The sequence below is a fragment of the Lissotriton vulgaris genome, chromosome 12 (assembly GCF_964263255.1).
Source record: "Lissotriton vulgaris chromosome 12, aLisVul1.2, whole genome shotgun sequence".
Lineage (NCBI taxonomy): Eukaryota > Metazoa > Chordata > Amphibia > Caudata > Salamandridae > Lissotriton > Lissotriton vulgaris.
This window is the reverse complement of record NC_141700.1, coordinates 749,647,602-749,791,780: the sequence shown is the minus strand read 5'-3', so window position 1 is coordinate 749,791,780 and position 144,179 is coordinate 749,647,602. Positions and strand designations below refer to the sequence as shown.

The 144,179-nt window shown below is 43.6% G+C and overlaps 1 protein-coding gene across 1 annotated transcript; it reads left to right on the top strand.

Annotated features, from left to right (window-relative positions):
• Positions 1 to 51,780: 51,780 nt before the first annotated feature.
• Positions 51,781 to 139,246, top strand: LOC147678576 (vomeronasal type-2 receptor 26-like). The gene is made up of 5 exons (XM_086945704.1): positions 51,781 to 51,875; positions 61,232 to 61,523; positions 129,368 to 129,592; positions 138,101 to 138,224; positions 138,318 to 139,246. Coding segments are annotated over exons 1-5 (1,572 nt in total). The 5' UTR covers positions 51,781 to 51,873.
• Positions 139,247 to 144,179: the final 4,933 nt, after the last annotated feature.

Below are 144,179 nucleotides of genomic sequence, written 5' to 3'. Positions count from 1 at the left end.
ACAAATTGAGCAGCATTCAATCTCATGAGTTCTCACATACCAAACTCGACCCTGCACTCCCCACACATCAGGAACTACCATGGTCACACATATTCCCCATGCATTCCTATGGCAGGGCAGGTCACTCTCACCACACACACAGAGAGTGCATGCACTTTACACTAGACCACAGTGAAAAAGTGCGCAGAGATCTTAAATCACCAACACCAGGTTACAGAAACAGGCTAGGAAAAAGCAAAAAGTTTCGGGGTGAACCTGCCAAAAAGGGCTGGGTCCAACAGCTTCTTTCCTGCTCATGTGAATAATTTCCTGTGTCTATGGGTACTTAAAGAGCTGTGCAGGACTTGGTTCTGCAGTGCATCATAGTTGGAGTTTCTTGACGTGCATCAAGAGTACCCTTCATGGGTGGTCCATGGGTGTTCCCATGTACCCATCTATGTTTTTTAAGTGCAAAGAAGGAGAAAAGTTTTACTTTATGCACTATATTATATGTTTGCTTGTGTGCTGCATTGTTTAAAAGTAAGTCTAAGCAGACCCTTCCAGTCCAAAACCTATTCTATACTCCTAGAGGCACCTTTTCACTAAGGATAGTGTGTTGATATGGATAGCTATTTCTCCTGCCTTTACCACCCCATCGTTAGCATGCTATTTTCCATTGATTGTACTGTACATTTACCACCCTTGAAAGGCGACTGTATGATAATTTTAACTCTAAAGTCCTTTTCTAAGATGAGCCATTTTTCCTCATTTACGATAATTTCTTCAGCTTCAGAAATGGTAAAGATAATTGTCTCAGATATTTTCCATCTAAGTGGTTTACCAAATGTTATGATTTTAGAATGAAGTTGCATGTATATTTCCCAATTGTGGAAAGCGCTGGACTCAACTCTTCACAAATGGCAAAGAAATTTATTTCAGCTATTTTCCAGCAGCATGAAATACAAAAGAGTTTGGTTTTAGACAGAAACACCCTGTATATTTTCAAGTTCTGGCAAGTATTAGGCTTAACTCTCAGAGTTAAATTTTTATTCTTCTTCATTCAAATGCATTACCAGAGAGAACAGTCCAAACCTTAGAACAGCACTTCCCTAGATATAGCAATGCTACACAAGGTAATTGGAGTGACACTCGGCCCTTAGCAGAATTTTTGTATAATAATGCCACCCCAGTTACCAAATGTTCTCCTTTTTTGGCTCAGGGTTTTCATTCACAGAGTCTTCCTGCCAGTCCTCAGATTACTCCTTTGTCTCATGCTGCTCCTGAATTAATTGATCATTTAGAGAAGCATTTGCAATATTTGCCAATATTTACACCAATCATAGACATCCGCAAAAGGAAAATGTAATGTTCATCATAAGCAATGCTCCGTATTCAAAAGAAAGCCGGGCTTTCTTCTCAGTTTCTCGGTTTCCATAAATCCATTATTCATCAACCAAGTTCAGACCAACATTTCCCAGATCATTCATTAACTGCAAAGAGATTAATTCAATATCCTTTAGTCTAAAAAGTACCATCTTCTTGAAAAGCTAATTCGAACTTTCATGTATCTCAACTAAAACCATTTCTTTTGGATCTTTTTCATTGTATTCCTCCTCCTCCACTTCAAATCCTTTTAAAAGAAACCTCAGAGTTTGAAGAAAGTGATATTTATGATTACAGCTTGTGTAGAGAGCAACTTAAATAATTAGTTAATTGGAGAGGCTGACCTGTCAGCAAAAGACCCTCAGTTCCAACCTCCATAACATGCCCCAGTTATGATTCAACATTTCTATCTATGCTAGCCCATTGGACAAACCTAAATCTCTAAGGAAGATTTGTACTGTCACTCAGACAGTGATGCAGTGCCGGCCAAAGCTGCACAGGATAACTTTTAGTTGTTCAGGACCATTAGGAATAAAGATCAGATGTACTGAGAACAAAATAGTGGTCTCAATTGGCGGCCAGTGTGTTAATTCGAGAAGCAACCTATGTGTTTTAATACATTGGATAAAAAATTATTGATTCCTATGGGCCAGAATTTGACGTACCACATGAATGTTAATGAGAAAGTTCATAAATTGGCGTCCCACTAGGAAGGGCAGCCATCCCAGGGATGGTGGCCTGCAGGGATCAGCACACCACCATGCCTGTGATTTTTTTTTTTAAAAGTCTTTATTTTAAATGCAAACCATTTTTCTTAAAGCAAAATGGGATGCATTTACAAACAAAAAAAAGAAAAAGTGTACCACTATCCAATGGTGCAGTCAACAGTCACAAGGGGAAAGGGTCCCTTGGTGAACCCTTCCCTTTGCGAATGCTTTACCACCTGCGTTGAGGAGATGATAATAGATTAATGTTTTGCGGCTAGAATTTGAATGCAAAACAGTAATATATACCACAAGGATTTGGAATTTGTAAGGGACCCCCTAAAGATACCACATACTGAATTTGTATTGGGTCGCAAATCCAAAATGCAATTCGGTAACTTGATACAGAATTGAAGTTTGAGGTTCGCAATAAGAAAATATATTTTTGTGACCACAAACAGCCCGATTCCGTGAATTGGGGCATTTGTGGTCTTAAAATGGCTTAATTCATCTGGGCCAAACTCTTTCAAATATTAATTGTTAATGCTGAAGAGCTAGTGCTAGCTTCTTTTAAGTCTTGTGGTATATTACAAGCCGGTACTTCAGCAATGTTAGAAGGATGACTATGTTCTTTTGCATTCTTAACAGTCACTAGTGGCAGTTGCTCAAACAATTCAGCAGGCTGAGTAGCATTTCTTTCACTTCCAGTTGTGTTTCCCCTGGTAGTGCTCTCTTTACTGTAGGCACAACCCACATGGCTTAGTACGGGTGTCCTTTTCTGTGAAGTTATTACGTAGCTCCCCTGGAGATTTATGTATGGACAATGAAATAAGTAGGAGAAATGTACATGAAATATATTTAATTGTAAAAATATATAAGATTAAATAATCATGATAAATATTTTTGGGGATATCTTATATTTCATACTTAATATTAGCTCATGGAGAAATTCACAGCTCCTTTTTCTGTAAGTTGTTTTTTCATGTTTCACAAAATCAGTTTTCCATTTGAAATATACAAAAAAAATAAGTATTTATTAATTTTGATATAAATAATTTTTATTTTGGAAATAAATAATGTTTTAGGTAAAGATCGTTTAGTTACAGAGAGTCATTCAATTTTCTTCACTCAGCTTGTTTCCCCATGTACGTTGATGGTGTAAGTGCTGGAGGGGCTTTCACTTTGCCAAAGTGACGGTCTCCTTTGAGATGTGCTAGCTGTGCAGCTATTTGTGTATTTCTCTTGTACTTTATTTATACCCTTTTTAAAACAGTTACTTTTTTCTAATTAGGTGTTATTTTTTGGGTATACAGATTTATGGTAGTTAAAATGTTCTTGTTGATATTTTATGCTATTATAATTTTGTCATCAATATTGTTGGTTTGTAATGTTTTGAATCATAATATTTTTGTATCCAATCTTTTTATTATGTACATACAATACTTTTATACTCTATATTGTGTCATGCATCTTTTCGAATTACCCAGAGTCTGTTGATTGCCAAAACTGACCAACCCAAATAGCATGTATTCACATAATGCAAACTAGAGAAAGATGCAGTTGAAGATGAGAGACTATGTTTTTCAATAACCTCATTATTTTCTACAATACCCACCATATCCCATTTACCATCCACACCACACTGTTGATTTGTGATATGCAAATATGTATTATATTAAATACCTAACTATATTTAATATCATATCTACAGGCTCTCTAAACCCACCATCCACAAATCTATCATGTATATCTCTTTAAAGGGCCAGTCAACCTTATATAGAGTATGTTTTGCCCACCACCGCTCACACCTAATATAGTAACCATCCCTCTGTCTTAGTATTTAGTAGTATCTTACCCCTTACAGTAAGTGTCCCAAGTGTAAGCACAACTGTGTGCCTCTGAGTGGATGTCTTGTATAATGTAGAAGTAAAAACTGCATCCTTTGGGAAGTGAACTGTGTCTTTGTTGCTAAGTAGTTCATATATTTTGCTATTTGATGGTGTCACAAATTGTGCTAAAGTTCATATGTGTCCATTGATCTAGTACAAGTGGGGCAGTGCACGTTTACCACCACTCTTCCATTGCTAAGCTTAAACTATACTTTGGATTAGCACCTCCTAGACATTTAGGGTGAAATATATACTCCATACCCACACAATCTCCAGTAATTCCATTGAGCACCAACATGAGGGGTCTTGTGTTAAGAAAACACCATGCTTCTCATAATGATCTAATATCATGTGTGCACTATATGCAGGACATCCAGTAAACATTAGATTGAAATAGGTTTGATAACTTCTGACCTATTTATGGTTTATTTAGAGAGGAAGAAAAGAACTCTAGGCTAAACGGTGGAATGAGCAACGTCCCTCTTCTTTCTTGATTTAAGAAGATGACATGAGTCATTACATGTATGCTTATTTGCTTTCCTGTGTATAATTATATTCCAAATGTACATTTATAGTTTGTGATCTTACGTCTGGCATCCGATCGGTGCGGGCTCCTCTCTGAAACTGATGTCGGGATATGCCTCATAATGGAGTGAAAATAGGCCACCAATCAGGATATCCCCGTCTCTTGGGTACCCATTTGCCTCTGGTCTAGGAAGGTGGCATCCATCTGATGTCTTCTGCTCAAAAGAAGTTGGCACCAGGCAGCTGATCAACAGGCAGGTCACTGCTGTCTGGCAGAGCTGAGGGTGGTTCAACATTCTTAGAATCATGTTTGTGTCAGGTTTATATACTTCACACTTTTTACTGTTGCTCTGTAGTATTTATATTTCACTAAATCTCTGCTCTTCTAAACTCATCATTGCCAGTTGCTGTTGACACTTTTCTGTAATAAGCAAATTGACGTAGTTAGCAGTTAATTCTAACATTCTCTACATCCAGCAATTGCTGTTCATGATATCTTAGAATATCATTACAGAATCCTCATCATGATGAAAAATCGAACACTAACAATTGGTGAAAAGGCCATTCAGTGGCATAGATATTATCCACCAATGATGCATTGAAAATCCCTCAGTTGTGCAATGACAGCATAATATTTTCTTTCAGACATCTCCCTGTTTGAAATCTAGCAGCCCGAGGGCCTGATTTGTACTGTATTTGAGGCCTTCATGAATAATAAACTTGATCTGAGTTAAAAAGGCTGGACTAGATGTATTAGGCACAGAAGAAACCTCTAGGCTGGTAAACATGGTGCTACTTTCAGGGCTTTCAGACCACCCAATCCTAAAAGGAGGTACAAACTATAATAATAATAATAAACAATCTTTATTCAGCAGAAACACTGCCATAAAAGGAATCATACATTAAAACAATATTAAATTCATTAAAAACATATATCATCAAACAGTAATCATACCAATATCATCATCATTCTACTAGGAAACTGGACAAACCTTAGCTTAAAATGACTCTTAGAGATACGCAAAAACAGCACTATTCATTACATAAGTTCCACATGACATAAATACAATCCCAAAATCTTTCCTGTACATTTTAATTCTACTATCCTCCAGCCTGGTTCAACACTGTCCGTCCCGAGCTCAATCATGTCTGGATTTTCTAGATCTTATCATTGCTCTTAGTAAATGAATAACCACACTCAGTGTACGAACATCTTGCATGAGTTGCAAATGTAAAAGAGCAACGCGGGTTTGCCTGAACCCCATATCTTTCACATAAGGTTTAAGAAACTGATGTCTGGGCTGCGTAAAATATTTGCGTAAAAAGATAAAATGTGAAATATCCTGTGGAGACCTATTGCCGCAGCCACATGGCCCTCTATCCTCTTTATGGACTACAAAATCAAGAGGGGAGGCAAGTAAATGGTGGAACATATTCAGTCTAACACCGGTGATTAAAAAACACTCATGGCGACTAGTTAACACCTTCCGAGCGTTGAACGTTCAGCGCCCAGTGCTGAACGTTCGAATAATGAATGCTGACCCGTCGGCCCACGGTCGTGTGCAGAACTGGCAAGGTAGTGCTTGTGACGACCGTTGGCCGACAGCAGCACTTAAAGGGTTAATATGGAAATATAAGGCTCCGTACGCGGCGCTGATTTACCTAAAGCGTGGGCTCTTACCATAGGCTTCATAAGCTCCTTTCCTTCACGCTCAGTACTAATTGTTTTCAAAAATAGTTCTTTAATGATCGTTTTATCCTCCCTCTTCATGGTCTTATAATTCATAAATATATCTGGTCTTCCAAGGGCACTGAATGATTCTTTAATGTATCTTAACCAGGGAATTTGTGATCCAAGGAGAGGCAATCCACAATTACTGCTTGGTTAAAAGAAGCCTCTTCATTGGACCAAACATTCACCCAGCAGAGCAAAGGCCTGACTGCAATTATGTTATGTTATGTTATGTTAAAAGGGACTTTTATAGCGCAACGGCTACTCCAAAGGAGTGTCCCGGCGCTTTGTGCTCCAGACCTTGAGAAGAACTGGAAAACATAACAGTAAATAAAAAGAGATACCTAGAAAAGAAGAAGCACACTAACCAGAAAACAACCAAGTTTTTAACCCTTTCCTAAAGGCAAGCAGATTCGATGTGGTCCGCAAGGACAGCGGTAGGGAGTTCCATAGCTGGGGGGCAAGGAGTCTAAAGGACCGGCCGCCCAGTCGGGCCCTTTTTATCCGTGGCACCACTGCCAGAGCCAATGATTCCGATCTTAGGGATCGTGTAGGCCGATAAAAATCCAGTCTTTTCTGAAGATATTTTGCACCGTTGGCATGCAGGGCTTTATGGGCTAAAGTCATGGCCTTAAACATTATCCTCTTCCGTACAGGAAGCCAATGGAGGGATCGAAGAAGGTTTGAGGCACTAGTGCGGCGATGCAGGCCAAAAATCGCTCGAGCTGCAGCGTTCTGGGTCACCTGCATGCGCTGTAGGAGATATTCTGGCAGACCCAGATATAGAACATTTGCATAATCCAATCTGGATCCTATAAGTGCCTGGACAGTTATCCTCCGATGTTCCTCGGATAGAAGAGGAAAGAATTTACGAAGCATCCTGAGGATCCTGAAGCACGTTCCCGTAAGAGTGGAGACCTGGGATTTGAGCGAGAGCTCGTTGTCAATTTTAACTCCCAGGTTCTTGGCCCATTTAGATGACTGAGCTGGGGGGAACATGTCAGCGGGCCACCAGCCATGCCAGACTGGTTCCGATGGGCATCCGAAGAATAGTATCTCGGATTTATCCGAGTTGCACTTAAGGCTGTTAAGTTGGAACCAATTAAAAACAGCCCCAAGGCACTCGCGGATACTTGCTCCATCGAAATCTTCGCTCTTGCGGCAGGTGAACAGAAGCTGGGTGTCGTCAGCATAAGAGACGATCCGGGCCCCATAGGACTCTACCAATGTCGCCAGAGGGGTCATGAGGATGTTAAATAGAGTGGGGCTCAGTACGGAGCCCTGAGGGACTCCGACTCCCAATGGCGGCATTTCGGCAGATCCAGGTGGGACCCAGACCGTCTGTCGGCGGTTGGCTAAGAAGGAACGAAACCAGTTGAGCACCGTCCCCCCTAGACCGATGTCATGAAGCCTAGTGAGGAGATCCTCATGGGGGACGGTGTCAAACGTCGCCGACAGGTCTAGCATAACTAACATCACCCTGCCTCCGGTGTCCAGCACCTCCTTCACAATCTCAGAGACTTCCAAGAGCGCCGTCTCGGTGCTTAGGTTAGAGCGAAAGCCCGATTGGGACTCATGGAGTAGGTCGTTTGACTCCAGGAAGTTAGATATCACGCTGTGAACGTGTTTCTCTAAGATTTTGGTAAGTGCTGGAAGGAGCGAGATTGGCCTGTAATTGGATGGCACTTCTGGGTCCAGATTGGGCTTCTTAATAAGAGGTAACACCATGGCCTGTTTCCAAGATGGAGGCAGAAATCCCTGACTCAGGGAGAGGTTAAGAATGGGATTGGCTATAGGGTTGACAACATCTGCCATTCTCGCTAAGAATTTTGCCGGGCAAGGATCTAGCGGTGAGCCCGATTTAAGGTTCCTCATCAAAGCTAAGGATGTGGAAACCGCAGGGGGCGGGAAGTGTAACAGGACTGGGCCTGAGGTCGACGGAAGAGCTGTCTCGATCGGCAGAGTCAGCGGGTCATCCATTGATCTCGGAGGAAAAGAGTCCTGTATTTGCCTAATTTTGGTGGTAAAAAAATTGGCAATGGTGTTGGCCCAGGTCTCAACGGGGCGTCCTGAGCGGAGATTGAGCGCGGGGTGGTAAATTCTCGAGCAATTGAGAAAATCTCCTTGCAGGAGTTTGCCGCATCCTCAATTCTTTTGGCAAAATAGCATTTCTTGCCCTGAAGAATTAAATCATGATAAGTCTGTAATATATTTGACCCCTAAGTCCTCATGTGCAGTATATGCAGGTGTTTCCTGTGACACTTTTAAAATCCGTTTTAAAATCTATTTTGAGTGATTTGTAATTTATCAGCTACCTTAGACCCCCAAATCTCACTCCCATTCGAACTAGCAGAAGACAATGTTTACTTTAACGTCCATACATACATGCCTTGGTGCCCTGCTGCCTTGGGTCCTGGGCAGCAGATGAAGGTATTGGAATATTTCATAAATTACTATTCAAGTCTGCCTGTAAAGCATAGTCTTTTTCCTATTATTCTGTAATATTGTGCTGTAAAATTAATAGTTTGTCCCCATTTAAACAAATTAAATTCTTGGGATTCGAACCCACACCTCTAGCTCTCCTGAACAGGGTCAGTCACTCACTCACTTAGTACAATATTGTGCAGATAAATATCATTCCCAGGCTGCTGCTGGCTACTTGTATGCATGTTTGGTACAGAGAGCCACTAACGAGCCATCTTCATCCCAGGCGGTATAACATATCACAGCCTGTTGTCCCTGCACATTTATAAAACAACCTTCAATTGCCTGGCATTTAAAGTTGTTTGAGGTGCCCACTGTGTTCTGCTTTTACTTCAAATAAAAAAATCCATGGTAGGAAATGCAAAATCAGTCACTGAATGCATTGCATGCAACCATTAATCTGGCTGCCCAGCTCTATACACTGTGCATGTAGTGACTCAGGGCATTTTACAAGACAGTAGATTTCCTCTAATTCCATGAGGATTTATTTATGATTCACTTTTGTTTCTTAAGTGATTTAGGAATACAGACAATAGAAATTAGTAGATGGACTTCTCCGCTGACGTATACTGTAACTGGGAAGAACTTCACACAGAGCCTGTTGTGATAAAGATGAATTGTCCCCAATTTTATACTTATAAATGTGACATATTAGCCTAGAGAAAGCTCCTTGGGATAAGTGCCTGAACAAAACATGAGTTGGCTATTTGTCTTAAAGCATGATACGCCAAAATGATTAAAAAAAATAACTGCTCATAAAAAATTGGATCAAGAACCACTCAGGAAGTGTGCTTTATTCCTATTCCATTGAAGTCTGAGCATTAACTTAGGTGGGAGGTTAAAGCCAGAGGAAACAATAATAGCACCTGTCCAACAAAAACATAACCAAGTCCAACACTAAGTGGACATAATTCAAAAAGATTCTGTTGGCACAGTGAAGCTTAGTCCTCTTTTTTAGGATGCGTGGAAAAGGTGGGCTTGGAGTTCTCAATATGGAGAGACTTTCACTGGATGATCACAACGAATGGGTCAGCACAGAGATCAGGACAGAGATATGTAAAATCTGGGCAGCCACAACAAACACTGGCAAACAATGCAGGCAGTAGTTTCAGTGCATTACTCACCGTTCTCCAGTCTGTCCAGGAGGGGTTGCAGAAGACATTTCCTAGGCACCCTGCCATAGGACCAAGGTCCACTGCAGATGTCCTATGCCATGGTGGCTGCAAACTTCAGTAACTGGTTTCTCCTGGAATGTCTTCTGTCTGAAGTGCTACTGGCTTTATTTATGTATTTATTTAAACTATCTGTATAGCCTCTCTCTACACCTAACGTGCTCACCTTCCATTCAGCAGGACCTCAGTCTCAGTCAACTCAATCGGAGAAGCCCACGCTTAGCCCTTTTGCCTTCTGACCTGCAATAAGCGATCTCCCTTCTAATTTGCTTTTTTATATGAGTAGATAACTTCCCAAAAATAGGGAGTAATAAGCAGCTGTGTTAATTGCTTTAAAAAACAGCATGGAAGATTTCAAACCAATTTATTTTCAAATTGCTTCCTTAAGGACCACATAATAAACACTAAGCACACTAATGGCACAGACAGAGATTAGGGAGGTGCGGCCAGATCTACTAACAATCTTATGTAATTGCTTACCAGAGGCAGAAGCAGTCCCAGAGACTGGTAAAGAGGGACTGTATTGTTTGAACATGAAAGAGGCTACATTCTTTAGCACTGGAAATTAGATGAAAGTACTAATTGGCAGTCCCATTACAACAGATCTGATTTTTTTCTTGCCTCACTTTTATACCTTTTGAAGTATTTTTAAACATAAATAAAAAGCCCAACAATTTCTCAGGCATGAGGTGGACTTGTGCTTGGTGATTACTATGTACAAAGCATTTTACAGACCTGAAAATTGGTCAATTTTAGCCAGCTTACCCATATTTCATTTGGTATCGTGTTTCTACTCATAGTCAAATCGCCAGACTTGGGCACTGAAATATGTGATCTAATCTGGAAACCACCTCCTACCCAGGTTCACTTATTCATTTGTTGTTTTAAAGAAGCATTTGTAAAATCTGCTCTGTTGCCCAGATATACACTGACCACTATTGGGGATAGTGGAAGAGTACCAATGAATCAAGTGAATCCTATGGCATTGTACGGGTCTTCAGAGCAATAGAAAGCCTGTGCCAAAATAGCAATGTCTTCCTCCTGGCACCCTCATGATGGATAATGCTTGTGTTGAGCTCAGATTGTTTAACATTCTCAGAGATAGAAATCAAATGGAAACAGTTGCTAAAAGCGAAAATATTAATCAGAATGGCTATCTACTGCCACCTGGCCGGTATTGTATAGGCTTGGTTAGTATTTTTAGCTCAAACCAGTAAAATAATGGGAAAGTCAGTTACAATCTGTATTTTTTCTCTCTTTGTATATACATTTAAAAACAGTAAGCATTCAAAGAAATTGATTAAAACGTAACTGCGATCTACCCAAATTATTTCATAACGATTCATCAACTAAACAGAGGGATACATGCCTTGCTAAAGACCATTTTTAAAGATTTTATACACATTCTTGTCACCTATGAGGTTTTGGCACGTTAAAAAATAGTTACACATAAACAAAGCCCTGGCATTTTATTTGAGGAAGATGGTAACCCTAGAGCCAAAGCAGAGGTGACCCTGCAACCACTAGCAAGGTGAAGAAAACCATAAAAATAATACAAGTTAAAAAATGAACATCCACTTTTCCAGAAGATGTACTGAAAACAAGGTAGCATAAAAATGTTTTGGACATGAAAGAAAAACATGTAAGCAAAAAAATAGCATAACAGCTATGGTCCACCTTACTAACTAGAAAAGTCCCAAAAGAACAGGTTTTATACTGTCGGTAATGCTGTTCTAGGTAGAGACTCTAACTAACATCAAATTCCTCACGTTTTGAATATTCCCCAGGCATCAGATTGGATCTGGAAACCTTTCAGCAGTGATACCCATGTATTTGCCTGATGTGTCCTTGGACCCTAAAGTACCTATAGTTCATGCCCCAGGCATGCACAGTGTTGTCATAAATGATTTACTTCAGAAGTTGCAAATGCAAAATGAACATGTAATGGGCAGATTGTTGAACAATGTCAAACATTCACCCCAGTACAGAAATCTGGGCCTAAATCCATCGTTTTTTTGCTCCCAATGCCATTCCAGTTTAAACCCAGCCATATGCAAATCAGTCTTGACTCAGTTCCCCATGGGAGCGGTCCAGCCTGAGCTTCCAGGCCAGGTTCCCCCTGGACTGGAAACAAGCATCCTGGGACCGGTTCCGAGGTACCAGCTCTCATCAGCCAGGCTAGCTTGACTCAAGTGGCATGGAGAGCACAGGACCCTTGTCTGGGCAGTCATGTTGTCAATGATGTCATAGAACATCTGGTGCATGATCCTAAGGTCTCTGTGCACTTTAGTACTGCTAACCAGTGCTAATGTGCTTGTGTCCTCTCTGCTAAACATAGCAAAAGTGGTTTACACCTGATTGTCATATTTAATTTACTTATCACTCCAAAAAACTATGCACAGAATTTGGACATTGATTTATTGATCTACACTAGATCAAATTTTACTCTGTTACTTGTCACCCTGATAAAATGCTGCACGTTTTTCTACCTAGCCCCTTCACAGCGATGACTCGCATATGCCAGCTAATAAGAAATTCTACAAAACCAGATGCTAAAAAATGAAATGGGTGGTTATTGCTGAACGAAGAGATCTATCCTGCGATACCCTCCTTCCGATGGCCTCACCCTTCTCAATTAACCCCTGATGCCCCGCCCTCCTCACTACCATGACTGTTGCCTCATACCTTGACTTGCACCTGCCCCACCCAACCTTTAATGCCTAACCTGTACTATTGCTCCTCACGTTTGAGCTGTTGTGCCCCCTTTGATTGCTTCCTAGGGATCTCCTGATGTAATGGACACATATTTTGGATCCTCTGAATTTTTAGAATTCTGAATCTCTCAATTACTCAAACCCCCCTTGGTGCTACCTCTGAGAATTACTGAAGTACAAGAAAAGCATACACATTGCTTTGAGCCCCTCAATAATATCAATGATAATAAAGAGGAAGGGTCTATCCTTAACTTGTGACGAACACCTTAGCTTGGCCTACATTATCCCACATGCTTGACATCTGTGATCTACATTGATTGGTCTGAACACTTGGGCCTTGCTTACTGGAATTACCCAACCACATTTGACACTTGGAACCGCAGTTCTCCCCATATCGCTCTAAGGAATTTTACTCGAATCACTTACTTCCCCGCCCTATTCAAATCAACAAAGCCCCCCTCACCCACATCCCCATTTCGCTGGATGCACCTATCACTAGACACGGTCCTAATTCTTGGTCCATCCTCTATCCCCCCAACCTCTCCAAAAATGCGAAGAAAAACTTCAAACACAAACAACTAATTCTTCACCAAGAAACGCTATTTGTTGAAAACTATCGCAGTCTCACCTCTATTGTAAAAACTAACTACATTTTCTACTCCAAGAGCCCCTCTAAATGGAAAAGCACCTTCCTCCACCACCTCCCTATCACGAAGTATTGCAAAATTCCATATGACTTGAAACTATCTACCTCACATTCCCCTACCTTTCCTGGTGAAATAGACATCTCCATTTTTAAATTTGGAAACATCCTCATACAAGCCTTGGAAAAATATCTCACCATCTTTGAACACCACTTCAGGGACTTATCCTACCTACTCTCGATTCCATCCTCTGACCCGCCATCCTCGCAAACCTAATCTGATTCTTAACCTCCTCTTTCACCTTCTCTTTCACCCACACCTACAGACTTTGAAAACACAATGGAAATCTCTGAAACACAGACTCCCTATCTCTCCCCCACCTTCACTACTGCCCCCCTACGATCCTCCTACTTCCTTTACTTACACCCGTGCTCTCTCTCCTCCGCTGGAGACTCCAACATATCACAGCTGTTCCCCCTTCCATCTTCCTCCCAAGCGCATTTTGTCCTGACACCTCCTCTACCAGCCTCTCCACCCCCCTACAAACATAGAAAAAACCATTGAAGTCTCCCAAGCACTGATTACCAATCTTTCCCCTACCTTAACAACTGTCCTTCACAATGATTCACCAACTGCCCACACAACCACCCTCTCTCTCCCCCTCCTGAGGCTCCAACACCTCTCTGCAGTTCCCCACTTCCATCTTCTACCTCCTCGTCCCCTCAATCCGACCACCCTCCGATTTTACCACCTGCTTCAAATCCTTCCTCCCTAATTGGCCTTTCCCTCCTTAACCAGGAGTACTACTCTTTTAGGGATTTTAACCTCCTCACTGGCCTACTTGACATCAATAACCTAAAACAACTATGCCACTCCCCCACTCACTCCAAAGGAGCCACTCTAGGCACTATCATTACCAACAATGAGTTGGCCTCCATCTCCTCCATAGTTCCCATTGATTGGTCTGACCACCACCTCATTCGTTTCAGGATCTTTAATGCTGTTCTTCCTCCTCCACCCAAAACCACCAATCTAATGAAACTGACCAGGAATTTTGACCTTATTCCCCCAGGCGAACTTGAGGCCAAAGTCAAAGTGCAACTTCAACTCTCCCCTCTCTCTCAAAATGCCAATGACCTCACCGAACACTTAAACAAATCCATCGTTGAGGTCCTTGGCCAAATTGCCCCGACCAAACTAAAACAACAGAAAAGCTCCTCCAAATCCCGGTTCAATCCAGATCTCAACAATGAGCATCGCACAATCAGATCTACTGAACGCGTTTGGAGACAAAATCCCTCCTCCTTTAACCTTTCTCTCCTCAGATCTGCTAGATCCAACTATAAAAAACACATCCTCAATGCTAAGACATCATTCTTCCGCTCACAACTCGATCAGGCCAAAAACAGATCTAGGGAACTATTCACCATTGTGAAAAACCAAACCTCCTCTGCTCCCCCCAAGGTGTTCGCCTCCACTGAGAGAAGTGAGGAAATTGCCAACTACTTCATTGAAAAAATCTCCAAAATAGATCAATCTTTCACCCTAACTCCCCTCCTTAACCCACTACCCTCATTAGACATTCCCTCTAATTCTCCTTCACCCTCTACTCTCCCACTTGACTCCTTATTTCTCCCTCTTATCGTCCCGATTCTTGAACCCGACCCCATCATCCTGTCACTGAACTTGATTTCCTTAACATCATTTCCAGACTGAAACCATCTTCCCACACTAATGATCCTCTCCCTCTTCCATCCAACCTTGTCCAAGATCTCAAAAATATCATTATCCCCTACTGGACCTCCATCATCAACTCCTCCTTTGCCTCTTGTTCTGTCCCTGCCTCCCTCCTATTGGGACAAATCACTCCTCAAAAACCCAGCTGGTGATCCCAATGACCTAAATAACCTTCGTCCTATCTCTAACCTTCCTATTCTCTCAAAAGCCCTTGAAAAATGCGCCCAGTTACAACTGGATAAACACATCGATTCATTCAATCTTTTAGACTCGTTCCAATCTGGCTTCAGAAAGGACTGTAGTACAGAAACAGCAATGCTTAACAACTTTGTTGCTGCTGCCACGCCACCCGCGATGCGGGTTCCACAACTTTGTTGCTGCTGCCACGCCACCCACGACGCGGGTTCCACAACTTTGTTGCTGCTGCCAGGGACTCCAGGTCCCACAACCCACCGCCAGCCAGGGAGGAGCCAGTCTTGCGCTCAAAAGCGCGCCACGCCACTGGCAACCTGGGACGCGCACATCGAACTGGTGATCCAGCTGTGATTGACACCACCCACAGGTACTGTTGTAGCTATTTTTGTGGTGACTGTTCTATTTGGACTCTAACCCCTCGCAGAAAACTGTAAAGACTGGATCTATTTTACCACCTTACCGCATAGCTAACATGTGTCACATTGTAGCAATGTGTGCTAGAGTGTTGTATATCGAACCCTGCCTGTTCAAGCTTGACAATATTAATAATAGGTAAAAGAAAGTTGCTGGGTGTGGGTGAGGATGGGAGGAGACAGGAAGCACTAGCTGAAATCGGAGCAGGGGGGTAAAAGCAAAAGGGCAAGGAACACAGTGTAAGGGTATCCTAGAGCTAGAGCCAACGAGGCAAGCTTCTAGTGACTTACTTATTAACAATTTGGCACACGCAGATAAAACGCTCATTACTATCATTCTGGCTATGTTCCAGAGAACAAATGCAAGAAAGGCAGATAAAAGTCCAAAGGAGGGAGAATTGCCCAATGAGGATATAGCCAATATAGAACAAATTGCTTTAGTGTTGCAGTGCACAAATAGGTACCTCCCACTACAAGATATTGATAATAATGAATCAGGAGGCGATGGGGGGGGGGGCAAGTACATCAGTTATCCCCGAACATTCCACACCAGGGTGGGTCAAAACCATGTATGGGCCACCAAGATTTAACCTTACAGGTTAGTGCAATGAGGAAAGAAATGGGTGTAATGAGAGGCCAGATTGAGGAACTAATTATGCTTGTGAAAACTTTGACCTCGGGTCAATTGCAACCAAGAGCCGCAAGGGAAGGTATAAGTATACATTCAAATTAAACACAGGCTTCTGGTGCCACATTTAGCTCAGGTAGGTCCAGGGATGGGGCTAAACTGTCATCCTTAACACACCTGCGAGCAGCCCTAAGTCCTATCCGGACTAACTCTACTAATAATAACATCGGAAATTATTTACCAACAAACTCTGTCAGGGCTCAGATACATAAGAATGACACTAGGGCATTACATCTTACCAAGCCAAGGCCTAGGGAGGAAAGTATGCATTTGGCATGCAGTTCTATGGAAACGCAAAGTTCATCAAAAATTGTCACGGTGACTGTTCAAAAACTTGCAGTGACAAATTGGCCAGAGAGTGAGGATTCCCTAATAAATAAATCAGTCCACTGGATAAGGCATGTGAGAGGGAGCCAGTCGGTGATTAGGCAAGACATAGTTAGAGCCCGTAGGCCAGTAGCAACAGCAAATTCCCTGGATAGCATTGAGCTTACGATGGCTAGGGCACATATAGCGGAAAATCTTTTTGCCCTAGAATCTCGCACTAGTGCACCAGGACTATCAAATATACAGTTTAGGCACCCACCGAGGGCAGGTGATAATGTTCGCCAACTTGGGCTCGATCCTCCCAGGCCTAGGGGGAATCAACATTAGAAAATATTGATTGACTCGCGGGTAATCTGGATAAGGGGCAGCAGGGCAAACTGGCTATGGAGGTGGCCCCCAAAACTATTTCATTTGGGTCTAATTCCCAATTAGTAGAGCTGGAACAAGTCGTAGGAGTGGAACCCATGATAAACAACCAAAAAGTAAGGATTATACAAGATAGTACCCTAAGTCTAAGCATACCAGTTGTAAACACCAAATCAACGGACAAAGGGGCATCAGTAATGAATACCTTTATGTCATGGAACATTGCAGGATTAGGTTCTAAGGTGTGATCCCCAGAGTGACATGCTTTTATTGAGAGGTTTGACGTCTTTCAGTTCCAAGAGACTTGGTCAGACGTCCCCATTTTTTGTGCTGGCTATATGAATTTTTATATTCCAGCTATTAAAGGATTACGAGGGAGACCATCAGGGGTCTGACAATGTGGGTGAGGCAAAATAGCGGGCTGAATATTCAAACTATACCAACCCACAATCATGACATTAAGGCAGTCAGACTGTCTAGGGACTCCAAGGGGATTGCAGAAATATACAATTTGTATGTGTGTGGCTCAAGAGGGAAAAGGTTGGATGTTTTAGCAGCACTTGACGATCTTTTGGAGAGTAATCAGCCATGCCTACCTTTGATTATTGTGGGAGATTTTAACACAACCTTTGAGCCACTCTTGAATGAGGAGGGCAACCCATCAGATGAGGAAGATCTACAGTGGGGTGTCCCAAAGTTGGAGCTAGAGCCAATAAAAAGATGGACTGATGTGGCAATCCATATCAATTCAATATGTATGGAAATTGGTCTACGGGCACTTAATGGCCGTACAAAGTCTGATAAATTGGGGGCTGTTACATTTAATAATGACTACAGCACTAGCAGGATAGATTATGTTCAGGTCAGCCTAGCATTATGGCATACAGTAAGGGATATGATAATACATGATAGATTGGAAAGCGATCATAATCCTCTATGTGTGGATATGGACCTGTTTAGTTATAAGTCTTGCAGCGGAATAGAAGACAGTTATATGTCTAAGGATGTGGTACAATCAAATGATCAAAGATGACTAAAATGGACCAAATTAAAAGAACTACCCCTAGTGCTGTCTAGCATTGACAATGAGCTGAACAGGGCGATTATCAATCTAAAAGCTAGTGTATCCAATTAGCCTGATTGCAAATGACCAATTACTATACATAATGAATTTTTGGGGCACTTGCGTATGCACTTTGTATCAAGGAGTAAACCTAAAAAGTATTTATACCTAAACTACATGAATGGTATAGTGCAGATTGTAAAAGGTTGCATGCAGAGTTGGGAGATGCCATAAAATTAGAGGATCTAGCACAGTTACGATTAGCAAGGGCAACCTATCGGGGAGCAATACTTAAAGCGAAAAAGGAATGGGACAGCAAAAGGTGGGATGAATGAAGGAGGCCTGTGTTGATAGGAATTCAAAGCAATTTTGGAATATCTGTAAATGGAACAGAGGAGGGCAGACTGCCGAGCCCCATAACCATGTCTCACAATTAGAGTGGGTAAACCACTTTAAACCACAAAATGCGGCAAGTGAGCATGATAGTGAAGACAGTATTGCTAAGCAGTTTTTTATTGAGGAAGCGTTTAGTAGGGCGGATGTTGAGGTGGCCTTAAAATCTATCATGGCAGAAAAAGGCCCGGGTTTGGATGGAATACTGGGGGATGTATTTCTTGCCAACAAGGCAAGATGGAGATTATATATTTTTCTATTGTCAAATGCCATAGCTCAGGGCTCGCCGATTCCAGATTCCTCGAAAGTCACAGAGATCATCCCTGTTTTTAAAAAAGGAGAGAAAGCGTGCCAAGGGAACTATAGGCCCAGCCTTATTGACTCGCTCCAAAAGGTAATGGGCAGGTTGGTTTTAAATAAAGTGCAGGATTAGATCGATGAAAACGGTATCTTATCCCCCCTCCAAGCAGGATTTTGTGCTTTTACTAGCACTATAGATCAAGTATTCAGGTTCACTCTTTTATATGCCGTTTTTGTTGACCTTCGGGCAGCATTTGATCTCATGCCACGTGGGAAACTCTGGTTGACACTAAAAGATATGGGGCCACCACTTGAATTGCTGTCGCTTATCATCAGACTGCACGAAAGCAATAAGGCCAGTAATCGTTAGGGCAAAAAGGGATAAGTAACAGAATTTTTTCCAGTGGATAAAGGAGTACGCCATGTTCCGACCTGACCCTATTCTCATTATATATAAATGGGATAGTGAACTGCATGAAATTAACTTACACTGATGCACCGACACTGGCAGGCGAAAAGGTCCCCATACTGATGTTTGCGGACAACACGTTGATCCTCTCTAAAACGCCGAGTGGGCTTCAGAGGACCCTCTCAATCTTTGGAGAGTTTTGTGCTCGACGGGGATTGGAGGTCAACGTGTCCAATACAAAACTGATGACTTTTAACCCACATAGGGCATTTAAAGGGGGCATTAGATTAAATAACATCCTGCTTGATCAGGTCAAGGAGTTCACATACCTTGGGGTTAATATTCAGGAGGGGCTAAGATGGGCACATCAAGTTGATCTAGCATCATTGAAACATAGGCAACTGGCAGGGGTATTGTTAACAGAATATAACACCTCTTTTACTAAGAAAATCAGCCCCACCATGGAGATATATAACATGAAGGTAATCAGTTCTGCCTTATATGGTGCTGAACTTTGGGGCGACAAGAACCTAGCCAAATTAACCATCTCAGAAAATAAGTTCCTTAGAAATATAGCGAGATTGCCCCAGAGCACCCCGATGCGCCCATTGCTGATTGACCTTGGGCAAAAGCCAATCGCAGAAACTGCAAAATTTCGCCCTTTGTTGTACTGGCGGAGCCTATGGTCTACCCCAGAGCTAGCAGAGTACGCAGCTGGTTTCCTAGATGTAATCGGGGTGTATAGTTCACGTAAAATAAGATGGCTAAGACAGCTTAGAGCCACATTATTATGCAAGGGTATGAGCTCGCTGTTGGAAGATCCAGTGAATGCTAACTTCCCCCCAAAGCAGATCCTGAAAGCTAAATACTGGGAAATGGCCCACACGGATCTGGTGAGTAATTGTGAGTCAGCCTCCCTTACTGTCCGTTTCTTATGCAGCAAATCTGTACCTGAGTTAGAACGTTATTGGGACATTATCACAAAGCCCTTCGAGCGGAAATTATATTTCCAGTTCAGGGTTGGCACACTGCCTATAAAAGCCTTTACTAGCAAATGGTCCACATCTTGTGATGAGTGTGCTTGGTGTGCCAGTTTGGAAATTAATCTTTATCCCATGTACTATTTGAATATAACGATTACAGAGCTCCCTGGCGCATCTGGCTGTCCCCAATATGCAAACTTCTATGGACAAGAAGGGCACAGGAGGCAGAAAGAATCCTAAGAAGCTGATCGTTGTTGCCATGGCAAAATTCTTGGGGTGGGTATGGACAATTAGAGCACGGTACCTCAAGGAGAGAATAGCCCACTAAATACATCTGTCTTGCTGTATCACATGTTTGAGTAGCCATTGGCCTCCCACTTAACTGGATAGCTTGTCTTAAAGCAACTATGACATTTTTATTTATTTTTTCAAATTGTATATAGTATTTTTTTGAGAGTTTTATAATTCCATCCTAGAAAGTGTACATTGATTTTGGAATGAATTTTATCTGGAAATCATGTGTATTTGTTGTATATGTATATTTCGTGCATCGATGACCTAATAAGTTGAATAAAGCTTTTTTGGATTGGATTGGCTTAACATAATTGATGACATCCAAAACGCCCTTGACAAAGGAGATTCCTCTCTTCTCATTTTCCTTGATCTCTCCACTGCGTTTGATACTGTAAATCACTCAACACTGCTTAACGCACTTAAAGATCGTTTTGGTCTCAACGGTTCAGTCCTTAAATGGTTCACCTCCTTTTTCCAACACAGAACTCAGCAAATTAAAATGCTTGACTGCCTCTCTAAACCTCTGCCCATCTCACTAGGTGTCCCTCAGGGCTCTATCCTCTCCCCCTCTTTATTTAATCTCTTCATGGGACCCCTCACCCTTAAACAAGCGGGAATCAATTACCACCTATACGCTGATGACACCCAACTTTACTACAAAAATTCAATCCCTCTCTGATGTCCTTCACCTCAATGATACCTTGAGTAAAATTCAATTCTGGTTCCACTTCAACCACCTCAAACTCAACCCAAAAAAGACTGAAATCATTCTTTTCTCCCCTAAGAACAACTCGCTCCCCATTCTATCCTGGATCTCGGACCTTACTGCACTCAACTGCTCTCTCACCATATCCAACTCTGTTATATCACTCGGTTTTAACAATCATCTGAAGCTTTCTCTTATTCCCCACATAAAAAATGGAGCCAAAAGCGCTCTCTACACACTCCATCACTTAAAGAAAATAAAACCCTTCATTCAGCTGACGACTTTAAATTAGTCGTCCAAACACTGGTTCTGTCTAAAATCGACTATGGGAACGCCATCCTCATTGGAACTCCAAAAGCACACCTCGCCCCTATCAAATCTGTTCTTAACCTAGCAGCTAGGCTCATTAGCGACCTTAAATGGTTTGATCATATCTCTCCCACCCGTAAAGCCCTTAAGCGGCTGCCCATTGAAAGATGAACCTCATACAAGACAGCATGCATTACGCACAAAGCCCTGCATCAAAGCTCCCCGCAGTACCTCACTGATAAACTTCACATAGCAGGGAGCTCTAGATCACTGAGAAGCTCCATGACCCTTGCTCTTGTACCTCCTCTATTAAACAAGAAAAGCATACAATCCCGCTCCTTTTCCGGGAACTCACCGAACATCTGGAACTCGCTCCTCAAAGATCTTCGTTGCAACCCCTCCTACGCCAGCTTCAAGAAAGAATTCAAAGTTCCCCCCTGGGCGCTCATCCCACCCTTGCCTCCTATTGCTCTTCTCTCCCTCTCTCACCTTCCTTCTCCTCGATAACTACTCCCGCATGTCCTTCCTTTAGGACCCGCCCCGTTTCACCTGATTTAATTGGAATCTCACCCCCGCCTCAACCTAGTCTACCACCTTGCACTCACCCTTCCCCCGTCCTCTCCATTCTTTCCCTCCGTTGCCAAGGACTAGCTGGAAATCCCTCTCAGTAGAAAATTCGGCCGTGGTGCTCTGATGCACCACGGCCGAATTTCCTACTGCAAGTGTCTCTGCTTCAGTAATTAAATCAAAGTGTTTTCCACCCTCAAAGAAAATAGGAAGACCCGTGTTGGCTTCAATCTCTTACACATGCTCACTCAATCTAACGAGTAACCTTTATGCTGGTTGTACAAATCGTCACTTTAATTCAAGGACAACTAGTGCTACCCTGTGTCCAAGATAGAATGTCATATATCCTGCATAAAGCTAATTGTCCTGAGGATGGTCTTATGGACTGAAGCCACATAGACCGAAACGTCGACAGTATCGTCAACTCCACGAAAAAGTTTTCTTTCTCAAGCAATATTTATTGAGTTTGTGATAATATTTGCTTTGTTATTTGTAGGAGCTGATGTTTGGTTATGAATTGTATGCCCAAATGTATTTGTTCATCTCTGTCATAACTGTACCTGCTGATATTTACTGTGTCTAAATTGTACCCTTCTCAATTTTTAAATAATATGTCTAAATCAGATAAATTCATTTTCTACAACTAGGATTTTCCGTGTGCCGTGTGTTCCTTTCTCTTTTTCTCCTTTTTTTTCTGTACCGTTTAAATTACATTGCTTTTGGTTGTTTAGTAGGACACCTTTGAGTCTGATTTTTTCTAACTGACTCTAAATTACTGTGAATTCGCTAAAACTGTGTTGGATTGCAAGTGAAATCCCTTGTAGACACTTTTACTTTGATTGGATTTATTGCCCAAGCCTACAAGGGTACATTGGGTTTGCCATTTTTTGAAACATTAATGGCTGAGTATTACACTGTGGGAGCAGCCCCAGCTAGTCTTCTTGTAAGGATTGAGCCACGCATATTTTTGGAAGACAGTAAACTCAGGCTTGATTGGAGCTTTATCGCCAAAAAGTGCACTAGAGATTGGCTGATATTGATTATTAGTACTGCAAGGAGGCTGAGTGAAGAACTCTTAAAAGAGATTCTTGACCTTGAAGAGAGCATAGGACAGGATACAACCTTGGTGGATACTAAAGAGCACCTTCAAACGATTCAGGAAGATCTGACTGACTACAAAAAATATATGGTCAATCAAAAAATCAAAGGGCTCACCCGTAATTTAGAAAGGTACTCACATGAGTGGGCGTTCCCGTATGTAAAAGAAGAATACTATCAAGCAGGCCCTGAACAACAAATTCTAGATACACGTCAAAGAGGGAGAGGGGCCAGACAGTACACTAGGCGCACCCCAAACAACTGGACTTTCAATAATACTTCCAGTGAGGAAGTCGAAGAAATCCCACAAGGCAGCAGGGTGAGATTCAATCAACAGGATCGCAATAACAAAGTCTTAGGAGCATTGTTAAGGTCTTTTTTAGGACGTGGCCAGAGGACCAACACCAGGAGGGGGGTGGCCTACCAGGAAGGGGCAGAGGGAGAGGCAATCAACCCCCGCAATGGCAATCATTTTCCCCCAGAGTGACCCGCAGCCGGGGACGGATGCAGACTTAAGAGAGAGCATTGTGGTCAATCTTTCTGACCATGTGTTGACACAAAATTCAGAAAAAGTTTTAAACAAGGGCCTGGGGTTTGTCCCGACCCCGAATCATGATTCCTTTAAATGTAGGATAGAATTTCATGAGACGGTGCGAAAAATTTAATCAAAGAAATTTTTTGCTAATAAAGAACAAGATAACAGCAGGTTCTTTGGTACTAACCTCAAGAGACCATAAGTGTTCTGTTCACCTACTTCGGCTGTTGGCCCAGAGGTGTTGGTTTTTGAAGAAAGAGTACTGCAAGATATTGAAAAATTTGAGAGTACACAGGATCCTTTGAAATATAAGAACATGACGAAGGATGACTGGGATGCCATCAAAGGCCTTCAGGACAATCACTTTCTGACCATTAAGTCAGCTGACAAGGGCGGGCAGTGGTTGTCCTGAACACAAAAGATTACGACTCAGGGGTTCTGCGCCTTTTGAGAGTGCGGACTAATTATAAACCCCTGAGCCATGAGCCAGCAGAAGAACTTCTCAAGATCATACGGGAGATGGTGAGTAGGGCAAAAGAGAACAGGTGGATCTCGGCTAAGGAGGCGGAGTTCCTGGTGAATGACACCCCAGGACTCCTGCCTTCTATGTATTGCCCAAGATACACAAACCCACTCGCCCCCCGCCAGGCTGCCCGATAGTTTCGGGCATCCAGTTGGTGTTGGAACCCCTCTCGCAGTACGCTGATTTCTTCCTCTGGGAATCAGTTGTCAACCAGAAGTCATTTATAAAAGACACCACAGAGGTCCTCAATATCTTGGAGAGTACGTGTTTTGATTCTAAGAATTAATTTCTTGTGACAATTGACATTGAATCTTTATACACGTGTATTCCCCAGGACGCGGTGCTGGTGGCAGCAGCTCGTGCCCTGTCGAACAAGAATGGTTTTATGACACCCCACAATCCTTTGTGATGTAGTGTGTCGAACTAGCTTTAACCAGGAACTATTTCAGCTATAAAGATCAGCTGTATCTACAGACCTCGGGGATTTCAATGGGGGCCACAATGTCCCCCAGTCTGGCCTGTATCTATGTCGGCCAATTCGAGGAGCATGTCGTCTACACCTTCACCAACCCCTTCCAGAGGAATTTGTGTCTCTGGAAGAGGTATATTGACGACGTGCTCTGCATTTGGTCAGGAACAGAGGAAATGCTGTTAGAGTTCCTCCAGTGGCTTGACACTCAGGACCCTAGTTTGAAATGTACTTGGTCCTATAGCCATGACACTGCTGTGTATCTGGATCTGGTCATTGAATGCAAAGGCGATGCCATTAGCACCTGTGTTCACCAAAAACTTACAGACAGGAACTCTTTGCTATTATATGACTCGTACCATCCCAGAGCACTTAGGAACAATCTCCCGGTGGGACAGTTTCTCCGGTACAGAAGGAACTGTTCCACGACGGAATCCTTTCTGGAACAATCTCAGGATTTGACGACTAAGTTAAGACACTGTAACTATCCACCTAAAGTCGTGAAACATGCAATGAAGAGAGCCCTCAGTACCCCTCGCAGTGTTCTTTTGGAAAAGAATGTGAAGGAGAAGGAAGACTGCGTTCCGGTGGTCATGACTTTTGACCCCATTGCGACCAAAATCAGGGAATCGATACGCAGACACTGGTCCCTTTTATCCAACAAGGACTTTAACATGTCTCCCCTGAGGTTTGCCTTTAAGAGATCTAGTAATCTCAAGGACAGGCTTTTTCATACGTGCGAACCTACTGGGGGAAATAAGAGCACCACTACTGTTCCCAATGGGCACTATCCATGTGGGTCCTGCTCAGTGTGCCCTCTAACAAAAAAGTGCGATAGTGTGATCATGGCCTCAGGAAAGGAGTGGTTTCTCAACCATTTTAGCAATTACAACACCACCAATGTGGTGTATCGACTACTGTGTGAATGTGGCCTGCAATACATTGGGTTAACATAAAGATCAGGGTACAAGAACACCTAAGTACCATAAGGGCAGGCAAGCTTATGATGAAATTGGTCCAGCACTGTTTTAAGGAAAAACATAATTTCACATGTTCGGTACTTGAAAAAGTGAAGGGTACTCCTTATAACATCAAGAACGTGCTGTTGTCAAAGGAAGCTTGTTGGATTGGAGAAAAGAGTGATCAACAGGGCCTTAACGAGATTATTGAGTTGAATAGGGTCAAGTAACATAGATGATTCTTCCCCTACAGAATGTCCCAATGCTCTTTGGTATCCACCGGGTCTACGTTTTTGTGACACAGTACTGGGTACTAGGGCAAATGATGTTGTCCGACCAAAGTCAGAATTTAAGTACTATGGTGGTAACTGTGCTTGCCTTTTTTGGGGGTTTCTCATTGGAACACTCAATCTCGTTTTAACCCCACACCTTCCTATGTATAGATTCATTTAGATGCATGATGAGAATTTTTTTTTTTTTCTTAAAACAGCCTGTCCATTTGAGATAGCAGCAATTAGGAGTTTTTAATACAATGGATAATTGGTACAAAAGTGCCGGTTGTTTAAACATCTTGTACTCTGGTATTAACTTTATTGTACCAGGTATGGCCGGGCACTCGTCCATTTCCCATTTCCGAACCAGTGACCAGCGTGGAGAAGCGTCACACGCCGCCTGATTCTCATAGGCAGGGCGGGTAAACACGGAGGCAACAGGAGAAGACATGAAGCTCTGTGAAGCTCTGCACGGTGAGGAGTGGGGGAGCCGGGCTTTAGTAGTAAAAGATTCCGGTTATATTGGTACGCCGTAAATAAATCTGGTAGTGCTGGTATGCCATTATTAGTCGCCACAAGATACTTGATTTAAACGCAGTGGGCAGGATGACATTGCGAATAGAGCCTGGCATTGTGGCGGTATGTTGGTGGGTACCTTCATACGCACAATGTGATTCGAAGCCTGGAGACTAAAAAGAAATAAACATTACGATTACACCATCACGAGTGCGTTAAAAAAGAATATGAGTGTTCACTCGTTAAACTAACTCCACATTTTTGCGAGACAGAGAAAGTCATTTAATGTTATGTTGAGCAGGGGATACAGTTGTCAGGCAACATCTGGTTATGATACTGTTGGGTCTAAAGTATGACTCATGATATTCCTTTTATTCAGGTTTTTTTAGATTGATGAGACAATCGCAGGGGCCAATCAACTTAAATAACGGCTCATATGAGGAGCTAAGAGATTCACCTCTTCAGCTGGTACGAAGGAAGTGTGCTGGCAGAGGGTAATTATTACAAATATGATGGTTTGACGAGGAATATTCGGAAAGGGGTGTCTAGGGTGTCTTTAAATAGTGTACTCTTTCAATCTGACAGTCACAGAGAACAAGGTGTCCAACATTGGTGCGGTGACAAAGTGTTGAGCCCTGACGAATCTGCCAAAAGCTCTAGAGGCAGAGAAACATGTTGGCAATAGGTAATGGTCTGCAGAGTTAGCTACCAGCCTTTTCAATTCAACGGATCACACCGAATAATACAGAATAAAGTTGTGCGAAAGGTGTGCCTGTTGATTTTAATCACTGCTTGTCACGAAAGGAGTGACGCTTATTGCTCCATTGCACTTTATACACTTTTTGCTTTTGTTTTGGACACTTTTTACTTTTGAACAAAATGACCACCTATGATGAGAAAAGGAGCCTAACCTGGTGAGTACCTGCCAGTTGCCCCGAGGGTGGTGCGCCCGTGAGGGGTCATTTTGTTCTCTACACATTTTTTCATGGTTGTATGTGTTTTTTGATGTACTGTGCAAATTATTGATCCAGACATCTGTTTGCGCTCTGTTTGACTGTCTTTTTGAAGCTCACAAGGAATTTCCCTAATTTTTATGTTAAGAAATTTGGAAGAGATGCGGTAATACACCCAAAGAATAAACTACTAAGCCTGGTGGTGTAGCAGTAGAAATTGACAGTTGGTCTCTATGCTACTGAAATACGTTTAACGTCTAAGGGACAGTTTTTTTTATATTGATGGTTATAAAAATTGTAAATTGATACTTGTATAGCGCACTACTCACCCGCAAGGGTCTCAAGGCGCTTGTACGAATACCGCTGTGGAACCCATCCTGGCTTTCCCAGTGAGGCGTCCACTCCTGGGCACCCACCAAAGGGGGAGGCCAGGCATCCTTAGTGTTGTGGGGGCCGTTGTGGAGATTTAGCAAGCTATTGCCCAGAGTTGCAGAGTGGGACTCCAAGATTGGAATAGGCACTGAGGCGAGAATTATCAGGTCCGTGGAATTTTGAGCCCAAGACCCGCCGAGGCGGGGAATTGAACCCTGGTCCCGGGCTAGACCTCTGCATCAGGGTCTGCCACTGTAACCATTGAGCCACACTTCTCCAGTTGGTGATGGTTTATGAGTGGAGGGTAACCCTGGTTCTCTGTTTCCCTCTTGGCTCCTTGTTGGAATAGATGTAAAAACAGTGCAGTCAGTATTGGTCCGCAAATAGACTGGGAGAGTACACAGCCTTCTGTTGTGTGCCTGCGGGTATCCTTTGTAATGTAATTGCAGTAGGCTCTGCTTCCTGGACATGGTGTGTGGGACAATGAAATGCCTCTTGATTTTGTTTTGTTATAGTAGTCGGGGCTTGTGTGTCTGTAGCATGCACAGAACACGGGTAACACTTCTAGCACCCATTGCACTGTTCAGGGATAAACAGCGCTGGTTTTGACATTTTTTAAGCCAGCTCAGAGCCGTTAAGTCATTGTAGACCATTTCAGGAGCACATCGTGTTATCAATATTTTACAGTTGCCTTTTTAGCTTTTTAGTCAAATTAATGATCCTGGCTTTTATGTATACTCAGTGACATAAAGAATCTGTAATTCCTTTAAGCAAACTGGTTTCATATAAGATGTATTATGACGAATATTTGCTACCTATTTGCAATGCAACAGGTCTCACATTTTTCAGAGTTAAGCTATTGGTATTGTAAATGACAAAGCCTTTTATTTATTTGTTTGAAAAAACAACACATAAATAAAAGGCATTGTAATTTAAAATTCCAATAGCTCAAAATCTCGCAATTACCAGACCTATTGCATTGCAAATGCTTGTTACAATTGTGAATAGAACTATTGCGTATAGGTATTGATGTGCCCATGTCCACTTATGTAAGTGGGTAGTACCTTTTTCCCACTGCGTAAGCGGATTCTTGAACATCGAAGAGTGATCAGGAATTTGGATTTCTTGTACCCTGAAGCAAGGCATTTTTATGATCACCACAAAAATGATGTCTCTCTATTGAGATGTTTTGCAGTAGATAGGGTGGCAGCTAGCTTAAGAGGTGGAGATGGAGTAAAACAGTTAAGACGCCTGTAATCAAGATACGTTCTAGATTTGCAAACCAAAACTCCAACAGGACTCAATAGTGATGAAGAGATGGAGGTGCATGTGGGATAAATGGTCAGGGGTTAGCCTGATAATTTGCATAAGATCAGAAGAGGAGGTGTAATTTTTTCCCCTTCCCATTCAAGGAAAATAAAGAGAAATAGGAGAAAATAGTATCAATAACATCGTCTGGGGGGGAATTATAAAGAGGGATACATTTAGAGAAAAAGGAAATGAGATTTCCTGGTTGCATATTAACTCGTATGCAGAAATACTTTGTGAGACATGGGCACTGGTCAAGATGTTTGCCTGGAGTACTGGCTATATTATGGCATTAAGAGCAAGATAAAGAAATATAGTGATTGCACCAGACAAGCCATAAGAATCTTTTCACCACAATGTACAATTTGAGACAAAGCCATGAATGAGTTTATGGAGCTGAGGGAATTTTATATTATAATATACAAGATGAATTGGATAGTTAATATTATTTATTTACATATTTATAAGGTGAACCTCTTATGCTCAATGTAGATACATTTGTATTCATGTTTTAATTGACTCTGCTTATATTATATTTATATGTCATTGTTGTTTTTAATATTTATAAATACATTTTTTTACCTATTGTGAAAATAATGGTTTCTTCAAGTGTAGGAACCTAAAAACCAATAGTATGTTTTTCATGGTTTTGAATTAATGTTCACTTATTTCGTGAGGTGGTGGGGCTCACATACTTTGGGAAAGGCTTAGAAAAGAAACTTAAATGCTTCAGTGAGCTGGAACTGGCTGCAATATGAAAATAGAAAATTCACACACTTACTTGTGTGACCGCTATTCTTTGGTTCGCCGAAGTTTGAAAGAATATATGTATGTTTTATTATATATGTGCATGTATACATGTATTACTATATATATGTACGTTAATATATGTACATATATATATTATGCAGATATATTATTAATGTCTACATACACACACATATATATATATATATATATATATATATATATATATATATATATATATATATATATATATATATATATATATATATATAAAACACACACACAAAACCAGAGAAATTGAACAGCTAATAATAACTTATGCCCCTGAAGTGCACTGCTTATGACCTCACATATTACATCACTCATGACATGGCCAGTGACATCACTGATGACATGATCTAGCAAAGTAAACATCAATATACATCTTAAAATACCATTACAATTTTTTTAAAGAAGAAAAGGAGGCAGGTGATAGACGTACAGCACTGGGCTCCCTGTAACCTTATCAACTACTACACACAGTTATTACAGAGGGGGGAGTTCTCAGAGAATAGTCCTGTCTCTTTTAAATCACTGCTCTAATCACTAAGCATCAAAGTAAAACAATGTAACTATATAGGGTTTTGTATCACAAAGCACAACCACACCATTGTCAACATGGAAAGAGATTTTAGTGAAGAAGTCAGTTTTATACATACCACTACAACACACATCCAGTACAGATGTCTTACAGGACAGGGCACTGTATCACAAACCACCAGCAAATCATTCTTGATCCTACAGAAAGGTATGAGCGGAGAGGTCAGTCTGTTGTAAATATCTTCTACACTGAGTCATCACCCTAGACTCGAGAAAGACCTTAGTGAACAGACACATTTATTGCAATCTACTACAAGAGTTATTCAGCACAAAGGAGAGAGGTCTGAGGAAACCGGGCAGTAAGTCATAAAACAGAACTATACTGAGCCATCACTATGAAGTGACATCTCAATGAACAGCTTAGAGCATGGGTACTCACAAACCTTTACTCAGGGGCTAAAAATACAGTCTGGTTTGTGGCCACTGGCCGCACTGATGGGCATGCTCGTTGGGGTGAGGTCAGTGTGGAAGGGCTACTAGTGTAAAATAAATGTACCCCTTTTTCAAAACATTACCAGATAATGCTGTATTTTGAAAGCAGATATAACTACAAAACTACAAGGAAGACCTTTTGTTGATACATTTTTATTATCAAACAATAACAATCTTAAGAGGCATTGCATGGTAATCCTCTTTACCAGATATTCAGCACAGGCCAATGCAGCACAGGTTTAACTGAGTCTAAAAAAGAGGTATGTTAAAGACAGATATACTAGAAAGTTATTTTACACTTCATGTCTCCTATTATTGTCATGTAATCTGCTACTGTGTCTGAAACAACAAGCCTTAAGAGATGATTCAGATGTAAGTCTGTAAGAATATTTCTGAGATTATGCTTCAAAAGTCCCATCGTGGAAAATGAACTGACCCAAACATACACATTTCTTTCTGGGCCACTGTAAAAGGAAGAGCAACTTTGTCAGAAGGCACAATGTTCCAGTATTCTTCTGGTGCCTGCCCCCAAAAATATGCTTTGAGAGCTGATTGTGCTGCATGTCAATCAGCTTTACTTGTGCCCCTTTCATGGCATTACGTTTAACAACATCAACACGCAGAACACACCTCCTCTCTCAACTTAACTCCCCCTCCTCACAACAGGAGCACTACCAATCCCATTCCCCCCCCCACTCTCAGCCCCCACTACCCTTGCGGCACCACCACCACCACTAACATACACCCATCCTCCACCCTGCTCTCTCCGCCCTACCCCACTGCCCTCTCCCTCACCACCAACCCCCTCTCTACATCATCCACACCCCTCCCGCCCAAAATCTCCCTCCTCCCTAACTCCTTCCCGTACACTGACACTGACACTATGGAGCCCTGCACGAATACCAGCCTACTCCCCCACATGCTCGACGATTCATTGGGCAGTCATGCACCTCTGATCTCCGCTCCCACCTCCATCGCATACACCATGTTAGACAGGATTATGGCCGCACTCATCCAGGTCAAGGAAGACGTGCACAACATCAAAGAACTTCTCTCCACACAACACATACAACTCTCACCCACCTCCACCTCTCCCCCAAACATGCCCCCCACCCTTCTGGTTGACTCTCTCACTCAACACTCCCCACACCAGACTTCAACAACTGTCCGCAAGCACTACAGCCGCACTCGCCGCCCCTGCAACCCCTCACCCACCTCCACCTCTCCTCCAAACAGGCCCCCCTCCCACCCGGTGGACTCTTCCACCCAAAACTCCCCACACTGGACTTCAATCCCTGTCCGGAATCACAACAACCGTCCTCGTCGCCCCTGCAACCCACTGTCAGACCTCGACACACGCACTCTCCTCTGATCCTACGACACAGCCCCCCACACATCCACCGCACACCTTACCATACCAACCATACACGCAAATCCCCTTAGACCCCCTACTCTTAACAGCAGAATCTCCATCCCTAATAACCTTAGAAAAGTTCCTCTATCTCTAGAACCTTCTACCACCCTCAACACACCCCGCCTCAAATGCACTCTCCTCAACTGCAGATCGGCCTCGAAACATTCCGCCGCCATCGCTGATCTCATCCTCTCTTTGGACCTTGACCTAATCTTTTTGACTGAAACCTGGCTAACTGAATCGTCGTCACCTATAATGGATATTTTGGTTCCTCCAAACTACCACATCATTAGACTTGACAGGTCCGGCAAATTAGGCGGTGGAATTGCATGCATTTACAGGAACAACCTCTCCGTTCGGAGAGTCAACCCCGCCTCCCTACCATCCCCTACATCCTGCGAATACATCTGCTTCGACATTCTCAATGAGGGCAAATCAATATGCTCTCTGCACGGCATTTACCACCCACCTAGGGACAACCCTACCTTTTCCCAACAAATCATGGATATGATCTCAACCAATTCTGGACGGCAGCTCACCCAAATATACCTTGGTGACTTCAACCTACACTGGAACGACCGCAATGACGCGGTGGTAAATAGTCTTAAAAACTTCCTCAATGCCCACGACCTCACCCAAATATGCAACAGCCCGACCCACGAGAAAGGTGCAATCCTCGACCTTATCATTTCCAAAGAGGACCATACCCAACTCGAGTCCATCCTACCCTGTGACTGGTCAGACCATCATATTGTCACCTTCTTCATCAATAAAAAAGTTAAAACTAACCCGGCTCAACCCTCCAAGCCCAAAGTCTGGAAAAGAGACCTGAAAAAACTCAACCCAAGCTCTCTGCCTCCTAACAGCTGCAAACTCCTACTCCCACCTAACGGCACGACGGACGTTCAATCCTTAACTGACCACTATCTCAATACTATGACCTCAATAATTAATGAGGCAGCACCGATGCAGCTAAAAAGAGTCTCCACCAAAATCTCCAATCCATGGTACGACGGGAGTCTCAATGAGGATAGACGAGACGTGCAAATGGCAGAGCGCACCTGGAGATCAGCTCCCTCTGCACTGCACTTAAAAACGCTGAAGAAAAAAAGAAACGCCTATTTCAGGAAAATTAAACGCTCAAAATCGAGTTCCTCAGCCTTCAGCTCGACCAAGCAAAAAACCGTCCGAGGAAACTGTTTGAGCTAATCAGAACACAAACCAAGGAGCAACCCCAACCACCTAGCACGGTGCGCGAAGCACCCTCCTGTGAAGACTTCTCCACCTTCTTTATCCAAAAAACTGATAACATAAAGAGCGATCTCCTCATTGATGCAAGCCTCTACCCCAGACCCCACTGCGCAACATCAACTGAACCAAAAAACAATGCTTCATGGTCATCCTTTGACACCTACTCCGAAGAAGAAATCAGCAAACTACTCAGCACCTTGAAACCATCCAATCACCTCTCAGACCCCCTTCCAGCTGCCGCGGTAAAAGGCTTTACCCCTTTGATTCTCCCACTCTGGACTAAAATCATCAACAGCTCACTACAACAAGGAATCATACCGGACTCCCTCAAAGTTGGACAGGTCACACCCTTACTTAAAAAACCTACAGCCGACCCATCTGATCTGAACAACTACCGCCCCATTACCAATATTCCCACTCTTGCTAAACTGCTGGAAAAATGCTCACAGCTACATTTGACTAAACACATTGATCAGTTTGAGCTACTCAACCCTCATCAATCAGGCTTCCGAGCTGGGCACAGCACAGAAACAGCTATGACTCACATAATTGACGACGCACTTCAAATCCTAGACCAAAACGACACATGCCTCCTCATCCTGCTTGATCTCTCTTCAGCATTCGACACCGTTAAACATGAGAAGCTACTCGAACTTCTAAACACAATGGTTCACATCCTTCCTACACAACAGATTGCAGAAATTCAAGAGCAACAACATGATGTCCTCGCCAATACCTGTATCGCTAGGCGTCCCCCAAGGATCCTCTCTATCCCCGACTCTGTTCAACCTAGTTATGGAACCTCTCACCACGTTACTACAATCATCCAATGTTCTCTTTCACATGTACGCCGACGACACCCAACTCTATCTCAAACTACAATCCCCCAAAGACATTCTGCTCCTGAACTCAACGATCAGAAGCACCCAATCCTGGCTTGCCGATAATCACCTCAAACTCAATGCTCTGAAAACAGAGTTCCTTTTGATCGCACCTCCAGCAAAGATCTCTACCACCCAAACTTGGCTTAAACACCTAACCGCACTCAATGTCCAACCCACCATCGTGGACTCAGCTAAATCTCTAGGCATAACACTTGACACTAATCTCAACATGCAGCAACATATCAGCAAAGCAACTAAGGGAGCAAACTTCCAGATCAATAATACCTTGAGGAAACTTAAGCCCTTCCTCCCAGCTAAAGACTTCCAAACTGCAGTACAAGCACTAGTCATCCCGCGAATAGAATATGGCAGCATCACACTCTGCGGTCTCCCCCTTACCACTACGGCACCCCTAAGAGCTTCCCTAAACGCTGCAGCAAGACTCATCACGGGGTCAAAAAAGCACTCTCATATCTCCCCTGACCTGAAATCCCTAAACTGGCTGCCTTTTGAAGACAGAATACACCTGAAAATTGCTTGCATGACACACAAGGCGGTTCACTTTAACTCCCCCGGCTACCTCACTCAGAAGCTTACAATCTCTGGCGGCTCTAGAAACACCAGAGGCACAAACAATCTTCTGCTGAAGCCTAGGAGATTCCGGAAGGAAAAAACTTATAAACGCTCCTTCTCAGGAATGGCACCCAGAATCTGGAACTCACTCCCTCCTGAAATCAGGCTCATCTCCTCCACTATTCGTTTTAAGAAAGAAGTAAAAGCTATCCTCATGGCTAAATACACCTGAACTACCACTTTGGACTCTGAAAGAATCTGCACAGATCCCCTATACCTGTTCGACCTCTATGCTTATTTGTATTATTTGGTTTTATTGTCTTTGCTTATTTGTATTATTTGTTTTATTGCCTTACACCTATTTGTACTGTTAGCTCTACCGACTTACCTGTTTTGGCTATGATCATGTGCCCTCTGTTTGTAAAGCGCTCTGATATCTGCAAAGATCTTGTTCGCGCTATATAAAACTCTCAAAATAAAATAAAAATAAATAAAATAAGATATCGTGCACTCACCATCCACAGGGTTTTCTACCAGCCTGAACAGAGGAGGGAGAGCTCTGAATTGAGGAAATCTTCTTTTGATCTAAAGACATGCACCAAGGTTTAGCACTGACACAATTTCCTGTGAATTTGGAAGCTTCTAAGTCACAGCCAACAGTTTGAGAAGTGGGTGAAGTCAGCGTCATACAGTTGTTCTTTGAATAGTTTAAGCTTACTTTCAAATGAGTATATGAGCTGTTTACCTTGCAGCATCAAATTTAGAGCATTGAAGTGTGTGAATAGATCTGAAAGAAAATGGAGCATTATAAGCCATTTCACATCCTTTCGTTCTGAGAATGATTGACCTTAGATGTTTACAAAGTGTTCAATTTCAGGAAGCAAAGTGATGAACCGCTCCATAACTTTCCCTTTGCATAGCCATCAGTGTGACTCAAAAGGTCAGTATATTCAGCTTCTTATTCCTGCAGCATTTCTTTAAAAAATGCTATGGTTGGGGGCTTTGGCAAAAATGAAATTAGCAATTTTCACTGCAAGTTCTCTGTGCTTTAACTTTGTGCATAAAATGTCTTGATGAATATTCCAGTGGTAGCCTGTCACAGTCTCTCTGGTGAGCGTCTTTTTAAGAAGGGATACAAAACCTGGCATGGGCTAACTTGGCTGGAGCCCATCTGTTGTGATGCTGACAAGAGTGTTCAATGGTATGTGGTGTGTTTCAAAGTAATTGCTCATGTTGTCCTGTATATCTTCTCCTCTTGTGTGCTCTTTCAGTGGTAGAAAAAGCAAAGGAGCTTTTCTTTGGGATGAAACAATTGCTCCAAATACCTCAACCAAACTAATAACTGGGCCATATCGCCTATATCTGTGGAATCATTCAAGGTAATGCAGAAGAACGGTGACTCTCTGACTGCTTTGATCACCTGCTCCTGGACATTTTCACCCATTGCCTCTATTCTGCATTCACACGTGGAATCGGATAGCTCTAATGTGCTGATTTACTTTAAAATGCTGATTTTATTAATTTAGTTTTCAAATAACACTTTGGCTACTGAAACGAAACATTTCTTCACCAGCTCTGCCACAGTGACTGTTTTCTTATGTTTGGCAAGCAGGTAGCATATTTTGAATGATGCTTCTGTAACAGCCTCAGATTCCTTCATCCGGCAAAGGAAGAGCTTCTGCTGTGAAAGAAGCGATTGCTTTAAAGATGCCTCTTTTGCAGAGCGCAGTTTTCAAAGGGTAGTTCTCGGGATACCATAACTGTCAAGTTTAGTAGTGCTCTTAAGAACATTTATTCTTTCTTTGCAAATCAAACATGTGGCTTTCTCTTTTGGGCATCCAACGTACAAGTACTCTGCGTCCCAAGCTGCCTGGAATGCACTGTGTTCACTCTGTCCGGGTCTGGGTTGTTTGCAAGGTTTGGCAACTGGACTGTAGGCCATTATGAAGTTCTCCAGCAAGGACAGACACCTTTGCTCACAACAAAAGGGCCAACAATGCATCTCACTACAGACCTCTGTGTTATTTGTTTAAACATACAACGTGAAGCATGCACATTGTGATGAAATCCTTAATTTTAACAGACATATTGGCCTTGGTACTTTCCCAGAGAAGCATGTTATAAAAAGGAATTTTTTAAAGTTATGATTGCAACTTGTCCAATATCATAGTTTGATGGCTATGATGGCAAAAAGGTACCCCACTTGACCACATCTTTGTAAGGCAAAACAGTGTGAATGATGCCAATGAATGGCAAGTAATTAGTGGACTAAATGCCCCTTTTTTAAGATATTGTTTTCAGTGCACTAGGTCATCAAGCAATAGAAATGTGCATTGCAAGAAAATAATACCAGAGAACAAAAATATACAGGACTGCAGCATAATCTTGGGGTGAAAAATAAGAATTCAAGGCCAGCTATTTTGCTTTTTTATTTTGTTAAATGTAACACACTCAAGCACATACAGATACCTCTTGCCCTAGCAATATTTCAGCAGATGTATTCCTCAGCCACCCACTTCCACAAAGAAGCACACTTATTTGATGTACCTAACCATTTCTCTGTATTCACTCTGCAGAGACAGTCTAAGGATTGGGTGATTATAGATTCTGAACCCATGTATGACCCGCTGATGCGTTGATGTGAAATTGGCATGTAGAGCTGTATTATGGTGGTTTGTCATACTGCTGTGTTTTGGAGGTATGGCATACAAGCCTGTATAAGAAGGACGTAGACTGTGGTTTTATTATGCTTCCTGCAGAGAGCTGAATGTTTAATTTAAGAATGCTCTCTGATTATGTACACCATCTTTTTGAAGTCTTGAGTCACATTGGCTGTGTTGTGCTCTACAACAGAACACACGTTTCATTGAGTAAAATTATTGTGATTATTTCAGCAGCAGTAACTGAAAATTGAGGCAACTAGTAGGAGTCTCCATAAACCAAAAATGTTTTCCTCCAAATGTGTTTAGAACCTATACCTAAACCAGCCACTTAGAAAATATTTTTGTTACTCTTTGAGCTAATGTGGATTTGTTTTTACTATAAAACCTCACCAGAGCAGTTAGTTACGCTGTGTAGTTTTTTAAACATCCAGCGATTCTCTGCTTGTCTAAATTGATGCCTAATAACAGGCTGTTTCAGGCTAGCTCAGAATGCATTTCTCTCAATGTGGTACAAAAGGGGGTGGTGATGGACGGAGCATCTGAATCAATCAAACACTCACACCCAGTCAAAAGATCTGGGTTTAGTCCATCACCGTTCTTTAGCCCACTCTGCCACCCCAGTTCAGACATGGCTATATGCAAATCAGTCTGACCCTGTGCCTCATGGGAACATTCCAGCCCGAACTGCCAAGTCATGTCTTCCCTGGACCGGAAACAAGCTTCCGAGGACCGGTTTTTGGCATTCCAGCCGTCTTCAGCTCGGCTTGCTTGAATCCAGTGGCAAAGTGAGCAAGGGACTCACGTCTGAGCATACCCTGCCACACTTATGGCGGCCAAAAGCGGTACAAAAGGGGGTGGTGATGGACAGAGCATCTGAATCAATCAAACACTCACACCCAGTCAAAAGATCTCAATGTGTGCACATTTTTCTTGAAATAAATATTCTTCAGTTCAGACAGCAGGCATGCCGTGTGGCCTCGTCATTCATCCAAATGTGAGGGTGTAGTTCATAATTCCAAGCTGCAAAGAGGAAATTGCCAACAGGCTCAAAACCAGTTACTTGAAGCCTGTCTCCTGCTGGACACACTTGACCTAATTTCTAATTTCTAATGTAAAACATTTATAAAGCGCAGCGTGCACCGAACGGTTTCTTGGCGCTAGGGAAGGGTATTGGCTACAGAGGCAAAGGTGAGGACCAGTGGTAGAGCCGGGAAGGGAGGATTACACAGGGAATGCCTGTTTAAAAAGGAACGTTTTTAGTTCCTTGCGGAAGGATACATAATGGGTGGCCGCGCGTAGATGGTCTGGGAGGGAGTTCCAGAACGTGGGGGCCAGGGTGGAAAAATTGGACCCATCCCACTTTTTGCGCCTGAAGCGTGGAATTTGAATTTGATATTAAAGACTTCCTAAATGGCTACTTAGGTCTTATGGATTCTGAAAAATGTTTGGAATGCAATATATTTATGTACTTTTAATAAATACTGTCAATATTTTAATTTTTACCGAGATCTGTGTGTTTCTGACCTTAGTTTGCCATCTTTGCCTTGTTTTGCTAATCAGTCAGTTCTCTGCTCTTAGGTCCTCATTAGTTGCTCATAGCATATCTAACACATGGTGATTAGCAATAAATCGTTTCTCTTACATTACAAGTTCATGGGATGTGATTTTTCTTTAGCTAATATTAGGGGTGTGCATAGCTACCAAGTTTCCAGATTGCCCATTTGACATTGTCATGTTTTCAGAGTGTTTATGCATGACCTTTCGTGCATATTATGTGTGACACTTTGAGTGGCACTTTACCAGAGCACATGGGAAGAACAGATAGACATGGACAGACAGCACCAGGACAGAGAAAGAAGAGATGGTACTGCTTAAAATTAGCAAGGATAGAGAACAGAGCCCATAAAGGCAAAAGAAGACACTGGACAAGAGCAGGATGGGGCCAGAGAGCAAAAGTAGTATTCAAGATGAGGGCATGCAGCACTAAGGAAGATGAGTCAAATATAGACTGCAGGGGACAGAACTGATGGAGGTAGAGTGCATGGAGCAGGCATGTCTCACTTCTTCTTGAGCTGAAGATGGCCTGTGTCATTACTGCACTTCTTCACTGTGTCTCATCTGTCACCAAAACAAAATAATGATCATATACAAGAATAATAACCAATACTATAATATGTCCAATGTGCTTACAGCTACAAAAATGCCCCTCATCTTAAGGTAAGAACTTGTTCATTAGGAATTTTTTTGCTTCCAGTTTAAAAGCAGCTTTGGAAGAGATCCTCCGAATTTCCAGTGGAAGAGAGTTCCAAATTTTAGGAGCGGCGCCAGAGAAGGCTCGTACACATGTTCTCTTTTTGCGGAAGATCTGTGGTTTCAAGCGGAGGGAATTAGCACTCCTTGATGGTCTACCCTTCCGGATAGTTCTAGTTTTTGTGTAAGGTAGATGGGGGTTTTGAAGTAGAGGGCTTTGTGTGATAGGCAGGCAATCTTCAGTTGAATGGGGTAGCCAGTTTAGTGATTTTAAAACTGGGGAGGTGTGTGCATTTCGCTTGGTGCCCATGATCAATCTGGCCGCAGCATTCAGTGAAGCCTTTAGTGGGGACAAAGTGTATTTGGGGAGGCCACACAGTGTAGCGCTGCAATAGTCAAGTCTCTGCAAAACAAGCACTGGGACCACTTGCTTGAAATCTGCTTGAGGTAGGAAAGGTTTGAGATTCCTGAGTGTTCTCAGAAGGTGGTTAGCTCCCTTGCCCAAGTTGCTAATGTGAGTCTTCATATTCAGATGCTTGTCCGGGGTAATTCCTAGAGATTTAGCTGAGTCAATAATGCGAGGGGAGCAGTTGAAGGCTGTGAGTTGGTTCATCCATGCATCGATTTTAGGAGTATGTTTCAGGGGAGAAAAGAGGAGGAATTCTGTTTTGGAGGTGTTTAGCAGGAGGTGGTTTGCAGTTAACCAGTTTTGGGTAGTCCGTAGGGTGGAGTTGAGTGATGTGATGTCATCCAGGGAGGAGATTTTCAGTTAGAGTTGGGTGTCGTCTGCATACATATGGAAGTTAATGTCCAAGGATTTTAGAACATTAGCTAATGGTTCCAGGAACAAATTGAAGAGAATGGGAGATAAGGAGGAACCATGGGGAACCCCCATGCTGACTGGGGATGGCTGGGAGAGTGTGTGGTTCGCTTTAACTCTTTGGGTTCTGTGCTGCAGGAAGGATGAGAACCAGTGCAATACCTGACCAGAAAGTCCCATCCTATGCCCCAGAATGAATAGGAGGTTGTCATGATTGACAATGTCAAATGTGGAGAAAAGATCAAGTAGGATAAGGAGGCAGAATTGATTTAAATCAAGCATTATTAGGACGTCATCCATCATGTGGATGAGAGCTGATTCAGTGCTATTCCCACTACGAAAGCCAGATTGATATTGGTCCATGAGATGGACATTATCGATGTGCACACATAATTGTGACTTGACGCATTTTTCAAGGAGTTTGGCTAGAGTGGGGATGCTGGAGATAGGTCGGAAGTTGTTAAGGTCTGTACTGTCGGCTGTGTTTTTTTAATATAGGTGTTACCTGAGTCTCTTTTGGGCATTCTGGGATTGTGCCTTGTGCCAGAGTCGCATTGACGATCTTTGTCCAGAAGGGGGAGATTTCATCCTTAATTACTTTGAAGATGGTAGGTGGTAATGGGTCACTGAAGTGATTAGATGGGTTGATACTCCGAAATAACTTTTTGATATCAATTTCATTAAGGGGGGTAAAGGTGTCCCAAGAAGCATTGTTCTTGATACCCCAGGTACCGGGTGCTGTCTTGTCTAGTACGGCCAGTGGGGATGCAGGATCATTGGTTAGCAGTAGAGCCCTCCTTCCTTCCAGATCGATGTTATTAAGTCTCGTTTTCTCAGTAAAAAAGGCAGCCAGGTCATTACATGAAGGAGGTCTGACTTCCGAGGCTGATCGTTTAGGGGCTACCACCGATTGTTGTTTAACCAATTCAAACAGTTTCTTGGGTCGATTAGCCGCTTGGTTTAGTTGGGATCTGAAATACTCCGCCTTAGCTGACTTGATTTTTTTGTTATACACACTTCTTGCTGATCTAAGAAGTTTTAGATGATCCGCAGATGGAGTGGTTCTCCAGGAGTGTTCTATGGCCCTTAAATTGCAACGTTCCGAGTTTAGGTTGACATTGATCCAAGGTTTAGAAATTTTTGCAGGTGCATTTTTTTGTTGTAGCGTTGCCAAAGAGTCTATGATGTTGGAAATAGAAGAGTTGTAGAGGTCTGTGAGAGCATGGACTTCAAGTATATCCAATTGGGGAGAGAGGGCCCGATTACAGCGGGTTGCTAGGTCAGCTGTATTGATATCTCTGAGGTCCCTTTTCCAAATCTTTGGTTTGGTTTTATGTGCCTTACTCTGATGAACCTCAGAATTGATATGGAAGGAAATGATGTGATGGTCTGACCAATCACATGGTATGATGGAATCCAATGAGATGGTATGAACTTTGGAGATGATGAGGTCTAAAGTTTTCCCTTTAATGCGAGTAGGCTGGTCACAATGTTGAATTAATTTGTGGTCATGCAAGAAGGAATTGAGGCATGAGACTGCTTGGTCATTAGTGTTGGACCAGTGAAGGTTAAAGTCCCCAAGTTAGATGTGGGACTGGACTGAGTCTACATTGCCAGAGATGATTTCCATTAATTGTTTAATGAAGGGGAGATTGTCGCCTGGGGGTGGGGGGTGATAGAACGTGTGTCGTTTGCGGAGCAGATGGATGCACTGTGGATTGGTACTGGCTGTGCAACCTTACTTAAAGCCACTGACCTCCCAAGTTGGGGGTTACAAGACACACACTATGGCAAACTATATAGAAATCATGAAGGATGCTCTGTATGTATGCCATCTATACAACTAAGAATATTATGAAAATGTGCAATTGTGCATAGAGCAAAGAGAACAGGGCAAGCAACTTACATCCAACAGGTGCACATTGCACCTGAATCATTGGATGGGTAATGGAATTATGGGTGGAGAACAAAATTGCTTCTGGGTATTGCTCTTACACTAAGATACTATCCTTACTCTAAACATGATATGCAATAGAAATTATATTCAGATTGAATGCAAGGATTGCAATATTTCTGTCAGACTAAAGAATCTTCAGCTGTTTCAGCTGACACGTGTTTCGCTTAGGCTGTCACAAACTTTTCTAGACTCCTCAAACTCAATGTACATTTATTCTCAAGGACATCAAAGTGACTGCAACTATGTCAAAGAGCAAGTACTTTAATTATAAATGTGGTAGTAACATAGTTGTATCCGTCACAATATAATATCTTTGTGTAGGATAAAAAATAATGTAAGTGGCACTTAGATTACATTGGTTGTCTTGTGCATTCAACTCGTCTGTGCAGTATGCCACAACTATAAAAAGTTAGGGATACATGAAGGCCTCTTGTGCACTACCGATGCATTGGAATTTTCACTGTGATTGGACATGGCTTGGACTTGTACTCTGGCAGCTGAATTACTTTGTTGCACTGCTTTATAATATGCTTCCAGTTTTCAATTTCAACAAATGAAGAAGTTGCTTCATCACAAGCCCTACACCTCCTTTGCTTGGCATCTGTCTACATTAATCGAATAAATAATAAATCACATTTCTAACAGACTTCAATCTTATTCTCAGTTACACACATGCACACATACGCAACAATAGACACACACAGGTGCAAATAGAAACAACTGCATACATTTTAATTTTGCAAGTACTTTAAAATGACCACTGTCTTAAATATGTATATGACACACTTTGGACAGAATTAGTGAACCACCCAGTGAGCTCTTTCCACACACTGAGAGTGTCTAGTCCATCACCACTTATTTGAGGGTCTTGCCTTTGGGTAGCCCGGATTACATACCTTATCAGGCATGCCTTCTATTGCTACTATTGAATGTTACTAGTCATGTTTTATAAGACAGCAAATGGTTGGTGGTCTCACATATGTCACTTAAACTCCAGCATCTGTCTGCGTTCCATTTGCTGTTCTTGATTGTGATAAAGTATATTTAATAATCATGGTCACACACATCCACACACACACATATTTTCAAGAAAGCAGGCAGCTCTGAGAATTACCTCCACTATGTGATTCCCATTAATCACCTAGGGCCATATGTATCATAAAAACAATTTGCATTTCCTAAATAGCGAATTTTAAGGAATCGCTATTTAGGAAATGCAAAATGGTATGTATGAACAAAATCGCATTTTTGTAGCGATTCCTTACCATTCCTAATTTGCGATTAGCAAATTGCTAATCGCAAATTACCCATTCATTTCTATGGTCCAGGAGGCCCATAGGAATGAAGGGGCACTAATCGCAAATTACCCATTCATTTCTATGGGCCAGGAGGCCCATAGGAATGAAGGGGCAATTTGCGATTAGCAATTTGCTAATCGCAAATTAGGAATTTTTGCAAAGGTGCAGGGGTGTCTCAAGAACACCCTGCTGCACCCCTGAAAAAGACATTTGGGGGCATATGGCGCACATACATGCCCTAAGGGCATGTATGGGCGTCATATGGCACCTTTGGTTTTTTGGAAAAAAGCATTATTAAAAGAATTCGCAACTTACCACCAACTAGAAGTTGGTGGTAATTTGCGATTCCTTAATGGTATTATTTCCATATTTTTTGTTTGATACATTGCATTTAAGGAATCGCAAAATTTGCGATTCCTTAAGTGCAATCGCAAAATAAGGAATAGCAAATTTTGCGATTCCTTATTTTGATGCAAAATTTTTGATACATACCATTTAGGAAATTAGCATCCGCAAAGGCCGAAATTCGCAGAATTTCGGCCTTTGCAAATGCTAATTAGCTTCATACATATGGCCCTCAGTCTGGCATTAGTACAGTACCTGGTGGTGTGCCCTGGATGGTTTGTTGTTGCAGGGCAATGGGTATGCTAAGTCCACTACAGCTTGTACAAGGCTTATCTTGTGCAGTGTTCACCTATGCAATGGCTGCACACTGGCTCTGCCACTCCCTGCCACAGAATAAGCTAAGACTCAAAGAACTTTTATATACCACATGGCCATGCATTGCTCATACTTTATCATAGTTTAATAAATACAAACTCTAAGCCGGCCATCTTGTTGCAGCGATTCCTGGCGGTCCACCAGCACCACAAACACTGCTCACCATTTTTGGAATTTCTTTTAAAAATGTGAACACACCCACTGCAGGCAGCTCTAGCCTAGCCTCCTTTAATACTATTTTGTACACATTTTAACCTGATCCAGATCACTCCCTGCCTCCCCATTGCAATCGTCCACTTGCCTGTCCGTTTTACTTCTTTGAGTGCTCCATCTACAATAGCTTAGTAAGTGGTTTAAAATGAAGCAAAGAAGCCCTTTGCTTGTAGTTAGACAACTGAGACTTGAGGTCCAGTCTTTAATGATCGCATGCCCTGTACCTGTGGAAATTCAAGAGTGCTCTGCTGTGTCATCTGCTTCCCAGTGGTCGCCATGCTAGGTGGCCATTGTTGTGCTAAAATGTATGATGCTAAGAAGAACATTGTGTTTCCCAAGGATGGTTCTCACTGTGCAGAGAGGCATATCTAGGAATGCATGCACAGTATGCCTCCTACTATCTTGGAATGCATGTACAGTACCCTCCTACTATCTTGGAATACATGCATAGTATGCCTCCAAATATCTGGGAATGCATGTACAGTATGCAACATACTATCTGGGAATGCATGCACAGTATGCCTCCTACTATCTGGGAATGCATGCACAGTAAGTCTCCTAAGATATGGGAATGCCTGCACAGAATGCCTCCAACTATCTGGGAATGCATGACCAGCACACCTTTTACTATCTGGGTATGCATGCACAGTATGACTCCTACTATCTGGGAATGCATGCATAGTATATCTCTCCTACTCTCTGGGAATGCATGCACAGTACACCTCTTACTATCTGGGTATGCATGCTCAATATGCCTCCTCCTATCTGGGAAGGCAAGCACAGTATGCACCTACTGTCTTTGAATGCATGCACAGTACGCCTCATATTATGTAGGTATGCATGCACAGTATCACTCTGACTATCTGAGAATGCATGCACAGTATGCATCTTACTATGTGGGAAAGTTAGCACAGTATGCCTCCGACCATCTGAGTTTACATGCACAGTATGCCTCCGAGTATCTGAGAATACATGCACAGTATGCCTCCTACTATCTGGGAATGCATGCAGAGTATGCACCCGACTAGCTGGGTAAACAAACACCGTACATCACATTTGGGCTTTTGCAAAAAAACAGATGTGCATTGTGTTTGTATCAAGCCATCCATGGGTTCTTAATAATTGTAGTTGTGATGTCTTCAATATAATATAGATGTTGTGGTCTCATACATTTTCAATATTATGTCATGTTTCATGTAGACACACATAAAAGTGTCAACAGTGGTTCATAGAAGCTCCATGCCTGAACAAATAGAGAAACATGTAACCTAGAAAACACTTGACAAAGTTTGAAATCGCCCATATGTGGCAATCATCTAAAGGCGTAAGAGAGTATGGTCAATCAGTTACTAACACTAAGCCCAACTACCAACAAGAACAAACAAGGAATTCCCCCCAAAACTTGAAGAATATGCAACTACGACCGGACCTCCTCCTGAAACCTAGCAAACCCTTCACATGGCCAATATGAAGAAATTATCTGGTGCTTTGCAGAAAAAATCCAATTCACAGCAAACATATCAGCCTGAACTCGACCTCCTCTGCAAAGACAAAAACATATCTTCTACCACTTCAGCAAAAGCTAATGGTTCATTGTTATATATAAAAACCACCACTTTGATATCCTATTAAACTCAATATTAAAAGTCAATTTTCCTATTGTTTAGCATGCCTGGTGGGAGAAAATCACACTTTCCTTACCAAGAGAATGTTCACAGATGTTTTTAAAAATGTTAAGCTAGCTCTCATTCCTAAAAGCTCAAACATCAGTCAGAAACGACTCTCAACTTAAATCCTATCTCTAAAATACCACTGCTTGCAACAGCAATAACATCTCCCAGCAGGATATTAATCTGACGTTCACACTAACAGTGGTGTTGAAAGGAGCACTCTGAAAAATCTAAAGGATGTACACCACATTCGGGAAGAAGAGATTTACTGCCCCCTCATCCTTCTCAAACGCACAGCGGCTGGCGTTTGACAAATCAATTGCAACAGACTAATATCAGCATTAAAAACATGGGTATTCGAGGACAAGTATGGTTCTGTTTTACATATTTTATGCCAAATTGTCATGAGGTGCTAAAAATTGTAAAAATCATCCCTGAAAAAGTTTGATGGGTTGGACTGGAGCGGGGCAGTGTGGAAAGGGGCAGACTGGAGTGGGGCAGATTGTTTTGGATTGGATTGGGGTGGGGTGTTTTGAAGTGGGGCAGATTGTTTTTTAATTGGAGTGGGGCAGAATGTTTTAGATAAGAGTGAGGCTCATTGCTTTGGATTGAAGTGGGGCTAATTTTAGTTGGGGAGATTTGAGTGGGGCAGATTGGAGTAGGGTGGGTTGGGAGTGTGTGGGTTGGAGTGGATTAGATTGGGGTGAATGGTTTGGATTGAAGTGGGTAGATGGTTCTGGGGTGGACTGGATTGAGTGGGGTAGACTGGTGTGGGGTGATGTGGGGTGTTCTGCACGATTATGTATTAATGGTACAAAAGGGGGCGGTGATGGATGGAGCATCTGAATCAATCAAACACTCACACCCAGTCAAAAGATCTCGGTTTAATCCATCACCTTTCTTTAGCCCACTCTGCCACCCCAGTTCAGATATGGCTATATGCAAATCAGTCTGACCCTGTGCCTCATGGGAACAGTCCAGCCCGAACTGCCAAGCCATGTCTTCCCTGGACCGGAAACAAGCTTCCGAGGACCGGTTTCTGGCATTCCAGCCGTCTTCAGCCCGGCTTGCTTGAATCCAGTGGCAAAGTGAGCAAGGGACTCACGTCTGAGCATACCCTGCCACACGTATGGCGGCCAAAAGCGGTACAAAAGGTGGTGGTGATAGATGGAGCAACTGAATCAATCAGAAACTCACACCCAGTCAAAAGATCTGGGTTTAATCCATCACCGTTCTTTAGCCCACTCTGCCAACCCAGTTCAGACATGGCTATATGCAAATCAGTCTGACCCTGTGCCTCATGGGAACAGTCCAGCCCGAACTGCCAAGCCATGTCTTCCCTGGTCCGGAAACAAGCTTCCGAGGACCGGTTTCTGGCATTCCAACCGTCTTTAGCCCGGCTTGCTTGAATCCAGTGGCAAAGTGAGCAAGGGACTCACGTCTGAGCATACCCTGCCACACTCATGGTGGCCAAAAGCGGTACAAAAGGGGGTGGTGATGGACGGAGCATCTGAATCAATAAAACACTCACACCCAGTCAAAAGATCTGTGTTTAATCCATCACCGTTCTTTAGCCCACTCTGCCACCCCAGTTCAGACATGGCTATATGCAAATCAGTCTGACCCTGTGCCTCATGGGAACAGTTCAGCCCGAACTGCCAAGCCAGGTCTTCCCTGGACCGGAAACAAGCTTCCGAGGACCGGTCTCTGGCATTCCAGTCGTCTTCAGCCCGGCTTGCTTGAATCCAGTGGCAAAGTGAGCAAGGGACTCACGTCTGAGCATACCCTGCCACAATTATGGCGGCCAAAAGCGGTACAAAAGGGGGTGGTGATGGACGGAGCATCTGAATCAATCAAACACTCACACCCAGTCAAAAGATCTGGGTTTAATCCATAACCGTTCTTTAGCCCACTCTGCCACTCCAGTTCATACATGGCTATATGCAAATCAGTCTGACCCTGTGCCTCATGGGAACAGTCCAGCCCGAACTGCCAAGCCATGTCTTCCCTGGACCGGAAACAAGCTTCCGGGGACCGGTTTCTGGCATTCCATCCGTCTTCAGCCCGGCATGCTTGAATCCAGTGGCAAAGAGAGCAAGGGACTCACGTCTGAGCATACCCTGCCACACTTATGGCGGCCAAAAGCAGTACAAAAGGGGGCGGTGATGGACGGAGCATCTGAATTAATCAAACACTCACACCCAGTCAAAAGATCTGGGTTTAATCCATCACCGTTCTTTAGCCCACTCTGCCACCCCAGTTCAGACATGGCTATTTGCAAATCAGTCTGACCCTGTGCCTCATGGGAACAGTCCAGCCCGAACTGCCAAGCCATGTCTTCCCTGGACCGGAAACAAGCTTCCGAGGACCGGTTTCTGGCATTCCAGCCGTCTTCAGCCCGGCTTGCTTGAATCCAGTGGCAAAGTGAGCAAGGGACTCACATCTGAGCATACCCTGCCACACTTATGGTGTATGGCTTGGCAGTTCGGGCTGGACTGTTCTCATGAGGCACAGGGTCAGACTGATTTGCATATAACATTGTCTGAACTGGGGTGGCAGAGTGGGCTAAAGAACGGTGATGGATTAAACCCAGATCTTTTGACTGGGTGTGAGTGTTTGATTGAGTCGGATGCTTCGTCCATCACCACCCCCTTTTGTACCGCTTTTGGCCGCCATAAGTGTGGCAGGGTATGCTCAGATGTGAGTCCCTTGCTCACTTTGCCACTGGATTCAAGCGAGCCGGGCTGAAGACGTGTTGTAAATAAAACAGCGATAATGTTAAGCATTCGCTGAAGACACGCTATTGTGTCTTCATTCTAGTTTTCCCGCTCATGCTCTAAAATACGGCCGGACTCCATTTTGTTTTCTGGCATCCATCTTGTCTGCTACTCTCCGCCATGTGCTCGCCACAAGGCAAGTCCTACGTCACCCCTGGAGTTTGCCCAGCAACAGGCTATAAATAGTTCCGCTTGCCTAGCGCATGCCCAGTATGTGTAACATCTGTTTCTGCTTAGAGGAGATTGGAATGTGCATTCAAGGGGTTCCATGAACCATTAACTCCACCCATGTATCGATCATGTTTTAGAAATGACCATATATGGTCGTAAATCATGCTTTTGAACTGTAACCACCCACTTATGAGCCCCTTCTTCATGTATAAAAGGGGACCGCATGTCCGAGTTCTTTGTGCTACCTTGTACAATACTGTAGAGTGTTGTGTGGGCTGTAGTACCACCTTTAAAGGTTTATTAAACTATGTTTTTGTATTTCCAGTTTCCGTGCCAATTTCTTATGTTGTCTGAGGACTTTGCGTACAGAAGGGCGAACCCTTTCGCACTCAAGGGCCTTGCTGAGGCCTGTACTCATCAGATGGCTGGAATGCCAGAAACCGGTCCTCGGAAGCTTGTTTCCGGTCCAGGGAAGACATGGCTTGGCAGTTCGGGCTGGACTGTTCCCATGAGGCACAGTGTCAGACTGATTTGCATATAGCCATGTCTGAACTGGGGTGGCAGAGTGGGCTAAAGAACGGTGATGGATTAAACCCAGATCTTTTGACTGGGTGTGAGTGTTTGATTGATTCGGATGCTCCGTCCATCACCACCCCCTTTTGTACCGATTATTTAATAAAGCATCATTTGAGAAACTATACATGAGAAAGAAACATTTCTTGTTGCTTTACAATAAGATAATCCTAATCTATTTAAAACAGCACCCATGAGCAAAAACAAAAGAAAACATGAGTGCTAAGAGAGAAAAGAACACTTGGCAAAATAAAAGAAAATTAACTATAGAGAATAAATATTTGCGTGTCCTGCTGGGCAGTTCTACTTCTTCTGTTTGCAGGGTATTAAAAGCTAAAAGGAACAAAATAGTACCTCAATCCTGTCAGGAGCAGCAGACCGGCACTAATTAAGTTGAACCAATCAGTGCTTGGTCCCGGCTCCACAGAGCAGCCCCATAATGATGTTAGACCTGCCTTGACAAATTACTAGGCTGTAAAGAAGAGGGCCAGGCAACCCAACAAATGGTATGCAATGGGCGAGCCACAAGCCATTTTTGTTAACAGTGTATTGCAGGCTTAACCCTAAAAAGTAGTGAGTCCAGCACTACACATGACCAAACACCAATACCGTAACACCCTCCCATATGAAATAATGCTAAATTAAAATATTTCAAATGGTTAAAAATATGAATAAATGCAAAATACTGTTAAACAAATATATTTTATATATAAATAGTACATTTTTACTATTTGGTTATGAAATATTTTAATAACTTATTTTGGATTTAAAAATTATGTGACAATACATTTTATTAAAAATATTAAATTTAATAATTATTCATTCACACTACCCAATATTATGTTCTTTAGGTGGGATTTTGTTTTTTTTTACTTAAACATCAGAACAATAATTTGAATTTATTTTACTATATTTACGTTAATTAACATTTTATTAAAAAATTAATGTAATGTTGCTGTAGCATGTTTTGTTTGAGATTTAAAGTAAACATATAAATTAGCTTTACATTAACAAAAATAGGTTCATATTTATTTTCAACTTAGTAAGAACCCTCATCCCTGTCAACCTTAGCGATTTCTCTAAATTCAGTCTCACAATCAGATGACTAAATGATCACAGGTCAAACAAGGTATGTGTGTGCAATAGTGATAAAACCTATTACAGACTCTGGGGGCTAATGCTGATGTGGTTATTTTTACCCTGTGCTGGAAACTGCAATTTGGCTTTATTCATGACGAGCTCAGCTCGTCATCAGCACAGCTCAACTGTGCCTCATGACGAACTGAGCTCGTCATGAGCATGGAAAGGGTTAACACCTCTTCACAAACATCCAAGCTCTTGTGCTATTAAACACAATTACCACCATCCTCTGAGGACCCTGCAGTGTCTCTCCTGGAAGCACTGGAGAGTATAAAAGAGCGTAAGGCACCTTATAGAGAAACAAATCACCACACTGTGAGGCAGAACAGCTACACAGTATTAGGAAAATACTTTTTAGACTGTAGACGTTTTAGAGCGTGACAACTTTGCATTGACAATTTGCAGCTTCTTTATGAAAACACAAAAAAAGACATCCCTTCCCACAAGCAGAGATATGACATTGATGGCCTTCATCAACAATCTTCTGGGCATTCACACAATTATGTACCTCTTCTTTTGCTGCTTCCTGCCAGTGCCCGTTGCCCACAGCATGGTGCCCGGGTGCCAGCTCAAGAGAGGCAATGCAAGTGGATTTTCAAGAAATGGAGACATCCTAATTGGTGGGATTTTGCGGGTCCACTTATCTGTGGTGCAGAAAGAGATCACCTTCCAAGAAGAACCTGAGCCAGCCCGGTGCCAGATGTAAGTCCATAACTTCTCACTAGGGAACAAAGTGTTAGCATACTTGTTTCAACCAAACACAGGAATCCCTACAACCATCAAAGTTCTCATGGGTGTAGGAAGTGTTGGGGATGCAGGGGATATATCCCCCCAGATTTGAAATTGGGAGGACACGGGGTACAAGTGTGGGAGGGACAAGGGGATACAAATATTTTCCCTGTCACTTCTATGATTAGCAGGGCAATTAGAGCATCAAAGCACTACCTGTAATGGCCCTGCACTTGACCTGCTGACCTGCCTCCAGTCATCAATGACCAATCTGATGGTCACAGAATGAAGGTGAGTCAGGAGGCCTTCTATGCCCTGAGCCCTTTTGTCTGTACTAATTACAGCTGCCCTCATTCTGTGGTGTGGTAAAAAGGCAGAGTGAGAGTGGATTGAAAGCAGTGTTTTCTGCTTGCTGTAGGCATCCTGCCGCCCTCAGCCCTACCACCCACTGCTACTTTAAAGACAAGCCCTGCAGGGCAATGAAAAAGATCTAAAGAGGGAAGAGCCCCCTTCAGCCTGATACCTGCAGGCTGAGAAGGAAGCTCCATGAAATAAAACACTGTCTAGGATCACACCTTTTGGTAAAACAGGGAAGCCAAGATTTGGCCTGGGTTATACATTTTCACATGCCACAGTTCAGCTTCTAGAAGTGTATCTCTTTCTCACATATACGCTTAATGTTTTTATCTAATTAATGAAGGGTCACACTACAGCGTGGGTGACAGGGAGAAGCCACGTTTTATTTTGGGCAGTATTGCCTTGCATTCTTATTTATGTTGTTGTTATCATTACATACTTGAATTATATTGTGATCTTTTCTGTTTTTAATATTCTTATGTGACTTGTATTATAATTTGTTATGTTCAATTCTCAAATTTTAGAGGTACAGACATGAAAAAAATTGACAAATAAAAAATAAAAACAGTTACATGTCATGATACATTGGTGAACCTCGAGCAAGGAATATCAATGCGTCTGTATAAATCTGCACACTTTCACAATATTACAGGGAAATACAGTGAGTGCAGTCCAAGCCCGTAAGAGCGAGTGCAAAAGGCCCTAAATAGCAAGATACAGTTTGACCACCACAGGGGTGAGATTGCATATTGGATTGTCGTCTGTCAGATCTCTGTGTACTATCAGTGCATATATCAAAGGCATAGAATGCTCACTCTGATGTGTTGGCTTGGCTGGGGGTGGTCGATTGTCCAACATCATCAACTTCAGCAGCATAGAATAAAAAGTTATAAAGTGGACCCCAGATATCTTTGAATCTCAAATAAGGCGGTTGTAGTTCTGCATATATTCAACTGTTGTATGCAGAGGGCAAGATTTCTTAGCCAATCTTTTGCCTTGTATCATAACTGATTCATCATGAACAGGAAGTCAATGAATATTCCATTTTACACAGCACCACTCAATGTGATATAGGAGTGGGGGACTTGCAAAGGCCCGCCAAATGGGGTATGAAAGCTCAGTGTGCAGGTTCAACCCTCTTAGCACAGGATTAAAACTTTCAGTATACAGTCCTTAATATAACCTGTAACACTAAGAGCTTCTTTATTGTAAATGCTTCTAGTTTTCACTGATGTGAAGCTGAACAGCCCAAGATCACACAGAAGAGGAAAACTGTGGTCTCGGAGCACAGTTTATAATTGTTGTACCTGAATGCTTTCAATCTTTCTAGTGCAGTTTTAATTTGTTTGAGGAGAGGGGAGTGATTGGTGCCGGGCAAAGAGGGTCTAAGGAGTCTTGGGCACAGTGGGTCTGCAGAAAAGGGGGTATGAGCTTTCTTGAACACAAAGTCGCTTGCGGAAGGGGATAGTCTATGAAATCAAACACAAGAGGTTTTTGTGCAGCACATCCCTTAAACTCACAAAGTTGATGGTGCTGTCATACGCGATGATGAAGAAAAAACTAAGGCACGGTGCAAAAAATGTGAATTAGCGGGAAGCCAGGATTGAGCTCAGGTTTTCTGGTTTTATATTGCTAAAAGGCTATAGTGTGAAGTTCACCTTTATTTCCAGTTCTGTTTATTTTTTATAGCTGACATTAGTACACACCTGAGTGAGCTAAACTAATCCCACCCCTTCCTAGCGCACACAGGAAAAGAAAGCAAAAAGAAAACACACACTGTCTGCCCAGAAACGTTACTAAGAATTATGCTTCCCAGAAGTTGTCATAGACTGGCTCAAGAACCGGTCCCTTGGATGTCATTGGCCATGCTGGGCACGGGGTTAGGGTCCCCTTCCCATTTTCAAACGGGTTACCACCAACTTGAAGTTGGTGGTAAAATTCAAATGTTTTGCGATCGCATTCGTGGTCACAAAACATTCATACATACTGCTGAGATTCTGTATTTAGAATTGACACACTAAGCATGCCCCTTCCAAATACCGAATCGCAAACCCATTTTAAAATTCATTTCAAAATAGGGTTACTTAGTAAAAGCCGTTTTTGTGTTCACAAACAAGCCGTTTCTTTGAATCAGCCTGTTTACGAACGCAAAATAGCTTCATACATGTGGCCTGAGATCATTACTAATAAAAAAACAGTGGAGATACAAAAAAATATGGAAAGAAACACACAAATTGTTATGGAGGACAATGCGGGCTACAAAGTGTAGGAGTCACATATAATTCATACCAATATGCATTATATGTCAAGAGTGATTAGTTTATGAAACCCAGTCAGGATGTAAAATGTAGCACCTGGTTAGGGTTGTCTACACTAATAGGACTGGATTACTGCCCAAAACAAATCCTTTTAGAAACTTTAGAGTAACAAAAAATTGCGAAAGAAAACTGTAATGCTCTAAACCTATACAATTCAGCTTGAATTCAGCTCTTTGCAGCTGGTCCATAGCTCACCCTTTTCTATCAGAATGAGTGTAACTTGAACTGCAAATATCTAAAGGGCATCTGTGCAAAAGCAGTAACCCACTGGCCTATCTACTACATAAAATACAAATCTCTGACCTGCATGTTACGCGTGCTTTGCAACAGGCATATTAAGCTTCTGAGCTACTTAATGAGGAGTCAAAAGTGATACTAGACAAAACTCAGATCTCTCCATCAAGTATATTAATTACCAGAGTTATCTTGGCATTTCATCAGGAGCGGCCTGTGCAGGTAAGAGCGGTGGGGTGAGGTGGGAGGGGAGTTGACCGACGACAACAGGGAGAATTACAGAACACTGCTGCAGGTGCTTTTACCCCATAAGATGTTTTGAACTGCAGCACCTCCTACTCCTGAGGTTTGTGTCTTTTGTGACAGTTCCGGTCACACCACTCTAAAGCTGGTACCGAGCAAATGCTTTTTGCACTGTTTGATACACATCTCACAGAATAGCAGACAGGGAAGAGAGAATGACCTGATCAGCTTGTATGTCACATGGCTAGATTACATTAGTGTGTGTGTGTGTTGGTACACTTTTCACATGTTAGGCTTCTCATGTTTGCATGCATCTCATGTGCCATACTTCCCCTATTGACAAGCATCACTCATTGTAATGAGCAATTTCTATAAAATGCTGTTCATTTTGTGAGGATCCCATATATTAAGTTTTTGTGCTTTTGAGCATCCCACACAATACTCAATTGTGACCTTCCATCCACTGTATTCAGTTGTAAGCTTCACACACAAAATACTATTTTCTAGTGTTTAAAAGTATCACACTCAGCCTCTCGTATTTGCGACCATCACTAACACCTCACTTCTGAGCTTCCCACACACACATTTCATTCTACATATCTCACTAAACCGGTCTCCAGATTTTATGTTTTTGCAAGGATATAACTTACTACACTGCTTGCGTATGTGTCTCACACTGTAGGCTGTTTCACATTTTAACCATCTTTCTTCCACACAAACACTGTGAATCTCATTATTCCAAGCATCTCAAAAATCTTATTCCAAATGTGTGTCATAGATTCCTCATATTTGTGTGCAAGATATGCTTTTTGAGTGCACTCTACACATCATTCATCTGCAATAACCCTTCTCACAAATTAAACAACAAAAGCTTGATGTTTTTGTATTGAAGGGCCTGCAAATAAAGCCATTGTGTCAAATAAACTGGGTTGTCTGTATAAAAGCTGTACAAAATATAATTACAATTACAAACATATTCTGGACACCTCCAGAACAAATACCAACTTTTAAGATAAGTGATAATGTGTCTGCTTGTGCTCGCCATTTGATGGCACAAGTTTAGAAAGAAACAAACTTTCCAGGTTCTTCAGATTGCCCTCCAAATACTGTGGGTTCTAGAATTTTTGAATATTGCAATGTAAGGATGCCAGGAAAGTATATCAGGACTACTAGCTGCTGTGAGTGTAGCAAAAAGTGCAATACTAAAGCTGTAATAACCATTATAGTGTTTATGCTGCTAAGTACCATTTTAATTCCATTGAACTGCCACAACTGGGGCGATAGATGATGGAGCAGCAGAAAGGGTTCATCCTGTCAGGGATTACTACCATTAACAGTATTTAAAAACAACTTGAAGAACTGCATATAACAGGCAATGTCTTTGGCATTTTGCGCAATGCAAAAAATTGACCCGTTGCTGCTTTCAGCACAGTTATATTATCAAGTATCTTGAATTACTCTTCAGTCCTGGAAATTGCAGACATACTCTGATAAATGCTCCCAGCAGAGAACACTTTCAAGCTACTAAAGATAATTTTAGTCATTTCCCCCGATGTTCTTGTGAGAGAATCTTCGCGTGGTCTCCAACAACTGAAAACATGGCGAAAGATCAACTATGTCCCAGAAAAGACTGAATCAAGTTGCCATGTGGAACATACATAAAGAGAAGGTGAAGTCACTTTAAATACAGTCATCTGCAAAATAATTGGTCCTGGGCATTGAACGACGCAAGAAAATATTAGATTTTCCAAATTAGAGTTCATGATTTCATTATAGATGCCTGCAGCAAAACATTGTGTTTTCTAACTAGTCCAGTTGCAACTTTGAGGTTTAGGAATGTCTATAAGTCTTCCCCCACACTTTTTGACTTCTCCCCTCTTGTTTGCTGATATTTCTTTTTGTTAGCTTTAGGACTGTTTACACTTTACCACTGGTGAGCAGTGCTAAAGTGCACGTTCTCACTCCTTAAAACATGGTAAAATTGGCCTACTCCCAACTGGCACATTTCATTTACTTGGTAGTTCCTAGTAAAGTGGTACAACATGTATCCATGGCCTGTCAATCAAATGCTAATAGTGGGTCTGTAGCACTTATCGGGCCATCAATTTCAGTAACCCTTTAAGACATGTCTCAGGCCTGCCATTTCAGTCTTTGTGCAGTTTTAAAATGCCATTTCAACCTGGCAAAATAAACCTTTAGCCAAGACTAAACATTGATGTTTAATACACATAAGTCATAAGACACCCATAAGGTAAGCCCTAAAGAGCCCGTAGGGCAGGATGCTGTGTATTTAAAAAGTTGGACATGCACATTTAAGTCATAAATTCATTTTTTACCACTGTAAGGCCTACCTTTCCCAAATGATAACATTGGGTTACTTTATAACATTTAATAATAGCTAACCTTTGATTGGGACCAGGCAGACATGTCATGCTTGATCTCAAAAGCACTTTAATTAAAAATCATTCCTAGTGGTAAAGTTGAATCTTTATTCAAACTTCTCAAAATGTCACTTTTAGAAAGTTAACCTGGCTGATGAGGGGTGATACCCTGAAACCGGTACCGGATGCTTGTTTCCAGTCCATTGAGGACCAGGCCTGGCCTGGTCAAGACTGATCTGCATATGGCTGGGCTTAAACTAAAGTGGCATTGGATTACTGTACTCTGCATGCCGTCCATCAATTGTTATTTTTGGATTTGTCACCGCGAATGGGATGGGTCTGCAAAGACCTGTGCTCTCCATGCCACTGGAGTCAAGCTAGCCTATCTGATGAGGGATGATACCCAGAAACTGGTCCCAGGATGCTTGTTTCCAGTCCAGGTTGGATCTGGTCGGGCAGTTCGAGCTGGACTGTTCCCATTGAGAGCAGGGTCAAGACTGATTTGCATATGGCTGGGTTTAAACTGGAATGGTATGAGGCACAAATAAACAATAGATTTAGACTCAGATCTCTGTACTGTGGTGATGTTTGACATTGTTCAGCATTCTGTCCTTCAATTGTTCTTTTTGTATTTGTCACCCGAGTGGGATGGGTATATCCAGACATGGGTCCTATGCTCTCCATGCCACTGAAGTTAAGCTACTCTGGCTGATGAAGGGTGATACTCCGAAACTGGTCCCAGGATGCTTGTTTCCAGTGAAGAGAGCACCAGGCCTTGCAGTTCAGACTGAAATGTTCTCATTGGGAACAGGGTCAAAACTGATTTGCATATGGCTGGGTTTAAACTGGAATGGAATGGAAAGCAAAAAAAACAATGGATTTAGGCCCAAATTGCTGTACTAGGGTGAAGGTTTGATATTGTTTTGCATTCTGTTAATCAACTGTTCTTTTTGCATTTGCCACCCCAAGTGGATGGGTATGCCCAGACGTGGGTCCTGTGCAGTCTATGCCACTGAAGTCAAGTTAGCCTGGCTGATAAGGTGATACCCCAAAACAGTCCTAGGATGCTTGTTTCCAGTCCAATGAGGCCCAGGCCATGCAGTTTGGTCAAGACTGATTTACATATGGCTTGGTTTAAACTGGAATGGCATTGGGAACAAAATAACAATGGATTTATGCCCAGATCTCTGTACTGGGATGCATGTTTGATGTTGTTTAGCACTCTCCCCATTAATTGTACTTTTTCCTTATGTCAACCCAAGTGGGACGTGTATGCCCAGATGTGGGTTTCGTGCTCTTCATGCCAATGGGGTCAAGCTAGTCTGGCGGATGAGGGGTGATACCCCAAAACTCGTCCAGGATGCTTGTTTCCAGTTCAGGGAGGAGCAGGCCTGGCAATTCTATATGGACTGTTCCATTGGGGAACAGGGTCAAGACTGGTTTGCATAGGACTGGGTTTAACCTGGAATGGCATGGGGAGCTAAAAACAATGGATTTAGGCCCAGATATCTGTTCTTGGGTGAAAATGTTTGACATTGTTCAGCATTCTGTCCATCAACTGTTCTTTTTGCACTTTTAGAAAGATGGCATTTACTTGGCCTAACTATTTGGTGCCTGCAGCCTGTGTCTCAGGTCACATGACTGTGAATAATCTGCCTTTATGTATTTCGCCCATACCGTGAGGCAAATGGGGACTAAGAGTTGGCAGGATGGGCCATCTGCCAGGATTAACGGACCAGAGCTGTTTCAAGCTCCACTTACATTTCAAAGGGTTACCTCTAGTACTCATACAAAGGAACATGATAACAATCTTTTGTCACCCCAGACATCTTTGTGCCTTGGCAGGGGAAATACCTTTAAGATGGGAAGTGGCCTAGAAGTATCCCCTACTCCAAAGGGGAGCACCAGGTATAAATATTGGGCCCTCAGAACATCTTTTCAGTATACTACTGGACCTGCAGAGGGACTGCTTTGTATTTCAGAACACTGCCCTGCTGCTTAAGGCCTGCTTTGTACCTCAGAAGACTGCCCTGCTGCTACCAGAGGACTGCCCTGCTGTTTTTGACCTGATGTGCTACTTGACCCCATGGTTACCAGATGGACTACAAGGGCTAGTCTGCTCTCATCATCTGCGAGCTAGAGGGACATAATTTCCAGATACCTTAAGCCCCAGTGCTAAGGGTGCTTCACCTGCCAAAACTGGGAAACTGAGAATGCCACCAAAAAAGTAACCTGAGAACTGACAGGAGATATGTAACTAATTGCTTTCCGATCCGCCCAAGGTACATCACAGTTGGCCTGACCTTTGGGTAGATCCCGTTATGCTCTTCTCTGTAGTAGTGAATCTGGTCAAATGTAGCCCTTGTTGGCTACAGCCTGAAACCCTGTCCTGCTGGATATTTTTATTCTCAAAAAGTGACAAAGTCAAAGAGCAGAAAACTTCACTGTGACTTCGTCCAACAACTCCCCGATAAGGATGTCTCCTCACTGAACACCACCAGCAGCCTTGCTCCTCTGAGCTTTACCTTCTCAGGAACTTTTCTTCTAAATTTCTTTTAAATCCAGAGGCAAGCCGAGATCGGGCCCAATCCACCTCGTGTATCTGAGCCGTGTTCCAACACAGTCGGCCATAACTTTTGGCTTTGCCCTGGTCTTGCACTACTAGACCCTGCGGTTGGCACTTTGATCTTTTAGGGCCAGTTTTCTGTAATAGCTTTAACAATGCATAACTCCAGTTCAACTGGTTTGATATAATTTGTTTTGATGTCATTTTATTTATTGAAATGTTCTATATTTTCCAAAATTTAAGTGGGATTTCTCTTGTGTTGTGCTTTCACTTTATTACCGTTTGTGTGTTGCATATATACTTAACACAGTTCCTCTAAGTTAAGCCTGACTGTGTTTGTGCCAAGCTGCTATAAAGTTAAGCACAAGTTAATTTAGTGAGTTTTGTGGTTCACCCTGACAAGGTTTGTCGTTGTTTCTTGAGAAGGGTATCACCCTCGTCAAACAATAACCATTTTTGTAACACCTGGCCATGCTCTATGGCCATGGCAGAAATTGGACTCGGAGCAGGGCATGCAAACAGTCAGAGCCCGACCTGTTGCAGAAGTGGGAACTGGGCATATCCTGTATGTTGTCCACTTGGGTCAGCTCATAGCACACACTTTCCTCAGGGATTGGCCTTGAGGCAAGCCATCTTGATCAGTCGCAAAGCTGATCGCTGAAATCCAGGTATGGGGATCTCACCATCCATGACATGTTTGCTCTGAGGGTCCACATTGAAGCCAGCAGTTTGGGTGTAGATGCTGAAGATAATTATCAGATAGAAGGGTACTCTGGTACAGGAGTCCACTGCTTACATATCTGCCTTGATGGTCTCCTTAGACATTCCCTTAACTGCTTCACTTAAAACATGGCTTCTGAGGGTGCCACAGTCTGCTGTAAGAAAAATGGTAAGTTGGCACCATTGCCCAAATGAAATAGAGTATCATGCACGAATAAGCATGACAATATATCACTTAGAGTAATCAGTGAGAGCATGTTTTTTGTCTAAGGTAAATAAAGTTAATTTAAGAAAAATAGCGAGTACATTTCTGTATGCTGCTGGGGCAGAAGAAACAGTAATCATCCTTACCAGCCTGCATTACTCTATGATATATATTGATATTGTAGACACAGCTATGGTATTGGAGTTTGAAATTATTTCAACAATGGCCTTTTCTTTGGTAAGTTGACATTTCATAACTGCTGAATATATAACATGCTGGTAAACACATGCCTCTTCAAAGTCTAGGTTTGGACTCCATTATTACCAGATGGTGCAGTCTATGTTGTTTGCCATTGAAGAGATTAACAACAACCCAAAGCTTTTGTCCAACATTACCCTGGGATTCCAGATCTATGACACTTGCACGATGCTCCAGCGATCACTCAAGGGGACTCTATGGATTCTATCAGGACATGAGAAGCCGATTCCAAACTTTCAGTGCCAGAGGAGTTCATCACCAGCAGCTATCATTGGGGAACCCGGATCCACCCACTCAATTAGTGTTGCTCACATACTGGGTCTATACAGATATCCACAGGTAAGACATTGACATTATTACACATCGTTTGAACTAATTCATTGTGCAGTAATAGTATAAAAATAGTAATGCTTCTGCGGAAAAAGAACAAGGTATATGAAATACTAGTTTTCAAGATATGATAGTGTTAAACAACCAGATTCTGAGTTCCAGGTGGCTGAACGTTCTAATCCTAGAAGAGGTAGAGCGGAGAGATACATTAAATATATTATATTTGTGCTTGCTCTATCCTCTGGGTCCTGAGGCAGAAACATTAATTTTTTACATCATGGAGCAGACAGAGACAAACTACATGCTTTAACTCCTACAGCAAACACATCAATAAAGTAGCAGCCCTGCCTAGTGGCGCACATTAAGAACTAGACGAACATACTTTAGTGCATGTCCTGTATCACTGCACTAAAATGCATTGGCATGCATAATTAGCTGGTCCTCTTCATGGCCCAAGATGCTTTGCTCTCACTGCAGCATGTGTAAAGCCCGCACTAGTCTTATTGATCACATATTTTAGTGTGTCCCACACAGTGTGAGTAAAGTCCAGAAAAGAGGTGGTTCAGGTTTTCCATGTATCTCATTTTTGCATTCTGGCCCTCTGTGCTGTGTAATGCAGTACATTTCAGGATGTAATAAGCATGCGTGATCTTGTATAGATAGGATGGTGCTTTGAAAACACTGAAACATCAAAGTGGCTTACAAGCAACACACAGCTGGGCCTCTAAGCAGCATGGAGGACTCAGAAAGCCACCTTGCTTTGAGGGCCAGTTTGAAGGTGTGTGCTGCACCCTGGACCAGAGTCCTGCCAAGTACCCATTGAGGCACTCTGAGCTCTACTCAACCCTCTCTCCAGGTCAGCTGAAAATGTCTGACTAAGAAGAGCAATCATACAGCGGACATTTGCCTGGGGCTCCCAAACTGCAGCTGGGACTCACTTAGCAAGTGCAGCTCAGATCAAGTTCTCAACAATAACTGTAAACCTTTAAGGGAATCCACTTCATCACTTTTTACATTGTACCTTTTGATGCTGGGTTTCTGTAGTTTGTTCCCCATGGAACATGTGACTCTTTTAAAAAAAAAAAAAAAATTATTGAGCAGAGCACAGGTGAAGTACAATACAGACAGTGAAATGTTAAGCAAGGAAATGAAATACAAAAAAAAGCTTCTTCATATTAAAAAAAAAAAAAAACAGGGGCGAGGGGAAGCTCTTCAGCTAAATTTAGTCCGTTAGCAGTCAAGTTATAGAGTATTAATACATTATCAATTTATAAGCAATCTGCAAAATACGCAAGTTCAATCCTAAAGTGCAAATGCAATTACAGTACATTCCAAACGAAGACAAAAAGTGCCAGTGCCTACGAATTTTCTAAAAGTGCAAAACACGCCAAAGAAAGTTTAATAGCTTATCACTTGAACCTGTCCCAAAACTTAAGACTGCTAGCATGGATTTTAACTTAATATCAACATTAATCTGAGATGTTTAGCTTATTTAATTAAACCCCCTCGTAGCCTCAAGAGTCTCCAGATATTTCCAGTTATTTTCAAATCTCCTAACTGCACCCATCCTCATAGCAAAAGCTTTTTCAAAACTCCTTGACCTCCTCGTTTTATTAAGCCATTTCAGATGTGATGGACCTTCCTTGGTTTTCCAATTTTGGAGAATTAGGGAGCGAGCAATGACACAAGAAATAAATATGAATGTTTCTTCAGCATTTTTAAGGAACCCTCAGTCCTTACTAATCCCAAATAGGGCCAACTCTGGCGTGGGAAGGAGTTTTTTACTACCCAGAGCCACCTCTAAATCTGCAAAAATGACTTCCCAAAAAGATGTAAGTTGGGGACAAGTGAAAAAAATATGAAGCCAACAACCCTGGCTCTCCGCCTGGCATCTGAAGCACTTGTTCACTACACCAGGAAACCTTTTCCAAAGTGCCTACGGAGTCCAATACGCCAACCAGCGGGACAAGAAAGCCATTCTCTTAAAATTGGCAGCACGCAACGATTTATAACCCGACACACTTAAAGTTTCCCAGTCTTTATGTGTAAAATTACATTGTGTAAGGGTGTCTATTTTGACTAGATGACAATCTATCATTGCGGCTTGTCCCTCGTAATGAAGCTTTTGGTACCAGTTTCCTATCCCGCTGATTTTAGACTCGTACAAAAGTATTGCCATCTCATTCGTTGAGTCTAATAAGCCGCCTATATCTTTCCTTAGAAAGTGAACAATTTGTAAATATTGAAGAAACATGGGTCTATCAGAATTACATGTTCTAGCCAATATTTCTTGCCATGTAATAATGCTATTATTGATGATAAAATGCCTTATCTCCCTAAATCCCAAATTCTCCCAATTTATTATATGACTATTTCTGATTTGCAGGCCTAAACAAGTACACTCTCGTAAGGTCAAAAACTTAGAGGCAGAGGAGCCAAGGTTCTTCTTGAAAAAGGACTGCACTCTGAATAAGTAGTCTTTCAGAGTCTTATATTATGTCCTTTTTGGGAGCTTTGCAGTTTTTAAAAACAACTGGACTTGAGAGTCAGCCTCCTGTAGCATTTTATCTAAGAAGAAGCAATCACAAGAGTTTTTTGCACCTATCAGGCCTGCCATTATATCGATAAAAACTGCATCATAATACGTTTTAACATGTGGCAGAGCCAGTCCCCCCTGTTCAGTTGGAAGTTGGATTGAGGATAGCTTCACCCTTGGTGCTTTCCCACCCCAAACAAACCTTCTAAACATGGTTTCCATGTCTCTAAAAAAATACAATTCAATTTAATAGGAACATTGCAAAACAAGAATATAAGTAGGGGAAGGATCGACATTTTATTCAAGGATACCCTGCCAATCAGAGTGAGGGGAAGTAAAAGCCATTGAGCAAAAAGATTCTTAATTTTATTAATCATTCTTCCATAGTTGAGAGAAAACAACTGATTATATTCACAGGTCACATAAATACCTAGGTATCTTATCGGGTCTCGGCTGGCAGCCTGAGCGCTCAGGCAGGATGGAAAGAGGCTGAGTTTAGTATTTAGCGTGAGAACTTCAGTTTTCTTTGGGTTTATTTTGTAGCCTCCTATTTGTTCATAGGCCTTAAATTCCCTCAAGATACAATCTAAAGTCTCTTTATTTGGCCTTAAATAAAGGATAATATTGTCTGCGAAGAGCTTGAGCTTCGCCATCCCATGGATAGGGGGGGGAAATAGAAGGATTATTTCTTATTTTGATCACCAAGGGTTCAATAAAAAAAGTAAAAAGCAGGGGAGATAACGGGCAACCCTGCCTGGTCCCGCGATTGATTTGAATGAAACCGGCATTTTCTGAGTTTATTATAACCTTCGCTGAAGCATCCTGATAGCTATTTTGAAGCATCTTAACCACATGTTCTGGAAACCCAAACTGGCCCAAGGAATAAAACAAAGTTGACCAATTTACTAGGTCGAATGCTTTTTCCGCATCGACCATTAAGATGCATGCAGGGGTTGAGTTAATGTTGAAGAAATCCACAGCCTTAATTAAAAATTCAGTATTTGAGGCCGTAGAGCGGCCAGCTATAAATCCAGACTGGTCGATATGTATAACATCTTGTGCAGCATACACAAAGCGACGAGCCCAGATTTTCATAAAGATCTTATAATCTGAATTTAAAAGGCTAATAGGTCGATAGGAGTTAATATCTTCTGGATTCTTATCTTTTTTAACAAATGATACTATAGTTGCTTCCTTAAAGGATGCAGGTACCAGTCCACCTTGTTTAATATGATTAAATAAATTCTTAAGAGGTGTTGATAATTCTTTTATAAAGGTTTTAAAAAAACTCGATTGGAAATCCATCCTGCCCACAAGTTTTCGTCCCTGCTGTGACTTTTATAGAGTCTACTATTTCCCCTATACTAATTTCAATCCCAAGTTCAAAAGCCCGATTGGCCGAGATCTTCGGGATCTCTATGTTAGAAAAATACTCCACTATTTGATCCTCCCCACCGGATATTCGGTGGTATAAATACGACCAAAATGCTCCAAAAAAGCCTTTTGAATCAGATTATTATTTACTAATTCTTGGCCACTCATGGGATCCTTAATTTTAACTATCGAGGCAGACTCCTGTCTCTTCCTCGTGGAATTAGCCAGGAGCTTGCCCACCAACTGGCTATCCTCATACACCCTCTGCTGGAAGGTTTTAGAACTATTAATTTCTTCTAAAACAAAAAAGTCTCTTAACTCTGCCTTTGCTTGTACCAATTGATTTGGGTGTAAACGGAGCTTGAGAGCATATTCTTTATCTACCGTTTTTTGGAGCATAGATATTTTTAATTTCCTCTCTTTAGCCAAGGCAGATGTCAAAGATATTATCTGACCGCGAGCCGCTGCCTTAAACCCCTCCCAGACCGCAAATGGTTCAGCTGTATCGTTATTGATTTAAAAAAATTCCACAATCCATGCCCCGAACCCAGTTACCCACTCCTGGTTCTGGAGCAGAGTTCGGTCCAGCTGCCACCTGGATTGGTCTCTGCTTCCTACGCTAATGCTAACTTCCAATTCTACCTTCCTATGGTCGTAAAACGGATTGCACCCAATAGATGAATCAAAGGCTTGGATGGATCTAGATATAACAAAAAAAGTCAATCCTGGATGCCGTCCTGAAGCGATGGGAGTAGCAAGTAAATGACTCCCCATCTGGATTCAACAGGCGCCAAGGGTCAATGAGTTGGTATTCTGACATTAAGGTGCCTAAGACTTTTTGGGTGTTAGGTTGTAATTGTTTCTTATTTTTATTGGAGGTATCCTTTTTTAGATCTTGTATATAGTTAAAATCTCCTCCCATAATAATCTGTCCAGGAGCCCCTCTCAGAAAATCAATGATTTCCAAGATACTGGAGACTTCATCAGATACCTGCCCATAATAATTGATAAAATTCATCACCTTTCCATGTAATCTGGCAACCAGGCATATCCATCTCCCTTTAGGATCCCTTTGAGTTTGTATAACTTCCCAAGGAAGTCTTCTGGAGAAGTAAATGGCAACACCTCTCTGAGCGACCCCTGCTGCTGATGCAAAAAGAGCGTGGGAAAAGTATCTTGGAATAAATAGATTGGGAGCATTTGATTTTAGGTGGGTCTCTTTGAGAAATAACACATGGGGATTTTGGGAGACTGCCCATTTTATAAGAGCGCCATATTTCTGTTTGTTTAAGACATCATTGGCGTTCACTAATAGGATACCACATTTATTCATTTCAAAAAAGAATTTCCCCCCAATTTTACGTTCTCATATTCAAATAAGTACAAACCCTGCCTGCACATTCTGCTCTTTTTAACTGGTTTCCCCCCAACCCCAAATGGATCCCCGCCCCCCCCTGAAATGTGGAACCTTCCGTCCCCCCACGCTAACCACATTTCACCCCTTCCTCCTGACCTGGGTGTCTTCTTGTTACACCCTGCGTGACCCTGAAAACCCCCCCAACCCCCTCCAGCAAAAGAAAACTACATCCTATTTTCTATTATTCCAATAGAAGGGTGAATCAAAATACCTAATACATAATATGTATATTATCAAACTTCATGACACCCTCCTAAACAGAGCTATATACTTGCTCAGGCATTCGACCCTGAAGAGATCTCCTTGAGGAGAGATTGAACCTCCTCTATGTCAGAAAACATATCAAACGTTCCCTTCACCAGGACCTTTAACTTTGATTGATGGGCAATAGAAGCCTGCGCCCCCTTAGATTTAAAAAGATGAAGTATTTTGACAAATTCTTTCCTCCATCGTGCTGCCGTCGCAGTCATGTCCGAGAAAATTCTGCATTTAATTGTCTCAGTTGCTGAAAATTGTCGCTGTTGGAGCGCCTTTGGTATGATTTTTTCCTTTATCCTGTAGTCCGCTAAATTCATCAAAATAGTTCTAGGAGTTTGCAAATCTCTGTGCAGGAACCCTATGGGCTCGCATGATAGTTAAGTCACCCTCGAACTCCGGTAATACTTTTTGGTGGATAAAGGAGTTAACCCATGAGAGCATATCTAACCCTTCAAGGCCCTCCGGGACCTCCACTATCCTTAGATTGGATCTACGAGAATAGTTTGTAAATTCCTCAAGTTTATACTCAAGTTTGCTCTCCAACATACTCTTCTAACTGGCTGTCTCTTTAGATTCTGCTCTGACTTGATTTATGTGGTCCTCCAGAGCCGAAATCCTTTCCTCCACCTCATGTAGCCTATTAGGAAGTCCTGACATCGACTCTTCAAATTTTTCAAGTCGGGAATGAAGGGCGGCTATTTCAACTTGCTGATTAACTTTTATCTCGCGGATCTCATCGAGAATTAAATTTAACATCTCGCGAATATCAAGCTGGTACTTAATTCCCTTATCCAAGTTATCACCTTTCCCCTTAGCCTGGGCTTCTGGAGTGGCAGATGTAATTGACATAGATACACTCTCTTGCTCTGATATGTTTAAAGGAGATTCTATAGCTATACACCGACTTCCCTCCTCATCTGGGCCCAAGGTATTTGGAGCTGCCATTAATGCCCCCTCAGAGTTATCTTGTGGGCATAATTGAATTTTTTTTAACTTTAGCTGTTTTGAATGTGTTACCCTCTCGGGCGATTCGGGCAATTTTGGTGGAGAAGTGATCCTATTATGTACGACCTCAGGTGAGGAGGGCAAAACTAGAGAAGGGGCTGATACTCCAGAGTTTTTTTCCACCTGAGCCATGGACATTTGAGGAGCATGTGGAACCTTTTTAACAAACAAAGGAAACAAGAGATTCTGCCCATCTTGAGCCGATTTGGGTGGAGCTGCTGACAGAGGATCTGTGTCTGCTTCTATTGTCACCACGTCTTCCTCCACATTTTTTGAATTTTTTTTACTATTTTCAGATTCCTCCACACAGACAGTCCTCTTTGCAGTTTCCCTAGCCTTTACGTCAGATGGAGAGGTTTGAGAGACGTGAAGTTCGTCTTCTGAGCTTTCTTGCGTTTCTATCATTGTGTCTTGCCCCAGAGCTGATGAAGCCTTATCTCTCTCTTTAGCTGCCAGCCGTGCTGCCTTTCTAGCCAAGGCTAAACGAGTTTTGGTATTAAGACGTGTCCCTGTTTCAGCCTTGGTAGTTTTATTAGGCTCCTCACTGTCCTTTAATTGCTTCCCCATTATCCTGCCAGCAGGCTCAGAACTGGTTCAAAACTGGCAAAAAAAAGTTAATTTGGCAGTCTATAGTGGCAGCACCCAATGCTCTCAATTCCCCCCTTACATCGCTCCTCCTTGCCTCACCGTATTAAGTCCAGCCCGTGTTTTCTCACTTGCCACGATCCTTCAGGAGTTTTTCCAGTCACTGCTCCTTATCGCTCCAAATAAAGTTTCTCGCTGTCTCTCTATCTCGCCACTGTGAGGCAGGAACCGCTGAAGCACTCAATCGGCTCGGTCGGCACCCGGGCATCAAGGTGAGCATGCAGCCAGATTCTTGCAATTCCTCCAGAGCGCCAACTCACACTTCTCAGATGTCGAAGGGGAGAAGTATCAACTCAGCGCCGCTTTTCCTGCCATTTTTCGCACTCAAAAACGCCAGCACGTCGCACCGCTCGCCATTCCTGCTTCCTCTGCAACTGACGAGGAGGGGGCGGGGTCTCAGGTCACGGGCTAACCGGAGGCGTGGAGCTCCGGAGCCATCCCCGTGGTCTCTTCAGTCCGCCGAACATGTGACTCTTGTATAGTGCATATTATGAACTGAGTCACCACTAGGTGTTTGGGCAAGTTGAGGTTATAGACCATTGAGGAAGATGGAGCACAGAGCTCTGGAGTTGAGGTGGAAAGCAATGATAGTTTCTCACTGTGGCAGTGGGTGGTGAAGGTGTTCAGACTACATCCTCCTCCTGTCCTTTGCTTCTCTGCAAAAAACACATATGATGGTCATTTATGTGTTAATCATAAATAACATGTTACATTACAGTGTGTAAACAGTTACACAAGTGTAGAACATCAACAAGGTACAGGAAAACATAATGGTGTGGTTACAGGTGAGGAAGGGGAGTATGGGTTTGAATGTGGTGAAAGACGGGTAATACGAGTAAGTACGGAAGGAGGTAGTGAAATGACAATGATGAGAAGAAAAGAGATATAGTGATATATAAAGAATGACGGTTACAGAAAGATGTAGAGAGAAAATGAAAGTGAGGGGATAACAGTGAGAGACAACATTGGAAAGTGGTATGAAGGGGAGAACCTTAGTGATTGACACACTATGAAGACTAGCAACACTTCCACAAACCTTACTAATAATTCATTCACAGTCTAATCTTTTTAGAATGTAAACATTTTCAATTCTAATTATTCACAACAAAATAATTAATATGTATTTACTACTAACAGTCATTGACTACAGCAGTAGATTGGTCTTGTTCATTGTATGTTTGGATATAATAAAATCATGTCTAGCTGCACCTCTGTGGCACTGCCTTTGCTAAGAGCCTTTCTTCCTTTGCTACATCCAGACATGGTCTTCTATCACTCTGAGCAGAACTAGGAAAATGAAGGGTACGTAAACAAAACACTGAAACACTTACTATTAGCGGTTACAAAACTGGAGTAATGCACAGGGCCGGAGGAGTTGTGTCTCAACCTCACACCATCTGACTTACATCTCATGAAGTAGAGCATCCTGACAGCAGCAATGTTCAGCACAGAATCCCCTCTCAGGGCACTATGCACAATTTGTTTTAAAATAGCACAGTTCCCCTGATGCTGAGAACGTGCATGAGCTCCAAAGTGCATACAAAGAAGAATGAAACAAGGAGTATTGCCAACTGTGCATACATGCTGGTTCTCTGGGATCCTGATTACTTCTGCCTACCACTTGAATTGCAGCATAGGTGACCTAATTGTGCACTTCCTTACATCTGGCTAGTTCTATCAAAGGCATGATCGTGATATATTCTGAGATAAAAGCAGAAGTGCAAAAATGAAAAAACAACCAGTCATTAAGACATCTACATCTATGCATCCAGGATGTGGCATGATATACCAGAACTGCCCCAAACCTGCTCCAATTTAGGAAAGAGCTGAATGTGCATCTCTTTCAATAGCTGTATGTCTTGATGAATTAACAGTAAGTATGGGCGAATTTTGCAAATCAGCGGTTTGCGAATTCGCGCAAAATCGCAAAACAATCCGCGAATTCGCAGATTTTTTTGCAATTTTGCACCACCGCTAGTGTGTGTGTGTGGGGCAAATGGGGGGGCTTCTATGCGAGTTCACATGCCTCTTGTGTGTATAAAAGGACAGGCACCGTTCAGAGCAGCAGATGAGGAGAAAGAAGCTTGTGGTCACAGGAACTGCACGAGGATAGAGCTCGTGAAAGTCAAGGATGCAAAGGCTTCCATCAAGCATCATAGCTAATTTTCGACGGTAGATATGGGGAGAACACACACCTGCCCAGCCTGGACAAAACGCACATTTTTTTTGGGCTGATTAACTTTGCCATCGTGCTGAAGGGCGCCGGGGTCCCTTCGAGTGAGCTGTCCATCATAGGGGCTAAAGGGCGGGAAGACGGTGTACACCACTAGTGTGTGTGGGGGGGGCAAATGGGCGGGCTTCTATGCATGTTCACATGCCTCTTGTGTGTATAAAAGGACAGGCACCGATCAGAGCAGCAGATCCGGGAAGAAAGAAGCTCGTGGTCACAGGAACTGCACGGGGATAGAACTCGTGAAAGTCAAGGATGCAAAGGTCTCCATCAAGCATCATAGCTAATTTTCGACGGTAGATATGGGGAGAACACACACCTGCCCAGCATCGACAAAGCACACATTTTGTTTCGGCTGATTAACTTTGCCATCGCGCTGAAGGGCGCCGGGGTCCCTCGAGTGAGCTGTCCATCATAGTGGCTAAAGGGTGGGAAGACGGTGCACACCACTAGTGTGTGTGTGTGGGGGGGGGGCAAACGGGCGGGCTTCTATGAGAGTTCACATGCCTCTTGTGTGTATTTAAGGACAGGCACCGATCAGAGCAGCAGATCCGGGGAGAAAGAAGCTCGTGGTCACAGGAACTGCACAGGGTTAGAATTTGTGAAAGTCAAGGATGCAAAGGCCTCCATCAAGCATCATAGCTAATTTTCTACGGTAGATATGGGGAGACCACACACCTGCCCAGCCTGGACAAAACGCACATTTTTTTTGGGCTGATTAACTTTGCCATCGCGCTGAAGGGCGCCGGGGTCTCTCGAGTGTATATTTACAACAAGGGGTGGTGAGGGACAGAGTCTCTGAATTAAGCAGAAAGCTCTCACCCAGTCAAGAGATCAGGGCTAGATCCAACACCGTTTTTTAGCTCACTGCACCATCCCAGTTTCAGAACCTGGCTGTATGCAAATTAGTCTGTTCCTGTCCCAGTGCATGATGGGAACAGGGCAAACCAAACTACAAAAGCCAATTCTTACACTGGGAAGGAAACAAGCTCCCGGGGACCGGTTTCTGGCATTACAGCCGTCCTCGGCCCGGTTTGCTTGAATCCTGATGGTGCAATGAGCAAGGGTCTCACATCTGAGAATACCCTTCCACGCTTAGGGTGGACAAAAATATTTACAACAAGGGGTGGTGAGGGACAGAGTCTCTGAATTAAGCAGAAAGCTCTCACCCAGTCAAGAGATCAGGGCTAGATCCAACACCGTTTTTTAGCTCACTGCACCATCCCAGTTTCAGAACCTGGCTGTATGCAAATTAGTCTGTTCCTGTCCCAGTGCATGATGGGAACAGGGCAAACCAAACTACAAAAGCCAATTCTTACACTGGGAAGGAAACAAGCTCCCGGGGACCGGTTTCTGGCATTACAGCCGTCTTCGGCCCGGTTTGCTTGAATCCTGATGGTGCAATGAGCAAGGGTCTCACATCTGAGAATACCCTTCCACGCTTAGGGTGGACAAAAATATTTACAACAAGGGGTGGTGAGGGACAGAGTCTCTGAATTAAGCAGAAAGCTCTCACCCAGTCAAGAGATCAGGGCTAGATCCAACACCGTTTTTTAGCTCACTGCACCATCCCAGTTTCAGAACCTGGCTGTATGCAAATTAGTCTGTTCCTGTCCCAGTGCATGATGGGAACAGGGCAAACCAAACTACAAAAGCCAATTCTTACACTGGGAAGGAAACAAGCTCCCGGGGACCGGTTTCTGGCATTACAGCCGTCTTCGGCCCGGTTTGCTTGAATCCTGATGGTGCAATGAGCAAGGGTCTCACATCTGAGAATACCCTTCCACGCTTAGGGTGGACAAAAATATTTACAACAAGGGGTGGTGAGGGACAGAGTCTCTGAATTAAGCAGAAAGCTCTCACCCAGTCAAGAGATCAGGGCTAGATCCAACACCGTTTTTTAGCTCACTGCACCATCCCAGTTTCAGAACCTGGCTGTATGCAAATTAGTCTGTTCCTGTCCCAGTGCATGATGGGAACAGGGCAAACCAAACTACAAAAGCCAATTCTTACACTGGGAAGGAAACAAGCTCCCGGGGACCGGTTTCTGGCATTACAGCCGTCTTCGGCCCGGTTTGCTTGAATCCTGATGGTGCAATGAGCAAGGGTCTCACATCTGAGAATACCCTTCCACGCTTAGGGTGGACAAAAATATTTACAACAAGGGGTGGTGAGGGACAGAGTCTCTGAATTAAGCAGAAAGCTCTCACCCAGTCAAGAGATCAGGGCTAGATCCAACACCGTTTTTTAGCTCACTGCACCATCCCAGTTTCAGAACCTGGCTGTATGCAAATTAGTCTGTTCCTGTCCCAGTGCATGATGGGAACAGGGCAAACCAAACTACAAAAGCCAATTCTTACACTGGGAAGGAAACAAGCTCCCGGGGACCGGTTTCTGGCATTACAGCCGTCTTCGGCCCGGTTTGCTTGAATCCTGATGGTGCAATGAGCAAGGGTCTCACATCTGAGAATACCCTTCCACGCTTAGGGTGGACAAAAATATTTACAACAAGGGGTGGTGAGGGACAGAGTCTCTGAATTAAGCAGAAAGCTCTCACCCAGTCAAGAGATCAGGGCTAGATCCAACACCGTTTTTTAGCTCACTGCACCATCCCAGTTTCAGAACCTGGCTGTATGCAAATTAGTCTGTTCCTGTCCCAGTGCATGATGGGAACAGGGCAAACCAAACTACAAAAGCCAATTCTCACACTGGGAAGGAAACAAGCTCCCGGGGACCGGTTTCTGGCATTACAGCCGTCTTCGGCCCGGTTTGCTTGAATCCTGATGGTGCAATGAGCAAGGGTCTCACATCTGAGAATACCCTTCCACGCTTAGGGTGGACAAAAATATTTACAACAAGGGGTGGTGAGGGACAGAGTCTCTGAATTAAGCAGAAAGCTCTCACCCAGTCAAGAGATCAGGGCTAGATCCAACACCGTTTTTTAGCTCACTGCACCATCCCAGTTTCAGAACCTGGCTGTATGCAAATTAGTCTGTTCCTGTCCCAGTGCATGATGGGAACAGGGCAAACCAAACTACAAAAGCCAATTCTTACACTGGGAAGGAAACAAGCTCCCGGGGACCGGTTTCTGACATTACAGCCGTCTTCGGCCCGGTTTGCTTGAATCCTGATGGTGCAATGAGCAAGGGTCTCACATCTGAGAATACCCTTCCACGCTTAGGGTGGACAAAAATATTTACAACAAGGGGTGGTGAGGGACAGAGTCTCTGAATTAAGCAGAAAGCTCTCACCCAGTCAAGAGATCAGGGCTAGATCCAACACCGTTTTTTAGCTCACTGCACCATCTCAGTTTCAGAACCTGGCTGTATGCAAATTAGTCTGTTCCTGTCCCAGTGCATGATGGGAACAGGGCAAACCAAACTACAAAAGCCAATTCTTACACTGGGAAGGAAACAAGCTCCCGGGGACCGGTTTCTGGCATTACAGCCGTCTTCGGCCCGGTTTGCTTGAATCCTGATGGTGCAATGAGCAAGGGTCTCACATCTGAGAATACCCTTCCACGCTTAGGGTGGACAAAAATATTTACAACAAGGGGTGGTGAGGGACAGAGTCTCTGAATTAAGCAGAAAGCTCTCACCCAGTCAAGAGATCAGGGCTAGATCCAACACCGTTTTTTAGCTCACTGCACCATCCCAGTTTCAGAACCTGGCTGTATGCAAATTAGTCTGTTCCTGTCCCAGTGCATGATGGGAACAGGGCAAACCAAACTACAAAAGCCAATTCTTACACTGGGAAGGAAACAAGCTCCCGGGGACCGGTTTCTGGCATTACAGCCGTCTTCGGCCCGGTTTGCTTGAATCCTGATGGTGCAATGAGCAAGGGTCTCACATCTGAGAATACCCTTCCACGCTTAGGGTGGACAAAAATATTTACAACAAGGGGTGGTGAGGGACAGAGTCTCTGAATTAAGCAGAAAGCTCTCACCCAGTCAAGAGATCAGGGCTAGATCCAACACCGTTTTTTAGCTCACTGCACCATCCCAGTTTCAGAACCTGGCTGTATGCAAATTAGTCTGTTCCTGTCCCAGTGCATGATGGGAACAGGGCAAACCAAACTACAAAAGCCAATTCTTACACTGGGAAGGAAACAAGCTCCCGGGGACCGGTTTCTGGCATTACAGCCGTCTTCGGCCCGGTTTGCTTGAATCCTGATGGTGCAATGAGCAAGGGTCTCACATCTGAGAATACCCTTCCACGCTTAGGGTGGACAAAAATATTTACAACAAGGGGTGGTGAGGGACAGAGTCTCTGAATTAAGCAGAAAGCTCTCACCCAGTCAAGAGATCAGGGCTAGATCCAACACCGTTTTTTAGCTCACTGCACCATCCCAGTTTCAGAACCTGGCTGTATGCAAATTAGTCTGTTCCTGTCCCAGTGCATGATGGGAACAGGGCAAACCAAACTACAAAAGCCAATTCTTACACTGGGAAGGAAACAAGCTCCCGGGGACCGGTTTCTGGCATTACAGCCGTCTTCGGCCCGGTTTGCTTGAATCCTGATGGTGCAATGAGCAAGGGTCTCACATCTGAGAATACCCTTCCACGCTTAGGGTGGACAAAAATATTTACAACAAGGGGTGGTGAGGGACAGAGTCTCTGAATTAAGCAGAAAGCTCTCACCCAGTCAAGAGATCAGGGCTAGATCCAACACCGTTTTTTAGCTCACTGCACCATCCCAGTTTCAGAACCTGGCTGTATGCAAATTAGTCTGTTCCTGTCCCAGTGCATGATGGGAACAGGGCAAACCAAACTACAAAAGCCAATTCTTACACTGGGAAGGAAACAAGCTCCCGGGGACCGGTTTCTGGCATTACAGCCGTCTTCGGCCCGGTTTGCTTGAATCCTGATGGTGCAATGAGCAAGGGTCTCACATCTGAGAATACCCTTCCACGCTTAGGGTGGACAAAAATATTTACAACAAGGGGTGGTGAGGGACAGAGTCTCTGAATTAAGCAGAAAGCTCTCACCCAGTCAAGAGATCAGGGCTAGATCCAACACCGTTTTTTAGCTCACTGCACCATCCCAGTTTCAGAACCTGGCTGTATGCAAATTAGTCTGTTCCTGTCCCAGTGCATGATGGGAACAGGGCAAACCAAACTACAAAAGCCAATTCTTACACTGGGAAGGAAACAAGCTCCCGGGGACCGGTTTCTGGCATTACAGCCGTCTTCGGCCCGGTTTGCTTGAATCCTGATGGTGCAATGAGCAAGGGTCTCACATCTGAGAATACCCTTCCACGCTTAGGGTGGACAAAAATATTTACAACAAGGGGTGGTGAGGGACAGAGTCTCTGAATTAAGCAGAAAGCTCTCACCCAGTCAAGAGATCAGGGCTAGATCCAACACCGTTTTTTAGCTCACTGCACCATCCCAGTTTCAGAACCTGGCTGTATGCAAATTAGTCTGTTCCTGTCCCAGTGCATGATGGGAACAGGGCAAACCAAACTACAAAAGCCAATTCTTACACTGGGAAGGAAACAAGCTCCGGGGGACCGGTTTCTGGCATTACAGCCGTCTTCGGCCCGGTTTGCTTGAATCCTGATGGTGCAATGAGCAAGGGTCTCACATCTGAGAATACCCTTCCACGCTTAGGGTGGACAAAAATATTTACAACAAGGGTCTCTCGAGTGAGCTGTCCATCATAGTGGCTAAAGGACGGGAAGACGGTGCACATCACTAGTGTGTGTGGGGTAGGGGCAAACGGGCGGGCTTCTATGCAAGTTCACATGCCTCTTGTGTGTATAAAAGGACAGGCACCGATCAGAGCAGCAGATCCGGGGAGAAAGAAGCTCGTGGTCACAGGAACTGCACGGGGATAGAGCTCATGAAAATCAAGGATGCAAAGGCCTCCATCAAGCATCATAATCGCTAATTTTCGACGGTAGATATGGGGAGAACACACACTTGCCCAGCCTGGACAAAACGCACATTTTTTGGGTGCTGATTAACTTTACCATCGCGCCGAAGGGTGCCGGGGTCCCTCGAGTGAGCTGTCCATCATAGTGGCTAAAAGGCGGGAAGACGGTGCACACCAATAGTGTGTTTGGGGGGGTGGGGTGGGGAGGCAAACGGGCGGGCTTCTATGCGAGTTCACATGTGTAGGAGAGTAGGGTCTGCTATCCTATGGTCACCCCAAATTTTTGCTTTTTGCTTCACTGGTTTCTGACTTAATGTGGCTGTGGGCCTGCTAATCAGACCCACAGCCTGCTGTTCTCTCTCTAAATTGATGCCCATGCACTCTAGGTGCATTACGAATTGGAACTGGTTCACCTTATGAGCCCCTGTAATAGTGCACCCTAGGTGCCCAGGGCATAGGTGTATCCAAGGCCTACCAGGGGCTGCAGCACGTATTGTGCCACCCCTGGCCTGGCCTCCATCTTTGACACAACTGGCTGAACACTCAGCTGGGGTAAGTCGGTGTAACCACCTCTTACTTAGGTACAGTATGCCTGTGCCTAACCCTAAACTGGACACATATGTTCCTATCAGCCACTCCTATGGAAGGCCTCATCAATCCTGGAGGCAGAGTGCTTGGAAATATGTGAGATGGTGCTCTGGCATGAGCTGAGCCTGTCTGCAGCTGTCGGGAACAACTCCCTAAGCTGTTCCGGGATATTGCCATACCATATACTCTTAAGTGCATTATAATCCTCGCGGTTAAATGCTAACTTTGGTTTGGCTTTATCAAAACATGTCGAGTAAGGTGTCATACGAATTGGAATACTATCCCCTCGCCAATTCTGGCGACGGGGATAGCATTCCACCCTTCTAGAGGGACACGACATGTGCGTAGCCTTAACCCCGGTTAAAGTTAAACAGAGCCTCAGCTTCACAAAATGGACGCTGCCACCACAGACACAAGTCTGGCCTCCTGCTGCTGACCGAAACTCGGCAGATGGTGGCCTGGACAAAGGGTTTCCTGCCTTGGGAGGTGCGAGCACCACCCCAGACAGGATTTTGTGTATTGGGTAGGACAGGGCTGAATAGAATCAGACATGCCCGGGGCACACAAGGTGTCCCCGTGCATAGGCCAGCCCAAACCGGTTCTGGGGCCTTCCAGCCCCAGTCCTGGCGCGGAGCTGGACAAAGGAAAGGGGGTGTAACCGCCCCCCTTCCTGGTTCCTCCCAGAGGAGGGACCTAGTAGGTGATCCACCCCCTAGATTGGAATAAGAGGGGGAGCAGTGCCATTGCACAGCAGATCATCCCGAAATCAACTTAAACTAAGAAGAAGACTGGACTTCGACATTCTGCTGCACAGAAGACTGAAGAAGAATCTCCCTTGTGGCCAAGGAGTGACCACCCTGTGAACACAGGTACCAACCAGCAACTCGACGTCTGCTTTGCCGCCGCCTCCCGCCGGAGCCCGAGCCCAGAGCCCGACAAGAACCAGATTCCCAGACCTCTCAGAGCCCGATCCACAGTCCCTGCAAAGAAGGGACCCGTGGAGGCACCGAGTGACGTGGGACCGGACCTCTTGGAAGACACTCGTAAAGCTGACTGCGCAGCTTCTGAGGCATCCTCGACGTTGTGCTTTGGGGACTGAGAACCCCCACCACCGAGCAGCCCTTGCACCGAAGATCAGCCCCCCAGCATCTCCACGATCTGCGTGGGGCCCTTTTGCACTGTGCCACTCGACGCGCCATCCCGGCCACTAGCCACGCGGCCAGCGGCCATCTTGGCGACGAACCCGAAGATTTAAACAGCAGGTCTGGTTGCTCCAGACCTACCCAAGCTCCTGTGAAAAGGAGCACCCGCTCTGACCTTGCTGGTCCGAGTGAACAGCATCTTTCAACTCCTGCGTGGCTTGCATTTGCCAAGGCCTGTTTGCTCCGATCAGGTCGCCGACACCGCCAACAGCGAGAAGCCTACGTGGGACAGCTCGTGTCCGACTCCTGGACGTCCTCGACCCCGGGTATCCACGTGGCTGCAGAAAGAAGCTACCCGACAACGCCTGTTTGCACCCGACATCACCTGGTTCCACTCTGGTTCCACGGCAGTCACTGGCTAGTGACTTTGAACACTGTCCCCTCTGCTTTCAGGTCTTCACATCTACAGATCCACCCTTGGATCCACCGGAACTCTTCTCATCGAGCCGCCTGCAGCATCTCCTGCTCCAAGCACCATCGACCAGCGTGACGAAACCCGACACATCTTCGACCCTGTGCACCCGCTTCCTGTGGGTGAGGTAACTCAGCTCCGCCGGTGCTCCTGCACTGGTACACATCCCAAGGGCCTGTGTTTTAAGTTTCAGCTCCGTAGGTCACTCGGAAGGTTCCTAACTTTCTAACTTTGTGCTTTTTACGCACCATAGACTTTGTATTGAGAAGTGCGTGCACTTTGGACACTGCACCCGAGTCCCGTGGGCCTTTCCCGACTTAGCTAACTCCAGTCTCGAATAGCTCCAGCGATTCCCAAGGCCCTAGGCCTCTTCACTTTCCTCCTGGTATCCCTTATACCACTTATTTAGTATATGGTTTAGGTGGCCCCTAGGGCTCATCCATATTGTGCAACTTTTGTGTATTTTAAACTGTCTTGTGATTTAACGCTTGTGCTTCTGTGCTCATAAAGAGTCCAGGGGATTTTAATAGTTAATAAATCAATATATATTTTCAATATATATCTGTGTGGTGTCCCTTTCATTTGGTATTCAAGGGGGTTGTGTATGGTATAACAGCTGGCTTCACATGCCTTTCAGAGTTTAGCCTAAGACTGCTTTGTCCACGTTACCACTAGGATAACTGGTCTACAAGGTTGAATTACAACCATCATCATAAGGGTTGCTTGGCATGGTACAAAGTGATCACTAGAATTAGTGAGCATTATATACCAGGCCAACTTCTCACATTGGTGAGCAGCGGATTGGGATCTGAGCTTGCTGTTGTTTTACCATTGCAATCTTTGAGATTATCATTTGAAAGATCATACAGGTACCTGCTAGGTACATATAAAACAAGACTAGTATACTTAAGTTCTACTGAACTTAGTTGTTGTAGAGCAAAGGGAGTAGCACACCCTAGCTACAACTACTAGATAGGTTTAGTAGGTAAACACCAGTGTAGGTAGATTGCAACACATCCACCCACACTAGAGCAATGTCTGGAACAGAGGGGTCCAGTGGACTTACTCCTGTTGAGAGTGACCCTCCAAGGGCACCGTCCCAGTTTGCTATTTTTCCCTTTAAGGAATTAAGACAGCTTTGTGTCTTAAGGGGTCTGAAGACAGGGCCTACCCCTACTACAGACCACCTAAGAGAGCTCTTGGATCAGTCTGAGGCTCTAAAGACCTCTAAAGCAAACCCCACAGGGAATGCTGAAGGAGGCCATCCTTCAGAGGATGACACTGTAGACACCCCTACCCCTATCATCCTAGTAGATGAGGAAGCCTCCACCACTGGAGCTCCTCAGGTAGATGAAGAGGAAGAAGAAGAAGAGGAGGAGGAGGTGGAAAGCAGTGAGTCAGATGATGACAGAGATAGTCAGGTGCTGGTCAGTAGACTGAACCAGGCTAACTTAAGTCAACTTGGGAATGAATCAGGTAACAACCCATTCAGACCCCCAGGTGGACTTAACCAGGGCCATAGGAGGAGAAGGCATCACTCAGGTGAATCCAATACCTCCCATGTCTCTAGAGGCTCTCATGGTCACTCCAGAAAGGAGATGACTAGCCCTCAGAGAAGGGAACATGAGGCCAAGATGAGAGAGGCTGAGCTTAGGATCCAGAGGCAAGAGTTAGAGGTTGCCCTGGCTAAGGAGAAACTTGCTAGAGCAAGACAGCCTAGAGAGAGTGGGGTAATAGAACCCACTGGTGGCAGCAATATCCACAAGGATAAAGACAGGTCTTTTGATAATAGAAACCTGAGTAAGATTGTGCCCCCCTACAAAGCTGGGGATGACATCCATAAATGGATTACTGCAATGGAGAGAGCCTGCAGAGTACAGCAGATCCCTCAGGAGCAGTGGGCAGCAATCTTGTGGCTCTCCTTTGAAGGTAGAGGCCGAGACAGACTCCTCACAGTTAGTGATGGGGATTCTAGAAACTACCTGGTCCTGAAGAGTGCTCTGATTGATGGGTTAGGCTTAACCACTGAACAGTACAGGTTAATGTTCAGAGATACCCAGAAGACACAGACTCAGGACTGGTCTGAATTTGTTGAGTGTGCCACTAAGGCTCTGGAGGGATGGTTGCTGGGAAGCAAGGTTACAGACTATGAAGGATTGTATAATTTGCTGATGAGAGAACAAATTTTAAATAATTGTCAGAACCAGCAGTTGCATCAACATTTGGTTGACTCAGATTTGACCTCTCCCCAAGAATTGGGAAAGAGGGCAGACAAATGGGTAAGAACCAGAGTTAAGCAAAAGAACCAGAACCAGAACCAGGGTGGTGACCAGAAGAAAACAGACCAGAAGGGTGGGGAGCAGAAAGCTAAAGACCAGAAGTCTTCAACAGGGCCCCAAACTGAGACAGAGGGTGGGTCCCAAACTTCCAAGAAGAAGAAGAAAGAAGGTCAGAAGAAACCCTGGTGTAAAACTTGTAAGAACACCTCTCACTGGACAAGTGAGTGTAAAAAGGGTGGAGCCCCCAGCACTGCAGCCCCTAAGGCACCTGCACCCACTAGTACAGTTAGCAGTGTTGGTCCTCAAGCCAAGGGTTTAGTGGGAATCACTTTGGGAACTGAAGGAGATTCTGACCTAGTCAGAACCCTTACACAGGCTGTTCTGGTTTGTGAAGGGGACATAGATTTGACCCCTGACATAAGTCCCAGTAACCTGGGCAAATACAGACAGACACCTTTGATTAACAACAAAGTGGCTCAAGCTTACAGGGACACATGTGCCAGTGTCACTATGGTGACACCTAACTTTGTGGACCCTGGACAATACATGCCAGGCGATGATTACCTGGTGACCAATGCCAGCAATGTCACTACTACACATAGTGTGGCACTTGTTAACTTTTCCTGGGGAGGGGTAACTGGCCTAAAGAAAGTTGTGGTTAGTGCTGATCTCCCAGTAGAATGTTTGTTGGGCAATGACCTGGAGAACTCTCTATGGTCAGAAGTTGAGTACAGGACTCATGCAGAGATGTTAGGGATATCATCACATGTCCTTGCTGTGACCAGGTCACAGGCCAAAAAGTGCCTCTCTGAACCTCAGGTCTTGGATCCTGGAACAATGGACCAAGTACCTCCCAAGAAGAAGAACAGGAGGGTTAAGGCTGTGCCTTCCCAACTGCCTACAAGTGAGGATCAGGCTTCACAGGAAACTGATCTAGAGACCCCTGAAGGAACTGTCCCTGAAGAACTTGAACCTGATCAGGTTGAGTTTCTGGGGACAGGGGGACCTTCTAGGGCAGACTTGGGGCAGGCTCAGTTAACCTGTCCTTCTCTTGAACCCCTCAGACAGCAGGCTGCTGCTGAGGCTGCTGGGAATGCTCAAGGTGCCCATAAAGTATATTGGGACGATGGACTCCTTTATTCAGAGGCTAGAGACCCCAAGCCTGGTGCTACCAGGAGGTTGGTTATACCTCTGCAATTTAGGGGCTTCCTACTCACCTTGGCCCATGATATTCCTTTAGCAGGACACCTAGGCCAGAACAAGACTTGGGACAGGCTTGTCCCTCACTTTCACTGGCCTCACATGTCTGAAGACACCAAGGAGTTTTGTCGCTCCTGTGAAACCTGCCAAGCCAGTGGTAAAGCAGGTGGAACAACAAAGGCCCCCCTGATACCACTACCTGTGGTGGGGGTTCCCTTTGAGAGAGTGGGGATTGATATTGTTGGTCCAATGGATCCCCCTACAGCATCTGGGCACAGATTCATACTGGTGGTAGTGGATCATGCCACCAGGTACCCAGAGGCAATTCCCCTTAGGACCACAACAGCTCCTGTTGTGGCCAGGGCCTTACTTGGAGTTTTCTCCAGAGTGGGGTTTCCTAAGGAGGTAATATCAGATAGAGGTACCAACTTCATGTCTGGATATTTGACAGCTATGTGGAAGGAATGTGGTGTAAACTACAAGTTCACCACTCCTTATCACCCACAATGCAATGGGCTTGTTGAGAGATTTAACAAGACCCTAAAGGGCATGATTAAAGGATTACCTGAAAAGCTCAGGCGAAGATGGGACATCCTTCTGCCCTGCCTTTTGTTCGCTTACAGAGAGGTCCCTCAAAAGGGGGTTGGCTTCAGCCCCTTTGAATTGTTGTTTGGGCACCCTGTAAGAGGACCCCTGTGTCTTGTGAAGGAAGGATGGGAGTTACCTCTCAAAAAGCCTAAACAGGACATAGTGGACTATGTACTTGGTCTCCGCTCCAGGATGGCAGAGTACATGGAAAAGGCATCCAAAAACCTTGAGGCTAGCCAAGAATTACAAAAAGCTTGGCATGACCAAAAGGCTGTCCTTGTTGAATTTCAGCCTGGACAGAAGGTATGGGTGTTGGAGCCAGTGGCCCCAGCAGCACTCCAAGACAAATGGTCTGGACCCCATACAATTCTGGAAAAGAAGGGAGAGGTTACCTACTTGGTGGACCTAGGAACTCCCAGGAGCCCCCACAGGGTGCTCCATGTGAACAGATTGAAGGCATATGTCAGCAGGGCAGACATGGGCTTGCTCATGGCTACAGATGAGGGACAGGAGGAAGAGAGTGACCCTCTCCCAGACCTGCTCACTCAGAACCCTGAGGATGGCTCAGTTGATGGTGTGGCCTTAGGTGGCAGCCTCACTGAACATCAGCAACATGACTGCAGACAAGTTCTACAGGCATACAGGCATATGTTCTCCTTGACCCCCAGTCAGACTAACTGGTGTACCCATGTGGTGGACACTGGTGACAGTCTTCCTGTAAAGAGCAAGATTTACAGGCAACCTGACCACGTCAGGGACTGTATAAAGACTGAGGTGCAAAAGATGCTGGAATTAGGTGTCATTGAGCCTTCAGAGAGCCCCTGGGCTAGCCCAGTGGTTCTGGTCCCCAAACCTCACACCAAAGATGGCAAGAGAGAGATGAGGTTCTGTGTGGATTACAGAGGACTCAATGCTGTCACCAGGACAGATGCACACCCTATTCCAAGGGCAGATGAGCTCATTGACAAGTTGGCTTCTGCCAAATATTTGAGCACATTTGACTTGACAGCTGGCTACTGGCAAATCAGGTTAGCTGAGGAGTCTAAAGCCAAGACAGCATTTTCTACCCCTAGTGGGCATTATCAGTTTGTGGTGATGCCCTTTGGTTTGAAAAATGCACCTGCCACCTTCCAAAGGTTGGTGAACCAAGTCCTCACTGGGTTGGATGACTTTTGTGCAGCTTATCTGGACGATATTGCTGTCTTTAGCTCCACCTGGGAGGATCACCTGATCCACCTGAAGGAAGTGCTTGAGGCTCTGCAGAAGGCAGGCCTCACTATCAAGGCAACAAAGTGCCAGATAGGGCAGAGCAAGGTTGTATACCTGGGCCACCTTGTAGGTGGAGGCCAAGTTCAACCACTGGAGAGTAAGATCCAGACCATCAAGGACTGGTCCCCTCCAACTACCCAGACTCAGGTCAGAGCTTTCTTGGGCCTGACTGGGTACTACAGGAAGTTTGTTAAGAACTATGGGTCCATTGTGACTCCCCTTAATGATCTGACATCCAAGAAGATGCCCAAAAAGGTTCAGTGGACAGAAATCTGTCAAAAGGCATTTGATGACCTGAAGAAGGCCATGTGCTCTGCACCTATCCTGAAGAGTCCTGACTACTCAAGAGAGTTCATTGTCCAAACAGATGCTTCTGAGTTGGGAGTGGGAGCAGTGCTTTCACAGCTTAATGTAGATGGCCAGGACCAGCCCATTGCTTTCATTAGCAGAAGGCTGACCCCCAGAGAGAAACGTTGGTCAGCTATAGAGAGGGAGGCCTTTGCTGTGGTGTGGGCCCTGAAGAAGCTGAGACCATACTTATTTGGCACTCACTTCAAGATTCAGACCGACCATAAGCCCCTCCTATGGCTTAATCAGATGAAGGGTGAAAACCCCAAACTACTCAGGTGGTCCATTTCCCTACAGGGGATGGACTTTACAGTGGAGCACCGCCCAGGGACTGACCATGGCAACGCAGATGGTCTCTCCAGGTACTTCCACTTAGAACATGAAGACACAACTGGTCAAGGTTAGTCTAATGTCCCTGCGTTTGGGGGGGGGTTATGTAGGAGAGTAGGGTCTGCTATCCTATGGTCACCCCAAATTTTTGCTTTTTGCTTCACTGGTTTCTGACTTAATGTGGCTGTGGGCCTGCTAATCAGACCCACAGCCTGCTGTTCTCTCTCTAAATTGATGCCCATGCACTCTAGGTGCATTACGAATTGGAACTGGTTCACCTTATGAGCCCCTGTAATAGTGCACCCTAGGTGCCCAGGGCATAGGTGTATCCAAGGCCTACCAGGGGCTGCAGCACGTATTGTGCCACCCCTGGCCTGGCCTCCATCTTTGACACAACTGGCTGAACACTCAGCTGGGGTAAGTCGGTGTAACCACCTCTTACTTAGGTACAGTATGCCTGTGCCTAACCCTAAACTGGACACATATGTTCCTATCAGCCACTCCTATGGAAGGCCTCATCAATCCTGGAGGCAGAGTGCTTGGAAATATGTGAGATGGTGCTCTGGCATGAGCTGAGCCTGTCTGCAGCTGTCGGGAACAACTCCCTAAGCTGTTCCGGGATATTGCCATACCATATACTCTTAAGTGCATTATAATCCTCGCGGTTAAATGCTAACTTTGGTTTGGCTTTATCAAAACATGTCGAGTAAGGTGTCATACGAATTGGAATACTATCCCCTCGCCAATTCTGGCGACGGGGATAGCATTCCACCCTTCTAGAGGGACACGACATGTGCGTAGCCTTAACCCCGGTTAAAGTTAAACAGAGCCTCAGCTTCACAAAATGGACGCTGCCACCACAGACACAAGTCTGGCCTCCTGCTGCTGACCGAAACTCGGCAGATGGTGGCCTGGACAAAGGGTTTCCTGCCTTGGGAGGTGCGAGCACCACCCCAGACAGGATTTTGTGTATTGGGTAGGACAGGGCTGAATAGAATCAGACATGCCCGGGGCACACAAGGTGTCCCCGTGCATAGGCCAGCCCAAACCGGTTCTGGGGCCTTCCAGCCCCAGTCCTGGCGCGGAGCTGGACAAAGGAAAGGGGGTGTAACCGCCCCCCTTCCTGGTTCCTCCCAGAGGAGGGACCTAGTAGGTGATCCACCCCCTAGATTGGAATAAGAGGGGGAGCAGTGCCATTGCACAGCAGATCATCCCGAAATCAACTTAAACTAAGAAGAAGACTGGACTTCGACATTCTGCTGCACAGAAGACTGAAGAAGAATCTCCCTTGTGGCCAAGGAGTGACCACCCTGTGAACACAGGTACCAACCAGCAACTCGACGTCTGCTTTGCCGCCGCCTCCCGCCGGAGCCCGAGCCCAGAGCCCGACAAGAACCAGATTCCCAGACCTCTCAGAGCCCGATCCACAGTCCCTGCAAAGAAGGGACCCGTGGAGGCACCGAGTGACGTGGGACCGGACCTCTTGGAAGACACTCGTAAAGCTGACCGCGCAGCTTCTGAGGCATCCTCGACGTTGTGCTTTGGGGACTGAGAACCCCCACCACCGAGCAGCCCTTGCACCGAAGATCAGCCCCCCAGCATCTCCACGATCTGCGTGGGGCCCTTTTGCACTGTGCCACTCGACGCGCCATCCCGGCCACTAGCCACGCGGCCAGCGGCCATCTTGGCGACGAACCCGAAGATTTAAACAGCAGGTCTGGTTGCTCCAGACCTACCCAAGCTCCTGTGAAAAGGAGCACCCGCTCTGACCTTGCTGGTCCGAGTGAACAGCATCTTTCAACTCCTGCGTGGCTTGCATTTGCCAAGGCCTGTTTGCTCCGATCAGGTCGCCGACACCGCCAACAGCGAGAAGCCTACGTGGGACAGCTCGTGTCCGACTCCTGGACGTCCTCGACCCCGGGTATCCACGTGGCTGCAGAAAGAAGCTACCCGACAACGCCTGTTTGCACCCGACATCACCTGGTTCCACTCTGGTTCCACGGCAGTCACTGGCTAGTGACTTTGAACACTGTCCCCTCTGCTTTCAGGTCTTCACATCTACAGATCCACCCTTGGATCCACCGGAACTCTTCTCATCGAGCCGCCTGCAGCATCTCCTGCTCCAAGCACCATCGACCAGCGTGACGAAACCCGACACATCTTCGACCCTGTGCACCCGCTTCCTGTGGGTGAGGTAACTCAGCTCCGCCGGTGCTCCTGCACTGGTACACATCCCAAGGGCCTGTGTTTTAAGTTTCAGCTCCGTAGGTCACTCGGAAGGTTCCTAACTTTCTAACTTTGTGCTTTTTACGCACCATAGACTTTGTATTGAGAAGTGCGTGCACTTTGGACACTGCACCCGAGTCCCGTGGGCCTTTCCCGACTTAGCTAACTCCAGTCTCGAATAGCTCCAGCGATTCCCAAGGCCCTAGGCCTCTTCACTTTCCTCCTGGTATCCCTTATACCACTTATTTAGTATATGGTTTAGGTGGCCCCTAGGGCTCATCCATATTGTGCAACTTTTGTGTATTTTAAACTGTCTTGTGATTTAACGCTTGTGCTTCTGTGCTCATAAAGAGTCCAGGGGATTTTAATAGTTAATAAATCAATATATATTTTCAATATATATCTGTGTGGTGTCCCTTTCATTTGGTATTCAAGGGGGTTGTGTATGGTATAACAGCTGGCTTCACATGCCTTTCAGAGTTTAGCCTAAGACTGCTTTGTCCACGTTACCACTAGGATAACTGGTCTACAAGGTTGAATTACAACCATCATCATAAGGGTTGCTTGGCATGGTACAAAGTGATCACTAGAATTAGTGAGCATTATATACCAGGCCAACTTCTCACAACATGCCTCTTGTGTGTATAAAAGGACAGGCACCGATCAGAGCAGCAGATCCAAGGAGAAAGAAGCTTGTGGTCACAGGAACTGCATGGGGATAGAGCTCGTGAAAGTCAAGGATGCAAAGGCCTTCATCAAGCATCATAGCTAATTTTCGACGGTAGATATGGGGAGAACATACACCTGCCCAGCCTCAAGAAACGCACATTTTTTGGGGGCTGATTAACTTTACCATCGCGCCAAAGGGTGCCGGGGTCCCTCGAGTGAGCTATCCATCATACTGGCTAAAGGACGGGAAGACGGTGCACACCACTAGTGTGTGTGTGGGGGGGCAAACGGGTGGGCTTCTATGCGAGTTCACATGCCTCTTGTGTGTATAAAAGGACAGGTACCGATCAGAGCAGCAGATCGGGGGAGATGGAAGCTCATGGTCACAGGAACTGCACGGGGGTAGAGCTCGTGAAAGTCAAGGTTGCAAAGGCCTCCATCAAGTATCATAGCTAATTTTGGACGGTAGATATGGGGAGAGCACACACCTGCCCAGCCTTGACAAAACGCAAATTTTTTGGGGGCTGATTAAGGAGTTACTGAATTTGACCTTCAACTCAGGCACCTGCTTTATCTATATCTGTAAGTGCTTCCTGCAGGAGCCTCGTTGTCTACTTGTAACTATTCTCTGACCCTGCTTCGAGGGTCAGAGCAGGGTCAGAGAATAGTTGCAAGTAGGCAAGGAGGCGCCGCTCAGGAAGCACTTACAGGGTACAGCAGGTGCCCAAGTTGAAGTTAATTTCTTTGTAACCATTTTGTAAATGGTTACAAAGAAATTGGCTTCAACTTGGGCACCTGCTGTAACCCTGTAAGTGCTTCCTGAGCAAAATTCACCCGCTCGCGAATTGGCAGATTTTGCCGCGATTTCGCGCGATTCGTGGATCGGTAAAATGCGGAAAATCCACAAATTTGCGAGCAGAACGAATTTTCCGCCCACACTTTCTCTCTTGTTCTAAGAACCTAGTGACTATTTCAATCACACATTGACTGTGTCTTTTGACTGCTCTATGCAAAGCTACCAGAGGGTAAGCACAGGTTAATGTCTGGAGTGCATCTGGTTTACTCTGACTAGGAATGTGATTCCTGTTTGGACAGAGTGCATACCTCTGCCAACTAGAACCCCAGCTTTCAACAGAGGACATGACAATTGGACAAAAGTACTATTTTATAACAGCAATGACTGGCTTGCATTTACTTTGAGCTTCATATATTTCACAATCCTAAAGTAGCACAGACGCCCACAAAATAATGAATAAACTAGACTGCAGATGTAAAGTTTCAGAATTACTACATGGACGAAAATATACATTTATGGTCACCCAATTATGTAAACCAATAAGTAAATACATAACAAATACAGATAAAAAGAAATAAATCACATTAAATCTTATTGCCACTCCGTAGTTATAATTAGGATTCCCAAAGATAGGAATTACTTGGATATTTGCTCCCTAATAACTTTCCACCCATTTAAGGAATTACCACAAAACACCCAGTCTATACCATTTTTCACATTTTAAAACAATGAAAATTGTTGTAGTGAATCAATTAGGGGTGCAAAGGTTATAAGGAGTTCCAAAACGGTTTTTCCCACCAGTGCATCAGCTGAATAGATTTCCATTAAATTTGGTAGGATTATATATTATGGTGCTAATATGAGACTTTTTGTGTACTTGCAGTTAAGTAAGGTAAGTATTTTTAAGGTATAAGGCATTTAAACTTAGTGATATCTGTCACTGAGGTACGTTTGTGGAATTTCACAAGGTTTTCTGACACTACCGCGGTACATGGCTGTTAAATTATTTAACAATATATAAAAAAATTGAAATAGATTTCCCAACCTAATACTACTTTCATAAAGTGGTAATAGGTAGGGACTAAAATTGAACACAGCCAAAGTGTAAAACAATAATTCTCTAAAAACAGCCATTACTCAAATATATACTGGCTTGTCATTACCGTATACCACGGTATACAGCAAAGCTATCACGGTATAAGATGGACCAACATAATAACATATAATAAGGCCTAGCAATATGATTGGATTGCAGAACTCCTTTGTCACTCATGGTGTTGCGTGGGCAACAGCATACTTAGGTCAGATTTACAAAACAACTAAGGGCCACCATACATAGACCTGCATTGATTGGTAAATCTGGAGATATGCAAGGCAGTGCAATTGGCTGTTTTGCGTTACACTTCTTGCCATAATGTACATTGCTGTAAAATAACGTTTGCCACACCACTGTAGCAACTCCACTTTATGCAATTCCAGTCTACGCCTCTCCTCTGAGTCACACCACTCTCTGCTATTACACTGTACGTAACACCATTGAATGCCACTACTCTCTATCCTCTTACTCTATGCACACCTTCAGTCTATGCCATTCCAGTCTACTTCGCTCCACTGTATGCCACTCCAATGGACACTGTCCCACTATTCCCCTACTATACCTACTCTATGCCATTTTACAATACGCCACTGTTCTCAACTCTATTTCACTGTATGCCACTCCCCTCTACAACACACCACAGCATGCTCTTCCACTGTTTGCCACCACATTGTATGCTACTCCACTCTACACAACTCCTGTGTGTGGCACTCCACCCTACAACACTTCATCTGACGCTATTCAATTGGATGCCACTCCTATGTACACCACTCCAAAGTATGCTATTACACTCTACACCATGCCACTGTACTCAGCTCCAGTCTACACTACTCCATTATACGCCACAACTCTGTGCACTGTTACAGTACACACTATTACACTCTGCTCCATTCCACTGTACAACATTCCACTTTGTGCCACTCCACTCTGCACTAGTACATGTGATGCAGCGCTTAATCAAAATTATCACCAACCGAGGGTCCGGGTCCCTCCGGTGGGACCCATAACACCGAAGTACAACACACCTAGTCACACACACTTTTCCTCAGACCCTTGTAAATAAAAACTAAAAATGGGTTGAGTGAATTCTCTCCTATGACGGGATATCTTTAAGCACGGATTTTAACACCAACATTTGTTTTCATCACATCATTTTATTAACAAATCTATGCATCAATGTACCGTGCTAATTAGGTCGATGGACCAATTAGTTGAGCAAGTTGATGGTGATTGTCAAGACCAACTTAACCTCACTACAACAATACATTGATTTGCATAATTAATTGACTCTAAAAGAATCACGAACACCTGAATTCATTTAAAAGATTTTATATAATTAATTTGCAAATAAGAAAATTATCATGTATTCTTTCATTGTTAATTCGCACTAAACATTGCCATTTATTCAGAAAATAAATCAAGAAACTGTTTAATGAATGTCTTGAAGAGAAAATGTAGATTTACATTCATTTCATTATTCTCTAAATAGAAAAATTCAATCAATCATTGGCCATGTAACTGAGAGAGTTTTTTATGAAAAGATGAAAGAACCATTGTTAAAAACATGCATTTTAATTCTAAAGATTTCCTACACTAAAACCTTCGTACCCAGCACTAAAACCCCAACTTTACTTATTAACCCTGGCCTCCTCGGTGCATCCCTTACCCAGACTAGTGTCCCTCAACGATCTGGAACCTACAGGGGTCACCAGTGAGCATTCTGGCATCGTTTCAGGCTCCCAGCATCTCTGCAAACAACTATCTTGCCAACACCTTCTCTGCAATCTGCTTCTCTGACACTAAACCCCAAATACCTACTGTATTTGCTGGCTCTCTACCCTCAAATGTTTCAACTCTTGCAGTTTCCCTTTCTTTGATTGGTCATGACATTGCAGTTCTCAGCTCTCAGGATGTCCGTTCGTTGACGATGTCTTTTTCAGCTCCCAGGATGTCCGTTCATAACATTGCATTTGTCAGCTCCCACGATATCCCTGCATGACAATGTATTTCTAAACTTCCAAGATGTCCGTGCATAACTTTATGCTGAAGTAGCTGATAAATACAAATTCAACTGTCCCACAGTTCATTAGCCGGTATTCAAGTGTTCATTCGCAAGGATTCAGCTGTTCCCATCGTGGTCATTCTTTGGCAAGCATTCAACTGTTCTCTTTGTCAGGCATTTGGTTGTTCTCGTGCTATCATTCTGGCTCTCAGCCACTCACCGGCATTCACACCAAATGGCCTCAAACATAGTCAGCTGGAGTTGCAAAGTTTCAGTGAAGCACATAGCATACACAAGGTTTCTCCCAGCCAGATGGTGTAAGCTTTTTCTACTTCGCAGAACCGGGAAAAACGAAGCCATTTTGGAACTGGCTACCAGCCAAAACTACGATAAACACAAAAAGAAAATGTAAATACACAGAAAATAAGTATTTTCTGTCCCCCCCACCCGCCAGTGCTAATATTTATCCTTTAAAACTGTTACCTAGCAGAAAAGCATCACACTGCAAGCCATTAAAAATGAAGCAGAAAAGCAGCATGCAATGCACAATGTACACTACTACATAGACATGCACCATTACACTACACTACTAATGCACAAAATAGATTAAACATACGTTTAAACATCATTAATTAATATGTTAATCAAAACCTGTTAATACAAAGCATTTCCCACATGTAATGTGTGTGTTTTTAGTTAATACACAGCAATCAAATTAATATATTACTTTGTTATGGGGGGTGATTGGTCTGAACGGGGTACACACACAATCTTCTGTACTTCGCTCTATCACATGTACACAACTCCACTCTATGCCAGTTCAATGAACACTATTAGACTGTATGCAACTCCACTCTACGCCTCTTCAGTGTACACCACTCCACTAGCCACTTCGCTATATACTACATCAGTATATGCTATTCGACTCTACACCATATCACTGTATGCTACTCCACTCCATGCTCTTCCACTGTATGCCACTTCAGTGTAGGCCACTCAACTGGACATCACTCCAGTGTATGCCACTCCACTCTAGCCCACTCCATTTAATGTTATTCCATTGGACGCTACTCCACTGTATGCCACTCCACTGTATGCTATTATACTCACCCCATTGCAGTGTAAGCCACTCCAGTCTACACCACTTCACTGGACACCACTGCACTGTACTCTACTCATTATACACTATTTCAGTCTATGCCACTGTAAGGTATACCACACCACTCTACGCAACTCCAGAGTTGGAGCACAGAGCTCTGGAGTTGAGGTGGAAAGCAATGATAGTTTCTCACTGTGGCAGTGGGTGGTGAAGGTGTTCAGACTACATCCTCCTCCTGTCCTTTGCTTCTCTGCAAAAAACACATATGATGGTCATTTATGTGTTAATCATAAATAACATGTTACATTACAGTGTGTAAACAGTTACACAAGTGTAGAACATCAACAAGGTACAGGAAAACATGATGGTGTGTTTACAGTTGAGGAAGGGGAGTATGGGTTTGAATGTGGTGAAAGACGGGTAATACGAGTAAGTACGGAAGGAGGTAGTGAAATGACAATGATGAGAAGAAAAGAGATATAGTGATATATAAAGAATGACGGTTACAGAAAGATGTAGAGAGAAAATGAAAGTGAGGGGATAACAGTGAGAGACAACATTGGAAAGTGGTATGAAGGGGAGAACCTTAGTGATTGACACACTATGAAGACTAACAACACTTCCACAAACCTTACTAATAATTCATTCACAGTCTAATCTTTTTAGAATGTAAACATTTTCAATTCTAATTATTCACAACAAAATAATTAATATGTATTTACTACTAACAGTCATTGACTACAGCAGTAGATTGGTCTTGTTCATTGTATGTTTGGATATAATAAAATCATGTCTAGCTGCACCTCTGTGGCACTGCCTTTGCTAAGAGCCTTTCTTCCTTTGCTACATCCAGACATGGTCTTCTATCACTCTGAGCAGAACTAGGAAAATGAAGGGTACGTAAACAAAACACTGAAACACTTACTATTAGCGGTTACAAAACTGGAGCAATGCACAGGGCCGGAGGAGTTGTGTCTCAACCTCACACCATCTGACTTACATCTCATGAAGTAGAGCATCCTGACAGCAGCAATGTTCAGCACAGAATCCCCTCTCAGGGCACTATGCACAATTTGTTTTAAAATAGCACAGTTCCCCTGATGCTGAGAACGTGCATGAGCTCCAAAGTGCATACAAAGAAGAATGAAACAAGGAGTATTGCCAACTGTGCATACATGCTGGTTCTCTGGGATCCTGATTACTTCTGCCTACCACTTGAATTGCAGCATAGGTGACCTAATTGTGCACTTCCTTACATCTGGCTAGTTCTATCAAAGGCATGATCATGATATATTCTGAGATAAAAGCAGAAGTGCAAAAATGAAAAAACAACCAGTCATTAAGACATCTACATCTATGCATCCAGGATGTGGCGTGATATACCAGAACTGCCCCAAACCTGCTCCAATTTAGGAAAGAGCTGAATGTGCATCTCTTTCAATAGCTGTATGTCTTGATGAATTAACAGTAAGTATGGGCGAATTTTGCAAATCAGCGGTTTGCGAATTCGTGCAAAATCGCAAAACAATCCGCGAATTCGCAGATTTTTTTGCAATTTTGCACCACCGCTAGTGTGTGTGCGTGGGGCAAATGGGGGGGCTTCTATGCGAGTTCACATGCCTCTTGTGTGTATAAAAGGACAGGCACCGTTCAGAGCAGCAGATGAGGAGAAAGAAGCTTGTGGTCACAGGAACTGCACGAGGATAGAGCTCGTGAAAGTCAAGGATGCAATGGCTTCCATCAAGCATCATAGCTAATTTTCGACGGTAGATATGGGGAGAACACACACCTGCCCAGCCTGGACAAAACGCACATTTTTTTTGGGCTGATTAACTTTGCCATCGTGCTGAAGGGCGCCGGGGTCCCTTCGAGTGAGCTGTCCATCATAGTGGCTAAAGGGCGGGAAGACGGTGTACACCACTAGTGTGTGTGGGGGGGGCAAACGGGCGGGCTTCTATGCATGTTCACATGCCTCTTGTGTGTATAAAAGGACAGGCACCGATCAGAGCAGCAGATCCGGGAAGAAAGAAGCTTGTGGTCACAGGAACTGCACGGGGATAGAACTCGTGAAAGTCAAGGATGCAAAGGTCTCCATCAAGCATCATAGCTAATTTTCGACGGTAGATATGGGGAGAACACACACCTGCCCAGCATCGACAAAGCACACATTTTGTTTGGGCTGATTAACTTTGCCATCGCGCTGAAGGGCGCCGGGGTCCCTCGAGTGAGCTGTCCATCATAGTGGCTAAAGGGTGGGAAGACGGTGCACACCACTAGTGTGTGTGTGTGGGGGGGGCAAACGGGCGGGCTTCTATGAGAGTTCACATGCCTCTTGTGTGTATTTAAGGACAGGCACCGATCAGAGCAGCAGATCCGGGGAGAAAGAAGCTCGTGGTCACAGGAACTGCACAGGGTTAGAATTTGTGAAAGTCAAGGATGCAAAGGCCTCCATCAAGCATCATAGCTAATTTTCTACGGTAGATATGGGGAGAACACACACCTGCCCAGCCTGGACAAAACGCACATTTTTTTTGGGCTGATTAACTTTGCCATCGCGCTGAAGGGCGCCGGGGTCTCTCGAGTGAGCTGTCCATCATAGTGGCTAAAGGGCGGGAAGACGGTGCACATCACTAGTGTGTGTGGGGTAGGGGCAAACGGGCGGGCTTCTATGCAAGTTCACATGCCTCTTGTGTGTATAAAAGGACAGGCACCGATCAGAGCAGCAGATCCGGGGAGAAAGAAGCTCGTGGTCACAGGAACTGCACGGGGATAGAGCTCATGAAAATCAAGGATGCAAAGGCCTCCATCAAGCATCATAATCGCTAATTTTCGACGGTAGATATGGGGAGAACACACACTTGCCCAGCCTGGACAAAACGCAAATTTTTTGGGTGCTGATTAACTTTACCATCGCGCCGAAGGGTGCCGGGGTCCCTCGAGTGAGCTGTCCAACATAGTGGCTAAAAGGCGGGAAGACGGTGCACACCAATAGTGTGTTTGGGGGGGTGGGGTGGGGGGGCAAACAGGCGGGCTTCTATGCGAGTTCACATGCCTCTTGTGTGTATAAAAGGACAGGCACCGATCAGAGCAGCAGATCCAAGGAGAAAGAAGCTCGTGGTCACAGGAACTGCATGGGGATAGAGCTTGTGAAAGTCAAGGATGCAAAGGCCTTCATCAAGCATCATAGCTAATTTTCGACGGTAGATATGGGGAGAACATACACCTGCCCAGCCTCAAGAAACGCACATTTTTTGGGGGCTGATTAACTTTACCATCGCGCCAAAGGGTGCCGGGGTCCCTCGAGTGAGCTGTCCATCATAGTGGCTAAAGGACGGGAAGACGGTGCACACCACTAGTGTGTGTGTGGGGTGGCAAACGGGTGGGCTTCTATGCGAGTTCACATGCCTCTTGTGTGTATAAAAGGACAGGTACCGATCAGAGCAGCAGATCGGGGGAGATGGAAGCTCATGGTCACAGGAACTGCACGGGGATAGAGCTCGTGAAAGTCAAGGTTGCAAAGGCCTCCATCAAGTATCATAGCTAATTTTGGACGGTAGATATGGGGAGAGCACACACCTGCCCAGCCTTGACAAAACGCAAACTTTTTGGGGGCTGATTAAGGAGTTACTGAATTTGACCTTCAACTCAGGCACCTGCTTTATCTATATCTGTAAGTGCTTCCTGCAGGAGCCTCGTTGTCTACTTGTAATTATTCTCTGACCCTGCTTCGAGGGTCAGAGCAGGGTCAGAGAATAGTTGCAAGTAGGCAAGGAGGCGCCGCTCAGGAAGCACTTACAGGGTACAGCAGGTGCCCAAGTTGAAGTTAATTTCTTTGTAACCATTTTGTAAATGGTTACAAAGAAATTGGCTTCAACTTGGGCACCTGCTGTAACCCTGTAAGTGCTTCCTGAGCAAAATTCACCCGCTCACGAATTGGCAGATTTTGCCGCGATTTCGCGCGATTCGTGGATCGGTAAAATGCGGAAAATCCACAAATTCGCGAGCAGAACGAATTTTCCGCCCATACTTTCTCTCTTGTTCTAAGAACCTAGTGACTATTTCAATCACACCTTGACTGTGTCTTTTGACTGCTCTATGCAAAGCTACCAGAGGGTAAGCACAGGTTAATGTCTGGAGTGCATCTGGTTTACTCTGACTAGGAATGTGATTCCTGTTTGGACAGAGTGCATACCTCTGCCAACTAGAACCCCAGCTTTCAACAGAGGACATGACAATTGGACAAAAGTACTATTTTATAACAGCAATGACTGGCTTGCATTTACTTTGAGCTTCATATATTTCACAATCCTAAAGTAGCACAGACGCCCACAAAATAATAAATAAACTAGACTGCAGATGTAAAGTTTCAGAATTACTACATGGACGAAAATATACATTTATGGTCACCCAATTATGTAAACCAATAAGTAAATACATAACAAATACAGATAAAAAGAAATAAATCACATTAAATCTTATTGCCACTCCGTAGTTATAATTAGGATTCCCAAAGATAGGAATTACTTGGATATTTGCTCCCTAATAACTTTCCACCCATTTAAGGAATTACCACAAAACACCCAGTCTATACCATTTTTCACATTTTAAAACAATGAAAATTGTTGTAGTGAATCAATTAGGGGTGCAAAGGTTATAAGGAGTTCCAAAACGGTTTTTCCCACCAGCGCATCAGCTGAATAGATTTCCATTAAATTTGGTAGGATTATATATTATGGTGCTAATATGAGACTTTTTGTGTACTTGCAGTTAAGTAAGGTAAGTATTTTTAAGGTATAAGGCATTTAAACTTAGTGATATCTGTCACTGAGGTACGTTTGTGGAATTTCACAAGGTTTTCTGACACTACCGCGGTACATGGCTGTTAAATTATTTAACAATATATAAAAAAATTGAAATAGATTTCCCAACCTAATACTACTTTCATAAAGTGGTAATAGGTAGGGACTAAAATTGAACACAGCCAAAGTGTAAAACAATAATTCTCTAAAAACAGCCATTACTCAAATATATACTGGCTTGTCATTACCGTATACCACGGTATACAGCAAAGCTATCACGGTATAAGATGGACCAACATAATAACATATAATAAGGCCTAGCAATATGATTGGATTGCAGAACTCCTTTGTCACTCATGGTGTTGCGTGGGCAACAGCATACTTAAGTCAGATTTACAAAACAACTAAGGGCCACCATACATAGACCTGCATTGATTGGTAAATCTGGAGATATGCAAGGCAGTGCAATTGGCTGTTTTGCGTTACACTTCTTGCCATAATGTACATTGCTGTAAAATAACGTTTGCCACACCACTGTAGCAACTCCACTTTATGCAATTCCAGTCTACGCCTCTCCTCTGAGTCACACCACTCTCTGCTATTACACTGTACGTAACACCATTGAATGCCACTACTCTCTATCCTCTTACTCTATGCACACCTTCAGTCTATGCCATTCCAGTCTACTTCGCTCCACTGTATGCCACTCCAATGGACACTGTCCCACTATTCCCCTACTATACCTACTCTATGCCATTTTACAATACGCCACTGTTCTCAACTCTATTTCACTGTATGCCACTCCCCTCTACAACACACCACAGCATGCTCTTCCACTGTTTGCCACCACATTGTATGCTACTCCACTCTACACAACTCCTGTGTGTGGCACTCCACCCTACAACACTTCATCTGACGCTATTCAATTGGATGCCACTCCTATGTACACCACTCCAAAGTATGCTATTACACTCTACACCATGCCACTGTACTCAGCTCCAGTCTACACTACTCCATTATACGCCACAACTCTGTGCACTGTTACAGTACACACTATTACACTCTGCTCCATTCCACTGTACAACATTCCACTTTGTGCCACTCCACTCTGCACTAGTACATGTGATGCAGCGCTTAATCAAAATTATTACCAACCGAGGGTCCGGGTCCCTCCGGTGGGACCCATAACACCGAAGTACAACACACCTAGTCACACACACTTTTCCTCAGACCCTTGTAAATAAAAACTAAAAATGGGTTGAGTGAATTCTCTCCTATGACGGGATATCTTTAAGCACGGATTTTAACACCAACATTTGTTTTCATCACATCATTTTATTAACAAATCTATGCATCAATGTACCGTGCTAATTAGGTCGATGGACCAATTAGTTGAGCAAGTTGATGGTGATTGTCAAGACCAACTTAACCTCACTACAACAATACATTGATTTGCATAATTAATTGACTCTAAAAGAATCACGAACACCTGAATTCATTTAAAAGATGTTATATAATTAATTTGCAAATAAGAAAATTATCATGTATTCTTTCATTGTTAATTCGCACTAAACATTGCCATTTATTCAGAAAATAAATCAAGAAACTGTTTAATGAATGTCTTGAAGAGAAAATGTAGATTTACATTCATTTCATTATTCTCTAAATAGAAAAATTCAATCAATCATTGGCCATGTAACTGAGAGAGTTTTTTATGAAAAGATGAAAGAACCATTGTTAAAAACATGCATTTTAATTCTAAAGATTTCCTACACTAAAACCTTCGTACCCAGCACTAAAACCCCAACTTTACTTATTAACCCTGGCCTCCTCGGTGCATCCCTTACCCAGACTAGTGTCCCTCAACGATCTGGAACCTACAGGGGTCACCAGTGAGCATTCTGGCATAGTTTCAGGCTCCCAGCATCTCTGCAAACAACTATCTTGCCAACACCTTCTCTGCAATCTGCTTCTCTGACACTAAACCCCAAATACCTACTGTATTTGCTGGCTCTCTACCCTCAAATGTTTCAACTCTTGCAGTTTCCCTTTCTTTGATTGGTCATGACATTGCAGTTCTCAGCTCTCAGGATGTCCGTTCGTTGACGATGTCTTTTTCAGCTCCCAGGATGTCCGTTCATAACATTGCATTTGTCAGCTCCCACGATATCCCTGCATGACAATGTATTTCTAAACTTCCAAGATGTCCGTGCATAACTTTATGCTGAAGTAGCTGATAAATACAAATTCAACTGTCCCACAGTTCATTAGCCGGTATTCAAGTGTTCATTCGCAAGGATTCAGCTGTTCCCATCGTGGTCATTCTTTGGCAAGCATTCAACTGTTCTCTTTGTCAGGCATTTGGTTGTTCTCGTGCTATCATTCTGGCTCTCAGCCACTCACCGGCATTCACACCAAATGGCCTCAAACATAGTCAGCTGGAGTTGCAAAGTTTCAGTGAAGCACATAGCATACACAAGGTTTCTCCCAGCCAGATGGTGTAAGCTTTTTCTACTTCGCAGAACCGGGAAAAACGAAGCCATTTTGGAACTGGCTACCAGCCAAAACTACGATAAACACAAAAAGAAAATGTAAATACACAGAAAATAAGTATTTTCTGTCCCCCCCACCCGCCAGTGCTAATATTTATCCTTTAAAACTGTTACCTAGCAGAAAAGCATCACACTGCAAGCCATTAAAAATGAAGCAGAAAAGCAGCATGCAATGCACAATGTACACTACTACATAGACATGCACCATTACACTACACTACTAATGCACAAAATAGATTAAACATACGTTTAAACATCATTAATTAATATGTTAATCAAAACCTGTTAATACAAAGCATTTCCCACATGTAATGTGTGTGTTTTTAGTTAATACACAGCAATCAAATTAATATATTACTTTGTTATGGGGGGTGATTGGTCTGAACGGGGTACACACAAAATCTTCTGTACTTCGCTCTACCACATGTACACAACTCCACTCTATGCCAGTTCAATGAACACTATTAGACTGTATGCAACTCCACTCTACGCCTCTTCAGTGTACACCACTCCACTAGCCACTTCGCTATATACTACATCAGTATATGCTATTCAACTCTACACCATATCACTGTATGCTACTCCACTCCATGCTCTTCCACTGTATGCCACTTCAGTGTAGGCCACTCAACTGGACATCACTCCGGTGTATGCCACTCCACTCTAGCCCACTCCATTTAATGTTATTCCATTGGACGCTACTCCACTGTATGCCACTCCACTGTATGCTATTATACTCACCCCATTGCAGTGTAAGCCACTCCAGTCTACACCACTTCACTGGACACCACTGCACTGTACTCTACTCATTATACACTATTTCAGTCTATGCCACTGTAAGGTATACCACACCACTCTACGCAACTCCACTGCATGCCACTCCACTAGACAATACTGCAATCTACTCTAGTATACACCCTTCCACTCAACTTTACACTACTCCATTCTAAGCTAGTCTATTGGATTCCACTCCACTCTACGCCACTCCACTACATGCTATTTCACTCTATCCCACTCGACTGTACACCACTCCATTGTATACCACTCCACTCTATGCTATTCTATGCAACGCTATTCCACTGTATGATATTATTCTCTACGCAACTCCACTGCACTCCACTCTATGATATTTCACTGTATGCCACTTCACTATATGCTCCTCCACTCTACACCACCCCACTGTGTAAAACTCTCTTCCACTCTGTATACCTCCACTCAATAATAGTCAACCACACTTCATGGCACTTTTCGGCATTCTACTGTTCTCTATCCCCATACATTCCACTGTCCAATTTTAAACTCCACTCAGTGCCAGTACACTCCAATGTAGAATGCTCTATTCCACTATACAACACTTTTCTATATGACCCAGCACTTCACTCTACTGTACGGGACACCACTCCAATTTATAACAGTTTACTACCTGTGCTTCGGTACACAACACTTGCCACTATATCTCTGGCATACCAATACACTCCATTGTACTGTACTCCACACCGCATTAAAGCATTCCACTCAAATCTACTACTCTAAATTAGACTTTTTCTCAGCCTAGGTTACTATATAGCAATCTACGCAGCTTGACTGTTTCACACACTACTGGACTACAATGCAGCTCCACTTTACAACACTCTATTACACTGTATGCCACTCTTTGACACTTTACTCCAGTCTATATCCCTTTACTCCACTGTACAACACTGAACTATACTGTATACTACTGTGCAACACTGTACTCCCCTCTATTATACGATAGTCCACTATATGACACTGAACTCATTGTATGCCAGTCCACTGAACTCCACTTTACCCTTTCTGACACAGTCCTAAACTCTACTCCACTACTCCACTCCCATCTACGCCACTCCATGCCATTGTACTCTATAACACTGTATGCCAATCCACTTTACCACACTCTACAACAGCGTACTCTACACCACTCCACTCTACTAAAATCTATTATACAGAATGCCACTCTAATCTACTGTAGTCTACATCACTTTCCAATACTGTATGACACCACACTATACTCTAAAAGTACAAAACAGCACTCCAGTTTGACACTTTGTTCATCTGTGTGCAATGTCACTCCACTCTACTGCACTCCATGTCATTATAGTCTATGACACGCCAATCCACTCTACAATACTTTTTTCTATTCTACAGGAACCCCTCCATGTACTCCACTCCATTATGCTCCACTATGCTATACGTTATCCCACTCTGCCCCACTGTACTATACTCTGCTCTATGCCACTTCACTGTCTGACACTACTCCACTGTATGCAACTCCACTGCACGACACTGTACTTCACGGTATGCAACTCCACACTACAACATTCTACTACACTCTATGCCACTCTACTCCACTCTATGCCAATCCACTCTATGCCACTGTACTACACTATATTAAACTTGACAGCACTCCACTCAACTTTTCTCTATGATACAGCATTCCACTCTATGACCTTCTACTTCACCCTACTCCACGTTAAAACCCTCTAATCCACTCTATGACCCTACTCTATGATTCAACATGCCATTTCACTATGCAACTCACTGCTCCAGTCTATGATACTTGACTCCACTATATCAGACATCATGGCACTACACTATATAACACTTGACTGCACTGTACAATACTCTACTACACTCAACACTACTCTACTCTATTCCAATCTACAACATTCCATTCCATGACAGAAGACTTTACAAAAGTCTCCTGCACTGTAATTTATGCACTCCACATAACAACTCTCCACTTGCAACACTGAACTCTACAATTTCAAACACATTTTTATTAACAACTAATGAAAACCATAGACAGTCAATAAAAAAATCAAAGGTTAAAGCTTAGGTATAGTTGGGAAAACTTATTTTCCCTATACCATCCAAGTTTTAGCTAAACAAACTCTGAAGATTCTACAGTTATAGGTATAACTTCAATTTACAATGTATCGTCTACCTTGACATTATTATAAGTAGCCAACTGGATTACACATTCTTTTTAGCTTGCTAACCAGACAACACTAACTATAACTTGCCATTCTACCAGGCACTATGTTCTCATTAATAATGATACTCCACTCTGCACCACTAAACTGTATGAGACTCTCCACCACTCTCTTCATGACACCACACTTGAGAACACATAACAATATAAAAGTCTACTCCACTGAACAACACTCTATGCCACTACACTCTACAACACTCTTCTGAAATCTAGGCCACTCTACGACACTCTACTCGATGTTGATGATACTCTACTTGAGCATACTCCATTATATGACACTCCAGTCAATGACACTTCACTGTACAAAACTCAGCTCTGCCGTTTGACATGCCACTACACTGTACAATACACAGCTCCACTCGACAATCCTCCACTCCATGATATGACCCACCATGCCACTCCACTGTATAACACTTTACTCCACTCTACAACACTCAACTCTACGACACTCTCCTTTACTGTGCTGTACTCCACTCCACTTTATGACACTTCAATCAATGACACTCCACACTGTGATTTGAAAAACATTATTATTATAGATAAAAACAATTAACAAACAATAAAAAAAGCAAAGGCTAAGGATAATTTATTTTTAGAAATACTTTATGTATTCATTTTATACAAACCTAACATAAAATACACAACTATTAAAAATTGTAATGGTAAAATTATAACTAGAATTTATAATTTGCACACCACCTTCAAATTGCTATGTCACACACCCCAAAATACATTCTATACATCTTACTTGCTACACTACATTACCTATAACTCATGCCTTTTCTCTGGACTTTTTATACCATTGCATACTACATGGCATGTGAATCATAGCATTCCTAACAATACTTACTCAAATGACATTATTTGTCACAAAACAGTGCTTGGCAGAGTGGCAAGATGTAGTTAATGATGTCTGGTTAGTGAGCTGAAAAGAATGTGTAACAAGGGGTTTACTGACATAATGTTGAAACCATAAATATTGTGCAACCAAAATATTGTGTTAAAAACGATCGATCACAAATATGTCGTTTTTCTATACATATGAATGTAAGTACAAAATTATAAAATAATCTATCATTTGACATTTATATCGAAACAATATATACAAAAATATCATTTCAAAAATATATATACATATAGTTAAAAATAGTATAATATCAATTAAATATGTGTTAACAGTATTAAAAGACATATAAATATATACTTATTTAAACACACAAAAACATATATATATATTTGTGTATGTTTATGTACACATATACAATGTAAAACTATAATTGAAAATGTTAATTTTAATTTATATTATGATTTTCTTTTATTATTCACTAATATTACAAATATATATATATATACATAGTTATATATAGTTTTCATTTTTATTTTTATATGTGTATATATGTATATATACACATAACAAAATACCAATTATAAAAAATAAACTGGAAAAAACTTTCAAAACCTTTCAACTTTAATTATACATAAAACATAAACAATTGAAACAATATCGTAAAAATAATCAATTTCTTTATATAAAAAATATATAATTAATTACAAAAATTACAAAAACACATAATAATATATATTTAAACAATATTAAAACTATTCAATTTTAGAAATAATAAAAAAACTATTCCCACTCCAGTCAGTGCAACAGTAGGGAAAGCGTTAGACTTCGGGGGGGGGGGGCGGGGGGGGTTAAAATTTAACATTCCAATTCGATTCGGTGCAACAGAAAGCATTCAATAAACCAATCTCAATTGATCGCCAGAGAGGGTATTCAGGAGCTTGCTGGCCCTTGAGGCTTATTCGAAGAGCCAGGTCTGAAGGGCCATTCGGAATTCTGGAAGTGAGGGGATGGTCTGGAAGTGCGTGGGGAGACTGTTTGAGGTCGTTGCTGCGATGTGGGAGAAGGATCATCCTACACTTCTGCTTCTGTAGATGCGGGATGTATGGGCAAGTGAAAGGGAGGCAGAGCCTAGTCTTCTCAGTTGATAGGTGTAAGTTCAGTGGGTGGTTAATAAAGGTGGATCCTTGGTTGTGTAGAGCATTGTGTGCATGGGTCAGAAGCTTGAATTGGCATCTCTTATGTATAGGGAGCAAGTGGAGGTTTCTGAGGTAGGGTGTGATGTGGGTCTGTCAGGAAGGCCACGGATGAGTCTGGCTGCAGCATTCTGTATGGTCATGAGGGTTTTGCTGTAAATCAGTCAGCTGGTGAGGAGCGCTTGTGTCATGGTGCGTCTCATGTGTAGCTTTAGCCTCTTGAAGATCTTACCTAGCATGCACAGAGTGAGGAAGCAGGCGAAGGAAATAGCATTGATCTGGCCCGAAAGGCAGCTCCCTCTGTGAAGGAGCAATCATTTTATTTTGTTCCCTGCCCGCATGTCTGTGGTCAGGGAAAATGATTAAACCTCCGCTTTGACAGCTCCGCCTGCTGGAAATGGAATGTTTGCCTTTTCCTGGCGGGAGCTGTCAAATCTCTCACCAAGCAAAATCAAACAACTATGTTCCGGGGGTGGACACCCCAGGACATAGCTGAGGAGTGGCAGTTCCCAGGGCCATGTATGGCTCCAGGAGTGGGCAGTATGACCCCCTCCTTTCTTGTTCATTGCCGACCCGGTGAGGTGGTGGTCTCTGGGGCCCTATTTGGCCTGGGAGGAGGGTCATATGGCCCTCCTCCCATTTCCAAAAAATATTTGCCACCGGGAAGGGGGGTCCGTGTGGCCCCTATCAATGTTTGTTTAGCCTTGGGTCGGTGGTGCTCCCAAGGTTTCGGGGGGGGGGACGGTGCAGCCCCCCATCAAAGTTTGTTAGTCCCAGGAAGGTAGACGTCATCAGGGCTTATAAAGCCTCAGAAGGTGGTACCATTGTGCTCCGCTCCTTTTTTTATGTGAGTTCATAAGCAGTGCATTGTGGCGGCATAATGTATAGTTAAGGTTGAATTTCTCTGGTTTGGGTCAGTGAGATTTCAGTCTAACTATAAAGTCCCTGAAACCTTTGTTTTTTTCCAGTGAAGCTTGTATATATATATATATATATATATATATATATATATATATATATATATATATATATATATATATATATATATATATATATATATATATATACTAAAACAAATTAAACAAGTTTCCTAATTATATATTTTTTTATAATTGTCATTAAATAAAAAAAGCAATTAATTGATTATTTTATTCCCACACTATACTCCCACATAAGTAGCAACCCAAATATAAAATGTAATTGAAATCAAAAATTATAACACAATCAACATATTAAATATGCTATTAATTGCTTATTTTATTCCCACACTATACTCCCACATAAGTAGCAACCCAAATATAAAATGGATTTAAAATAAAAAATGATAACACAATTAACATAATAAATAATAAATAAAATAACTAATTATGAATAAATACATAATTGTTAATTCATTAATACTTATAAAATTTCCCACCCTAAACGCCAACCAATGCAACAACCCACACCTAATATTGAACTTAAAAAATACAATAATTACAAAAGATACATCATTAATTATCAATTAAATGTTTAATTATTAATTATTTATTAATCAATTAATACTTAATTAATGTCCCACCCTACACCCTACAAACCCAACAACCCGTACCTAAAATATAACTTTAAAAAATCATAACTACACAATATCAATAATTAATTACCAAGTACATTGATAATTAATCAGTATCAGTACAGGCCCTACCATTCTACACAATAAAGTCAAATTCCATAGACCATCGAGGAACCTTCGATCCAGAACTTCAGGAAGAGCAAACACTACCCACGTGAAGACTGTCAGGATGGGAGAGCGGGCTTTCTCTCATCTAGCTGCAACCAAGTGGAATGATCTACCTCCCAATCTCAGACTGACAGAATGTCTCTTATCATTTAGGAAACAATTAAAGACACTACTCTTCCCTAAACCAGAATAATCAGTAATCAATGCGGTCACCGTACCCCTCAGCACCAAACCTCAGCGCCGTGATATCCTACCTAGGATGATTGTTAGCGCTTTATAAATAAATTAAATACAAATACAAATATCTAATAATTATTACTTAAAAACCTTCCCATCCTATTCCCCTACAAACCCAACAATCCTTACCTAAAATATAACTTAAAACAAATGAACAATTAAACAAAAATATAAATAAGTTACAATTACAAACTATATTTCAAAACGTTAACAATTATACGGGTTGCTTGGGGCTATCTTTGGGAAATTCTGTTTAGGAAGGGACTAGGACAGGGGATCATTAAAGCTTTAAAAACTTTGTACATTTCTCCCCGAGCGTATATTTGTATTAATGGGCAATTATCATCACCTTTATTAATCACTAGGGGTACCCATCAGGGATGCCCCTGTTCTCCCCTACTTTTTGCTTTTTACATTGACCCTTTAATTAACCATTTTTTTTAGAAGCTAATATCAAACCCATACATCTAGCCAATATTAACTACTGAGTCCTTGCTTACGCTGATGATATTGTGATCACTACTACGGACGTTCAAACAGCCTTACCTATCATTGATCAGATTGCTAAACAGTTTGGTTTTTTTTCTGGTTATAAACTTAATCTGGAAAAGACCCAAATTCTGTGCTCAGGAGAGAACCCACCTGCAAACATCTCTACTATTTCAGAAGTTACATATTTAGGAATCAAAATCTCGCTACCTATAGAAAAGATTCCAGAGCGCAACCTAAATCCTATTATAACCCAAACTAACACCTCATTACACCTTCTTGATCATCTACGTCTATCTCTCTTTGGTAGACTTAACATTTTAAAAATGTTGGTTCTACCAAAGGTTCTATATTTATTTCGTACAATTCCTCTGGATTTCCAACCACTTTCCTTTAAAAATTTAGAGAGAACTGCACTTCGATTTCTTTGGGGTTATAAACGCCATGGAAAAGCTGCTAAGAAAATGATTCTTAGCAAGGAATGTGGCGGATGGAATGTCCCTTATTTCGTTTTTTATTATTTTTCTGCCGTTTTACAATATATTGCCCCCTTAATTTTGGGTGACAGAGTCGAACTTGTAGATTGCCAGACCCCATCAATTTATCAAATGATTTGGGTGAGAAAGATAAGGGTAGCTTCTTGAGAATAGTAGAACCCAGCTACCACAAAAAAACTAAATATAAGACGCTGAAATCAGCTTTTGGAGTCTGGCAAAAAATCCGAAAACATATAAAATTAACGAAACTAAATTACTATACTCCCCTTATATCAATGGAGCAATTTCCAGAAATTTTTCATGATTTAATTATGTATAGGTGGCAGCAGAAAGGAATAAGGCATCTGGGTGATTTATTTTATAATGGTCAAATGGTTTCATTTCAGGATTTAATGATTAATTTTTCTGTGGGAAGAAACAATTTCTTTAAATATTTACAACTTCGTAGCTTCCTACAGAATCATTCTTCAATCCCTCCAGTTAAAACTCCTTTACTAGAGCTTTTACAAAAAAAACCCCGGATAGGAGCTATTTACTTAAGCTTAATGCAGGAATATGGGGATGATCTAGGCCAATGTCAGATGAAATGGGCTAACAGTCTAGGTATATCGGATGTTGACATCTTATTGTCAATTAGAATGGCTGCAGAGTGTCTTATAACTGGGATGATGAAATCCCAACATTTTATGTGCATCCATAATCTTTACTATACTTCAAGTAAAGTAGTTAAATGGAGTACGACGGTAGGCACGCACTGCAGTCAATGTGGATTGTATGCAGCCGATGAATTGCACATGTTTTTTCTTTGTTCTAAATTGTCATTGCTGTATCAACAATTTGAAACTTTTTTATCTATTATTTTGAAATGTGACATTAAGATAACTCTTGAATTAGTATTACTTGGTATAGACCACACTGTTACTAGGCCCAGACCAATCTCTTACTTTCTCTTTCTTTGCATGGCCGCAGTCAGATCCTGTATTACTAAAGAATGGATCAGCCAGGATCCCCCCACGTTTTTTATGTGGCGGCAAAAATTAATATTTATGTATAACATAGAATCTGCTATTTATAAGCTTAAGGGGGTTAAAAAAAGAATCATGGGGGAAAAGATATGGGCACCAATTGCCGAGTGGATTTAATTTTCTTTATGCTCTGCTCCATTTTGCTTCCATTATGTATTCTGTTAAAAATTACTATATATTTTGTTTTTGGAATATACTGTGTTATTCTGCTTATTATGCTTCGCTGTATTTCCTTGCAATAAAACAATAAAACTTTTAAAAAAAAACAATTATACGAATGACATATAATATATACAATTAAATCAGTATTTAAAATACATAAAGATAATTAAAACAATATTTTTTACAATGATATTATTGTAAACGATATTAATAACAATAATATTACCTTACAAAATCGATATTTTTGTCAACGATATTACTACATCATCATATTTGTGTGACACATTATTAAAAACCCAATATTAGTGTCACTGGAAGTTTATAACTCAATATTGTGTTCAAATATCGTAACCAGGTCCCCTATTAACAATTTGAAAGTGGTAGGTAAATTATAAATGAAAGTTGTAACTATAACTTTGGAGTTTTTAAAGTCTGTGTCATTTAAACTTGATTTATATAGGTGAAAATATGTTTTCCTAACTATAACTAAACTTTAAGCTTTGTTTTTTTATTGGAATCTATACACACATACTACCCCACACACACACACACATACCCCCACACACACACATACACACACATACTGCACATTTAAAACAAATGTTTATCAATGACTCTTGTAAATCAGATCTCAATTTTACAGCAGCCACTGCTAACAAAAAGTCACACTGCAGAGCAAACTCTGAAAATCATTATACAGCTAGTAAAAGTTACACGTCAACAAGATACTTAGAACCCACCAAACGTTGAAATATGACAAAACATAAAGAGCATCATAGTTTGCAGAGAACAGTTATCACACGGGCAAGGTAAATTGATAACAGGCAATGCCTAACCTTTTTCAATGATAGCGCATAATGCACAGTGCTTGCTCTAAACCTTATCAATAAATTACGTTTGCAAATTTTGTTAACCCAGTAGGGATCGTGTTCCAAACCATAGATGCATTTCATTATGATAAAAAGACCTAACAGTTGACTTACTAACCTCTTCCACCTCACTTAATATACATCTTTTCCATATAAACCTCTTAGTCAACCAAATTATACTTCTTTCCTGAATTTGAGAACGTCTAGGGGAAAATCAGTTGTAAAGAAGATTTTTTTTGTTATCCCAAGATTGTAATCTTATGAAAACTGTTCATTTAAACCAGGGATCGCTAACCTTTTCTGTAAAAAGAGCTACTTGCGGCCAATGGAACTCAAGAACTACTAACATTTTTAGTGTTGTAATTGTGACTACATCAGACAAGATTACATTAGTGGCCACCATATGCTAGATTACTACCAGTGAAGAAGGTCTTCAAGTATTGTTTTAAACTATGAAGATAATAAGTATCCACTGCATTTTGTTGATTTACTTCAAGATAGTGAATGGTATTGCTTGGTTATTTTAAAATGCAGTAATTTCCCATATATGCATATTGACTGCCTATCAAGCTTTACTTTATTTTTTTATTTATTTTTTTTATTTATTTTAGCTGTTTTGTAGCGCGCTCATATACTACCACAGTGTCCTGGCGCGTAAAAAGGGAAAACAAGCATGTGGCCGGAGAAAAAAGTAGAGATCAGAATTTTCTTTTTTACTATTAGAATTTTAATAAGCCATTCTGAAAAGATAAGTTTTAAGTGCCTTCTTGAATGTCACAAAATTTTCAGTTAATCTCAGAGAAAGGGGGAGGGTATTCCAAGTCCTAGCCGCGGTAGCAGCAAGTGATTGGCCTCCCAAGCGAACTCGCTGAAATCGGGGTACTCTTAGAAAATTACAGTCAGCTGAACGCAGAGCCCGAGTAGGGACATAGCGGGAAAATCTTTCCCTCAAATAAGAGGGGCCAAGGTCATGAACTAGGTATCTCAAAGTGTTTTAGGATTCATTGCTTTATATGTATCTGTTTGTGATTAAACATTAGGATGCAGTTCTGTCTGGATTTTACATTATATTTTAGTGCTGCATCATTGGTTAGAGGGATTTTATAAATGTCTTAGAGAAAACAGCTGCTGTAATGCTCTTTAGAAGAGCCAACTGAAATATGTAACAATTTGCACTGTTGCACTATCAGTAGTTTTCATTTGTCTATGCTGCTGGCATTTATTTTACCACTTGTTTTAGTGTTATATGTAAGGTATCTAGTTCAAGTATAGGTTTAGGATACAGCAATTCTTTTTAGAATGTGTGCATTTGAAGTAACCGTGTGCTAAATGTTGTATTTTTCTAATTTGTCAAAGGTCAGCTATTTTTCAACAAGTCCACTACTAAGTGACCGGAACCAATTCCCTTCCTTTTTCCGGACCATCCCCACTGATGACGTCCAATCCAGAGGACTCGCCTATTTACTAGCACATTTTGGATGGACTTGGGTGGGCATTGTAGCCACAGAAGATAGCTATGGACAGCTGGGGAGTCAAATTCTGCAAGAAGAGATAACCAAGAATGGGGCTTGTGTGGCCTTCACTGAGAACATTCTTTTAAGCAGAGTGGACAAAAATGTTTTTCATATTGCTCAAGTTATCAAAAACTCAGCAGCCACTGCCATTGTTATCTTTTCCTCTATTGCAAACTTGATTCCTCTCTTAGATGAGATGGTGAGGCAAAATGTAACTGGGAAGACCTGGATTGCCAGTGAAGCCTGGTCAACAGCTTTCCTCTTCCCTTTTGAGAAATACTCAGAAATCCTGGCCAGCACCATAGGATTTGCAATATCCAGTGGTGAGATGGTGGGATTTCAAAAGTACTTCATGAGAATCCATCCTTCTAAAGCTCTAAATGATATCTTTGTGAGAAGGTTCTGGGAAGAAGCCTTTGGTTGTCAGTGGTTAGATGAGGATACACTCCTGATGAAGAACAATGCATCCAAGAAATGCACTGGGAATGAGAAACTAGAAAGTCTTCCAATCAGCAGCAACATGGACTTTAGAACCACCTACAATATCTACAAAGCAGTTCATGCCACAGCACTGGCTTTAAAGGATTTGGCGATGTGCATAAAGGGTGGCAGACCTTTAATTCAAGAGACCTGTGCAGATATCTCAGACTTCCACCCATGGCAGGTAGGTTTTCACCCAGAACATATTGAGGAAATCTAATTTTTTTGTGAGGAAGAGAAGAGGGAATAGCACTGATATTTACCCTTGCAGTACTTAAGAATAATGGACAGTGTTTTATGAGTTTGCTGGTCACTGCATTAATGAGCACCCATACATTATGATTAAAGCTCCCTGTTTTCCATTTATACTAATTTTTACTGGTAAATATAGACAGAAAACAAAACTTTGTCTGTCTGTATTTATTTTTAAAAGTAGAAACATCTAGAAAATTGTGCTGCTTCTGAGTGACTCTCCATGCTGTTCTGCATGAATTACAGGCCAACAGCTGAGCAGGTAGAAATCATGGGGCGTATGAGATTCCTTTAACTACAGGCATTAGTTAACATATATTTGTATATTATGCTATAGTTATATGTGGATGTAGTGTTTTGTTATATTTGGCGGCTTAATTTGCTAAAGCAAAACAGGTATCAAAGTATGATTGCATGTTTATCAGTTATATAAATGTGGAAATATAACATTTTACAACCCTGTTTCTTCTCAAACCACCAAATTATATATGGATGAATACCAATAAGATGGCCAAAAAAGAAATAAGGAAAAATACAGACGGAAATGTAAAAATAACATAAAACTAGGAGCCCTAATGATCAAAGAGCAGCAGGTAACATCTGACATTGGAATATCTGGATAAAAACTTTAATGACCATACCTTTACATTCAAATGGTGGGTTTGTATGTAGAGCACTCAGGCGAAAGCTGTTGTAATCATCACTTTTGCTAACTGCATGTTTAAGCATTTTAACCTGATGACCCATGGGGCTCAGAAAGGCTACCCCCTGCACCCCTTCATCGTCACCTAATTTCATGCAACTAAGCCTCATTGGCAGGTGCTGATACAGTTTAGCCACTGGAAATGATAGCCTGCTGAATTCTATTCTATGGTTGCACACTGTCTGTGTGAGTTAAGAAAGTTAATATTGTGAAGCTTTTCCAAGACACTGATTAAGGCATGTACAATTAATTCAAAATCTCATAAAGTGCTTAGTGCAATACTGGGAATGGCTCATTTGTAAGCAATGATCACAAACGCCACTATTATCAGTCCATTGCACCTGTCATCGATGCTTACAGCTATATATCCATTTCCTGTGAAGAGCACATGTGGCTCGGTTAGTCAGAATTAGACAACCAGAAATACCACGAGGGCGCTTCGGCTTCAGGGATGTAACGGCTTTTTGCAGGCGGGATAATTGTTTTAAGAATGTCTGGCCCTCTAGTGGATGTCTCAACAAGCTGCCAGTCTCTCAAAGCCTGCTTGTAATCTTTATCATTGAGACATCCACTAGAGGGCCAGACCTCCTTAAAACAATTATCCCACCTGCAAAATGCTGTTACATCCCTGAAGCCAAAGCACCCTCGTCCTTTGATAAAGGTCTAGTAGAGACCGAAATGCATCAGGAGGTGTTATTGCTGCCACACGGCTAATTAAAGCTTTGAAAATCATGGAAAGGTGCGTCTCGCTTTCTCTGTGAGAGAGAGACTTTGTGGATATTTAGAGGCTTGGTTCTGCCTCGAGACCACACCTCCAGAAGTAGTGCCGCATTGCCCTGACTGGGACCGCAATCTGAGACACCGCGGATATATATATATATATATCTCACCACCAAACGACTCTCCTGCACTCCCCTGCCACCGGAAAGAGAGACATGGACCACGGGAAGGTATGGCTTAGATGATTTATTTCCCCTCAATGACGCGTTTTGAACTTCTTTAGTTCTTGATCACACTGACAATGGGAGAGCTATTCGCCATTTTTAAATTTCTGTTTCAACACCACATGACTAATAAACATAAAAGACATACCTATCATCACAATGGCATTTAATACATGTTTATAGTCTGTTTTATATTTAGGGTCACTGGTTTGGTTCCTCTCATTATTTTAAAATCACAGTAAAATACATGATTATGGTCTGATGACAGTGCATTATTCAATATTGTGCGCATATCAATAAATAAATAAATATGCAACATTTTATTGAAAAGAGAAGGTACATATATATAAATATATATCACTATCTTATGTTAAATAAATTAACCAAGGTAATTTAGCCAAAGGTTAAAATCATGTATAAATACTGATTTAAAAACACAATAATATATAGATAATTGTGCAAAATATGCAATGCCTTCATACTGTTTATATACAATCCTAATATTAACAGTCTTACTATATCCAAACATTAGAAAACAGATCCTATTAAAATTTTAAACTGATAAGGCGATGATATTGTATTACTTTTAAAAAAGTGAAAGTGTTACCTAAAATACATAATTCTACACTGTTAAAAACAATATAAAATAAAGTGCATTCGTGATAATGTTATATATTTTTTTTAAATGCTAAGAAGCGTGCACATTAACGTATTTGTCTGCATAAATGCATAAAATGTATAGATTAACTAGGTTGTTTTTGTCTGTATGTTTGGAAGCCAATTTACACAAATGTTTCATTAAACCTTTCCTACAAAACAACTTTTAATACTTTTCCTGACGTAATCCAGTGGGCTAACGTTACTGACTTATAAGAAATGGTGAAGATCCTCCGTGTTTTTGAGGCCATTTGGAGTTTTACTATCTAGTTCCAAAATTGTGGTGGATTCAAGTTTGCGTAACTGTTTTTCCCTGTCACCTCCTCTTCGCAATTTTGGGACTGCTTTTATAACAAAGTACCTAAGACAGTTGAGATTGTTATTATGCACTGCCTTAAAGTGCCTTGCTACTGGATATGTTGGGTCATTATTGACTATGGCGCGTAGATGTTGTAAGATTCTGACATGCACCTGTAGCTTTGTGCTGCCCACATATCTTAATCTTAATTGATCTACATTCTGTCCATCAAATTGTTTTTTGTAATTTTCTCCCTGAGTGTACTGGGGTAGCTCAGACGTGGGTCCCAGAGCCTCCACACCACTGGAGTCAAGCTAGCCGGGCTGATGAGAGGTGTTACCTCGAAACCGGTCCGGTCCTTGGATGCTTGATTCCAGTCTGGGAAAGATATGGCTTTTGTAGTTCGGACTGGACTGTTCCCATGGGGCACAGGGTCAGAGCTGATTTGCATAAAGCCATTATCTGACCCAGGGTGGTGTGGAGTGCAAAAAACGATGGATTTAGGCCCAGATCCTTGTACTGGGGTGAATGTAAGACATTGATCTACATTCTGTCCATCAAATTGTTTTTTGTAATTTTCTTCCTGAGTGTACTGGGGTAGCTCAGACGTGGGTCCCAGAGCCTCCACACCACTGGAGTCAAGCTAGCCGGGCTGATGAGAGGTGTTACCTCGAAACCGGTCCGGTCCTCGGATGCTTGATTCCGGTCTGGGAAAGATATGGCTTTTGTAGTTCGGACTGGACTGTTCCCATGGGGCACAGGGTCAGAGCTGATTTGCATAAAGCCATTATCTGACCCAGGGTGGTGTGGAGTGCAAAAAACGATGGATTTAGGCCCAGATCCTTGTACTGGGGTGAATGTAAGACATTGATCTACATTCTGTCCATCAAATTGTTTTTTGTAATTTTCTCCCTAAGTGTACTGGGGTAGCTCAGACGTGGGTCCCAGAGCCTCCACACTACTGGAGTCAAGCTAGCCGGGCTGATGAGAGGTGTTACCTCGAAACCGGTCCGGTCCTCGGATGCTTGATTCCGGTCTGTGAAAGATATGGCTTTTGTAGTTCGGACTGGACTGTTCCCATGGGGCACAGGGTCAGAGCTGATTTGCATAAAGCCATTATCTGACCCAGGGTGGTGTGGAGTGCAAAAAACGATGGATTTAGGCCCAGATCCGTGTACTGGGGTGAATGTAAGACATTGATCTACATTCTGTCCATCAAATTGTTTTTTGTAATTTTCTCCCTGAGTGTACTGGGGTAGCTCAGACGTGGGTCCCAGAGCCTCCACACCACTGGAGTCAAGCTAGCCGGGCTGATGAGAGGTGTTACCTCGAAACCGGTCCGGTCCTCGGATGCTTGATTCCGGTCTGGGAAAGATATGGCTTTTGTAGTTCGGACTGGACTGTTCCCATGGGGCACAGGGTCAGAGCTGATTTGCATAAAGCCATTATCTGACCCAGGGTGGTGTGGAGTGCAAAAAACGATGGATTTAGGCCCAGATCCTTGTACTGGGGTGAATGTAAGACATTGATCTACATTCTGTCCATCAAATTGTTTTTTGTAATTTTCTGCCCACATATCTTAAGCCACAGGTGCATGTCAGAACATACACAGCGTATTCTGTTTTACATCCGAAATTGCCCTTTATCTTGGTGGCAGTGGGACTGAAAGGGGTTGTAGGAGAGTAGGGTCTGCTATCCTATGGTCACCCCAAATTTTTGCTTTTTGCTTCACTGGTTTCTGACTTAATGTGGCTGTGGGCCTGCTAATCAGACCCACAGCCTGCTGTTCTCTCTCTAAATTGATGCCAATGCACTTTAGGTGCATTACGAATTGGAACTGGTTCACCTTATGAGCCCCTGTAATAGTGCACCCTAGGTGCCCAGGGCATAGGTGTATCCAAGGCCTACCAGGGGCTGCAGCACGTATTGTGCCACCCCTGGCCTGGCCTCCATCTTTGACACAACTGGCTGATCACTCAGCTGGGGTAAGTCGGTGTAACCACCTCTTACTTAGGTACAGTATGTCTGTGCCTAACCCTAAACTGGACACATATGTTCCTATCAGCCACTCCTATGGAAGGCCTCATCAATCCTGGAGGCAGAGTGCTTGGAAATATGTGAGATGGTGCTCTGGCATGAGCTGAGCCTGTCTGCAGCTGTCGGGAACCACTCCCTAAGCTGTTCCGGGATATTGCCATACCATATACTCTTAAGTGCATTATAATCCTCGCGGTTAAATGCTATCTTTGGTTTGGCTTTATCAAAACATGTCGAGTAAGGTGTCATACGAATTGGAATACTATCCCCTCGCCAATTCTGGCGACGGGGATAGCATTCCACCCTCCTAGAGGGACACGACATGTGTGTAGCCTTAACCCCGGTTAAAGTTAAACAGAGCCTCAGCTTCACAAAATGGACGCTGCCACCACAGACACAAGTCTGGCCTCCTGCTGCTGACCGAAACTCGGCAGATGGTGGCCTGGACAAAGGGTTTCCTGCCTTGGGAGGTGCGAGCACCACCCCAGACAGGATTTTGTGTATTAGGTAGGACAGGGCTGAAAAGAATCAGACATGCCCGGGGCACACAAGGTGTCCCCGTGCATAGGCCAGTCCAAACCGGTTCTGGGGCCTTCCAGCCCCAGTCCTGGCGCGGAGCTGGACAAAGGAAAGGGGGTGTAACCGCCCCCCTTCCTGGTTCCTCCCAGAGGAGGGACCTAGTAGGTGATCCACCCCCAGTTTGGGAATAAGAGGGGGAGCAGTGCCATTGCACAGCAGATCATCCCGAAATCAACTTAAAACTAAGAAGAAGACTGGACTTCGACATTCTGCTGCACAGAAGACTGAAGAAGAATCTCCCTTGTGGCCAAGGAGTGACCACCCTGTGAACACAGGTACCAACCAGCAACTCGACGTCTGCTTTGCCGCCGCCTCCCGCCGGAGACCGAGCCCAGAGCCCGACAAGAACCAGACTCCCAGACCTCTCAGAGCCCGATCCACAGTCCCTGCGAAGAAGGGACCCGTGGAGGCACCGAGTGACGTGGGACCGGACCTCTTGAAAGACACCCGAAAAGCTGACTGCGCAGCTTCTGAGGCATCCTCGACGTTGTGCTTTGGGGACTGAGAACCCCCACCACCGAGCAGCCCTTGCACCGAAGATCAGCCCTCCAGCATCTCCACGATCTGCGTGGGGCCCTTTTGCATTGTGCCACTCAACGCGCCATCCCGGCCACTAGCCACGCGGCCAGCGGCCATCTTGGCGACGAACCCGAAGATTTAAACAGCAGGTCTGGTTGCTCCAGACCTACCCAAGCTCCTGTGAAAAGGAGTACTCGCTCTGACCTTGCTGGTCCGAGTGAACAGCATCTTTCAACTCCTGCGTGGCTTGCATTTGCCAAGGCCTGTTTGCTCCGATCAGGTCGCCGACACCGCCAACAGCGAGAAGCCTACGTGGGACAGCTCGTGATCGACTCCTGGACGTCCTCGACCCCGGGTATCCACGTGGCTGCAGAAAGAAGCTACCCGACAACGCCTGTTTGCACCCGACATCGCCTGGTTCCACTCTGGTTCCACGGTAGTCACTGGCTAGTGACTTTGAACACTGTCCCCTCTGCTTTCAGGTCTTCAACTCTTCTGATCCACCCTTGGATCCACCGGAACTCTTCTCATCGAGCCGCCTGCAGCATCTTCAGCTCCAAGCACCATCGACCAGCGTGACGAAACCCGACACATCTTCGACCCTGTGCACCCGCTTCCTGTGGGTGAGGTAACTCAGCTCCGCCGGTGCTCCTGCACTGGTACACATCCCAAGGGCCTGTGTTTTAAGTTTCAGCTCCGTAGGTCACTCGGAAGGTTCCTAACTTTCTAACTTTGTGCTTTTTACGCACCATAGACTTTGTATTGAGAAGTGCGTGCACTTTGAACACTGCACCCGAGTCCCGTGGGCCTTTCCCGACTTAGTTAACTCCAGTCTCGAATAGCTCCAGCGATTCCCAAGGCCCTAGGCCTCTTCACTTTCCTTTAGGTATCTCTTATACCACTTATTTAGTATATGGTTTAGGTGGCCCCTAGGGCTCATCCATATTGTGCAACTTTTGTGTATTTTAAACTGTCTTGTGATTTAACGCTTGTGCTTCTGTGCTCATAAAGAGTCCAGGGGATTTTATAGTTAATAAATCAATATATATTTTCAATATATATCTGTGTGGTGTCCCTTTCATTTGGTATTCAAGGGGGTTGTGTATGGTATAACAGCTGGCTTCACATGCCTTTCAGAGTTTAGCCTAAGACTGCTTTGTCCACGTTACCACTAGGATAACTGGTCTACAAGGTTGAATTACAACCATCATCATAAGGGTTGCTTGGCATGGTACAAAGTGATCACTAGAATTAGTGAGCATTATATACCAGGCCAACTTCTCACATTGGTGAGCAGCGGATTGGGATCTGAGCTTGCTGTTGTTTTACCATTACAATCTTTGAGATTATCATTTGAAAGATCATACAGGTACCTGCTAGGTACATATAAAACAAGACTAGTATACATAAGTTCTACTGAACTTAGTTGTTGTAGAGCAAAGGGAGTAGCACACCCTAGCTACAACTACTAGATAGGTTTAGTAGGTAAACACCAGTGTAGGTAGATTGCAACACATCCACCCACACTAGAGCAATGTCTGGAGCAGAGGGGTCCAGTGGACTTACTCCTGTTGAGAGTGACCCTCCAAGGGCACCATCCAAATTTGCTATTTTTTCCTTTAAGGAATTAAGACAGCTTTGTGTCTTAAGGGGTCTGAAGACAGGGCCTTCCCCTACTACAGACCACCTAAGAGAGCTCTTGGACCAGTCTGAGACTCTAAAGCCCTCTAAGGCAAACCCCACAGGGGATGCTGAAGGAGGCCATCCTTCAGAGGATGACACTGTAGACACCCCTACCCCTATCATCCTAGTAGATGAGGAAGCCTCCACCACTGGAGCTCCTCAAGTAGATGTAGAGGAAGAGGAAGAAGAGGAGGAGGTGGAAAGCAGTGAGTCAGATGATGACAGAAATAGTCAGGTGCTGGTCAGTAGACTGAACCAGGCTAACTTAAGTCAACTTGGGAATGAATCAGGTAACAACCCATTCAGACCCCCAGGTGGACTTAACCAGGGCCATAGGAGGAGAAGGCATCACTCAGGTGAATCCAATACCTCCCATGTCTCTAGAGGCTCTCATGGTCACTCCAGAAAGGAGATGACTAGCCCTCAGAGAAGGGAACATGAGGCCAAGATGAGAGAGGCTGAGCTTAGGATCCAGAGGCAAGAGTTAGAGGTTGCCCTGGCTAAGGAGAAACTTGCTAGAGCAAGACAGCCTAGAGAGAGTGGGGTAATAGAACCCACTGGTGGCAGCAATATCCACAAGGATAAAGACAGGTCTTTTGATAATAGAAACCTGAGTAAGATTGTGCCCCCCTACAAAGCTGGGGATGACATCCATAAATGGATTACTGCAATGGAGAGAGCCTGCAGAGTACAGCAGATCCCTCAGGAGCAGTGGGCAGCAATCTTGTGGCTCTCCTTTGAAGGTAGAGGCCGAGACAGACTCCTCACAGTTAGTGATGGGGATTCTAGAAACTACCTGGTCCTGAAGAGTGCTCTGATTGATGGGTTAGGCTTAACCACTGAACAGTACAGGTTAATGTTCAGAGATACCCAGAAGACACAGACTCAGGACTGGTCTGAATTTGTTGAGTGTGCCACTAAGGCTCTGGAGGGATGGTTGCTGGGAAGCAAGGTTACAGACTATGAAGGATTGTACAATTTGCTGATGAGAGAACAAATTTTAAATAATTGTCAGAACCAGCAGTTGCATCAACATTTGGTTGACTCAGATTTGACCTCTCCCCAAGAATTGGGAAAGAGGGCAGATAAATGGGTAAGAACCAGAGTTAAGCAAAAGAACCAGAACCAGAACCAGGGTGGTGACCAGAAGAAAACAGACCAGAAGGGTGGGGAGCAGAAAGCTAAAGACCAGAAGTCTTCAACAGGGCCCCAAACTGAGACAGAGGGTGGGTCCCAAACTTCCAAGAAGAAGAAGAAAGAAGGTCAGAAGAAACCCTGGTGTAAAACTTGTAAGAACACCTCTCACTGGACAAGTGAGTGTAAAAAGGGTGGAGCCCCCAGCACTGCAGCCCCTAAGGCACCTGCACCCACTAGTACAGTTAGCAGTGTTGGTCCTCAAGCCAAGGGTTTAGTGGGAATCACTTTGGGAACTGGAGGAGATTCTGACCTAGTCAGAACTCTTACACAGGCTGTTCTGGTTTGTGAAGGGGACCTAGATTTGGTCCCTGACATAAGTCCCAGTAATCTGGGCAAATACAGACAGACACCTTTGATTAACAACAAAGTGGCTCAAGCTTACAGGGACACATGTGCCAGTGTCACTATGGTGACACCTAACTTTGTGGACCCTGGACAATACATGCCAGGCGATGATTACCTGGTGACCAATGCCAGCAATGTCACTACTACACATAGTGTGGCACTTGTTAACTTTTCCTGGGGAGGGGTAACTGGCCTAAAGAAAGTTGTGGTTAGTGCTGATCTCCCAGTAGAATGTTTGTTGGGCAATGACCTGGAGAACTCTCTATGGTCAGAAGTTGAGTACAGGACTCATGCAGAGATGTTAGGGATATCATCACATGTCCTTGCTGTGACCAGGTCACAGGCCAAAAAGTGCCTCTCTGAACCTCAGGTCTTGGATCCTGGAACAATGGACCAAGTACCTCCCAAGAAGAAGAACAGGAGGGTTAAGGCTGCGCCTTCCCAACTGCCTACAAGTGAGGATCAGGCTTCACAGGAAACTGATCTTGAGACCCCTGAAGGAACTGTCCCTGAAGAACTTGAACCTGATCAGGTTGAGTTTCTGGGGACAGGGGGACCTTCTAGGGCAGACTTGGGGCAGGCTCAGTTAACCTGTCCTTCTCTTGAACCCCTCAGACAGCAGGCTGCTGCTGAGGCTGCTGGGAATGTGCAAGGTGCCCATAAAGTATATTGGGATGATGGACTCCTTTATTCAGAGGCTAGAGACCCCAAGCCTGGTGCTACCAGGAGGTTGGTTATACCTCTGCAATTTAGGGGCTTCCTACTCACCTTGGCCCATGATATTCCTTTAGCAGGACACCTAGGCCAGAACAAGACTTGGGACAGGCTTGTCCCTCACTTTCACTGGCCTCACATGTCTGAAGACACCAAGGAGTTTTGTCGCTCCTGTGAAACCTGCCAAGCCAGTGGTAAAGCAGGTGGAACAACAAAGGCCCCCCTGATACCACTACCTGTGGTGGGGGTTCCCTTTGAGAGAGTGGGGATTGATATTGTTGGTCCAATGGATCCCCCTACAGCATCTGGGCACAGATTCATACTGGTGGTAGTGGATCATGCCACCAGGTACCCAGAGGCAATTCCCCTTAGGACCACAACAGCTCCTGTTGTGGCCAGGGCCTTACTTGGAGTTTTCTCCAGAGTGGGGTTTCCTAAGGAGGTAATATCCGATAGAGGTACCAACTTCATGTCTGGATATTTGACAGCTATGTGGAAGGAATGTGGTGTAAACTACAAGTTCACCACTCCTTATCACCCACAATGCAATGGGCTTGTTGAGAGATTTAACAAGACCCTAAAGGGCATGATTAAAGGATTACCTGAAAAGCTCAGGCGAAGATGGGACATCCTTCTGCCCTGCCTTTTGTTCGCTTACAGAGAGGTCCCTCAAAAGGGGGTTGGCTTCAGCCCCTTTGAATTGTTGTTTGGGCACCCTGTAAGAGGACCCCTGTGTCTTGTGAAGGAAGGATGGGAGTTACCTCTCAAAAAGCCTAAACAGGACATAGTGGACTATGTACTTGGTCTCCGCTCCAGGATGGCAGAGTACATGGAAAAGGCATCCAAAAACCTTGAGGCTAGCCAAGAATTACAGAAAGCTTGGCATGACCAAAAGGCTGTCCTTGTTGAGTTTCAGCCTGGACAGAAGGTATGGGTGTTGGAGCCAGTGGCCCCAGCAGCACTCCAAGACAAATGGTCTGGACCCCATACAATTCTGGAAAAGAAGGGAGAGGTTACCTACTTGGTGGACCTAGGAACTCCCAGGAGCCCCCACAGGGTGCTCCATGTGAACAGATTGAAGGCATATGTCAGCAGGGCAGACATGGGCTTGCTCATGGCTACAGATGAGGGACAGGAGGAAGAGAGTGACCCTCTCCCAGACCTGCTCACTCAGAACCCTGAGGATGGCTCAGTTGATGGTGTGGCCTTAGGTGGCAGCCTCACTGAACATCAGCAACATGACTGCAGACAAGTTCTACAGGCATACAGGCATATGTTCTCATTGACACCCAGTCAGACTAACTGGTGTACACATGTGGTGGACACTGGTGACAGTCTTCCTGTAAAGAGCAAAATTTACAGGCAACCTGACCACGTCAGGGACTGTATAAAGACTGAGGTGCAAAAGATGCTGGAATTAGGTGTCATTGAGCCTTCAGAGAGCCCCTGGGCTAGCCCAGTGGTTCTGGTCCCCAAACCTCACACCAAAGATGGCAAGAGAGAGATGAGGTTCTGTGTGGATTACAGAGGACTCAATGCTGTCACCAGGACAGATGCACACCCTATTCCAAGGGCAGATGAGCTCATTGACAAGTTGGCTTCTGCCAAATATTTGAGCACATTTGACTTGACAGCTGGCTACTGGCAAATCAGGTTAGCTGAGGAGTCTAAAGCCAAGACAGCATTTTCTACCCCTAGTGGGCATTATCAGTTTGTGGTGATGCCCTTTGGTTTGAAAAATGCACCTGCCACCTTCCAAAGGTTGGTGAACCAAGTCCTCACTGGGTTGGATGACTTTTGTGCAGCTTATCTGGACGATATTGCTGTCTTTAGCTCCACCTGGGAGGATCACCTGATCCACCTGAAGGAAGTGCTTGAGGCTCTGCAGAAGGCAGGCCTCACTATCAAGGCAACAAAGTGCCAGATAGGGCAGAGCAAGGTTGTATACCTGGGCCACCTTGTAGGTGGAGGCCAAGTTCAACCACTGGAGAGTAAGATCCAGACCATCAAGGACTGGTCCCCTCCAACTACCCAGACTCAGGTCAGAGCTTTCTTGGGCCTGACTGGGTACTACAGGAAGTTTGTTAAGAACTATGGGTCCATTGTGACTCCTCTTAATGACCTGACATCCAAGAAGATGCCCAAAAAGGTTCAGTGGACAGAAATCTGTCAAAAGGCATTTGATGACCTGAAGAAGGCCATGTGCTCTGCACCTATCCTGAAGAGTCCTGACTACTCAAGAGAGTTCATTGTCCAAACAGATGCTTCTGAGTTGGGAGTGGGAGCAGTGCTTTCACAGCTTAATGTAGATGGCCAGGACCAGCCCATTGCTTTCATTAGCAGAAGGCTGACCCCCAGAGAGAAACGTTGGTCAGCTATAGAGAGGGAGGCCTTTGCTGTGGTGTGGGCCCTGAAGAAGTTGAGACCATACTTATTTGGCACTCACTTCAAGATTCAGACCGACCATAAGCCCCTCCTATGGCTTAATCAGATGAAGGGTGAAAACCCCAAACTACTCAGGTGGTCCATTTCCCTACAGGGGATGGACTTTACAGTGGAGCACCGCCCAGGGACTGACCATGGCAACGCAGATGGTCTCTCCAGGTACTTCCACTTAGAACATGAAGACACAACTGGTCAAGGTTAGTCTAATGTCCCTGCGTTTGGGGGGGGGTTATGTAGGAGAGTAGGGTCTGCTATCCTATGGTCACCCCAAATTTTTGCTTTTTGCTTCACTGGTTTCTGACTTAATGTGGCTGTGGGCCTGCTAATCAGACCCACAGCCTGCTGTTCTCTCTCTAAATTGATGCCAATGCACTTTAGGTGCATTACGAATTGGAACTGGTTCACCTTATGAGCCCCTGTAATAGTGCACCCTAGGTGCCCAGGGCATAGGTGTATCCAAGGCCTACCAGGGGCTGCAGCACGTATTGTGCCACCCCTGGCCTGGCCTCCATCTTTGACACAACTGGCTGATCACTCAGCTGGGGTAAGTCGGTGTAACCACCTCTTACTTAGGTACAGTATGTCTGTGCCTAACCCTAAACTGGACACATATGTTCCTATCAGCCACTCCTATGGAAGGCCTCATCAATCCTGGAGGCAGAGTGCTTGGAAATATGTGAGATGGTGCTCTGGCATGAGCTGAGCCTGTCTGCAGCTGTCGGGAACCACTCCCTAAGCTGTTCCGGGATATTGCCATACCATATACTCTTAAGTGCATTATAATCCTCGCGGTTAAATGCTATCTTTGGTTTGGCTTTATCAAAACATGTCGAGTAAGGTGTCATACGAATTGGAATACTATCCCCTCGCCAATTCTGGCGACGGGGATAGCATTCCACCCTCCTAGAGGGACACGACATGTGTGTAGCCTTAACCCCGGTTAAAGTTAAACAGAGCCTCAGCTTCACAAAATGGACGCTGCCACCACAGACACAAGTCTGGCCTCCTGCTGCTGACCGAAACTCGGCAGATGGTGGCCTGGACAAAGGGTTTCCTGCCTTGGGAGGTGCGAGCACCACCCCAGACAGGATTTTGTGTATTAGGTAGGACAGGGCTGAAAAGAATCAGACATGCCCGGGGCACACAAGGTGTCCCCGTGCATAGGCCAGTCCAAACCGGTTCTGGGGCCTTCCAGCCCCAGTCCTGGCGCGGAGCTGGACAAAGGAAAGGGGGTGTAACCGCCCCCCTTCCTGGTTCCTCCCAGAGGAGGGACCTAGTAGGTGATCCACCCCCAGTTTGGGAATAAGAGGGGGAGCAGTGCCATTGCACAGCAGATCATCCCGAAATCAACTTAAAACTAAGAAGAAGACTGGACTTCGACATTCTGCTGCACAGAAGACTGAAGAAGAATCTCCCTTGTGGCCAAGGAGTGACCACCCTGTGAACACAGGTACCAACCAGCAACTCGACGTCTGCTTTGCCGCCGCCTCCCGCCGGAGACCGAGCCCAGAGCCCGACAAGAACCAGACTCCCAGACCTCTCAGAGCCCAATCCACAGTCCCTGCGAAGAAGGGACCCGTGGAGGCACCGAGTGACGTGGGACCGGACCTCTTGAAAGACACCCGAAAAGCTGACTGCGCAGCTTCTGAGGCATCCTCGACGTTGTGCTTTGGGGACTGAGAACCCCCACCACCGAGCAGCCCTTGCACCGAAGATCAGCCCTCCAGCATCTCCACGATCTGCGTGGGGCCCTTTTGCATTGTGCCACTCAACGCGCCATCCCGGCCACTAGCCACGCGGCCAGCGGCCATCTTGGCGACGAACCCGAAGATTTAAACAGCAGGTCTGGTTGCTCCAGACCTACCCAAGCTCCTGTGAAAAGGAGCACTCGCTCTGACCTTGCTGGTCCGAGTGAACAGCATCTTTCAACTCCTGCGTGGCTTGCATTTGCCAAGGCCTGTTTGCTCCGATCAACCAACTGCTTTGGCTTTCAATTCTGGACTGTTTTTCACTAACTGTGTGCGCATAGATGGACCTTTTCTAAATGTAATGGTAGGTTGCTCAGGAAGTCTAGGGGCTAATACACCATCCATCAATATTATTGGCCAGTTATGCCTGATAATAGATCTGATCTTCCTCTCTTGTCTATTGTATGTGGTGATGAGTCTAGGTTTTGTTATATACATATATTGCAATTACAAAAGCTAGCACACAACCCAGACACACTCTCTTTAAAAATGATAACAATGAGAGAGAATTAGAATCTACAGCTGGGTCAAAAAACATCGATACCCCTAGACTCATTACAACCTTTTGTAATGAAGAACGAAAAATCAGAGCCATTATTAACAAACATTGGCCAATAATGCTGACTGACAGTGTGTTCCGCAACAGGTTAGCAGAGACCCCAACGATTACGTTTAGAAAAGGGAAGTCAATGGGTACTATTTTTGATGAGAACTCCCCTGAGATCTGAAAAGCTGCTACCTGGTTGCAACCAATGAAAGGATTTAGAAAATGTGCAACATGCAGAGCTTGTAAATTTGGCTGCAACATGACACAATATTCCACCCCATTTAGTGAGTCACCAATTCCAATCCAGGGCAACTACAATTGTAAAACTGAATATGCTGTATATGTTCTGATATGCACATGCGGCCTTAACTATATTGGTAGTATAAAGCTGTAGGTGCATGTCAGAATATTGCAGCATATAAGGGCTATTCTCCACAGTGACCCCGTGTACCCAGTGGCTCAGCATTTTAAATGAACTCATGCAAATGATATCAATTGTCTATCCTATTATGTGATCAATGCTATCCCAAAATCTCAAAGGGGTGGTAATAGGGAACGCCAACTTAGACAATTAGAAACCAAGATCATCCTCGAGCTCTATAGCAAGTGGCCTAATGGGTTAAACAACACGGAAGATATGCACACTTTTTTGTAAAGATCTTTTTATTTTGTGCATTGTTGTTTTCCTGTATTCGAATGTCACTATATTCTGAGGGTTATTAGTATAAAAAATAAAGTTTTATCAGGATTCTCTCAGGCAACTGTAGACCAGCGCAACAAAATGATATTGAAATGATTAAATAGGGGCACTGGTTTAGTAACATCTGCCGCCACTAAGAATGACATTTTTCCCAACTTAGACCTGTTTTCATGTATAATGAAGTTGTAAAGCAAGCTATTTTTTTTATAAAATATGTCTTTTGATAGTATTTTTCTTGAGTGGAATTTTACTGTTATCAATATTTTTTAATGTTTGCATTGTAATTATACTAAAATGTGGTCTTTATGTATACATAATGTATCGCACTTTACATTTGCTTTTTTTGCACATCAGGCACTAGTTTGCACATTGGAATATTTTTCAATTCTTTGCTGCTTATCACATATGCACTTTACTCCAATGTTATATACTGGATTCATCTAGGAATAAGCTTTTTTATTAATAATAACAGAGACTCGAAAGTAAGGAAATATACATTTTATGTGGATTTATCAGGTAATATTTATTCAGCTGAATAATATATGTATTTATATATACACAATTGGTATTCGTGAACATGGATTTCACAAATGTGCATATTAAATCCTTGTTTTTACTGACAAGATTGTTTAAACACACGGCATGGTACACCTGTATTTGGCTTTTACACAAAGCTGCCGTTCACAATGAGTCTATTTTTCATTCTTATGATCATGTGACTTGGAGAGGTGAAGGTGGGTGGTTAGGAAACATATAAAAAAATGCAATGGCGAAACACAAAACCACATGTGAACAAGGGCTCCTGTGGCCCGAAACGCGTCGTGCGTTGGTTGTTGCAAGTAATACACATATCTTGCCAGAAGTCCTGCGGGGTCCGAGTCTCCTTCTTCGCCGCCGCTACCGCCGATATGTGGAGGTTGGAAGTAGTGGGAGTTAAAATTTACTGATATATATATATATATATATATATATATATATATATATATATATATATATATATATATATATGGTTGAATTTATTAATGATTACTGGTAGACTCTTACAAGTTTAAGGAATCTGGCAGATAAAGTTTGTGCAGGAGAGAAGCCTTAAAATGTTACCAAACCAAGAGGCGTAATTACCCTTGGTGAGCAGTCCTCCAATGTATTAGAGGTCTTTGTGTCCTCAGAGACATGGTGGCTCAACTGAACACTGTATGGGCAGTTTATATTTTGTTGATCACTTGCCCTGCCTATGCTCCCAGGGCACATGGGAGCTACTAAATAATGGATCACCTGGTCCTTCCACTGCTTTGTTCTGCCATGGTGGCCAGGCCTCGACTATGTCCGTAAAATCTGTGCAGGCTGCATCGCCTTCCCCATGCTCACGAAATGTGAGCTCTAAGACTGCCGCCAATAATGTGAAAGGTATTTTTTTAAATCAGGGCTTTGAGTTTTATATGTTTGTCCTTCTTATTATTCCATGAGAGAGGTTTCATGTACATTTTGGAAATGTTGTAAAGCTATGCTATCCTTATACATACACATTTCTTACGAAAAATACCATCATAGAACTAGAAAATGGCAGTTCAAAAGTGCACCCTTAATATGGTAAGACATTGAAAGGCAGTCACTAAACCTGCTTACACCCCGCTTTATTTCCAGCTTCTTTACTACATCAAGAAGGTGAGGTTGAGAGAAGAAGACACAGAACCATTCTTTGATGAACACGGCAACCCTCCAGCACAGTATGACATTGTAAACTGGCAGAGGGATCCCAAAGGGGCCATCAGGCACATGAATGTGGGCAGCTATGACTCCAGTGCATCTACAAGGAAAACATTTATGATCAATGCCAGCACTGTTCAATGGAACACAAAGAACACACAGGTAAGAGACAGCAAATTTCAGATGAAAACTTGTCACAACTGTTGACTTTATCTTATTTGTTAGCACCCATGTCTGCAGAGTGTAGCATTCTTACCTTACTGTTCTAATAGAATTGTTATTGTACATTCATGTTTCAACGTTCTGTATGTAGGACTTAAGCAGTTATGGTTAGGCATCTGTTGGAGGTGGTTGTTCAAGCTGTCTCTCATTATTAAATTACTTACTACCAACTTCTCTGTCTAACTGGAATACTTCACAGAGCAAGGTGCTACTTTCCCACACCATTATGATATAGTCCCTGACAACATACACACATCAGGATGCTGCTTAGAGCTTAGGGTTGAGGGAGCTCCAAATAATGTCCACATGCAGAGAATGGAAAGGGGCGACCACTCGGTCCCCCCGAACGTATGGCAGAGTGCCTCGATCCCCCCGGGAAGCCATTTTGGGCGGGAGGCGCGTCTCGGCTGGTATGCCCGAAGCGGCGTAGCCGGGGCGCGCTTTTTTCCCGCTCTAGAGTGGGCTGGCCTAGACACTGACGCGGCCGGCCATGCCCTCGGGGCAGGCAGGGGCGGGTTTACGCCCGCCCTGAAGATGGATAAAAAGGGACGCAAGACCAGAAGACATCCTCTTGTTCCTGTGCTCTGAAGCTGCACCTCCTCGCTGCACGTGAGCTCGAGACGGAACGAAGAGCCAATTTTGAGCGTTTTAATCGTTCTTGTTTGTTTTACAGTTACTTTGTTGGAGAATGCCGAAGAAGGTGGGAAAGCGCATGACTACTGACCAGATGCTGCGTGTTCTCATGAAGGAGATGTCCGAGCTAAAGAAGCGGGTGGACAAGAATGAGGAAGGGGGTCCAAAACGTCCTTTGGCGGGAGCAGCCCCGGGAGGGAAAAACAAGAGGCCCAGGAGGGGGGCAGCGGGTGAAGACATCCCGGGTCCAAGTGACCCGCTCGAGGCTCCAACTCCCGTGCCGGAGGAGGGGAATCCGATTCCCGTTGTGGTCACCCCCGTGTCCGAGGATGATATGCCGCCCGAGCTGGCAGCACAATTGGCAGCGTGGTTGGGTAAAGGTAACGAGGGCGCCACGGCTGTCGAGGCGCAGGCGCTGATAAAGCAATTGCGTGAGAAACGGGAAGCAGCCAAGGTGCCCGTGCCGGCTGCAGTAGGGGACAAGACACCAGGGACGATTGCGACCACAGAGGCAGCGTCAGGTGCAGGTAAGCGGCCATTGCCGATCGCGAGGGATGAGTCAACACCCTCTCGGAGAGATAAGTTGGGGCAACATGTTCCTTTGGCAATTAAGGAAAAGATTTGGGCGGGGGAGTATGTGAACATTTTCTCATTGCTTGTTGATCATTATGAGGTAGAGCATGTAAAGAGTCAGAAGGATCTCATGCATCCGAGTGTTTGGCGCGCAAAAATGGCCGCCTTTAAAGTGAATGAGAATATCGGCAATTGGGGCAATGCTTGGGGAATCTTTACATCAATCCTGGGGAAACGTAGACCTGAGTTGCTTTCCGAGTTCCCAATCTATCAGTCACGAATCATGGGGTACTCGACATCGCACCAGGGTAATCATTGGTTCTGTTACGATAATCTGTTCAGAAAGGAAAAGGAGCATAATAAAAGTTTAACCTGGGATTGTTATGATTCCTTGACTTGGGATAAAATGAAGGAGTCAGGAATGTTGAAAATGCCGTTGGTGGGAAGTAATGTTGGCGAATCCTCCCGGCAATATGCGGGGACGCCCTTTCGATCAGGTACGGGTGCCGACGATTACTCGAAACCTGCCGGCAATACCGGAAAAAGGGGTTTCTGCTTTAATTTCAACAGAGGTAAATGTACTAGACCCCAGGGATCATGTAAATTCAAACATGAATGTAGTGGTTGTGGGTCGTCCCATCCTGAGTCCTCGTGCAGAGCCAGAACGGGTGATAATGGGGGGAGAGGAGGTGCCAAACAGGTCTAATATAGTCCGAGGGGCGCCTTTACCTACCCCGATTGATACCCTGGCGATGATTCCCTGGCTCAGTGAATACCCGGATCGTACTTCTGCTGGGGTGCTGCGGAACGGTTTTTCGTATGGTTTCCGCATCCCGGTAGGGGACTTTCAGGGTGTGGAAAAGTGTAAAAATCAACTTTCCGTCCTGCAGCATACGACCGTAGTACAGGATAAGATCCGGAAAGAAGTGACTCGAGGTCGGGTCGCCGGCCCGTTTAGTGTACCCCCGGTCCAGAATTTTGTTTGTTCTCCCTTAGGGGTAGTCCCCAAGAAAGACCCCGGTGAGTTCCGACTGATTCATAATTTATCAGCTCCACGAGGTCTTTCCGTAAATGATGCAATCGATCCAGAAGTGTGTTCGGTGCGGTACGCATCCTTCGATGAGGCCGTAGCCATTTTGAATCGCCTGGGGCCCGGGGCGCTGATGGCGAAGTCAGATATCGAGTCAGCGTTCCGATTGCTCCCGGTACACCCAGACGACCAGCGTCTCCTAGGATTCATGTTTCAGGGTTGTTATTACATGGATAGGTGTATGCCAATGGGGTGCTCTATATCCTGTGCTTATTTCGAGAAATTCAGTAGTTTTCTACAATGGGTCTTCACAAAGAAAACAGGTTTCCAAGACGTAATGCACTACCTTGATGATTTTCTGTTTCTTGGGGCAGCCGGGGATCTTGAATGTGGCCGGGCCTTGGCCGAATTTTGTGTGTTAATGAAACAGTTTGGTGTGCCATTGGCGCCGGGTAAAACAGTGGGTCCTACGACTTGCCTCGAGTTTCTGGGGATCGAGTTGGACTCCATTGAAGGGTGTTTCCGTTTGCCAGCTGAGAAAGTGTTGAAGTTCAGGGCTGCGCTGCAAGTGTGTATAAATGCATCAAAAGTTACGCTGCAACAATTACAGCAGTTGGTGGGACAGTTGAATTTTGCCCTGAGGGTAATACCAATGGCCCGCCCCTTTTCCCGTTCAATTGCCCAAGCGATGGTCGGCCTTAAAGAGTGCCATCATCGCACGAGACTATCGGCCGAGATCCGCCAGGACATGCGTATTTGGTTAGCATTTCTGGCGGACTTCAATGGTAGAATCGTCTGGAATGAACCAGCCGTGTCTTCTGAAGAGCTGGGGCTATGGACAGACTCGGCAGGAAGCATAGGTTTTGGCGCCATCTTCGGCACGAAATGGTCGGCACAAAGATGGCCGACATGGTGGCATGAGAATGGTCTGACGAGTAATATTGCTTTCCTGGAACTGTTTCCCATCTTGGTGGCCTTGAGAACATGGCCCGATGGGTTCAAAGATCACTCGGTCATATTTTGGTCTGACAATATGACCGTGGTCGAGTGCATCAATAGTCAGGCAGCACGTTGTAAACTGATTTTAAGACTGCTTAAGGAAATTGTTTTACTATGTATGCAATTGAACGTGCTATTCAGAGCAAAGCATGTTCCAGGGGTGATGAATCAGGCGGCTGACGCACTGTCTCGTTTTCAAATGCAGGCTTTTTCGGGTTTCCTCCCCTCAGCGGACCCAGAGCCGGCACCCTTTCCCGAAGCTCTCTGGTCTCTCGGTGCCCCGAACTTCGTCACCTCGTGGGAGAGAGTCTAGCACCAAGGACGAGGAAGGCATACGAAGGGGCGTTTCGGGCCTATTTAGCCTTTTTGGGGAGTGATAGAGAGCGACTTTGGGGTCACGAGGAATGGGTAGTGAATTTCCTGATGTCCTTACGTAGGGCTGGGAAATCGGTGGCTACGGCCCAGAGGCATCGTGCTGCCATTTCCTTTGTTGCCAGAGCACACGCTATCCAGGACCCAACAGCGTCTTTCGTCGTACAGAAAGCGCTGCGTGGGTGGCAACGCCTTGAGGGTCGCAGAGTAGATGAAAGGCGCCCGATAGGTTTGGATAGATTGTCCCAGTTGTTGGCCACACTCCCGGCCACATGTTCATCTCAGTTTGAGGCGGTGCTGTTCCGAGCCGCTTTTACGCTAGCATTTCACGGAGCAATGCGGGTAAGCGAACTAGTTGCAAGGAACAAACTGGATGTGGCAGGGGGTTTGTGCCAGGAACACGTTCAGATCAGGGGAGAAACAATGACTGTCTCCTTTGTAAAGTCCAAGACTGATCAAGATGGGATGGGTGACTGCGTCATCATACGCAGGATTCCTGGGTCCTCCATATGTCCGGTAAAGTGTTTAGAGGATTACCTAGCACGAAGGGTGGCATCATGGGGGGGGACTTTGTTAAGACACGCTGACGCCACCCCACTGACGAAATTTCAGTTTCAGCGGGTGCTTGCGATGTCAATTGCCGCTGCGGGCTTGAACCCGGGCGAATTTGGGACCCATTCCTTTCGGATAGGGGCTGCTACGGAAGCTACAGCCAGGGGTCTGAATGTTCAGCAAGTGAAACGAGTTGGGCGTTGGTCCTCCAATTGTTATAAAAGATACGTGCGGTTGCACATGTTGTGAAGCTGTAATAATGTACTCACGCTTCTTGTTTTTGTTTGGTTTTCAGTTACGCAAGCCTACGAGGCGGGGCGGACTATGCAGTCGACCCTACACCGGGCCAGCGGTCAGACATCACCGGCTGTGAAAAAGGAGGTGTGGGTCGTGGGCCACTCATACGTGAGGCGTGCCGCTGACGTATTCAAAGCAGGTGACATGATTCACGTAGCTGGGGAATACGGGTACAGGATGTCCTTCTACTGAAGGGGCGGTCTCTGTATTGACCAGTTTCAAACATTTTTCGAGGGTTTGTTAGGGCGGACAAGGTCACCGCCGTCTATAGTTATAGTGCATGTTGGGGGCAATGATTTGGTCACCATCGGTAGACGACTACTCCTGGAGGCAATGCTTTCCACTGTAAGTTGGTTGGCGAGGAGAGTTCCGGGGTGCACGATTGCATGGTCCCATTTGATTCCACGAAAGGTGTGGCGGGGGGCTATCTCTATTCCTGCTTTGAACCATTCTGTTAGAAAGCTTAACAATAAAGTGAGTAGGTTGTTCCGTTCCAGGACATTGCATTCTATTTCTCATAGCTGCATTAATGATGACAGTATGTATTTGGGGGATGGTGTGCATTTGTCTTGGGTGGGGAATGAGTTACTCTTAGGAGACTTCTTAGCATGGTTAAAATCGTTGAAACATGACCTTTAGGTAGGAGTTTTGTGGGGGGTCCGGATAGCCGGTCAACTATCCGGCCTGTGGCGGTAAGGTCATGATCGGTGAGCACTAATTGGAAGATCCCTATGAGTGGGCGTCACCCAACACGGATGGGAGCGCTCGGGGGAGGTGGCCTTTGGCCCCTCAACGGGGAGGCGGTCCCTTCTAAGGATGGGTCGCCGAAAGAAGAGGAAAGGCGGTCAAGGCCCCTTCCTGTGTAGGAGGGGTTACAGCCCCCTCCTGGGGAATTTCCCGGGGCCAGTGACATCTGCGACGGCAGATGCGGTAAGTTGTGTGGGGTTGGGGGAGGTCTACGATACCTTCTAGATACCTCACACGAGTCTTCGAACGACCTTTAACTGGCGTCGAGTTGATAAGTGCCCCCGTCAAGTCAAGGGAAATTGGTAGTAGTTGCACTTGAGTACGCCTCAGTGCTGTCGCCCCTCCCAAGTGGGGGGGGTATGTCTGGTTAGGGATCTTGACACCGGTTACGACCTTGCCGTTGGCCCTTAAACGTTAGGATGTACAATTTCAATATTTCGAGTAAATGTTTTGTAGGATGTTGGTTCGGCTAGGAGAACCTCTGTATTAGAGAATCTGTTAAGGTTAGCCAAACATCGCAATGTGGTATGAAATTGTACATTAATGTTTAAATGTTTTAATTTTTGTTTTAATAAATACGGCCGGGAGGGTCACTCCCTCCCACTTCCAAAAACTTCAAGAACTGTTTCCGGTTTCCCTCCTTTGGGGATTGTGTTGAGAGGGGGTGGCGGGTATCTCAGCCATATGGAAAGGGGCGACCACTCGGTCCCCCCGAACGTATGGCAGAGTGCCTCGATCCCCCCGGGAAGCCATTTTGGGCGGGAGGCCCGTCTCGGCTGGTATGCCCGAAGCGGCGTAGCCGGGGCGCGCTTTTTTCCCGCCCTAGAGTGGGCTGGCCTAGACACTGACGCGGCCGGCCACGCCCTCGGGGCAGGCAGGGGCGGGTTTACGCCCGCCCTGAAGATGGATAAAAAGGGACGCAAGACCAGAAGACATCCTCTTGTTCCTGTGCTCTGAAGCTGCACCTCCTCGCTGCACGTGAGCTCGAGACGGAACGAAGAGCCAATTTTGACCCACCCACCAGCCCCTGAGGACAGCCAGTTGTTTTAATAAAATTGATCAATTATTCTATTTCGTTTACAGGTTGTTTTAGTGTTGTGTTGATGTCGAATGTGTAATAAAGGTTGGTCTAATTTTACAAGTTTGTGATTAAAGAACTTCGGATTTAAGGTCCATTTATAAACAGGCTTTTTCGGTCATAGTGGCCAATGTAGTTTCGTTTAGTTAGCATTTGTCGTATTTATTTTGGTCGGGCGGTAAGGTCATGATCGGTGAGCACTAATTGGAAGATCCCTATGAGTGGGCGTCACCCAACACGGATGGGAGCGCTCGGGGGAGGTGGCCTTTGGCTCCTCAACGGGGAGGCGGTCCCTTCTAAGGATGGGTCGCCGAAAGAAGAGGAAAGGCGGTCAAGGCCCCTTCCTGTGTAGGAGGGGTTACAGCCCCCTCCTGGGGAATTTCCCGGGGCCAGTGACATCTGCGACGGCAGATGCGGTAAGTTGTGTGGGGTTGGGGGGAGGTCTACGATACCTTCTAGATACCTCACACGAGTCTTCGAACGACCTTTAACTGGCGTCGAGTTGATAAGTGCCCCCGTCAAGTCAAGGGAAATTGGTAGTAGTTGCACTTGAGTACGCCTCAGTGCTGTCGCCCCTCCCAAGTGGGGGGGGTATGTCTGGTTAGGGATCTTGACACCGGTTACGACCTTGCCGTTGGCCCTTAAACGTTAGGATGTACAATTTCAATATTTCGAGTAAATGTTTTGTAGGATGTTGGTTCGGCTAGGAGAACCTCTGTATTAGAGAATCTGTTAAGGTTAGCCAAACATCGCAATGTGGTATGAAATTGTACATTAATGTTTAAATGTTTTAATTTTTGTTTTAATAAATACGGCTGGGAGGGTCACTCCCTCCCACTTCCAAAAACTTCAAGAACTGTTTCCGGTTTCCCTCCTTTGGGGATTGTGTTGAGAGGGGGTGGGGGGTATCTCAGCCATATACACTTTGCAGCTCATCCCCTGGACCGTTCATAAAGTGCACTCCAGCAAGGGAAAGCATGATTACTGGTGTATGTTGGCCATGCAGTTAAGTCTGTAATACCAGCATATCTGATGTGCATACAAATAGACAACAAGTGGGTATATTTGGGTGCCTTTTTCATTTTAGATAATATAACCTACTTGATCAGACTAAGGATGCATTAATGGAAAAAGGTAACATTAAAATTTGTGCGAGAGAACTTATTCAGATCTTATACTGGAGGGCACTAGTGAGTCTTAGCAATCAGATTTGTCCTTCTGCTTTACTCAAAAAAGTCCCACCAACCAAACATTCCTATGAGGTTAAAATGAGCCCCATCCAACCTCTGAAGCATATGCAAGAGGACAAAAAGAAATATGTTCAAATGTCCTACTCATATAAATGTTGGCATCCTATAGAAGTTTTGAGCGGGGCTCAAGCAAAAGACTGATCAGTTGTGCAACAGAGATTTTGTTGAGAGTCAACTATGGGGAATGTATTACCAATAAATGCTTTGTTAATGCAAGTACATTTCAATCAGTTAAGCAACACACTTTGAAAATGCAATGTGGCATACTACTTGGCTAGTTATCTGTTTTTTTAAAAAGATTCTACTACACAAAATGTGACATGGTCACCGGAAAGTCATTCTTCGACTCAGGGAACACAGTCAGCCTTTTGGATAAGTTTTGCCTCAGAATGCTCTGATCTGCCTACATTTACCATCAACCTCACAGTCTGTGATAATAAGATATAGAGAGAGAATTCACCCTTGTTTTAAATCGCCATCTTATTGGAATAATGTCTATCCCTTGATTGAGAAAGCCTAAGACGCAAAGAATTAACCATGATAAATGTCACTCTCAGTAACTAATGTTTTCAAACCCAAATTAACTTTGTAAGATAGTCATGCTAGGCATCAACTGTGACAATTTCCTTCACTCATCTGACAGTATCAACATCATTGTCTCCTTCCGTAATAGGCCATCAACCAGCACAATCTACAATGCATTTTCCTCATTATGAGAAGAGAAAAAAGTATATTCTTCAGTTTAATACCAAAAACCAACATTCTGCCTGCATACTCATCCTTGTGTAGCTTTGCTATATTATTTTGTAGAAACTCGTTTTCAAGCAGATCTCTGGTTTGCGCAATGCCAGTATTTGTCGCTGCTTCAGCCAATCATATTCATTATGGTTAAACATTGCCCTGTTTTCTCCTTCTAGGTACCGGTCTCTGTGTGCTCTCCCAGCTGTTCAAAAGGATTCCGAAAAGCAATCAAACCTGGATGGCCAATTTGTTGTTTTCAATGCTTTCAATGCAGATTAGGGGAGATATCAAACCAAACAGGTAGGACGCCCAGCACTAGAGTGACCTTCAGTTAAAATCTTATATTTGTAAAGGAAATAACTTTTATATACTTCTCCATGTTTCCTTGTCTAGATTCCAGTGAATGCTTTAAATGCCCCTGGGATCAGTGGTCCAATGAGGACAGAGATCGGTGCATTCCAAAGAACACAGACTTTCTTTCGTATGAGGAAACCTTTGGAGCTATTTTGGCAGCATGCAGCATTTTCTCTTCAGTGATTCCTGTTATCATTATGGCACTCTTTTTTTACTACAGAAACACGCCCATTGTGAAAGCAAACAATACTAACCTCAGCTTCCTACTGCTAATTTCCCTCACCTTGTGTTTTTTCTGCCCACTGACTTTCATTGGTTACCCCACAGAAAAGAAATGCCTCCTGAGGCAGGCGGCCTTTGGCATTACTTTTGCACTTTGTATCTCTTGCATTTTGGCCAAAACATTCATGGTGGTCATTGCCTTTAAAGCCACCAAACCAAACAGTAACTTAAGAAGATGGGTTGGCCCTCAACTGTCATATACGATCATCATTGTTGGTACTCTCATTCAGGCAGTTGTCTGTGCCTTTTGGTTGGTTTTTGCTCCCCCTTTCTCAGAATATAACATTTACATTCATCCTGGGTTGATAATAGTTGAGTGCAATGAAGGATCTCCCATAGCTTTCTGGTGCATGCTGGGATATCTTGGTTTTCTAGCCACTATCAGTTTCATTGTGGCCTTCTTGGCTAGAAAGCTGCCAGACAGCTTCAATGAAGCCAAATTCATCACCTTCAGCATGCTCGCATTCCTCTGCGTATGGCTTTCATTTATTCCAGCCTATCTCAGCACTAGAGGCAAATACATGGTAGCAATGGAGATTTTTGCAATCTTATCGTCTAGCTTATCCTTGGTTTCCTGCTTATTTTTCCCCAAATGCTTCATCATCTTGTTTAGATCTGAGATAAATACAAAGGAATATCTGATGGGGCGGGATGCAGGCCAGAGTGCGAATGTGAAAAGGATGTAAAGCAATAAGCTTCAATATTGACAATTGATTATTCCTGATGAAGGTAAATCGGTTTAAGTCATGATTGATCTAGGAACAATGACGTGCATAAATAATACAATTGTGGCCTGGGAAGGTTGTTTGGAAGATTAAGAAGTTAAGCAGAGACACTGGTCCTCATCTATGTTTCAGACGTAGCCCCCTCTGTAGCCAGCTGGAAGAGTTTGGCTCTTGACTTCACAACATGTCCTCGTTAGCCCAGACACACTTGAACTGACCCAGTAGCCAAAATAAAGACCACTTCAATGACATTGATAGCACGGATAGGGGCCTAAATGTAATAATATGGTTCACCTGTTAAATTGCGCTCACTCTCAGGTTCAAGCCCCGTTCCTGCGCTGATTTCTGCTCACTTAAGGGGGATGGATATTTTGACAGGTCGAGCCAATTTCAAATACAATTCCAAATTCATTCAATTATGAGAGTTTAAATGCATTTTAAAAGCTATTCTCTTTAAGAGATTAGTAATTATCTTTTCATTCTTATTCTTTATTTGTATTAGTCAGTAAATCATCAGTAAGTTTACAGAAATGTTATAAAAAGGCATTGTTAGAATCAAATAGACAAATAATACCTCAAGTACGTTCCGAAAAGGAATAACACCCTATTCTAAAAGATCAGACCATAATTTCAGAGTTAATAGAAGACACAAAGAGTTCAAGATCAAAGGAAAGGAGTGAGATCGAAGGAGCATAAAGCTCAAAGCCATATTAAAGCAGCAGAAATTCCTGTAAGAGTAGTTTATGAAACTCAGCAGAGTCTCAATAGATCGAGTAAGTGACCAAACAGTTAGAGTACTAATCTGTAAAACTAAAGCTTCAAAATGAATTGAGGAGGAACAGAAGCAGCAGTAGCCACAACTTTCAGTCTAGGACAAGAAGGTAGGCAAGGGGTGGAGAAAAAGCATTGAAACTTGCTACGATATGCACTAATATGTAAGAAATGAATACGTGTTGCAGATATTGAAGCAGGCTTTTTTCTCTCTGGACCAATCATATATCAGCTCTCTTCTGTGAGCAGGTTCTGCTCTTCCATTTCCACAACAATACACATTGATTGCAAAGCTTTATCACAAGTTAGCTACAGACATTCTTAAGTAGTTAAGTTCTGGAAACATAAGAGTTCCAATAGGCATCAAAAGCAGGGTGACCTTCTAAATATTAAATGTTTCACTGTGTACACAATGAACTATGCTAAAGAAGAGAACCATCAATATGAAAACTACTGTTTAGTAATGCCTCTTATTAATACACACAAGAATATTGTTTGATATGTGCAACTATTTTATTCAGGCATTATGTGAAATAGGGTGAGAATCGGAATGTAATCATTACAAACTATATGTTACTTGGTAAAAAAATAGATTGATTAAAACCAGAACATTCTGCAGTTATTTCTAAACATGCCACTTTAAGATGAGACTTCTACATTATATTTTTGCACAGTTGAACAATATTAGGTTAACAAAGAAATCTTGCTTCTTAGTATTTCTATGGCCTATGCACATAGCTCTGACTGCCTATTGCAGTTTGCACATTTTTAATGTGTGTCAATTCAGCTTTAAGTTTTACATTAATCATTGCATATTTGTAACTGTTAATCTAGGTTATTTGCATTTCAATTAGTCAACTTTATCAGTCCCCAATCTAATGGTTATCTTAACAATCACACTATCTTGGTTTTACATGTGAGTTCTGCTCCAAGGTCCCTTTCATCATCCGTTGAATCTTGTTGTTTACGCTTTAAACTTTGTAATTTTAATGACTTTTGGTAGCCATAATTTTTGAGGTACAAATCTATTTCTTTCTTTGCTGTTTCTCTTGTGTAAGTGAAGTCTACAACCTTTAATTAAAGTAAATAATCATAACAAGCAAATCCCTATTATTAGTATTGGCGAAAGTAAAGCTTTCAAAACACCTTCTCCTGCTCTTGTAATCAAATTCCCAATTATATAAAACCTTTTCGCAAAATTCTCAAAATCACAGGGTGTTTCCATTTCTTGTAAACAGGTTTTAAGTCTGAAATGTTCTTTGCAAAGTCCTCTATTTTCTAACTCTTGTCAGGTAAGTGGAAGCATCAGTGGGGTAATATAAGCATCCTGAAGACTCTGCTTTTTTCTGCGAGTAAAATGCCTATGCTAAACGATTTTGCAAAGCCATTGATCGTATTGCTACAAGCACAGTGTTTGCTACTAATAAAGCTCAAAAAGTACTAGTAGCCAGCTTGTCGACAAAGGTTGACAGATTTCAATCTTTTACTCATATAATATGACTCCTACATGTGTAATGATAGTACTAAATATGTCTCCTATAATTAACCTACACTTTCTGTACTATGAGTGTATGCTGGTGTCATTGTTAATGCCTCTATACTATTCATATGGTGCATTTTAGGAAATAACACAGCTAAATAGCATATACCCTCCCAGTCAGCTGGCAGCAAAAAGTAAGCATTCCGTCCAGAAGCAAAATAAACACCTGGGGGCAGATTTACATGAAAGTGACGCCTCTGTAGAGAGGCGTCACTTTCCCTGCACCACCCTGGGATACCCTTGCGCCACCATGGATGCGCTGTATTTACAATATGCCGCACCATGTCGCAAAGATTGACAGATGCATCAGAAATTCTGACACATCTTTTTTAAGGCAAAAGTCACGTATTGCTGGAGTAGTGTCGCAAGCACGACACAACTCCTGCAATGCACTTTGATGCCTATTCCCACTACACTGCGTCACTCCTTACGCCTGCTTCAGGCAGACGTATGTTTTTACGCAGTGGAGACCTAGAAGTGACGCAGTGACGTTTCGTAGATTTCACTGCGTCACTTTTGTGAGGCTTTCCTGTGTGTGCACACCCACACTGCATACATTATACCTGGCGCAGGTATAATGTGACACAGGGCTTTACAACGTGACGCATCTCCCTAGATGCGTCACATTGTAAATTGGCTGGATTTTTTCTCCCACTGCTGCATTGCAAAAGTGGCGCAAGGGACTTGTAAATCTGACCCCTTGAATTGCAGATTGTTCTCCCGGTAAAATTGGCCATTTTCCTACCATTAATTTGAATGTATGTTCACTTATCCCTATGTCTGCTTCTTTTGGGTGTCCTTCTACTGTAAAGGCAGAATTTCCAATTATGTTGACTGTTAAATGTAAATATTGGGAAAACCATTTCCTTTCTAAATTTGTCCTCCCATGTCTTCCAAATATTTTTCAAAACATCACTGCATTTATCTTTACTGCATGTCAGGTTATTATTTCAATCCTCTAAAGTCAAAATGAAAACTTTTTCTAGTGTCTACTGATTATGAGTTTGTCGGTACGGGTATGGGCCGCCAATCAGCGCCCCACTCCAGGACACCTAAACTCATAGTCAGACCGCCTGTTAGATTAGGAGTTTGCTACTGGTGTGGCTGTTGTTCCTTTTGAATTCCCACTGCGATGCCTATTTAAAAGGCACTGCAATGGGAATACCAAATACCGTTTCTACACTGCATGGACTGTAAAGTTTATGGTGTTCAGGAAAAGGGGTTCCTGCAGACAGGGGGGTATACTATGTGTGCCCATACATATATCTCCATGGCCTGTTTCAAAAGGGAGCCCTATAGGGATCCCTTAGGTCCTCACTGCCATCCTTCTCATAGCGGGCTCACTGCCAGGAAAAGGCTGGCAGTGGGATAACTCGTAATTATGCTTGGTGGTGCTGCAATGGCACTGCCAGCACATTACTGCCTCACACTGCTAGAGAATGACGATACCCTGGCGGTTTCAGTGAGTCTACGGTAGTCCAACAACAAAACACATTATAGGGTGGTAGGTTCGCCGGTGCAGCAGTAGCTGCTACAGCACCATGGGTTTGGAAGTGTTATGGACCACCAATCTTGCAATCACCCCTAAATTGTTTTGATAAGCCTTAACATAAAATGCCATAAAATAGTACCAAGCTGTGTCCATTTCTTTTGCTTGTGTGTGTAAATTCATGTTTGCTACTAAAGGCTCTCCAGAAAGTATTGAGTCATAGGTAGAATAGAAATATTCAAAATGTTTGCATCTATATGCCAGTGAAAGCAATGTACTGCATGTAATGCTATGAGATAATTTCACGTAATAATATATGACTTCTTCTGATGCTTATGATGGAAATTGAGCACAGACATAACAGTCTTTTGCTCCCATGGCATGTGTGTATTCCTATACTAATCTAGAATAAACATTAGTTGAGTTATCATCTCTGTTTTATGAAACAAATGAAGCTTTTAATGATGCTTCATCATTGATGCTTCATCATACAGGTATGTATATGTTTTTGTTTTGTTTGCATTTCCAAAAACGTTCTTGTGTGTTAAAGAAACCCCACGGTCTACTCCATCCAAGGCAGGCGGGCTTCCGGCCGCAGCATAGCACAGAACTGGTCATGGCCACGGTCGCCAACGATCTAAGAATCAGGGCAGATAATAAACAGCCTTGTGCCTTGATTCTATTGGATCTGTCAGCGGAGTTTGATACGATCAGCCATTCCATTCTGCTTGATCGTATCGCGAAGCTGGGAATAACAGGGCAAGCTTTTAAGTGGCTTGAATCCTTCCTTACTGGTCGGACCCAGAGAGTGCAATTGGGAGACCAAATATCGGAGGCCAATGTTCTAACCTGGGGTGTACGCCATGGGTCCGCACTATCCCCCTTGTTATTTAACATATACCTTCAACCCCTTGTGGAGGAGCTAACGCATAGGAATTGTCAAGTCTTTAACTATGCCGACGACACCCAACTGCTTGTTCAGTTGGAGAACTCGAGAGAGGCACAGGAATCAGTAAAGAACTTACTTAGATTCACTGTAAATTAGATGACCAACAACCTTCTGAAAGTAAACGCTGAGAAAACTGAGGTGTTGG

Coding starts and splice junctions, on each gene's coding strand:
- LOC147678576 (XM_086945704.1), top strand. Junction 61,524..129,367: donor GTCTATACAGATATCCACAG/GTAAGACATTGA, acceptor CTTTATTTCCAG/CTTCTTTACTACATCAAGAA. Junction 138,225..138,317: donor GGAGATATCAAACCAAACAG/GTAGGACGCCCA, acceptor TTCCTTGTCTAG/ATTCCAGTGAATGCTTTAAA.